At 31.7% G+C, this 144179-nt stretch overlaps 12 protein-coding genes and 2 long non-coding RNA genes across 21 annotated transcripts in view; 7 read left to right on the forward strand and 7 right to left on the reverse strand.

Annotated features, from left to right (window-relative positions):
* Window positions 1–4127: 4127 nt before the first annotated feature.
* Window positions 4128–8247, forward strand: LOC7476225 (ADP-ribosylation factor 1). The gene is made up of 8 exons (XM_002324901.4): window positions 4128–4371; window positions 4474–4512; window positions 4641–4703; window positions 5076–5094; window positions 5430–5541; window positions 6245–6292; window positions 6537–6667; window positions 7925–8247. Exons 1-8 carry the CDS (start codon window positions 4269–4271, stop codon window positions 7956–7958), a joined length of 549 nt encoding a protein of 182 aa, XP_002324937.1. The 5' UTR covers window positions 4128–4268; the 3' UTR covers window positions 7959–8247.
* A 2232-nt stretch (window positions 8248–10479) lies between these two features.
* On the forward strand, window positions 10480–12136 carry LOC7465448 (zinc finger protein CONSTANS-LIKE 4). The gene is made up of 2 exons (XM_002324900.4): window positions 10480–11486; window positions 11575–12136. Exons 1-2 carry the CDS (start codon window positions 10773–10775, stop codon window positions 11911–11913), a joined length of 1053 nt encoding a protein of 350 aa, XP_002324936.1. The 5' UTR covers window positions 10480–10772; the 3' UTR covers window positions 11914–12136.
* Window positions 12137–17101: 4965 nt separating this feature from the next.
* On the forward strand, window positions 17102–19263 carry LOC18107521 (uncharacterized). The gene is made up of 2 exons (XR_002978974.2): window positions 17102–17890; window positions 18030–19263. It is a non-coding gene; the product is annotated as an uncharacterized LOC18107521 (long non-coding RNA).
* Window positions 17735–23026, reverse strand: LOC7465447 (probable protein phosphatase 2C 59). 2 transcript variants are annotated; one of them, XM_002324322.4, is made up of 9 exons: window positions 22816–23026; window positions 22085–22332; window positions 20955–21082; window positions 20025–20123; window positions 19763–19921; window positions 18977–19063; window positions 18796–18887; window positions 18423–18497; window positions 17735–18222 (listed from the first exon to the last, which is right to left on the reverse strand). In XM_002324322.4, the coding sequence occupies exons 2-9, from the start codon at window positions 22162–22164 to the stop codon at window positions 18064–18066; spliced, it is 879 nt and encodes a 292-aa protein (XP_002324358.1). In that variant the 5' UTR covers window positions 22165–22332; window positions 22816–23026; the 3' UTR covers window positions 17735–18063. The 2 variants fall into 2 exon arrangements, with proteins under 2 accessions (XP_002324358.1, XP_006371776.1); XM_006371714.3 differs by having other exon boundaries at window positions 22085–22206; window positions 22816–23025.
* LOC112324976 (uncharacterized) lies at window positions 20412–21281 on the forward strand. Its single transcript, XR_002978975.2, has 2 exons — window positions 20412–20689; window positions 21092–21281. It is a non-coding gene; the product is annotated as an uncharacterized LOC112324976 (long non-coding RNA).
* Window positions 23027–25697: 2671 nt separating the features above from the next.
* On the reverse strand, window positions 25698–31837 carry LOC7476077 (uncharacterized). 2 transcript variants are annotated; one of them, XM_024590533.2, is made up of 13 exons: window positions 31504–31837; window positions 31161–31404; window positions 30967–31008; window positions 30487–30558; window positions 30210–30345; window positions 29879–30036; window positions 28861–28933; window positions 28149–28351; window positions 27841–28002; window positions 27267–27416; window positions 26794–27054; window positions 26297–26569; window positions 25698–25984 (listed from the first exon to the last, which is right to left on the reverse strand). In XM_024590533.2, exons 1-13 carry the CDS (start codon window positions 31623–31625, stop codon window positions 25736–25738), a joined length of 2145 nt encoding a protein of 714 aa, XP_024446301.1. In that variant the 5' UTR covers window positions 31626–31837; the 3' UTR covers window positions 25698–25735. The 2 variants fall into 2 exon arrangements, with proteins under 2 accessions (XP_024446301.1, XP_024446302.1); XM_024590534.2 differs by lacking the exon at window positions 30967–31008.
* Window positions 31838–37466: 5629 nt separating this feature from the next.
* On the forward strand, window positions 37467–39780 carry LOC18107519 (uncharacterized). 3 transcript variants are annotated; one of them, XR_008057997.1, is made up of 4 exons: window positions 37468–37702; window positions 37796–37872; window positions 38310–38371; window positions 39422–39780. XR_008057997.1 is itself a non-coding variant. In XM_052448867.1 (3 exons), the coding sequence occupies exons 1-2, from the start codon at window positions 37613–37615 to the stop codon at window positions 37853–37855; spliced, it is 150 nt and encodes a 49-aa protein (XP_052304827.1). In that variant the 5' UTR covers window positions 37479–37612; the 3' UTR covers window positions 37856–37872; window positions 39422–39780. The 3 variants fall into 3 exon arrangements, 1 of the variants encoding a protein (XP_052304827.1); XR_008057998.1 differs by lacking the exon at window positions 38310–38371 and having other exon boundaries at window positions 37467–37702; window positions 37796–37905; XM_052448867.1 differs by lacking the exon at window positions 38310–38371 and having other exon boundaries at window positions 37479–37702.
* Window positions 39781–48267: 8487 nt separating this feature from the next.
* LOC7465446 (protein ENHANCED DISEASE RESISTANCE 2) lies at window positions 48268–49470 on the forward strand. Its single transcript, XM_002324898.4, has one exon. The coding sequence runs from the start codon at window positions 48283–48285 to the stop codon at window positions 49258–49260; it is 978 nt and encodes a 325-aa protein (XP_002324934.3). The 5' UTR covers window positions 48268–48282; the 3' UTR covers window positions 49261–49470.
* Window positions 49471–63697: 14227 nt separating this feature from the next.
* Window positions 63698–66405, reverse strand: LOC7465444 (aspartyl protease AED1). The gene is made up of 3 exons (XM_024590098.2): window positions 66158–66405; window positions 65604–66032; window positions 63698–64742 (listed from the first exon to the last, which is right to left on the reverse strand). The coding sequence occupies exons 1-3, from the start codon at window positions 66345–66347 to the stop codon at window positions 63934–63936; spliced, it is 1428 nt and encodes a 475-aa protein (XP_024445866.2). The 5' UTR covers window positions 66348–66405; the 3' UTR covers window positions 63698–63933.
* A 12689-nt stretch (window positions 66406–79094) lies between these two features.
* LOC7465443 (aspartyl protease family protein At5g10770) lies at window positions 79095–81082 on the reverse strand. Its single transcript, XM_002324318.4, has 3 exons — window positions 80842–81082; window positions 80288–80704; window positions 79095–80126 (listed from the first exon to the last, which is right to left on the reverse strand). The coding sequence occupies exons 1-3, from the start codon at window positions 81017–81019 to the stop codon at window positions 79306–79308; spliced, it is 1416 nt and encodes a 471-aa protein (XP_002324354.1). The 5' UTR covers window positions 81020–81082; the 3' UTR covers window positions 79095–79305.
* A 5628-nt stretch (window positions 81083–86710) lies between these two features.
* LOC7458443 (aspartyl protease family protein At5g10770) lies at window positions 86711–90104 on the reverse strand. Of its 2 annotated transcripts, none has more exons than XM_024589900.2 (3): window positions 89892–90104; window positions 88721–89146; window positions 86711–87894 (listed from the first exon to the last, which is right to left on the reverse strand). In XM_024589900.2, exons 1-3 carry the CDS (start codon window positions 90055–90057, stop codon window positions 87077–87079), a joined length of 1410 nt encoding a protein of 469 aa, XP_024445668.1. In that variant the 5' UTR covers window positions 90058–90104; the 3' UTR covers window positions 86711–87076. The 2 variants fall into 2 exon arrangements, with proteins under 2 accessions (XP_024445668.1, XP_024445667.1); XM_024589899.2 differs by having other exon boundaries at window positions 86711–87897; window positions 89892–90103.
* A 12623-nt stretch (window positions 90105–102727) lies between these two features.
* Window positions 102728–118412, forward strand: LOC7465441 (aspartyl protease family protein At5g10770). Of its 2 annotated transcripts, none has more exons than XM_052448926.1 (3): window positions 102728–102937; window positions 116983–117408; window positions 117541–118412. In XM_052448926.1, exons 1-3 carry the CDS (start codon window positions 102775–102777, stop codon window positions 118341–118343), a joined length of 1392 nt encoding a protein of 463 aa, XP_052304886.1. In that variant the 5' UTR covers window positions 102728–102774; the 3' UTR covers window positions 118344–118412. The 2 variants fall into 2 exon arrangements, with proteins under 2 accessions (XP_052304886.1, XP_002324933.3); XM_002324897.4 differs by lacking the exon at window positions 102728–102937 and adding an exon at window positions 116635–116853.
* A 6750-nt stretch (window positions 118413–125162) lies between these two features.
* LOC7458442 (aspartyl protease family protein At5g10770) lies at window positions 125163–128566 on the reverse strand. 2 transcript variants are annotated; one of them, XM_024589879.2, is made up of 3 exons: window positions 128354–128566; window positions 127188–127613; window positions 125163–126339 (listed from the first exon to the last, which is right to left on the reverse strand). In XM_024589879.2, exons 1-3 carry the CDS (start codon window positions 128517–128519, stop codon window positions 125522–125524), a joined length of 1410 nt encoding a protein of 469 aa, XP_024445647.1. In that variant the 5' UTR covers window positions 128520–128566; the 3' UTR covers window positions 125163–125521. The 2 variants fall into 2 exon arrangements, with proteins under 2 accessions (XP_024445647.1, XP_024445646.1); XM_024589878.2 differs by having other exon boundaries at window positions 125163–126342.
* Window positions 128567–140201: 11635 nt separating this feature from the next.
* Window positions 140202–144179, reverse strand: part of LOC7465438 (aspartyl protease family protein At5g10770) — a 4373-nt gene continuing 395 nt past the window's right edge. The window contains exons 2-3 of the mRNA XM_002324313.4: window positions 141481–141936; window positions 140202–141243 (exon numbers count right to left, since the gene is read on the reverse strand). Coding sequence (XP_002324349.3) covers window positions 140423–141243; window positions 141481–141936 — 1277 coding nt within the window. The 3' untranslated portion in view covers window positions 140202–140422. The remainder of the gene's footprint in view (window positions 141244–141480; window positions 141937–144179) is intronic.

Here is a 144179-nt window from a genome sequence, read left to right on the forward strand (position 1 = left end):
TTTATGGACTCAATTAAATTTTATCTAAGGTTTAATTGAATTTATGGAGGGTTTGATTACAAGATTACAAAAAACATCCAAGGACCAAATCAGAAATATGCATTTTGAATTAGCAAACGACGCCGTTTCATTAAGAATTGCGCTCACTGTTCATGGTCTTCTTCAAAAGGAAAGAAACGGCTAGAAATAAAGAGACAAGGAAGCGTTTTTGTAGAGATAGCGGAGCTGTTTCAGGGGAGCATGTCTCACGCGGCCATTACCATATGCATGCCATAACGCACGCATCCTCTGGCTATAAAAGCCAGAAGAAGGACCGAGCAAAGGGAGGAGCAAAAAAGGAGAAGGAGGGGAAGAAGGACCCGATGGAAAAGAAAAATAGTAGAGGGGGAACGTAAGGAAGAGAAAAAAACAAGATAGAGAGGGAGGGAGAGAACTGGAAAAAAAAAAGGCTCACGCCTCTGCACAGAAAGGAGAAGAGCCACCGTCGCCTCCCACAGCAACTCCACCGACCAGCAACCTCCACCGCAGCACACACGACAACAACACCGTGAGAAACAGAAGAAGAAAACAGAAACAGAGGAGAATAGAGCAGGAGAAAAAAAAACACAGAGAAGAAGAAGAAGAAAGGCCGACCACAGTCCAAGCCATTCTTCGGTCAGCAACCACCATCAACGCCTCCTTCAAAGCCAACACAGCACACTCGGCAACAACACCGTGAGAAACAGAAGAAGAAAACAGAAACAGAGGAGAACATAGCAGAAGAAAAAAAAACGCAGAGGAGAAGAAGAAGAAAGGCCAGCCACCGTCCAAGCCATTCTCCAGTCAGCAACCGCCAGCAGCACTGCCTGTAGAGCCACCGCAGGTCAATCCAGGAGAATCATCCAGTCATCGTCTTCGGCTCTGCCTCCCCGCACCAGGTAAGTTCTTCTTTTTTTTTTTTTGTCTGTTGTAGTTATATAACACTGTGCGAAGGTAATTTTAATTACCTTCGCACTGTGCACTGCATGCGTGAATAGTTCACGCATGCAGGCCTTAGGCAGCCAGGTCACTGGGTTGGGCCAGTGACTCGGATAGGACTGCTGGGTCCAGCCCAGCCACACGGGCCAAGCTGGACCCAGCCCAGCCACACGGGCCAAGCTGGACCCAGCCCAAAAAATAAAAAAATTAATAAAATAATAATAAATTCAAAAAATATTTTCAAATTTTTTTTTGTGATTTTCTCGTATATTTTACTGTATTTTGATCAATATTGGTTTGTATTTTTATACTGTAAAGATACAAATCCGGTATTAAAATACCTGGTTTTCATAAAAAAAATATATAAAAATATAAAAATAAAATGTTTTGTTTTCATGCATACAGCCAAGTCTCTCAAAAATAAAAAAATAAAAATTGTATCTTCATACATCAAAGGAAAAATTCAAAAAATATTTAGCATGCATTTTGACTTTAATAACCAGTTTATTAAAGTCACGAGAACTAGGCCAATATTTCAAAATTTTCAAAAAAATTATTTTATTTTCTTTTAGTATCTGGGGTACGACCTTATACGTAAGACGTATTCCGGATATTAAATTCTTTTGTTGATGTTAGAACGGTTAGGTTTTACCCGATAAGATAAAGATCTCTTTACTGAAGAGAACTTTTCTTCAACCGTAGATGGACCAACAGCTAGAAAACATCAACAAGACCTTAGATTTTATCATAAAATAAAACAATGCAGCTTACTTTAGGTAGGGCGTATTTGGGGTGCTAATACCTTCTCTTTACGCAACCAATCCCCGTACCTGATCTCTGAGACCAGTTAGAGTTTCTAGTGACTAAAATACTAGGTGGTGACTCTCATTCCATTTTTCCACTAATAAAAGACAAGAATTCCTTGTCTCCACACATTTGCCATTTTAGACAAGATTTTGAGGGTGGATGTTTTCGCCGCGACACCGCACACGTGCGACATGACATATTATACACGTGCCACCTAAGGAGGAGAAGGATGCCGAGACGCATCAAATGATGAGGTGGAAGCTTGATTTCAACCACTGTCGTTACTTGCATGCATCAATAGCCTTTTTTATCTGCACAAAACCAAAAATACCCCTATAACTAAACAACAATAACAAAAAAAACCGTTATAAAATTACAACCAAGCTCTTGAAGCCACGGCTAAAAATTTTGAATGACGATGGTAATGAAGTAATTTGACTGTTCATAAAATTATATAAAAAAAAAAAAAATATCCCTAGGACTAAATAACAATAATAAAAAACCAATTAGGAAATGACAATCAAGCCCCCGAAGATAATGCTAACAATCTTGCATAGTAAAGGTATCTACGTAATTCAATTGTTCATGACAAAATTGAAATTACCATACAACCTCTAAACCAAAGGTTCTGATTGTTTACTCTCTAAGAGCAATACAGTAATTGTACTATTATTTAAAAAATAAAAGATGATACTGCTCTCAAACAAATCAGGAATGACAAATTGATAGTGTGCAAAAATTATCCTACCTCTCAAGTAAAACTTTCAAAATTAAAAGATGAAGGGTAAAAATATAATTTCGTTGTAGCCTTAAACACATTTCATTGTGGATGGGTTACAGTGAGAAACTCGCGCAGTTTAATATTTTACTTAATTAGTTTACAACACTTGTGCTACAATGCGATTAGATAAAAAAAATTGAACGTAACAAAAAATATATAGGTAATAGAGAATTATTTAGCATTGTTATTAAACTTACCTTACTAGGTCAATCTTAAAACTTGATTCATCTTTTTGCCCAGTCAAAATTTAAATTTAAATCGTGTAAGAGTTGTCCCAACATGACCTAGTTGACTTAATCAATTTAAGGGCAACTTGGTTAACATGTAAAAAGAAAAGTGGTTAAAATTGAAAAAAAATATTTAAATTGACAAAAAACACCTTTTGATCCGACTTTTTACCTCGTCCTGTTTAAAGTTAAACAATGTCAGAGTTTTTTTGGTGTGATTAAATTGACTTGACTGGTCCAAAATTAATTTGAATGACTGAAATGATGAAATTAAAAAAACAATAGAATAAATTGTTTTATTAAAAAAACCTTCACTATTTAAGATTTTATATGGAGCTTCACTATTTACATTTATGATACATGGATACGGATCATGTAGCGTCACGTATGTATTTTCATCTTTTGCATCATGTGTCATTGTTTTGATAAAAACTAATAAATAAAAAGGTTATACATGAAGTTGGAGTATAAATATCTCATCTATTTGTTTGATGGAAAATATTGTAGGTATATTCAATAAATCATTTTCCTTTTGTATCTTCAATTTTCTTTTCTATTTTATTTCATCAAAAAAATTGAAAAATATATATATTTGTTAAAAATAAAGATTATTTGTTTTTATTAAAAAAATACACCAAGTTTATAACTATTCAAAGAAAAAAAATGAAATCATAGTCACCTTAGTATTTTATATTTATGATAGTTTAATTATAAAATTTTAATCTTATTATACATTTAAATTAAAGATCATAATGAAAATAATTATATTTATTAACTAAAAAAAACTTTGGATATACACAATTGTCAAATATAGTTTGTTTATTTGCAATCAATCAAACAAACTACTCTTTTGTGAAAAAACAATTCTTCATAAACAAACAATCACATCAATTCTAGAAAAAAAACATAATTGTTTTGCGTAAAAAACTAAGTTATTTGTATTATAGGTATTTATAAAACTTATTCAGAAACTAATTTTAAAAATAATTTAAATTTTTAAGTTATCAAATTAATTCATAGATTATCATATTAATTCAAGCCAATCATTTCGGTTAAAATAATAGATATTATCAGATTTAACTGATTCAAATAAATTATTAAAAATTTAAATATATTATCATGATTTTATTTTATTAAATCAATATTTTTTTATTCAATTTGAAATATGAGTTTTTGGATTTAACGGGTAAAGTTTAATATCTACTATTCATATCGAGCTCGCTCACAAACAATCCTTGATCTCTAGCCCATCTGGCCTGCTAGAAGCCACAACTTCATAGCCCACAACACACTATGGTGTGGGCCCGTAAACTAAAAGATAGTTTCTTTTTCGGCCTGCTTGCAAAAAGAAAGAAAGAAAGAAAGAAAGTAGCTTCAGCAGCCAGCACTTATGAACAAGAAAGAACCTGCGAAGCTGATTGAATTCGTGATTTTTACAAAGAAATTGTCGAACGAACGGTGAAAGAAGATAAGAAAACACGACAGCGAATAGAGAAATGGGCCTTTTGTTTAGTAGAATGTTCTCTTCTTTATTTGGTAATCAAGAAGCTCGAATCCTAGTCCTCGGTCTCGACAATGCTGGCAAAACCACCATTCTTTGTAACATCCCCCTCTCTTTTTTTCTGCTATTTTTTGTGGGTTTTTTCTACCTCTACTTATTTTTTATGTTTTGATGTTTTTCCCTTTTATGTTCTGATTTAGATCGGCTTCAAATGGGAGAGGTAGTCTCCACGATCCCAAGTGAGCTTCTTCTTCTTCTTCTTTTATTTTTTTGAGTTGGGAATTAATTTTTCTGCTATGATTTTCCCTATTATTTTGTTACAGCTAATCTGATGGAAATTTGATTTTTTTTTTTAAATGTGGTGTAGCAATTGGGTTCAATGTGGAAACTGTACAGTATAACAACATTAAGTTCCAAGTGTGGGATTTAGGTAAGTAATTGATTTTATTCTAAGAAGTAACATAGTTTTAGAATTGGTTTTACTATGTAATGAAGAGATACTGACAGCTAATGTGTGGTAGAGTGATTGAGTTGAGGGGTCAAGTTAAGTGGGTTTGATTGTGATTAACTTGTTTAGCAATTTTTGTTTCACACCAGATGTTTACGGTTTTTCTTAAAGGGTTTTAGTGTGTGGATCTTGAACTGTAAGGGTGTGTGAAATGGCTGTTCGGTTCTAATTTTGTTGCCTTTGGGTTAATGAAATCAAGGAGGTTTTCTATAGTAATTTTCTAGTATATTTGTTATGCTGTTTAAGTTTATGAAATCAATGTAAATTAAATTGCTTTGTGGTTTGGTGATACAGGTGGACAAACAAGTATCAGGTATCTTTTCTCCCTTCTTCTTTGAAGAAAATTTAGTATACAATGTGTAGAAATTGTTTGCCACCTTTGCTGTTGATCGGTGTTCTTAGTAGGAATGTAGGTGCATTTAGTTTTCATATTGCATAAAGAATATATGAGTCGTTAAGGAGCACAATTACAGAAAAGCTATCAATTAAATTTCAATGATCTTAAAATCCTTCATGAACTTATCCTTAGTTCTCTCTCGAGTTGTTTGTGTGTGTCTATTCTGATTCCTTGGTAGTAGATATTTGGCATGCAGTAGTCTGTTATTCCCTCATCCCTTCCCTGTGAATGAATTTATTTGTTTATTTCAGGCCATATTGGAGGTGTTATTTCCCAAATACTCAAGCTGTAATTTATGTGGTAGATTCAAGTGACACGGAAAGAATTGGAATAGCCAAAGAAGAATTTCATTCAATTTTGGAGGTACTTACAGAGTATCTGTTTTATTATTAGTTTGTAGAGTTCAAGGATGCTGTTACAACTTTGTCTTGCTTTTTTTTTACTTTGACAGATTTAAATGCTAGCTTAGTTGGTAATGTTTGCTCACATTCTCCCAGATATAGTTATTGGTCTAGGTTGCCCACTTCAATTTCAATGTAGATGTTGACTTTTCTTTTGATTGCTTGGGGAATGGAAAAAGATAACAAGCAAAAGGCAGCAGATTTAGTCTCTTGATTTGTTACTTGTAATTATTCCATAAATTTGGTGATTATTAATGTGATATACTGAAGATAACAATTATTAGTACGAGGCTGTGGAGTTAAGTAGGTTACTTTTCTAATAATATGCAACATATCTGGACAACAAATATGGGTTCCAGTTTCATATGGTCCGCCATGTGAAAAGGGGAGTGCAATTTATGGGATAGTGAGTTGTTGGGATTATTGGTTGCTATCAATCAGGTTTAATAATTTCTTCACAAAAATTAAAAGCTAGAGAGTGAGAAGAAAAGAAAAGAAATGAAATATCCGTTTGTTTGTCAGCTCTTTTATATTCTGAACAGGTTTGTTTCTCATGTAAATAGGGACGTGTTTATCATGCTTACATCTATTGGAAAACAGAGCAATTTTCATTAGCTCTGATGGCATCTAAGAATTCTAATTTATGAAATTGGACCATTGTGCAGGAGGAAGAGTTGAAAGGTGCAGTTGTCCTCATTTTTGCAAACAAGCAGGTGAAGACTATTTTCTTTATCATCCACAATTTGGATAAATTTTGGTAGTTCCTATATTTATATGGGGGTAGATAATTGATTGGTTTGATCATCCCAAAGTAGGCTTCTTTATCCTCTCAGATTTGTTTCTACAATACAAGCCAAAAGTTTTCAATATAACTTCTCCATTCTATGGGGAAAAAAATCTGTCACCAACCACTGGAGTTTCTTATAACATGTTACAACCACTGCTTTATATTAACAGGATCTCCCTGGTGCACTTGATGATGCTGCTGTGACTGAGGCATTGGAGTTGCACAAAATAAAAAGTCGCCAATGGGCCATCTTCAAAGCTTGCGCCACAAAGGGTGAAGGTCTCTTTGAGGGTTTGGACTGGTAAGCATTCTTATCATAAATTACCGGACGTGCATGTATCCTTAATCCAAAGGATTACATGCTGGTTTATCATATATGGTATCACCTAGATGTAGTGTGGTTAATATTTGATGTCGCGAAGATAAAGTGGCAAACTGATGGGGCATGCTGGCAGCATCCCCCAAAGGCCTTTAGAAGGCGATCTAAGAATGATTCCAATGCTCACGCATTTATTTGGCATGTGGCTAATGATGGAAAACTTAGTTGGGGACTTGAGTAATTCGTGAGGGTATTTTAGTAATTTTCAGATATGCTGGAAATTATAGTATTTTATTTCTGTTTAGTATTTTATTAGTGCTAAAATTATTAGGTTTTCCTATTCTGTATAGGAATAGTTATGTTGGAGATTTAGGAATCCTTGTCCTTATTGGATTTGGACAACCAAAACTCTATAAATAAGAATGTAGTCTTTCAATATTTTAGGATGCAATAATATCAGATAATTTCCGGCCATTTTGCTTTGATTGTGTGACTTGATCTCCTCTTAGGGGGGACTCTTAAGAACCCTAGATGTGACTCCTGGAATCTATCCACATCCTTCTTCGTATTCCATCACAAATCAATATTAATAATGTTCTAACAGTCTCAAAAAAGTCAGATTCAGAACAGCCCCTAGGCTGTCCTGCATCACAATCTATTTTATTTTGGATCCTGAAAAGAAAACCCCATTTTGCCAAGACCATGTTTCTTTCTCATCCTACTCAAGTCTAATTGATAATGCATATTTTGATTGATTGTGTAGTGATTGGTTTGGAAATGAAACAAAAGATTGGTTTGGTTCATAGAGTTTTCATACATGGTAGATAGCAATTTGTTTTGTCATATGTTCTTTGTGAATCACATGTTCTGTTAAGCATGTGAATCTCATTAGGTAGGAGCATATTTTATCTTTAGTGAAGGTTAGGACCTTAACCAATTTATCCTTCCCGGGACTTGCATGCGTGGGACCAACATCACATATTGTCCTTCACCCTTCACATCTCGAAACCTTTCAGATTTTTGTTTCATAAAAAATGTTAGTCTGGATTCAAAATCTTATATCTCTTCAGGCCTAATGGGGTCGCAAGCACACTTTTACATGCTTTCACACAATATCCATAACTTGGTTACCGCGCTCTATAGTGCCAATGTATATGCGATTGCTTTCTCTATGGTACTGGAGTTTGGTGCCTTGTAATTACTTGACATAAATGCCTAAGCGGAAATCAACTTTTGCAGGTTGAGCAACACTCTCAAGTCAGGAGGTGGCTAACTTTGTTCAAGGAAGTCCCAGAACGAGCGTAATCTCATGTACAAAATGCTGGAGCAGTAAATATCATTATCCCTTATTCAAACTCCGCACCGATCGGACTTCTCAATTTCTTACTTTCATTTGGAGCTTAAAGTACTGGCATACATAATGATTTCGGGGAAAGTGATGCAAATATACATAATTTTCTTGTAATACTGCTTTAACACAATACACTATGGGCTGCTACCTTTATTTTTGTGTTGTTCCTTCAATTCAGTCTCTGTTAAGTTCGGAGGGCCTTTCTTCTTTACTGTGAGTCTTCATTAGCATTACACAGGCTTTGGCTGCCTTTGAAGAGAATGCTCCAAACAATTGAGCCAGGCCTCTTTCCCGAGGAGCTCGTGAGCTGTGAATCGAGTTGTAAACCGGGGCTAACCAATTCGACCAACACAAATTGCACGCTAGGGGGCATTGGCTCCAAAACTTTGATCAATTTGCCTAGATGCTTATTTGTCGTTCTTTACACCATTTGAGGCCGGAACGAGTATGCAAATCAAAGCTATTAAACCGAGCTATCCTGAGTTGATCTGGTTTAACTGGTTAAATTAAGTGATACTGTTATAATTTTTTAAAATAAACAATAAAAATGATGTTCTGCAATAATTTGAATTTTTACTAGTTTAGACAGATAATGAATTAATCTACTGGTTTGGGTTGCTTTTTTTTTTTTTTTCACTTTGGGCTTAGGTGAGGGTAGGTTGGCCAAGTCTTAAATCCAACAAGTTGTAGTTTGATATTGCGGTGTGGCCGTACTTTTCAGATTAATATTTCGCTGGGCTTTAGGATACCGAGATAGCAAGTTGCGCACACATTAAGTGATTTGGAGGAAAATAAAAGTGAAAAAAAGATATTCGAGATTCAGTCCGAGATCTGTTTACATCCATCCCATCGAAGTCCAAGTAGCAGAATGGTAACGTGAGGAAAGAGGATTCACTTGAACCTCGACAACCCAACATGGAGTATTTTTTGCACTTTCTTATTAACAACATTCATTGCTAGAAGCAATTGCTGTTCTCACTTCTCATCGGTTATTTGGAGATCACAAGGAGGGCATGCCATTTACTTTCCTTCGAATTCCCTTTCAAGATTGTTTGGGAGTGAGTTTATAACTGTTTTTTTTTGTTTTTTAAAAAATATTTTTAATTTTAAAAAATTTTAAATTAATATTTTTAATATTTTCTGATGATTGTTAATATATCAATGATAAAATAAAAGGAATTATTTTAATATATTTTTCGCACAATCAATCCCAAACGTTAATTTCTGAATACTAGTCAATTGCAAATTTGCAACCTTTCCTCGGAGTCTCGGACCATTTATTTTATCTCCCTTGAATCTCAACTCTCCAACATGCTCGCAGGTCTCAATCTCATGATTCTCATCCAACGGCCACACGGTTTCATTTATTTACAATAGTCTCCGAATACATGCTAACACTCCCCCCTCTCCTTTCTGCCCATAACTCGAGGATAGGATAGGGCATGCCAGCTAACCCCGAAGTCCCTCTCTGCAGATCCCTCTCGAACATCATCAACTTGCCCTTCCCCTCTGGGCCCCCCCACGCTCACATTATTCAAACCCTCCCTCCTCCCATAATAATTTCACGATTCCTCTCATGCTCGCCAACAAAACGCCGAAAACGCTTCCTTTCTCCCGTGGGCTCTACCTCTACACATAATTGACCCCTTCAGTGCGGTAATTTTTATTTTTAATAATTCTTTAAAAATATATTTATTTTAAATTATATTTTTTTAATGTTTTTTAATGTTTTTTAAAAATATATTTTAATGCATTCTTAAATAAAAAATATCATATATTGAACATGCACTTACAATATAATTATTATAAAATAATATATGAAAATTTATTTTCATATGGACAAACTAATTCCAAAGCAGTACTTAACAGTATTTAGAAATAAATCATGAGAATTGACTTTTAGAAGATAAAGGAGTTAACTTCTCATGAAGGTTGTGATTTTTTTTTTCTTCGATCAATAATTATGTTAATTTAAAAATTATTTTAATTTACATCTCATGAAAGTTTTTTAGTTTAATTTAAAATTTAAATAAATATTTATCCTCTACAAATTAAAAAATAATTTATTTAAGTCATTATATTCTCAATAATTATGATAAATTATTAATGAAAATGATTAGTTTCAATCTATTTAATTTACAACAGGATTCGTTAACTTATTAAGGTTAATTAATATTTATAATAATTATCAATGAAATAATTAGTTGCAGTCAAATTAAGTTTCAATAGGATTTATTAATTTAGTAGGTTAATTAATAATTATCAATAAAAATAACTAGTTGTAGTTAATTTAATTTTTAATAGGATTTCTTAGGAGGTTAGGAGGTTAATTAATAATTATGAAAAAATGAGTTATTTTTATAAATAAAAATTTTGAGAATTTTTCTTTTACAAACAACTATGATTAAAAAAACAAGTAAGTATTGGGAATAAAAAACTGATGAAGTAATTTTCTTATATATATTTTAATAGCCACGGATGAAAAGAAACGGATAAAAAGTAAAAAAAAAAAACCCAATCGAAATCCTTTATATTTGGCTAAGCTCGATCCACATGTCGATCTCCTATTTGTCAATCCTTAGATCTCCAGGATCCCACTAGATAGACGACAGTAAACCATTACCACAGCACCACCAATCCAACAAAACTAGGCTTCCTACTTTTTCGACGAAGGCACAACACTACAGAAGAGAAGCTTCAAAGTCTCCGTACTCGCCCTCCTCATCTTCTTCCTCAATGGCTTCAAAGCTCTGTGACTCATGCAAGTCAGCAACAGCAACGTTGTTTTGTCGAGCTGACTCAGCTTTTCTATGCATCAGCTGCGACTCCAAAATCCACGCGGCAAACAAGCTTGCCTCTCGCCACGCGCGTGTCTCGGTCTGCGAAGTCTGTGAGCAAGCCCCAGCCCATTTCACCTGCAAGGCAGACGCGGCTGCTCTCTGTGTTACCTGTGACCGTGACATCCACTCAGCAAACCCTCTAGCTAGTCGGCACGAGCGTGTCCCTATCACTCCGTTTTTCGACTCATCCTCCACTGTGCACGGCGGTGGGGAAGCCGTGAACTTGTTGGAGGATCGGTACTTTGATGAAGTGGATGGTGGTCGTGGTGATGTTAGCAGGGAGGAGGCAGAGGCGGAGTCGTGGCTGTTGCCTAACCCGGGTGGGGGGACTACTAAGGGGGTGGATAGTATGGATCTGAATACCGGTCAGTATGTGTTTGGTTCGGAAATGGATCCGTATTTGGATTTGGATCCGTATGTGGATCCAAAAGTGGAAGTGCAAGAGCAGAACAGTTCAGGGACTACTGATGGGGTGGTGCCTGTGCAAAGTAACAAACTAGGATTTCAATCTCCTGCTTTGGTCAATGATCATTGCTGCTATGAGTTGGATTTCTCTACTGGATCCAAGTCTTTTGGTGGTGGCTATGGCTATAACTCCTTGAGCCAGAGTGTAAGTTTTCTTAATTGAATGTTTTGTTTCTTATAGAAAGTATAAAGTAATGAATCTCCAGTCCTCAATTTGTAAGCTTTCACTGCAGGTTTCTTCTTCATCTCTTGATGTTGGAGTGGTACCAGATGGAAGTGGAAGTACCTTGACAGACATATCTAACCCATACTGTAGTAGATCAGTGTGCAACGGAATGGAGTCAGCAAACCAGACAGTGCAACTATCGGCAGTTGACCGTGAAGCAAGGGTGTTGAGGTACAGAGAGAAGAGGAAGAACAGAAAATTCGAGAAGACAATTCGATACGCATCAAGAAAAGCCTATGCCGAAACAAGGCCACGAATCAAAGGAAGGTTCGCTAAACGTACAGATACTGAAGTCGAGGTTGATCGAAGCAGTCTTTATGGATTCGGTGTCGTTCCATCGTTCTAAATTCACTTGTCTTTCCCTAATTCGAATTCGTCGACCTCACTCCTCTTGCTTAGCAAGAAGACTGGCGAGTTCCGATGAGCTTCAAGCTCATTGGTGATCACTCCCTCCTTGTTGTAACAATAATTCTAAGTCTTTTTTGTATCTCCTTTTGTATAGGAGATTGATGTTGTAATCTTTGTTGCCCACCAGTGGTGTTGTATATAAGTAGAATGGATTTCTATCTTGTAATGATGGTACTGAGCGCTAGAGACCCTTGAATTTGTGCAGCTCTTAAGTGGTAATGAGTTTTGTTTTTGATAAGAATGAGCTTCCTGTTTCCTGGCAATTCCATTGCTGAGGAAGAACTGAAAGATGGGTTGTCGGCTGGCTCTTTCATGGAAGGTGGTCAGATCAAAATCAGTGCTGCCATTGGCGGATTAAACTTTTGTTTTGATGTGATTAAAAAAGTAATTTAAGCATGTGGAAGAACATTTTTTTCTTTATATTTTAGGAGGCAAAATCAGAATCCTTGATCATAATCAGTGATGCCATTGGCGGATTAAACTTTTGTTTTGATGTGATTAAAAAAGTAATTTAAGCATGTGGAAGAACAGTTTTTTCTTTATATTTTAAGAGGCAAAATCAGAATCACTGATCTTATGGGTGGATGCACGTTATTTTCTTGATAAAATAATCAGATCATGGGGATGAAGAAAATCATCTCTTGATTTCACAGATTTGCGAATCAGGATTCGATGTTTTTGGACAGTCTTTGTGATTAAATTAGTGTCTGAATTTGCAGATTCTTTGTAGTTGATATAGACACTGTATCAATCTATTTGGTGGCTTGTGTTGATTGCTCGCCGAAATTTCAAAGAATGCCCTGAAATAAATGATTGCATTATGGCTCGAGCTTTATCTATCACAGTTATTAAACTCCATGGGAGGTGGATCCACAACTCATGCTTACGATTAACTCAGATTAACTTAAAACAATAGTCAAAATAAAATCATTTAAATTAAAAAAAATTTAATGAAATTCTGAATGGATTATATTGGTCAACTTTTTCTTATTTATTATAAAATTTAATAGTTAGTCTATTCATTTGGCATGACAAGTTGCATTTTGCCACCTACCAGCAACAACTCAATTATTATTTTCCATACTTTATCAGCAGGTTAGGTCCAGGCATGAGATTTAATTTATAGCGATAGTTTTTGTAATTACAGTTTTAAAAAATAAATTATAAATTATATTTTTTTCAATCAAGATTTTAATTATTTTCCATACTCTCTTAATCAGCAGGTTAGGTCTAGGCATGAGATTTAATTTATTGCTCTAGTTTTTGCAAATACAGTGGAGTTTTTTTATTAAATTTAGTGCAAAATTATGATGTGCGTTGATTAAATAAACACTTTAAAAAATATAAATATAATTAAATCGAAACGCACACAGAATACATTAAAAAAAAAAAAAAAAGAAGAAGCTAAGACTCTCCATGCAACAATTAAGCTTCCAACTATAACCAAATTTTGACCAATATGATTCTAACTCATGAGAAGAGTCACGGATTCAAATCTTCTTTTAGTAAGAATTTTGAGTTTTGAAATTAGAAGATTTATGGAAGAGGAGACCGGAGTAATCCCTCGAACCCTAACCTTGAAATGGTGTTCGATTCAGTTTCTATCGAGCTAATACGATTCCAAGGATAGAACAAAAACCTATAACTAGCGAAGCACTTGCACACACAAAAACTAGAACACAAAGAAGAGATGTAATAATTTTGCTCAACATTTTCCTTAATAAGATTTGGAGTTGTCGTTCAAATGGCTTCTTTGAAGGTCTGGCCGGAGCTCTGCAAGCTCTTCTTTGTGCCATATAAGCCCATTAAACAGGACTTCAAAATCTGTGCTCGTAGCGACTAACCCTAATACCATATGACAACTTTCCTCCTAAATGGTCACGGGTGGGTAGATAGGGACCATGCCTTTGTAAATAACGAAGATCATGAAAAAACATCATAGTACAATTCAATAAAGATGTTGAAAAGCAGATTCTTTTCGTTTCAAGTTCTAGGTTTGTGTTCGGATAGGCATTTTGAGCATGTTTGGTATATTTTGGCATCTTTATTTTTTTAAAATATTTTTTTATTATTTATATGAACAGTGAAACATCTTAATATGTTTTTTAAATTATCTTATACCAATTCCGTGTTGTAGTTGGAGTGGTTAGCGCACGTGAGACAAATGTGAGGTGATCACAAATCAAATCAATGTGAGCCCTTGGTTTGTATCCAACTAGGAGCATGCATGTTTGCTAAATTGTGACCGATGACATGTTGTCTCGTTCACCCCCCTTAATACAAAAATACAAATTGAAGCATGGTCTTGGGCGCCTGGTCTCCTAATAATGGGCTGGGTATTAGGTCTATCCCTTTGCTTTCTTTTCCTTTTTTCCTTTTTTTTTTTGGTTTTTTATTTTATTTTTAAATAGAAACAATGATTTCGGTTAAAAATATTGTGTTGAGTAAGATGAACAAGAGATACATTAAAAAAATATCTTAATGAAAAACAAATCAAAACGATTGTATTTTAAATTTTAACAAAAATACCAAAAAATTTCTTGAGACCTGAATATTTTTTTATGTTTAAAAAATTTAAATACAGCGTGGAAGCACAAACTAGTGGTATGCTAAAAACTAGATAAAATAGAATTTATTACTAATTTGTAATGTATAAAATATGGTTAAAGAATAGTTTAATAAGAAAGAAATGTTCATTCCCCAACTAATAGCTAAAATCACTATTTTTCCCCCCACGTTATTCATGCCTTGGTTAGCAAGCATAGCATTAGTCGTTTTGTGACCAGTATTAGGCAGACGCTCATGTGCTTTCTTGTACACTTTATGTATAATTAATTATTAAACCCTTGGTGAGCAAGGCAAAGAATTCATAAAAAAAAGACCTCCAGCTCGCAATTAAATAACCTGTAGGCACTGTCCTCTTAGAAAGTTCATGCCTATAAATTAAACAAGCTCCTCTTGGCCCTTCACCATTGCAACTGATTTGCTTTCTTTATCAGCTTCTCTCTCTCTCCCTCTGTGTGTGTGTGTGTGTTTTCTTTTCTTCAATTGTTGTGAGCTATCTATCATATAAGAGAGGAGGACGATGATGATACCATATATGTTCGCTCGCCGGACGTAATGGCATGATTTTGCCTTGCCGAGCCTGCTTTACTGCTGTTCTGAGTCCGCTCTTTATCTCATAAAACTAAGCAGCATTACGCACGCTTCATGCCTATAAATTAAACATGCTCCTCTTGGCCCTTCACCGTTGCAGCTGATTTGCTCTCTTTATCAGCTTCTCTCTCTCTCTCTCCCTCTCTCTCTGTGTGTGTGTGTGTGTGTGTGTTTTTTTCTTAAATTGTTGTGATTTATCTATCATATAAGAGGAGGACGATGATGATACTATATATGTTCGTTCGCCGGACGTAATGGCAAGATTTTGCCTTGCCGAGCCTCCTTTACTGCTGTTCTGAGTCCTCTCTTTATCTCATAGAACTAAGCAGCATTAACGCACGCCTTATTTTCTTCTTGCCATAAAGCATTGAGTTCACGTCATCCTTAATTAATTACATTAATGTTATTTTTCGTTTTCCTTTCCAGTCGAGGTCCAACATGGTGGAAGTGGTCTTGTCAATGGCAGCTTTTTTGAATCTGCAATTAAATTTTAACGGTCAATTCGGAAGCCAACCACACTTTTTTTTAATTTATGCTGCTTAAAGCTTTCCAAACACTAAAATTGGATAAATCGTATTAAAGATGTTGAAAAGCAGATTCTTTTCGTTTCAAGTTCTAGGTTTGTGTTCGGATAGGCATTTTGAGCATGTTTGGTATATTTTGGCATCTTTATTTTTTTAAAATATTTTTTTATTATTTATATGAACAGTGAAACATCTTAATATGTTTTTTTTAAATTATCTTATACCAATTCCGTGTTGTAGTTGGAGTGGTTAGCGCACGTGAGACAAATGTGAGGTGATCACAAATCAAATCAATGTGAGCCCTTGGTTTGTATCCAACTAGGAGCATGCATGTTTGCTAAATTGTGACCGACGACATGTTGTCTCGTTCACCCCCCTTAATACAAAAAAACAAATTGAAGCATGGTCTTGGGCGCCTGGTCTCCTAATAATGGGCTGGGTATTAGGTCTATTCCTTTGCTTTCTTTTCCTTTTTTCCTTTTTTTTTTGGTTTTTTATTTTATTTTTAAATAGAAATAATGATTTCAGTTAAAAATATTGTGTTGAGTAAAATGAACAAGAAATACATTAAAAAAAATATCTTAATGAAAAACAAATCAAAACAATTGTATTTTAGATTATAATAAAAATACCAAAAAATTTCTTGAGACCTGTATATTTTTTTATGTTTAAAAAATTTAAATATAGCGTGGATATACAAACTAGTGGTATGCTAAAAACTAGATAAAATAGAATTTATTACTAATTTTTAATGTATAAAATATGGTTAAAGAATAGTTTAATAAGAAAGAAATGTTCATTCTCCAACTAATAGCTAAAATCACTATTTTTCCCCCCACGTTATTCATGCCTTGGTTAGCAAGCATAGCATTAGTCGTTTTGTGACCAGTATTAATTAAGCAGACGCTCATGTGCTTGTACACTTTATGTATAATTAATTATTAAACCCTTGGTGAGCAAGGCAAAGAATTCATAAAAAAAAAGGACCTCCAGCTCGCAATTAAATAACCTGGAGGCACTGTCCTCTTAGAAAGTTCATGCCTATAAATTAAACAAGCTCCTCTTGGTCCTTCACCATTGCAGCTGATTTGCTTTCTTTATCAGCTTCTCTCTCTCTCCCTCTGTGTGTGCGTGCGTGTGTGTTTTTTTTTTCTTCAATTGTTGTGAGCTATCTATCATATAAGAGGAGGACGATGATGATACCGTATATGTTCGCTCGCCGGACGTAATGGCATGATTTTGCCTTGCCGAGCCTGCTTTACTGCTGTTCTGAGTCCTCTCTTTATCTCATAAAACTAAGCAGCATTACGCACGCTTCATGCCTATAAATTAAACATGCTCCTCTTCGCTCTTCACCATTACAGCTGATTTGCTCTCTTTATCAGCTTCTCTCTCTCTCTTTCCCTCTGTGTGTGTGTCTGTTTTTCTTCAATTGTTGTCAGCTATCTATCATATAAGAGGAGGACGATGATGATACTATATATGTTCGCTCGCCGGACGTAATGGCGAGATTTTGCCTTGCCGAGCCTGCTTTACTGCTGTTCTGAGTCCTCTCTTCATCTCATAAAACTAGGCAGCATTACGCACGCCTTATTTTCTTCTTGCCATAAAGCATTGAGTTCACGTCATCCTTAATTAATTACATTAATGTTATTTTTCGTTTTCCTTTCCAGTTGAGGTCCAACATGGTGGAAGTGGTATTGTCATTGGCAGCTTATTTGAATCCGCAATTAAATTTTTCACGGTCAATTCGGAAGCAAACCACACTTTTATTTATTTATTTAGTTATGTTGCTTAAAGCTTTCCAAACACTAAAATTGGATAAATAGTATTAAAATGATTTTATGCTGGGGAGGAAAATGAAGCTGAGGAATTAATTTTTAAGCTAGCAAGTCCAGAACAACTGGCCTTTTCTCCTTCGCTTTGAACTGCCTATCACAGACTTTTCATGGCATAAAGGATGAAGCATCCTCTAACTGGTATTTTTTTGGCAGCATAAACTCATTCAATTCGACAAATTGATAACAGGTTTAAGACTGCGCGCGGTCGAGAAGGAGCAAGAGGCTTCAGACGGGCGGCGGAGCAAAACCGAAACAGAGATGCAATTAGCAAGAGAAAGAAAACGAGTATCGAACCGCATTTACAGCAGACGGATGAAATGGATAAAACATAAGACTTCAGACTCTTTACAGATTCACAAGTGCACAGTTCTAGCTACCTCAAAGACACGATTATGTAAGCTAAAGCATGCAATACACTTTGGCAGCCAATTGACTTCTATCATCTATCTATCCTTGAAAATAATACGATGCTATTATCATGATTGGCTTTGCACCGCATGATTTAATGTTGGCCATATTTATCCTTTGGTCAGAATAAAAACCTAGCATAGCACCAGTTCAGCACGCTCACACAGAGCCACCGTGAGATGTAGCGCCTTGATTGCCCAAGAAATGAACGACAACACAGGTGATGTTATCTGCACTTCCTCTCTGGTACGCCTCCTGCAACAACCTCTTTGCTGCCTGCTCTGGGTCCGTGATCGGCTTGATCATTTCAACAGCTTCCTGAGGAGAAAGGATGTAGCATCAGATGGTGATGGCAGCAGCAAAACACCATCCTTTGTTTTTATTTTCACAAGCAAAAAACCTTATTAAATTGCATTAAAGGCCAGTTTACACCAGATCATTTGCAAGAAAGAATACAGGAAACCAATACACCCCGTGATATAAAAGCATAAAGGAAACAAAAAGAGATTGTTCCAAACCTCGTTTGTGACAACGTCCCATAATCCATCACTTGCAAGGATGAGAAACTCAAGGGACCTGTCAACCTTTTCCTCCTACAGTTTCCATGAGAATGTCAGTGGCTAAAACATGCTCAAAAGTGAGATGGAGAGGAGAAAAGCAATACAAGGCTCGAGAACCCTAAAATGCAACGACACTTCAGCAATATTCAAGCATTTGCGGATAAATTACTATCTCCAAAACACACCACTGTAAACATCTAGGTGCTATGTGCTCACGAGTAATGAGATTCAAAAATTTGGAAGGTTTATCCTTTTAAGATATATCTTAATTTGAATACTGTCAACCATTCTTCCTACATCCCTTGCTCTTTGAATAGATTAAGAATCAGACCTGGATCTCTGGATCAGCAACAACATACTGCTTCAAAAGCCTATCACCAAATGCACGGGAGACAGCTAGGACGCCACCAACTCTCCAAGTACCTATCATTATGTTTTCAGTCATCATAAGAATTTATCGCCAAAAAGCTTTCAGTAAGTATTTAAAACAAAAGGCTGGGTGAAGTCCTTACCTGCCCACATGACAAATCCTCCAGCATCTTCAATCCGCTGTCGTTCATCAGTCTGGTCTGGCTTGTGATCTCGGGAAACAGCAATAGCTGAAGAAAATGGCAAGATAGTTTGACTTAATTATTAACAACTAAACAGTCAACACCCCAGTAATAAAAAAAAATAATCTATAATGCTCCATCCCAGAGCATCTGGTTTTCTTTCTATCTGTATTGCTTCATTGTCATTGTCCTGCTTTAACAGGCCAATACTAAATTTTCTTGAACTTTATAAATTACATCTTACCATAGCATACACTTTTATTCCATCAATAATCAAACACATGCTATAGAACTTTACAATGGGCAAATCTTTTGCACTAATCTCTTAAAAAAAACACCCTGGGACTATAACTGAAGCTCACAGATTGAGCTCTCCAAATTTCAAAGAACGATTTTGTACGCATCTTAAAGGTTCACATTGATTTGTATTAAGGCTTCCCAATAACGAGTGAAGTGATACCTACTCATATAACCAAGATTCTATTTCAGCCATCATTTCTGCTTCTGCATTATTCTTTCTAATTCTTGACAACAGCAATGTAGCCTTATGCTATATCATTTCTTTAGACAGTGTCGGATGACTATGAATTGAAAATTTTGTTTGCAATTCTTGGCAATAGCCAACTTAAACAAAAAAAAAAAACAAAAGCAAACTGGTGGTAGCGATTTCATAAAATGCATCACATGTTGAAAAAATGAAAAGAATCCTAGAAGTTGCAAAGGTTATACAACTATTGTGAGTCTCACCGTTACCACCCCGGCAAATGACAGCTCTGGAATCTCCAACATTAGCGACGAGCAAACGATCACCAACAAGAATAGCTGTAGAAGCAGTTGATCCAGCATCCCTGTTCTGATTATTTTCTGATTTCAGAAATTCAGAGTCTGTGTGATTGTAAGCATCAACTGCCGAAAGAGGGAGCAATTCAAAATTAAACATCAGATTCTTCGAATGAGGAATTAAAAATTGTAAAAAAAAAGGAACATTGGCACTAAGGAAATGAGATACCTATAGCTGATTTGGTGTCAGAAATAAATTTTGGATGTTTGATCAGATTGCTAAAAAGGTTATGTTTCACATATTCAGCAGCTCGTGCACCTCCATGACCTGAAAACCCATACCAGAAAAGTTTGCTTCATTATCTCTCATAAATCTGAAAAGGCAAATTCTTGCAAAGAATATGCCATGATTATATTACGCTTCAACTAGCTAGCAACAATACAAAAAAAAGAAGGCATGATTAATCATTGACCTAAATAATGGCATAACAAAGTGGTGTGGACCACCTCAGCATGAGCTAAGACTTGATAGTTCAATTATGTCTAGTGACTACTTTAGTGAGGATGCAACATGTCAATGAAAGCATGATGGTCTCATTTTTTCTAGATACTACTTTAGTTGAGGATACAACATGTCAGTGACAGAAAATAATGCACTACATGGCATGTAAAGGAGAAAATGGACCCAAGAAGTTGCGAAAGGTATTTATGGAGAATCACAACATCAGACAACAAGCTTGCATGGCTAATAACTGTCACACGCCAACAATTACTGAGATTAGTGGCAAGTAGGATGCTATAGTTACTAATCAAACTAACATTGCTGAATCATGCATTTAGTGGAAAGTTCCCCTCGTCATATCTCTATTGCATTACACAATCCTGAAAATGAAGGTAGTGTGTGGGAGTGTAATATGAGTTGCTTTTCAAAGTGCTTTTCGCTCGGAAATGCATCAAAATAATTTTTTTTTCATTTTTGTAAAATCATTTTTAACATTGGCACATCAAAACGATCCACAAACATTAAAAAAATATTAATTTTAAGCAAAAAAAAAATTCAAAATTTAGTGAAACGCAGTTTGGAATGCAAATCCCAATGGCCTCGTAATCTTGCTATGTATATGTCTACATGAAGAAACACGGAGCATAAGAGAAATACCATCAAAAACTCCAAAAAGACCAACTATCTCTCCATCAATACCATCAATTCTTGTCTCATAAAAATCTTCCATGGAAGATCTCTTCCCTGGAGAGCTTGCATATCCATAACTGAATTTTCCATTCTGACTGTTGCAGAAAACAGTTCAAATCAAGACAAATCTTGTGAACTTAGGAAGATAATCAGGGCAGAGGAAGAGGAGAAGAAGTAATCTTTGAGATGCAAAATGAGATCCTTAGAATTATGTAGCGCATCACAAATGGCTTACATGAATGCCACTTCTCGGTTAATGTTAAAAAAAAAAACAAATTGGCGAGTAACAAGAAATGCTGGTTACAGAAATTCAATAATACTCGAGTTAAAAGTTCTATTTGCTACATTTCAAAATTTTAAAGCATCTTGTTTCTGTCTGTTCATAGTATTAAATCACATGTCTGAGACAAAGTAGTCAAAACCACATGACGTGATAATTAATTAGGAAAGTTCATAAAACATGTCTTGTGGGATTCTAGAAGTTAAGTACAAGAGTGAGCGAGGACATAACAACTCATTCCACCACACACTGGCATATCCAACACGACAAATCTAATAAAGTCAGATCCATAAAAGAGGGAATCAAGACTTTCTAGCATGCTTCTTTCAAGGCAAGTTACATATCGAACATGACAAAACTGAGATTTAAGTTGTATTCCTCTCATTTAACACGTTACCGATGCATTGAAAACGACATGCAAAAAAATCACAGAGAATAATCAAGCAGCTGTACAATCAACCAAAGAACCAAATATCAACAGAATATATGATACACCTTTCCAAATTTGCGGGCTTCGCATATGCATTAATTTCAAGACTATCTTAATCCAAATTACATGTTCAAACAAAAAAAACCAAAGGTTTCACAATTGGACATTAATCATCAGTCATATATAAGCATCTCAAAGCCAGAACTCATAAGATACTTGCCAGTTACAATCAAATATTAATCAACAGAAAAACAACAACAAAGCAATAACTCATGTCATAAACAACAACATACTACCAAATACACACAATTCATCATTGGTTGCACCAAACCAAAACATTAGCATTACAAATCGAACAAAGACAAGGAAGATATAATTAAGAAAAACCTGAGACCGCCACCGCTTACTGGTGCATCATCAGCATAAACTTGGCTTGAAGATGATAAAACTGAATTCAAATACCCCATTCCTTCAACAAAATTACTACACACTTCTCTCCTTAATCACAACTACACAAACAACAACAACAATGATGATGACTGAATTAATAATTTTCCTCTATAATACACTTTGTTATAATTTAATCCCTCTAATATTAACATTTACTCAAATAATTTCTAATTCAGGAACTTAACCTGCAAAACAACCCAAATACGAAAAAATTAGGAAACTTAAATAGCTTAAAACACAAGCAAAATCAAACCTAAATTACATTTATCAACCTAATCTCATAAATTAACACACAAATTCAAAAATAGAATATAAAAAAAACATCTAATTCAATAATAAGTAAGTTGATTAATTGATAAATCAAAAGTACATAAAATCTAAAAAACAAAGATTCAGAATTCTCAGGAATTACTTGTTCAAAAATAGAAAACTAAAAAAAAAATCAAATCATCTAGCTTTGATCTTCGATTACAATTAGAATCACATTAATTAAGAAACATTAAATCTTAAAAAAAAAGGAACAAATTACATTTCAAAATTATATAAAAAAAAATCAATAACAATTGCATTAACCAATTAAATCTCCAAAAAAAAAAATAGACTCAAATTCGTTCCTATTTCACACGATCAAAAATAGACAAAATAAATAAATGGAGTGAGATAATGACCTGAGAGAAAGAAGAGAAACAAAATGCCATGAAGTGAAACGGAAACGCTTAAAAGGCGTTAAAGCACAAGACGACGCCACAGAGAGAGAGAGAGAGAGAGGCAGGATTCAGTTTTTAGAGAGAGAGGAAAAAAATGAGAGAGAAGGAGATGGATCAAAATTATTTATTTTTTTTTAAGAAATATAGACAGCGAGAAAAGAGGAAGGGTAGTTCTAATTGTTTTTCCAGTACATGGTAAGGGATTCGTGCGCGTAGCCGTTGCGTGAGGGAAAGGGAGACTAAGTCAAGTCCAAATTTGCTACTTTATCATTGAATCCACACGTGGCATCCATGCACGTGAAGGTGCAAGTCTTTCTATCTTGTGCTATGGTGCAGCTGAGTGTTTTTGTTTCTTTTCAGTGTTTGCCTGATTGGATGAATAAAAGTCTTCTTATCCTTTAATTGGTTGTGGTTAATACAATTACTTATTTAAAGTAGTTGGATCTCACATATCCCTTAATGATAAGTTGACTTCTTTTTTTTTTTAATTTAATGTAATAATCTTACCAATTCTACAATAATGTTGTGGAATAATCTCAAAGACTAGTGGAAAAGGATTGATAGAGGGGATATAGAGAAAAATTATTTGTATGAGGTAAATTTATTAAATTTTACTACATATATGTTCAGGTTAATTATTTAAAATAATATTATTTTAATTTTTTAAAAAAAATTAATTAAATTAATTTTTATTCAATTTAATTTAAAGCTCGATAACAATAAAATTCCAGGGTGGTGAATCATGAGGTATTAAATTCAAATCTTTTAATAAGTTCAAAGATATTATGTGTTTGTTTTTTTATAAAATTTAATTTGTTCGAGAAGTATCGTAATTTTCAATTCCATGATCACACAAAGCAGTTTGAGACCAGATTTTGTGAACATGGTTTAGATGGTGCTAGATTAGTTTAAACTAGCTATTTTGCCGTGCTCCGCTAAAAATTGTACATTATTTTTTTTCAAAAAAAAATTGGATATGCTGACTATTTTAATGCCTTTTTTACATAAAATGTTTTAAATATAAATAAAAAGCTTATGCAAGTATTTAATTAAATAAATAAATAACTATATATGTAAATAAATAAAAAAAGCTAGGATTACTAACAGATGAAACTATGTTATTTTTGAAAAATTTCATGGTGGAAGGTTGTAAGCTTTATGGGAAATATTCGAATTCATTGGTTCTTGCGATAGTCTCCAAAAAAGTAATTTTCTTAACTAGGATCTTATCTATTCGAGTTCCTCAATTAGATTTCTCCTTTAAGTTTCTTACCTTTTTTCAATAACAATTACTAAATTGAGTTCTAAAAACTTTTACTTTCACTGATAGAGTTTTTCGTACTAAAATACATTAAAATAATTTTTTTTTATTTTTAAAAATTATTTTTAAGATCAGCACATCAAAACGATCCAAAACATAAAAAAAATAATCTTTAGTAAAAAAAAATTATTTTTTTTAAAACACGGGTACAACCGCGTTTCCAAATTCTCACAAACGAGAGTATGAAACGCAATTAGGCAATTCTTGAAAATAATGTAGAATTACACCTAAAAGGATGCAGAATTCAATTGAGAATTTTAATTGGGGTTCTGACTGAGAATGGTTGGATAGCATGAGAAACTAATTTTGAGCATATTTGGGTTAGTAACTTGAAGTTAGGATGATAAGCAAAGAAGTCACTTAAAAGTGTATTAAAAGCTAAGAAACTCAATTTTGAGTTGCTGCATCATGAGAAGAGTAAGAAATAGTATTGAATTACTTGATTATTTTTTTGCAAGTTTTCAAAAAATAAAATAGGGTTGATGTAAGAAACTTAGAATTCAAAACTTGGCATGGGCTGAATTTCTAATTGAATTGAATAAAATATTAACTTGATTAAACATGATTAATTTAACAAAATATAATCTAAACTTGTTCAGATCAACACAATAAAAATAAAATATTATTTTAATAAAAATATTTAACCAATGACCCACGATCGACTACGAAGTGATCCAAACTCTCTTTCTAGATCAATTCTGATAGATTTGATAACTATAAATGCAACAAACCGTCCAGTGATGCACCCCATGGCATGATTTTGAAAACAGGAAAAACAACAGAAAAATGTCTTGACAAACTTGCATGATGAAATGTCAATCTTGTCTGATTCCAATGACATAGACAACCATGTTGACGTCCATTGCTCCTTCCATTGATCTATTTATTTATTTATTTATCTCTTGATTTGATTAATATTTTGAGATCTTTCAATAATACATGCACAAAATGTGATACCATAATATCATTTTCCAAGGAGCTTTATATAGCATTGAAACCACCCTAAAAACCTAGACTTTATTTTAATAATTAAGCAACAACCATATAACTTCCACTTGTCTAAAAAAAATTGAGAAACGTGTTGAACCTTGCCAAATGGCTACAGGAGTAGCTTATTCTAGCCAAATAGGCAAATAGGGTTATTATTAGGGTTATTAAAGTTCCCTGGCAACAAGTAAATTGGATCTGAAGAGGGAGACATGTCATGAGGTAATAAGCAAGGGCCTAAAGGTTCCCTAAAGTTTCGTTTCTGATCAAAACTATTCTCTTCCCACCCCTATTGACTGAGAGAGACAAGAAAATATTTGAATGATTTTGCCATGTGGAAACTCCATTTCCTTTGTCAACACTCAACACCTCTCTCTTGACCTCCTCACCGACCTCACCGACAGCAGCAAGCATGGAATTTCAGATATCTCAATGTCTGTTCACCATCAAAAACTACTGTGGGAGTGGGTTCGTTCTTACATTGCATGCCAAGAACTTGTATGTCTTGTCACTTTGAGAAACATAAGAGACATGATGATCATAAAGGAGCTGCTAGATTGGTTGTATCAGTTATTATAGTTCATCAGACGTGTGGTTTCTCACCAACTTGTGGAGATGTCTAGACATACAAATCCAAAAAGTTTCAGGAAGTTTATGGCTGAAGTGCATAATTAATGCTGAAATGATGTCAAAGGAAAATCTATGAACCTCAGGCTTCAATGCCATGCGTATAAGCATTGCGGTCCACAACTCTGGGGCCAGCTTTACTGCTTGACGTAGATAGTGAAAACCCTTGGCAACTCTCGTGTGCGTGGCATTTACCTGCAAAGTTGAGGTTAGAAAGCAAATAACAAAACCTAACAGCAACCTCTCCAAACATGACAGCACAAAATCTTCCCATGCAATACTCTTTCTTCGGTCTCATGACTGTGTTTGTATTAATAACCAATCAATAGAGCTCTAAATTGAACTTTCTATAGTTACGTGTGGTTTATTTGTAACAGAGTTGCAACCTGCATTCGTCTGTTACAACCTGCATTCAGGAATTTATTCTAGGGTCTACAACACGATGAATTCTCCAGCTATCAATAGCCAGATTGTAAGACTAGAGCAACAAAGTGAATTTTAACAAACCTCAGAGTCTGACGCCTCTCTTGCTTCAGGTTTCTCATTTAACACGCCAGCTTCATCCTGTAGAAAAACATCTGCCGCTTTAATCACATCACGGAGAAGAAAAACGCGCACCCTGCCACCTTTTTCAGATAGAATGAATAGCAAAAGATCTTCTGTGGCATTAACAACAGAACGCATGTCAAATGATTTCCATCCCAGCGGATCTGAAGAATTTCCTTCAGAATCAGGGGACTCTTCAGTTGAGTCTGAAGCTTGTTCAGATATTGCTTCCCCCTGGAACAAGACAGAAATGACTTCAGGAGATTACTCAGAGCAGAGGTACATTAATTTGATCAACCATATTAAATTCCATATTATAATCAACCTTTGAAAACATTATTAAAATAAAAGAAAAGGAAAAATTATAGAGTGGCAGGAATGTCTTTCACTATAAGATAAACAATGCAAGCACTATGGCATTAGAAGTCTGTCGAATTGTGAGTTCTGAAGTAACCCACCAGGCGCTCTAGCCGATTCCATCTTATAGATCCATCATTGCAGATGAGAAGTTCTCTCAAAATTCTTCTCATATCAGGATTTGAGTCTGCCAAAAGCCTCCCTATTACAAAGGGATATGCTTTTTCAACAACTTTGAAATTAGAGTCCAGAAGTTTTGCTGTGCCTTCAAGTGATCCAAGTGCTCTTATCACCAGAGCATAGTCTGGGGGAAGTGAGAAGTTGAATTCATACATAACATCATATAGTTGGTTCAATATGGCCTGAAACCAAGGGAAAAGGTCAACATGAGCTTTGCAGAAGAAGAGAAAGAGATTAGAGGCATAGCAGATTCCTTAAAATCCATTAAGCCATGAGGCTCACTATTCAGTGCTTCAACATCATACAAATTTACATAAATTCTTCCCCCATTTTTTTTTTTTTTTTTTTTTTTTGTGTGTATGTATACAAGGGAACATGAACTGCAGGTGCAAACCTCAAAATCTCGAGAATGTCTTGTCCCATCACCAAAGGATGCTTGCAGTGCATCTGAAACTGATTGTATGTCAATCCCTTCAGGAATAAATCCCAAAGAAAGAAAATCATTTGCCAAACCCAGAGAGTCACGATTAACAAAGTGCACAAGCTGAAAGAAATGCAAATGCATCAACAAATGCAAAATCTCAATTCTAAAGCAAATTGCATGGAAGCATTCAGCAGCAGCATATATCAAAGACAAGTAAATTTGCACACAAGCATTCATCAAAAGCACATGCACTCTCAAGCCACGGAAGTTTCAACATTACATGAAGTAGCTTGTGGTAGTTTAGGTGAAAAAAATGAAAGCATGATAAGCCAATCACTTAAATTGACAAGTCATGTTAAAATATGGCTGTGATAAGGAATGAAACTGACATTTGAATTCATCAGAAACTGTCCAGACTGGAAATATGTAACAACTAATATACTATCTACAAGAATACTTAAAAAAGTTTGACTAGTAAAAGGTCTACAAGCATAACGAAAGGCTAGAGTTGGTATACAAGAAAATTACTAATAGAAGTCATTACCACTTGAATAAGTCCCACACGGTAATGGCGAGGAATATCCCCCATCATTCCAAAGTCAAAATATGCAAGAGAGCCGCTGTCAGTAGCAACAAGGTTCCCTGGATGAGGATCAGCATGGAAAAAGCCCTCCTCAAGCAACTGCCTCAAAGAGCAGTATAATCCCTATAAAACCAATAAAAAGATTAATAGTTCATCTACTAATCCATGATCTGAAAGGCTTGAGTATTTAGTTAACACGGACAAGGAACAAAGGATGATCATTATGACCTGTCGAGGTAAATAATTAGGACTGCCCTATAGCAACATACCAGGTCAATCAGCTTCCTTCTGTTCAAACATGCCCTCTCCAGGGCAGCTTGATCAGTTAGTTTGATTCCATCTATCCATTCCATTGTAAGAACAGCCTTGCGAGTGAATTCCCAATATATTTTAGGAACTTTAATGCAATTTTCTTTCTCATTTTTCACAGCATTACCAATTGTAGCATTTTGACGACTTTTTGGATCATTACCTGATGAAAACAAGCAGAGTTCATTAATCTGAATTTGCATGCTTGAGAAAGTTACCAGATCACCAGATGAAAATCATGGGATACATATAATAACACCAACACACAGCAATACTCACTGACGGGGAAAAACTGGAAATTAACCTCATACACCATGCGTGACTAATGAGTTTTCATAATTGAACTTATAGGCAGCACAAGAGTTATAAATGCAACTTCCTCACATGCTACATTTGACCATTGGCTTTTCATGATTCAAATTTAACTTGCAAAATATAAATATAGGAATGCTTTATGGGTTTGTTGTTCAATAGTTAATTTACACCTTGTCATGAAGAAGACACCTCACCAGTGGATTGATCGAAATGTGTCGTTATACAAGGGTTAAAAACTTTGGAATTCAAACAGGACACTGAAAGTCATATAGGACATACTAATGGCCTTTGTCAACTTAATCATCTACACATGAGTAATAAGGGTGAAAGAATCAAAGAACACGCATAGGTCATCACCATATAGAGAAGCAAAGCGTTCAGCATTTTTCCCCTCCAGGATGTAATCAATTTCATCAAACATGTGCCTGACCTGTTCATTCAAGATAGACCTGAGGATGTCCATAAGCATGTACAACCTCATTAAAAAGATTGTGAAGATGCTATGCGTGTAAACGAAAACTGAGAGGAATATATAGCATGAATAAAATTCTAAGCAATTCATGTCCATATGTGTTCTTGTTTGTGTGAACATGGGAGAGAGAGAGAGAGAGAGAGAGGCCACTCCTTAAATTTCCTTTTTGTCTGTTCAGTGAAAAGTAAGCTCCTCTTGTTATGATTTCCTATTGTCATATAACTTAGAACAGCAAAACTTGGTAATCTAGATCTGAGATGTACTTTACCCTACAATTATCTAAATATTATGGAACTACAAAGGTGGGGACAAAGGAAATATTGTATCAATAGTACATCTCCCAACACCTGGCCTCACGTAGGCCATTAGCTAAATCTATTCAAAGACACACAGAACAGACATTAGTACTGAAACTTAAATTTTTTGTTAGCATGTCAAAAGAATTATCAAAGCTTTTTTCGTAGACGTGTTCTAAATTCCATGCACCAAGCTGCCCAGCCTGAACTTTCATTGAATTCAAGAATGTCAGCATTTTTTGGGGTTCATTGGGAGGCCTATTGGGCTTCAAACTACACAGTAGGGATAGCCCACCCTCTCATCCCTCTCCCTCAAATCCTAGTGTGCTTGGTAGGAGCCAGATTGATGCTGGGTCACCTTAAACCCTTTCAAGTGACTGACTTGACCAGTTAGGCAAGCTAACATTGTGCCAAGTACAGCGAGTACTTTCATAATAGCTAATAAAATATGAAACCCTTTAAACTGGCAAATAGAAATTGATATATTTTTTCATGGTCCAAAAAGTCTGGTCCGGCAAGATGAATTTAATCTACTCCAAAAAAGTTTTTGGAATTCATGAGTATGATATGCACGCCGTACTTCTATTAACTTTCTTGCATATCTCACCATCTCATTCACTGCTACTAATAGATCCTTGCGTGCCTTTGCAAAACGCTTTAATTGGCCGCCAACCATGCGGAATAACAGGGCATCAAGAGTTAATAAAAGATGCATACCAGGTCTCTGCACTTTAACAGCTACGAGTTCACCAGAATGCAGATGAGCTGCAATACTTGAAACAAGTGGAAAGATTTAGTTTACTTTCTTAAAAGTCAAAACAAAAAGATCATCTCCCAAACACCAAGATACTCCTCTTAATTATAAAGGTAAGTTGATATTTTATACAATTAAAATAAGGGTATGTAATCTTCCCACTAAACAGAAGAGATCATCTAACCTTTATACACCTGTCCCAAAGACGCTGCAGCAATAGGCTTTGGACTTATGTCAGCAAATATTTGTGTGATAGGGCGACCCAGCTGGGATTCAATTGATTTAATTGCAACATGAGTTGAAAATGGTGGAATTTGATCCTAGCAATAAGAGAAGGACTTGAACTATAAGACCAAGAAAATAAGTAAAAAATTACAAAATCTCCATTTGTAAAGTCTAAGTCGTGAAATCAGATCATACAACCCACTAATGGAATCACTTGTGGAAGAAGGAAGCCATACCTGTAGTTTAGCAAGCTCTTGACAATACACAGTCGGCAATATATCTGGTCTAGTGCTCAGAGCCTGTCCAAGCTGTAAATTCAAATGGATTGAATAAGAGAGCAATTCTGTCCCGTTACAGAATTTTATGCTGTTTAATTCTTCAATCCTAATAACTATCGATCCAAAACTGCAGAAACTATTATGCTGCAATTATTATTATGATTTACGCCTCATTCCATTCAATGCACTACGCAGATGATGTTCCAAAGTTTCACATCCACATATGAAAGAACAACTGCCAAATGCTAGCTCCTAGACATTCAAGTAACTTGCCAACTTTACCAATTAAGCAACAACTTATTAATTTTTCCATCACCGCCTAGAATGGAAAACAAACTGATGACATTTCCAGTAGCATTTAGCATGATAACTTCACATGGCAACATAAGATGCGGAACGAAAAAGAATTAGAAACAAATTCAAAAGAATTGCACTTTCCTTGACGTAAAAAGGTCCCAAGCGGATCAAAGTTTCACGAAACTGCACAAAAATCATAACCCAATTGCAATAAATTTCCTCTTTTTCAAATAATCAAAATTGAAAAAATAAATTAAACTAATCAAACAAACAAGTGACGTAATTTATTACATGTCAAGCATAAAAGAAAGACAGAAACAACAAAATTAATATACCTTAACAGCACGTTTTTTGATGTCGTGTACGAACAACTGCCAGGCGGTAAGTTTCAAAACATGAAAGGAAATGATAGTTGCTCTATATAAAGCTAAAAGGGGACCGAATCTATAAATTATTGAATCTTTTTTAGAGCTATAACTAAGAGCTTGTTTAAATTCACTTTCCAGTGATTCTTTCCTCAGTTTCGCATACTCCGCCGACGGCCTTCCGCCGTGTACACTCGTATGCGCCGTAGAAAACCTGCAAAACAAATAAAGAACAAAATGAGAGAAATGATGGAAAACTATAAAATTCTTTAAAAAAATGTTAAAAATTCTCTTCGCGTCAAAATTAACTCACGATTTTTGATGCGGAAATTGATTGCGCTGGGAAGTGAAATTTCGGATGATTGTGGAGGCAGTGCCATTGGAGAGAAGAGAGAGTTGGCGGTGACGCTTGAGATAGACAAAGGCATTCCTCATTGGGTGAAATGGGATCTCATCAAGATTGAGTAGAAGAGAGTGAATGCATCAGAAGGAGAGTTTGCACAGTAGGTGTTTGCCAAAATGCTCACACGTAGACAAGCGGGGAGGGGGCTTTTTGGTTTCGCATATGATGACAGGGAGAGAGAGAGAGAGAGGTGTCTGCTTGGGCATTCAATAGCTGACACGTTTGAGCTATTTGGCACTGTAGGGAACAGTTACACCATAATGAAGTTGTGGATATATATGCGTTGGAACAATTACAATTGGCTGTGTTTGATTGCAGGAAAATGAATTCCTGATTTTTCATGTTTGACAATAATATAGAAAAGTAGTCAAAGGAAACTGAATTCTAATCAAACTAAAAAAAGCAACGTTATCAAAGAAAAGTGTTTTCCTTCTGTTAAAGAAAGGAAAACATTTTCCTTTTTTTTCAGCGTCGTTCATTTTTTCATACACAGTCTCCTTTTCGTCAAAATCAATTGGAAGCTGAGCAAAAACAAGAGCATTTTTCTGGAACGAAGCATTTGTCTGGACCAATTAATTTCAGGTATTTTTTTTTCTCTTTATTTCCTTTATGTTTTTATCTTCTTCTTCGTAGATCTGTAAACATAATGGCATAAATTCTTTGATATTCTTGATAAATCTGCTATTGTCATATTTTTTCCATAACATTTCCATAACTCTTCATCTTATCTCGTCACTTTCCACAGTTAAAACTAATCAAGCAACCCAAAAAACACACATTTTTTCCATGACTGTTTTCTTCTCACAATCCGCAGCTCAAAGCATCTAACCAAACAGGGGGGGAATTTCTAACCAAACAGAGAGACAAAACCGGGGGGGAGATAACTGTGAACAGAGAGAGGAAGGCTATACCATAGGGAGTGCCAAACAACTATTAGACAGATAGGTCGCAGGGGGCTGCAAGTCTTGCCCTTCTATTTCTTCCCCTCAAAGAGCATAGCGAAGGTCCTTAGAGAGGCAAAACGGTGGGGTGGGGCGATTTATGTGAACGGTGAGAGGCAAAACAGGGAGGCCCATTTCTGTTAACATTGAGAGGCAAAACATGGGGGGCGATTTTTGTTAACATAGAGAGGCAAAACGGTGGGTTGGGGGGGGCGATCGATTTCTGTGAACAGAGAGAGGCCAAAACGGGGGGGCGATTTCTGTTAACACAGAGAGGCAAAACGGGGGGGAAGATTTCTGTGAACTTTACTGTGAAGCAGCCCCTCCCTGTCCCCGAATCCGGCCACCATATATTTTCTGTCAACCCTTGCTCTTGTTTTTGTCAAGTCACGGCGTTACCAGAGCAAGTAGCCGGGGGAGAGAGGAGGAGAAACCGAGAGTGAGAGGGAACAGGGGAATGGGGGAATGAGAGAAACCGAGAGGGAGAGGGAACAGGGGAATTGGGGAAACTGGAACCGGGAGAGGGGAATTGGAACAGGGGAATTGGGGGAACTGGAACCGAGAGGAGAGGGGAATGAGAGGGCAATGGGAACAAAACAATTGGGGAATGGTAATGGGGAATTATCAAACCGATAGCTGTGAGGGGAATGGGTGGGGAATGGGAGAATGAGATGGGAACAACGAAATTATAACAGAACCCTAATAAACATAAATTTGTGTTTTATTTTGCTTTGATTAATTTATGATTAGTGTTTGATTAAATTTGTTATATATGGATAAATTTGTGTGACTATGCCGGTAATTATATGGATTTCATTTCGCAATGTTTATTGATCGTTGTGAACTTATGAGATGTATAATTTTCAAAACGGTTTTATCATCGAGAAATTGAATGTTATGGTCTTAAATAATATATGTTAAGACCTTGTTTGTTTAGGGAGTCAGATATAATTGCCATAACTATTATACATTGTCCGCTTCTTTCTGCATAATTTATTGTATTCATTGTGTAAGTATTTTATATGCTTTTTTTAATATTTATTTCCCTAAATTTTTAGGTTTTGTTATCAGAAAACTTCACTTTCATTATATGGATAGTAAGATAATTCATGCAGCATATATGGGAGCAGCTGTAACTGTGATAGCTACAGGGGTAGCTATTATTGAACAAGAAAGAAATACAATTTATATACCAAGATAACCACGTATAAATGCAATTGCTCAACGAGAATTCTATATTGACAGCATTTTGAATCGAGGTGATAGGCATTGCGTTGAACAAATTCGTATGAAACCTGTTGTCTTATATAGATTGTGTGATGTTCTCACAAGTCATGACCTATTACGAGCAACTCAAAATGTGTCGATTAGGGAGCAAATAATTGTGTTCTTACAAATTGTAGGCCAAAACCAAAGATTTCGTTTTATTAGTGGTATATACTATAGGTCTGTTGAAACTATCCATCGTTACTTTAGAATTGTTTTAAAAGCAATTCTTAAGTTATACAAACACCTTATTAAAGATCCAGAGGATACAGTTCCAGCTGAGATAATGAATAATCGAAGATTCTATCCTTATTTTAAGGTATGAACTTGATGTTAATGCGTTGTATGCGGAAGTGATGAAAATTGAAGGCTTTGATGAGATCACTCTTGGGGAGGCATTTGATCATTTGGTCCAAAATGAAATGTTGACAAAAGCATTTATGGCAAAAAATGCTAATTTGAGGAAAATTTGGGTTCGGAATTTTGTGAACCAACACTACTACAGGCCTGCTTGCTAAGATGGTTTGACTATGTTTAAAATTTGGGTTCAGACTATGTTTGTTATTTGACAAGTATGTTTACTTGTTTAATTCGGTCTAGCATATTTATGTTTGTAATTTGAACTAATATGTATGTATATAACATCGAAACTTAATATTTATGCATGATTTTGTTTGATGTTAGATATTTATATTTATTTCTTGATGCTTATTCGATATATATTAAAGGGATAATTGCCTTTACTCGTAAAAAAAAATATTTATCAAAAAAACCCATCAAAATATTTTTTGAATCTATTTATCTTTTTAAAAAAACTTCATACCAAAAAAAAAACCCCCAAATATATAACTCTTACCATAAACTAATTTGGCTTTCTTCATATGAAAAAAAAACTTATTTTAAGCTTTTAAAATTGAAAAAAATATTGTAATAGGTTTTACTTAAAAAATATTTCACAAGCTTATTTCTATATAATATGATATGACATATATAGTTATATTTTATAAAATAAGCTATGTATAAATATATATTATAAGAAAAAAAATTCATCTTTATACTTTTTAGATTTCATTCTTTTATTGTAACTGATTAAATTTTTATATTAAATATTTTATATATATTAGATAAACTTGAAAAAAAAATTAATTCATTAATAAATTATTTTCCAGTTTCTTTTCCATAACATAACCAAACACAGGAAAGTATTTTCCAGTTTATTTTCCATAACACTACCAAACATCGGAATTCACTTTCCAAAAGGAAACAACTTTCCTGCAAACAAACGAAGCCTAATTACAATTACAATTATAATTTCAAATTTAAAAAAAATAAAAGATATAGCTTTTTACCGCACACTCACATTTTAATAAAGGTTTGCAGTGAAATAATCATTTACCCTTCTCAAACAAATTCATTAACTTATTTTGAGAGTAATGTAGTCTTTTTTTGTATGTAAGATATTTCATGGAAGCTTTCGTGTACTAAATTAAAATTTCTATACCTCGACTTGTGAAATAAGACTTATATCCTATGATATGTGGCCATTAATATTAGTGGGTAATTTTTTTTATGTCAAATTTAGTTTTTATTCTTTTAATATTTGTTTTTGTTTTGGATTCTTTTTTAAAATTAATTTTTTTTTTTAGTTTGGTCCTTCAATTGCTGAGAATTGGGCTTTGTAGTTTTTTTTGTGCAATGATCTTGATCTCATGACCTGAATTACGAGTATGAAGTGTTAAATCCGAATTGATGTTGGTCTTTTTTCTTTTTTTTTTTTATACTAATTTTTTTTTCAATTTCACCCTTAAATATTAGATTTGTTGAATATTGAGCTTCTTTGTTTTTTTTTAATTTGTTTTCTATAAGGATAACTCGGTCTCATAACTTGGGTTGAAGATTTTTCATGCTAACTTGGTTTTGCTTGGGGTTTTTACATTATGTTATTTTATTTTATTTTATGTCAAATTTTATCCTTATTTTTTTAATTGCCTTTTCTTTTCTTTGGATTCGTTTTTTAGATTAACTTTTTTTCTTTATTTTCATCCTTCAACATTAGATTATTTAAGAATTGAGTTCATAATTTTTTTTCAATGCAGTGTATGAAATACTAATTTAGATTGCCATTGGATTTTTAATATTTTTTTTACATCAATTTTTTTTAATTTTATCTTTCAACAATGAGTTTATTGATGAATCTACTTCTTTATTTTTTTTATTCTGCTTTCTATGAAGATAGCCTTATCTCATGACCTATGTCACATGTTTTCCATGCTAACTTTGATGGACTCTAGGCTTTTACATCGTTTTATTTCATTTTATTTTTTTATTAAATTTAGTTTTCATTCTTTTAATTGCCTTTTGTTTTTTCTTTGGATCCTTTTTTCAAAATTAATTTTGTTTTTTTGAATTTCATCATTTAACTTTGAATTGTTGATAATTGGACTTCATAATTTTGTTATATATGATAATTTCAGTCTCATAACTTAGATTATAGATACGAACTTTAACCCAAATTGAAATTTATGCATTTAATGTCATTGTTTTTTTTATCATATAATTAAATTAAATCTTATTGTATCTAGTAAGGTCTTTGACTCTAGTCACTAAATTTTTTTTATTCTTTAAAACATCTTATTTATGCTTGAAGATTGTTTTTTAAGTTAAAAAAATAAATCAACTTGGTATATAGCAAAGCACGAGCCATCTATTTAATTTTTTCAATAATTTAAATTTTATTGATAAAAATTAAAAAACCTATTATTATGTTGTACTACCTAATAGTACAACTATGGATGTTAAGTTCATCTTATTTGTCAAATACTTGGTGTCAATTTAACCCGCTCAAATAATTTTTTATTATTATTTGGTTGTATTAAAGATTCATGAGGATTCATTCAACCATCATATAACTTTATCTCCTTTCTCTTTTAACTTATTTTTTAAAATTAATTTTGAGGGTTATAATTTTATTTTTTTAATAAATGCATAAATTTTAATCTTATAGTTTATAAAACATTTAAATTGTTTTATATATGGATTAAAAAAAATTCAAAATTTATTTTATGATTTTATAATTAATGGATGAAGATCTAATTCATTTTTAATCTTAAAAATATATTTTCTTTTAAATTGATTAAAATAAAAAAATCTACTTCGGGTTGGGTATCTTATAAATTTACCTAATATAAAAAGTCTATAATGTGATCCAATCAAATTGAATATACTATTTTAAATTTGACTTTACTCGATAAGTTAATTTGTGACCTAAGGTATATATGGAGCTGATTGTCAATAAAAATAGAGGGAGAATTGACTTGGTGTGATCTAGGACCAAGTCAGCCCGTGGAAAACCTAGTCAAAATTCATTGAATTTTTTTCTTTTTAATTTTTTTTTTAAATAATATTTTTTTTAAAATAAAAAAATTTAAATTAATCTAAATTAACCAATTTTATTTCTGATCCAAGACTTCTCTGGATCGACCTGAATTGGGTTGAAACAGTATGATTGAATACAAAAGCAAATGATAAATTTAGATATCGTGAATTGAAAACGAAGGGAACAAAATCCAACTGGGATATTGGGCCCTCTCTCTTTTCCTAGGCCCTAAGAATACCCGTTTTAATAAAAGCTGGGCTATTTACAAAACCAAATGGGGCCCAACCCAATCACTCCATCAACAAAACAGAAACCCCGTCCTCATCCTCACAGTTCTTCTTCTCCAAGCTTCCTCGATCAACCCCTTCAAAACCCAGCTGCTGCTGCCATCAAGATCTTCTTTTTTCTTCTTCAAACGCTCACTCTCCTTCAATAAATGGCGAAAGACACAATGCCACGTCCATGGTTTCTCGATTTAGTACCTCTCATGGTTGTTCTCCTCGCCGTAGCCCATGTTCTTGCTTTGGTAACTAACTAACACTCTCTCTATCACTTAAATTTCTTTCTATGGTGGCTTGATCTCTGGTTATTTTTAATGGGGTGTGATTTTTTTTGTTAGGCTTATTGGATTTACAGATTAGCCACTGAGAAACAGCCCCAGAGAAATAAGAGACATTGAGGAGGTTTAAAAACAAGGTTAGTAACTTGTTGCTGATTATGAGATTGGAGGTTAGTTTACTAGGGTTACTGGTTTTGTTAATTTCTTGGTTTTAGAATCCTTAAGACTCTTTTTTTTAGGTGATGGTTACCTGTTTAGGGCTAATTTCTTTACTTTATGCCTTGGATTATAAAAATGGATTCCGGTATCGTTATTGTCTTGTTCCTTGTTTGTTGTCTACTGGGATTTGGATTTGCAATGTGGAAATGATGTGTTGCTATGTGTGAAAGTGAACATGTGTTTGCTGGCCTGGGCCGATGTGTAATGTTAAATTCTGATTTGTGTGGAGAAGCTGGATTTTTTTTGGTCAGTCTGAATTCACAATGGAAAACACATTTTTGTGCTTGTTTTATGGCGATGAATAACTAAAAATACATTCATTGTATGTTTAACGGTTTAAACTTTTGATTTGCAGAAATGTGGTGTGGATTCTTGTTTATGACATGTATTTGAATATATGTTAGTTGTTTTCTAAAGGTATGTGCTTTTTTAAACTGGTTCTTTTGGAAATGAATTCTTATTCTTTTCTTTTTCAATTTGCTGTAGATTTTTTTAAAAAAAGTTGTTATTGGAGGTTGATATTAGCAACCGACAATTATTTTTCCTAGTAAAGAGATGCCAGATTGCTATGATGTTTGCAAATAATGGTAAAATAGCATTCTCTTATTTAAAACAGTGATGAATTTTCGTTGTTTTAATTCAGAACTGCATGCAAGCCAAACTGGTAGGAAAGTTGAGTTGTGGTTTCCTGTAGCCACTTTTTATCAGGCAATCCACTGTGGGTATGTTGGAGTTCGTATATATTTTCTAGAAGAATACACAGCTACTAGGTGCTTAGGTTGGTTTTCAATTGGAATGTCAACCATGAGGCATATGGATGTGTCAAATGTACCTCCAAATGTAAGTCTGATGGTGCTTATCAATGGGTGCAGAATCAGCGGTGTTCGGCAAAATTGATGTTTCCAAATGTAAAAAGTAGATGTTCTATTTTCCATGTGCGGATTTTTTGATGGCAAGAATGAGTGTTTAAGTTTATGATGAGATAATTCGTTTGGATATCATATATGGGTAGACATGAGTGGAATGTGATATTTTTTACCTAAATATGGGACTCGCTGACTTGCAAACTTCCATCATTTAGAGTCCTAGCCATGGCTGTAGAAGATCATAGACAGAACATGCTTGTTTGGTTTGATTTACTTATGTACTTTGGAGACAGGGGAGCTGTTGTCAAAAGTGGATGTGGGTTATGTACTGATTAACCTCATGATAATCAGTGGTCCTTGTTGCTGGACCCTTGTTTGTCAGTCAGTTCTGTGACTGCTATAAGGTCTTGCGAGGAAAACCATTACAGTAAAGGATTGATAATTTCTTCTTTGAACTTGTGCAGAAGTCTTTTTGTTGGTCTTATAAATTTTGGTGCAAGATATCACTTGCTTCTTTCTTTGGAATGGAAATGAGTTTCTGGTTTTTGCGCCTCATATGCATCCATTATAAAGGGGCTAACCATTTTTTTTTTTTTTGCAGGTATTTGTTTTTAAAATGCAGAATACGATTTCTTCCAGCATCAAATACAAGCTCGTGATGGGCTGCATTTGGCTACCACATAGACTTTGTGCTTTTGTATATCGAAAGTGCTACATATTCCTTGACTTTAGGGTTGGTACTTCATATGACATTGTTAAGTGCCCAGTTTTTGGTTGTGATGTCTTAACCATCAGATTCCTTGATAACTGTTTGCGTGATGTTGAATCATGCATTCCCTATTGCTTACCTTTGTTTGAGTACATGGTCATCTTTATTGATACAGGTACTCAAATCCTGCTGTTAACTGAACAAATGGTTAAATTTGAAGTCTTCAGCTGTTGTAAAGAGAGATTTCTGCATGTTCATTGCTTAGCAACCATTATCTATTATTCCAGCATGAATTAGGAAGATGTGAATGTGTTTACACAGTGATCATCTATTAATTGATTTATTGTGAGATTTTTTATTGATCGTCTACGGTTTTTTTTCCCCATCTCATCATAAGTTCATTTGATTAGTTTTGAAAGTGATTGGAATTCAATCGGTTGGTGTTAGGTGCTCTATTGCTCAATTTAAACCTTAACAGCTATCAGAGTTCGGTCATCAAATCTATCATCTATTTTACCTTCATTTTTTCTTTTTCTTTTTTGTTGCTCAAATCAATTTCCTTGTGGACAGGCATAGTTTATTAACATGTTGAATTGAGTTTGTTTTATGAATGGATCGAAAATCCCATTGATTTCTGTTGAATAGAATTCAATTCGCAGTATTAGCTCATGTTTTGGACCTTATCATAATGAATTCACATCATTTTGTGGATTATGGATCATGGTCTGCTCTCATATCCCAAAGAAGAAGAAGACGACGACGAAGACGCCTCAAGGGTGGTCCACGATTTCAGCTGTAAAAAGCGTAGGCATTAGGCGGGCAACTAAGAAGTCCCATCTTTGCATTGTGTGCTTCTTTGATGTTCACAAAGCTAGGTATTAGGGAAGTAAATCCATCGAGGCTGAAAAAGATCAACAATGGCTGCTTCCAAGTTGAGTCTCCATGCCCTTTTTAGGCAGATTTCCTTCAACAATTAAGCACTGGACTGGCTTTATCAAGGCGGCCTTCGGTTTTTTCAGTAATCAATAACGCAATGGGGTATAATTCTCTCTTTTCCTTATAGGATTAGGTGCCTTGTCTTTTAAAAACAGCACTGACAACCTGTTTATGCCCCTTCGGAGCTGGTTCATGTGGTAATAAGATTCATTACAGCATGCAGATCATCACTTTTATAAATAATTCGATTAATTTGCTCATCGTTGTTTAGAACCGAAAGGGAAGAAACGATTACTTTTCTCATAAGCTTAGTGATGAGTGAGTCAGCCTCGCAAGTGTAGGTGACCTCATTTTGCCACAAGATCAGTCGATTATAATCCTCAATGGGTGGCTAGGTTTAAACCTGAGTTATTTTATCTCACTGAATGAAAGGAGGACCATGCACTAAAGTAATGCTTGGAACCGAAAGTAGGATTCCTTCATTAAATCAAGAAAGAAGGGAAAACTCAGCTTGAAGAAGAAGGAAAATGAAACTATAAAGAAATAGAGCCTCTTTAGTAGAAACTTAACCCTAAAGGCAGTTCGTAATATACTATAGCTTAATTCCTCTAGAGGCATGCTTGCCTTCCTCTACGAACATTTATAACACGCCCCAGATCATAATGAATTGAATCATCAAAGTATTATTATTGGTAAGGTGCATGTCAACACCTGTTACCGAATCTTACAAAATCACGAGAAAACTTCACACAAAAATAGATTTCTTCTGGGTCTTGTAAGAACTAGTCTCTTGTTGGAGCAGAGGACTTTCAATGCTTTAATAAATGTGCAAGGAGAAAATAATGTATAGAAAAAATAAAAAGAATCATGGAGAATATGAATTTGTTGTGTATATTTGAAAGGCTGTGTGTAGTGCTGACTTTGTATGCTCGAAGATGGGATTGTTTGTGTCCTGGCTGTGAATGATCTGGCTTTGTATGGCCTGGTTAGAATTTCCTTCTCCTCACCCAACCCTTCAATTGTCTTAATGGAGAATGAGACAAATCATCGGCGAAAATCTTGGTATTTGTCTCGTTTGTCAAGATGTTTGAGCGGAAATTCTAAACATTTGTAGCTAGTAGTGTTGGAGAGTGAGATGATGGTTATTTTTTAAAATATTTTTTATTTAAAAATATATTAAAATATTTTTTAATTTAAAAAAATTATTTTTAATATTAATATATCGAAATAATCTGAAAAAATAAAAAAAAAATAATTTAAAGTAAAAAAGTAAAAAAAAAAAAAAATTTTAACAAACATATCTCAACTAAAAAAGATTTCCGGCCTTTAGGACAAAATATATATATATATAAAAAAACCATCTTAGGGAAGAAGACGAGCATTAAAAGAAGAAATAAAACGTTCAAGGATGGGTGCGGTGCCCAAGACACCTCGCTAACTACGTTGTTGTTTTTAAGATTGGCACATGGTGCCTTGAAGTCAAGCCATGTTAATTAATAATAATCTTTTGTTTCTCGAATTTTGTGATTTTATGCATGCTTTACTCTCTGCTCTGCAGACCTCTATAATTTATTAATTTACTTTTAAATACATAATGCAAAATAAAAATAAAAAATAAAAATAATGCGTTTTTTCCAAGACCAATTCGTTATTAAACATGTGATTTACTGTTCAAGTTTATGTGAAATATTACATAAACTAAACAAAAACATAGCCATCAAGTTTTTGGGATCGATCAGAAAGGGAGAAAGAGGGTTCAGATCTTAACGTGGATTATAGAGATAGATTTCTTCTAGTAATCTATATTTTGTAAGGTGAATAGTAATTGGTTTCGATTGACTTTTTTTTTTCTCATTAATTTAAATTTTATGCTAACCCTTGCGGGAAAAAAAAATTGTGTCATGTAAGTTTGTGTTTCATTAATTTTAGTTTTTATTTTTTTAATTGTTATTTATTTTTTTATGTTTTTTTAAAGTTTATTTTGTTTTTAATTTTATCTTTTAATATTTTAATTTATTTATTTTTTGTTTACAATTTTGTTGTCATTTTTGTTGTAATTTTTTTGTCTTTTTTTGATTTATTTTGTTTTTTCAATTTTGCCATTGAATATTTTATTTCATTTAATTTTTGAATTTGATCCTATTTTTTTATTGCTATATTTTTTTTTTGTTTTTTATCATTTTCTTGATTTTTTTTGTTTTTCAATTTAGTTCATCATTATTTTTTTTCATTTAGTTTTTATTTCAGGTTAGGTCCTAATTATTTTGATTTTTATTTGTTTTGTTTTTTTTTGTTTTGAATGAATAGGAATTTTGTTCATGTTTGTCTTCTCTTGAGTGATCTCGGTTTCATGACTCGAGTCATAAGTTTTAATAAAGATTAACTTTATTTAACTTTGATTTTTTATATGGTTTTATAATTAATATTTATTTTCAATCTTATTATTTGATATTGGATTATTGAACTTTGAATTTTGAATTTTGTGATTTTTTTGTGGAGTTATCTTGATCCTAGATTGCGAGTTAATCAAGTCCATTTGGATTAACTCAAGTTTTTTTATATATTTTTAAAAAATTAATTGATTTTTTTCAGTCGTTGTATATTTGTTTTGATGGTGATTGAGCTTTGAATTTCTTTCATTTTTTTTTTATCTCATTCACATTCAACTTTTTCTTTATTATTAAATAAGATTGTTAAGATCTTTTAAAAATATTTATTGGGTCTTTTTTATTATATGTATAAGCATTTATTTATTTATTTTAAATAGTTATTATATTTTTTTGGATTTTTCCTTTTTATCATTAACTTTTTTAAAATTATATTATTAAATTAATAAAAATTATTGAAACGATATGAATCCCAGATTTTTCCTACTTCTTTAAAAATATTATTATCACGTAGGCATACTATACTTTTATTGCATTATGATCCGAATCTAGCGTCTTGTGGGCCCCTTCTGAACTAAAGGATAGAAAGTGAAAACAATAATGAATTTTGTCAATGGGCAAGCAGTGAGCAGTAATTCCACGTGTTGGCACAAACTTCCATGGTGACTCTGTTTGGGTCAAAGATGAGTGACGCTAATAAGTTCTTCGTTAATGCCCTCTGACTCCATATTCTACCACGTGTCGCTATCTTGAACGCTAATATCGATGAAAAAGTGCTGGTACTTCATCAAAGTTAACGTCCCATTTTCCACGCGTCTCTCTCATTTCTTAAAACCTCTTGTTCTTGTTGAAAATTACACAATTGCCCTTTCTTCTTCTTCTTTTCAAGATTCGGGGCCCTACTTTTCGACCCCTTGCATTGTCGGATCAATTGAGTAACGTATCAATTAAGTTTAATTAAATTAATGTTTTTTTTTAAATTTAAATTGAGAATTTAAATAAAAAAATAATTTAAAAAACATTAATTTCACAAATTTTTAGTTAAAAATAAACGACAACCACATTATAAATCCGGAAAAATCTGATAAAAAAATTAATTTCACATTTGTTTTAGCTGAAATGAATTCCTGAAATTTAAGTCAAAGATGATAATATAGGATCAACCTAATTACTAATTATCACATAAGCCAACACTACAAGGACTATTGTTGCCTTCTTGAAGTTTAAGGCTAATTGAATAAAAAAGGATATGATAATTAATTAAAAAGATAAAGGAACAGAAGTGTGACGCCAGGCTGTTCTTTGATATGCATGGATGCTGATTTATATCCCTTTCCGCACTGATTATCTCAAATATTCAAATACTTTGAATTTTCCATTCCCAATTTTTTGTTCTTAAAGCAAAAAACAAAAGAAAGTATCGTATGCACAAACGTGGGGAGATAATATTCACGTTTCCTAGTTTATTGAATTCATTTTACAGGTGAAAATGAAATAATGGGAGGTATTAATCATATTCATATTCAAGTGTGTGTTTGAGATTGTGATAGCAGTTGTAGTTTAAAGTATTTTTTGTTTAGAAATATATTAAAATAATATTTTTTTTAAAAAAAAATTATTTTTGATATCAACACATTAAAACAACTAAAAATTTAAAAAAAATTAAATTTTAAAAAAAGAGTTTACATTGTGTTCCTAAACAACACGAGAACATTAATATATTTCATGATTTTAATCAATGTTACTAAATGTAGCTTAATATTATAGGTAACTCGAAATTGGATTGATCTAGAATCTAGCCTGGATCAAGTTAAGAAAACAGATGAGAAAGTTAACTCATTCGAATTTAAAAAACTCGGATCCGATCAAAATTCAATTTAATTTTTTTAAAATTTTTATTTTTATTTTTTAAATTAAAATAATATTATTTCAATTGATTTAAATTAATCCACACAATTAATAATCTTGGCCGTGAATAAGGTCGTAATAATAGCTTTGTTCTCATGTTTTTTTAATTACTATAAAATGGGTATTTATTTGTAAGCATGTACTAAGAAGCAAATAGAAATAGGCAAATAAATGTTTCCCATTCACGAATCTTTCATTAATCATCATGGGATGCATATAATAAAATTTATATGCCCATGCTAAATATAATATTAATTAAGAATAAATTTAGAAAATTATTTTGATGCCTCAGAGATTTTTTATATATAACTAGAATATAAACCTCATATTAAATTATAAAATAAAAAATTAGTTTGATCATCAGGAAATATACTTATTAGAAGAGATAACCATGAACCGTAAACCTTGAACAATGCTAATTTTATTTTTTTTAAAGAATGTAAGGATACCGAGTAAGAATAATAATAAAAAACATTTAAACATTTCAAAGTGTATTATGATGTATACAGTCAATTATGCATGCAAATGGGTAATTCAATGAATCAATCGCATGAATAACCCTTAAATAAATATTTTGTCTTGTGCTAGTGAAATGACTACCTAAAATATTTTCCTGTCTTTTCCTTCTTTCTTACTTTTCCATTCACTTTGTAATATAAATTCATTGCATATAAATAAAAGTATAGTTTTTAATTAAATCTTGTCTTACCTAATGGATTTACTTGGAAAATTTGGGATTTAGAATCTAACCTAGGTCAAAATCAAATAAGATATTGATGCAGCGAAACATACTTCACCCATTTCAAATCTAATTACATTAATAATTAATAAAAAAAATAATATTATTTTAATAAAAATAATTATAACTTGTAAAATCACTCTAATTATAAAAAAATGTTTTTTGAAAATAACATTCACAAAATAAAAAATTATTTTGAAAAGAAAACACTATCCTTTTTCTTAAAAGAAAAATAACATATCTTAACGAGTTGTGCTATTAGAAACAACATAGTCCGATCTATTCCCGACTCAAAAGTTTTTTTTTAAAAAAAAGAAATATACAATTTTTTTTTAAAATCTTTAATTTTATCATTAATTAAAATTAATAATTTACCAAATAAATATGAACCCAAATTTCATTCCTATATATCCTTCCTAAATAAAATTATCTCCTCATACGTTAATAATGTACCAAATAAAAAGATCTCTTTTATCTATTTTTAATCTTAATATTTATCTATTTTTAACCGATTATTTACTAGAAAAACATAAACCCAAATGACATCCTTACCTTTTTCTAAACAAAATTATTATCTTATACATTAATGATATACCAGAAATAAAAAATATTAACTGATTCACTAACATGATTTATTCCTGGACTTTATTTATAATTATTAATTAACCTACTAATTTAAAATATCTCATTAAAATTTTAATTAACTACAACTAACCTATTAAAGAATCCTATTGAATTTTAATTTAACTATAATTAATTATAATAATTACTAACTAACCTAATAGGTTAAATAACCCTATTAAAATTTTAAGAAATTATTATTGAAACTAGAATAAAGTCAATAAAATATATATTTTAATTTCTAGATGATAAGTATTATTTTAAATTTTAAATTAAACTTAAAAATAAAAAAAATATTCTTAAAAAATTACTGATTGCACTATTTTTAACAACACAACTCATTAAATATACTATTTAAAAAAAAATACTTTTTAAATGTGTGTTACTTTTTCTAAACTTTATTTATTTTTTAGTTGCTATTTGGAAAAAAGAAATCAACAACTATATATAAAAAAGCATCGTACCTTACAATTTTGATGATGAAAACTCCGAAATAATTTGTGGTTGTCAGTAGTCAGTAAATCACATGTCAGCAAATTGAATTACTTTTCGAAATCTGATGATAATGAATGCTTCGTCGACATAATACATCGACAGAGATGCAGTGTTTCTGGCGTGGAGTCATTTATTTTTATTTTATTAAATTTTTTTTTTAGGGAGGGAATCTCGCTAGAACCCAAGTGTGATAAAACAATAGCACAATTAAATTGATGCATTTGGTCCTTTTATTCTTACTTCGTTTTTATTATGGTCCTTTCACTATTTCTTAACCTAACACCATCTCCTTACTTCTTCTTCTTCTTAACAAGTGTTCCATCGTGAAGGTCCACTTCACTAAAAAAAAAAAAATGTAAAAATTACAATAATAAATTTGATTATAAAAAAAAATTAAAAACTTTCATGAAATGCTCTTAAAAATAATTTAAAAAATAATAAGAAAACACAACAATAAACAGGCACTAAGAGTATTAGAATGACTAGCAAATTTCATATTTAGGCTTAAAAACACTATTTAGATCTAAATGATATTTATTTGTATTTCAATTTCAAGGATATATACTTGTATTTTTCATGCTTGTCTCATACTTGTTGATAAAAATTTGAAATTATTAGTATGAGTATGCTACAGATGAGATGGATTCTATCGACATCCAAACCTTACTATATATACACAAAAAAATATAATTTTTTTTTAAAAAAGCTAATTATCAAAATCAAACCGATCACCATCCTGTTCTTGCATGTGGATCATTATAACTGTAATTATAGTTTCTTGTGATTGAACCAGTGGCTTAATAAGCTATTGCATTATTAAACTCCACTAATAATCAAGAAGAGAATATACATAAAAAGGAAAATGAAATGGAAAAAAAGAAAATTTAAATTGATTTTATGATATGAGCACAACCCTTGTAATTTATGCTAGATGGCGTTGGAGTTAGAATTTTTTCCCAAAACCTATTCAATTCCTCTCGCACTATATAGGCTTGGGGAAAAAAAAACTACTCGCCAGAGACTTTTTGTTATTCTAGATAGCTAATATTTATAATTGAAAATAAATTTTATATTTCAAATAAATCGGTAAATACATATAAAGAGAATATAAAAAGTAATAAACGAAAATAAACTTGAGTATAAAAAATATTTTTTTGAAGCTAAAACCCATATCTTATCCTGTCAGATAAGAATATTAATTATGTTTTTTTTTGTTTTGATGATTTTCACTATTAATTAAAAAAAAAGTTTTAGAATAGCATAGTTTTTTTAAAAATTATGAAATAATTTTTCACCTGTGCTATTATTTTTTTTTCTAATCAGCACAAATCCCCATTAGTTAATGGGAGGATCATACAGTAAAAATAAACAGAGAATGACAAGAAATTTTAGAGGATCAAAGTAACACAAAATTACAACTAAAGTGACCAAATAATATATAATTTCAACAATAATGGCTCATCATGTAATTTCCCACAACCCCCACTCACCATAAAAATAAACAGAGAGGGGAAAAAATCATGACAAGAAATTTTAGAGGACCAAAGTAACACAAAATTACAACTAAAGTGACCAAATAAATATATAATTTCAACAATAATGGCTCATCATGTAATTTTCCACAACCGGGGCCATAATACCCTCACTCATCCTTACACTTCACTCTCATGCCAAAAAAGAGTCCCAACACAGAGAAAAGAATTCCTACGGAGAGAGATAGGGGGTGGGAGAGAGAGATAGCCTTAAAAAACATCATGCACCCAACCAAACAGAAACACCGGAGCTCCGGTCCGGAATCAACAACCTCCAGATCATCATCAACACCCGGTTGGATCACCGAATCGATCAACGGTGGATCACTTCGCCACGTGGACTTACACACTGGTGTTAACGGATGGGCGTCACCGCCAGGTGATCTTTTCTCTCTCCGTTCAAAAAATTACTTCATCAAAAAACAGAAATCCCCCTCCGGCGACTACCTACTCTCACCCGCCGGTATGGACTGGCTCAAATCGAGCACAAAACTCGACAACGTACTCGCTCGTCCAGATAATCGCGTGGCAAACGCCTTAAAGAAAGCACAATCCCAAAATAAGTCCCTCAAGTCCTTCATTTTTGCTATCAACCTTCAAGTCCCCGGTAAAGACCAACACAGCGCCGTTTTCTACTTCGCATCGGAAGATCCTCTACCGTCCGATTCCCTCCTATATAGATTCATCAACGGCGATGATGCATTTCGGAATCAACGGTTCAAGATCGTGAACCGGATTGAAAAGGGTCCATGGGTGGTGAAAAAAACGGTAGGAAATTACAGCGCGTGTTTATTAGGTAAAGCGTTAAATATTAATTACCATAGGGGTGGGAATTATTTCGAGATTGATGTTGATGTTGGCAGCTCGAAAATTGCTGCGGCAATTTTGCATCTCGCATTGGGGTACACGGCGCATGTCACCATCGATATGGGGTTTGTCGTGGAGGCGCAGACGGAGGAGGAGTTGCCGGAGAGGTTGATTGGGGCAATCAGGGTTTGTCAGATGGAAATGTCGACGGCGCGTGTTGTTGATTCCCCGTCGACGGGTTTGGCGCGTGGGTCGGGGTTTGCTAAGGTGGAGCATCATTTGTCAGGCGATGAAGAGGAGGATTGAAGGGCTGGAGTTGGCTGGTATTTCTTTTTTTATTATTTAGTTTTGGGATTTGGGTTTTTTTTTTATCCCTTACCAAGTTACAAGGGGGATTGGTGGTTGTTGTAGATAATAATAATAATAAAAAAAATGGTTGAAAATAACAATGTTGGGATTTTATATTTTAAAAAAATCCAAAATATAAATGACCAAAAACAATGTCGGTTTCTTCTCTCCCCCATGTGACTTTTTATGCTTAATTAGTCGATTCGTTCAGGATTTTCTATATAATTAATTATATTTCTTTTTAAATTAGATAAATGACATTGTTTTAAAATTAATCTACTAAATCATGGGTTAATTTAGTTGGCCGTGTTAAATATTACGATAAAAGCAAGAGGCCAACCATGTGCAGCATGTGGCTGGCCACGATAAGCTTTAACGGGTGTTAACAGCAACGGTCTATATTATTTTTAGAAAGTTTTTTTTCTTTGAAAATAAATTAAAATAATTTTTAATTTATTTTTAATATTAGAATATAAAAATAGTTAAAACGGGTCTCGTGAACGGGAGGGTTATTTTGCAAGAGTACGTTGCCTTGGAGTAATGTGGTTGTCATGGTTAGGTGTGGCGTGATTTGGTGCCTTCCCTTCGTGATGTCAGGCTTTGATGTGTTTTGGGGACATTATGCACTGTGTAGATATTTGTGGTAAGTGTCAATTTGTCCAGATGGGAAATGGGATCGTGGATCATCAAGCGGTCAACATTTTCGCCTCTTTTTGGGATTCCGATCTGTATGGTCGATATAGATCCTTGATTCAAGCCCAGTTCATGTTCTTGTGATGAAATGTTCTGTGTTGTTTTTTCCTCCTTCTGAGCTAAGCATGCACTTGATTATTAATGCCTGTTGTTATTACCTATAAGAGACACGTGGGAAAAAAAAGGAAGTTTAAGGGCTAATAATTCAACATACAATGATAGTGAAAAAAATATTTTTAATAAAAAATCGATTATCTTATAGAAAGATATATATAAAAAAATTGTGAAAAAAATTTTATAATTGTAAAACAATTAAAAAACAAAATTATATAGATTTTAATAAAAACTTCCTTTTAAAACCTTGGTTAATAAAAAAATTATAATTTTTAGTTTTTTTTTAATATATCTTTTCAATCAACAATCATAAAAATTACCAGAATACGTAACATATACTAAATCACGAGTAAAGATTTTCCATTCTTAGCTCAATTTCTTGTCGAGTTAAAAGAAATATTTCTTTATACCTTGTTATCCTTGAAACGGACACGAGAGTTCAACTTTACTTGGCGAAGACTTCCCATTCCTCTTTAGCTCAATTTCATATTGATTTTAAAAATATTTCTTTTGCCTTTACACCTTGTTATCCATGGAAGGACAAGGAGAGCCCAACTTTACATGCTTACCTAATTGTTTTTTTTTTATAGCCCACGAGTGAATCAAGAATCTATATTTTATTCGGATTGTGTCACTAAGCTATAACTCGTCTCATGGTTAATTAGTTACAAAATTATCCATATGTAATTAAAGTGAAAAAAATAATTTAGTAACGGGTAGCTCAACTGGTCATACATTAAGTTTATTCCTCAATAATCACGAGTTCGAATCCTTTCAGGGTCATTGAAGGCTTACATGGTAGTTAATTTTAGGATCCATGAGATTAGTCGAGGTGCGCACATGCTGACCCGAACATCCATGTTAATAATAATAAAAAAAAATTAGTTTTAGAACACAAATATTATTTCTATGATACATCGAATTATTTAAAAATAAAAATCTTTTTAAAATCTAAGTATTTAGAGCTTTATTCTAAATGTTTATCTAGTGGTTAAAAAAGTATACTTATTAATTCTTTTTTTTTTTAAAAAAAAAATTGAAACCTTGAAGTAAGCTTTCTGAAAGATTTATTAAGAAAATACAGTTCTAAGATGGCCCGAAAAAATAATTTAATCTTCAATTGATTAGAAAACAGTTCTTCTACAAGAAGTGGAGAATAAAATCTTTTTACTCTCCTATTTCTTTCTATATTCTTCTTTGCTTTTCCTATTGTCCTCAGATAGAGTTGGATCAGCCGCCCACCTTCACAAACCAATCAAGAACTTTGGGTTGGCAATTACAAAAAGAAAAGCTTAGAACTTTTATAATGAACACGAGTGCACATGATTTTGAGCATGGCTACCTCCATAGCCAAAGATCATGAAAAAGAAAAAAGAAAGATTGTCTTTCTGCATTTGATTTGATTTGATTGTACAAACTCCTTTAAACTGCCATGAGTAATTGTTTGGCCGTTTTCTCTCATTGTGGGGGGTTCAATAACCAAATAAAGTGATTATTTTGCTATTTTTTTTTTTTATAATAAGATCGAGATGGTAATATATTGAATTGATTTGGATTTTATAGTTTTTATTTATAAAATTAAAAACTTTATATTTATAAAATTATTTTTTTATTTTAATATTTGATGTTACAAATTTTTTCTTTGCCGCAATAAGACGAACCTGCTTGGACTGTTCTTGTGATTTCCCCTCAATTCTTTTACCGTTGTTATTCTGGGGCTGAAATTGAATGCTTTGGGAATTGGGACAGAATGAGATCCTTCAAGAAACAGGCAGGCTGGCATTGACAACACTTAAAGTTGTGGCCATGCCAACAATCTTGACAAATGACAATTGAAAGCTTGAATGGACAAAAAACATGACGCCGCCAAGTCTTTTTAGCAATTATGACAAATATTTTCATGGCTGTCGAATTGTCCCCAACTTTTACGGGCAGCTTGTAGTAGTGGTGGATTGCATCTTTTCTTTCTTTTTGCTTTTAGGCTAGGCTTCATGTCTTCAACTTTGTTTTCCTCGCTACGAATCAAATTAAATTTTTTTAAAGGTTAAAAAAATATTTAGTTATTGATAATATATTTTTAGTATTTTTTCTTAATTATATGGGATTAATTTGAAATAATTTGATTAATTTAAAAGGTCAAAATATAATCCAGATTAATCTACTAAACCTGCAACCCGAGTCATTATAAGACCAAAATAACTTGATGGTAAACAAATTAAAACAAATTATAATGTCTAATTTCTTATCAAACTAGTATTGAAAGATAAAATTAAAAAAAATATTTGATTAAAAAAATATAAAAAATAACTTATGTCAAACAGAGTTAACTTATTAAACTCATAACTAGAAGTCATTAGATGAGAATAATCTCATATAAAAAGCAAAAAAAAAAAAAAAAAAACAAAGCTTAATTTTCAATCAAACCAACATTAAAGGATGAAATTAAAAAAAAATCAATTGAAAAAAAAACTTTAATCAACCAAGTTAACCCGTCAAACCCGCATTTCGAGTCATGAAAAAGAGATAATCTTATAGAAAATAAATTAAAAAAATTACAAAGCTTAATCCTCAATAAATTTAATATTAAATAATAAAATAATAAAATAATTAAAAAAGGGAAACAAAACACTAATTCCTATTGTTTTGTGAGTAACAGTACAATATGAACCCATTCTCTTTTAATTTAATTTTCTTTTCCTTTATTTTTGTTAATGTTTTCTAATCCTTGGGCTCTTATTGTCTGCGGCTTGCTTTATCATTGTATGTCGGCTGGAACCTCATTCGTAATACCAAATGATACCATTGCATTTTTATTTTATTTTTAAATTTGAATATTATCTTAAGATTTTGAATTAGGCTGTACAGGATATCATCAAGCCACTCGAGTTGACTGTTTCAACTTGTAACTAGCAGATATGTACAAATCCTCCTATAATCAAGCAATAAAAATTTAAAATAGCTCCTTATCTTTTATCCTTCACTTATGTAACAAATTATTAGCTTCGTCTGATATATACATTTTTTTTTTAATTAACATGGGTATCTAGACTAGTTTGCTCGTATCTCGACTAATCCCACGAGCCTTAAAGTTAACGATTATGTAAGCCTCCAGTGACCCCGAGGTTTGTGGAATACGAACTGATGACTTTTAAAAAGCAGACTCAGAACCTGATCAGTTGAGTTATACTCATCAAGGTTTATACATTTGTATTTTTGTTATATGAGATATTATATGAGATAAGGATAAAAGATAAGAAGCTATTTAATTTAAATTCTTGTTGCTTGATCATAGGAGGATTTGTGCGTATCTGCCGATTACAAGTTGAAATAATCAACTTGTTTTGAGTGGATTGGTGATATTCTTTACAGGTGAGAGATATAAAATAATAAAGAGTTAAATTGATTTTATTTTCTAAAATAATCATTCGGTTCTGATAACATTACACGTACAGGAGAATTCTAATTCTTTTATAGCCTATTTTAGCCTTTTATTGTCCTTCATGTGAATTACATGGATCAATCAAATTCATTACTAAAAAGTAACTAACAAATATTTAAAATTTTTAAGCTTTAAAACCACGACGAGGAAAGCCCTCCTCTGTTCAAGAACTTATTCCCATGCAGGTAAACACTCACTGATCTCTTCTTCACACTTAACTCTAGTTTGTTTCAGCTTACAATGCTGATGGATCTTCTTCTATGAATTTGCTTCATTTTTCCGAATAATTTTAGCTACAACTACGTACCAGCCTACTCATAGATCGACCACCTCTTCTGTCCTCTGCTGATAATTTCCAAAATCTGCTAAATTTCCATCATTCCCCTTTAAATGCCAAGCACAATATTGTCATACCTTTCACAGGGGCCAAGCCAAAATTAACACCCGAACCATCAATCTCCACCGCTGAAGAAGATACTAATCTTCAGTAAAGTAACGTAATATTGCCATTGCTACAATTACTAAAATCATAGCATGGCTGCAAGTCGAATCGGTGATGGTTGTAGCCTTGGTAAGAATTTCATAGCCTTTGAGACATCGTCACTGAAGCTGAGATAATTAACTGGTTGAGCTGGAGGATGATGGTAAGCAATGCGAGAAAATGTTCTTGCACTTGTTGGTGGTTTGTGATGGTAAGGCTATCCCCTCCTCCATCCAGCCTAGTCCTAGCAAACTGGTTGTACCATAGAATTTGCCTGCATTCTGTTAGCCAAACCCTAACACAAAGTTTTCAACACTTCCGATGATCGATGTAATGGCTAGCGTTACTATGGTAAGAAATCCTTTGGTGGATAAGTGATTGTGTAATATTTAATAATAATATAAATTATATCTTGGACCATATAATTTAATAATTTAAATTTTTAAGTTGAGATGGTTATTTGACATGACATCTGCAAGTTTCAAGTCCAAATATTTGAGGGGTATGTTAGAGAATAATTTCACGTGAGAGGACATGTTAGAAAATAATATAAATTATATTTTGAAACCTTACCTAACAACTTAAACTTTTGAGTTGAAATTGTTATTTAACAAGTAACTACATATACTCGAGGAAGAGCAATCCTTTACACCTTTTACATAGATAGTTAAATACTAGTTTGTAGCTGTCAAAGAACCATCTCAACCCAATAGCTTAAACTATTATGTGAGGTCATATTATATGATTTATATTATTTTCTAACACACTTATTCAAGTGAAAACACTTTAGGCTTGAAACTTGCACATGCCCACACTCTTTGTGCTTAATTTTTATTAAATAAATAAGGATGATGAGATTCGAACTCGTGATCGTTTGATCATCAATGCTTTGATACCATGTTAAAGAAACATTTCAACCCAATAGCTTAAGTTGTTAGATAAGATCCTAATATATGATATATATTATTCTCTAACACTAACTGGGAAATTAAGCGTTTCTTTGGTATTATGTTAATTTTTATAATTATAGTTTGCAAAAACAAGCTAAAAAAACAAGATACAAATTATATTTTTTTAAATTTAAATTTTTAGCATAATTTAAGATAAAAAAACAGGTTGAAATAATAAAAACTAAACAACTTTTGAAGTTGTGGTTAACCTAAAAACAACTTAAACAGCACCAAATCATAATAGCAAACAGAGCTTAATTATCATACAAAACATTTTAACTGGAATCTACGCTCTTTACCTGATTGATATAATGTACCATATTATTATTTTTGATCTGTTTGGTTCACACGGATCATGTGTTTCCATAAATTTACGTATGTACATACTGGCCATATAAATTTAGAATATGAACTAATTAACACATATACTAAACCGTGTGGGGGAATCACTGTTCCCCCACACACATTTCACTGTGGATTACAACAGTAATCCACAGTGATTCTTCCCCACTTCTTTTTTTTTTTTTAACTTTTCCCTTTTACTTTTCCTTTTTTTTTTTGTTTTTTTTTCAAATTTTTTTTTTCAAAATTACTTTTTTTTTTCAACTTTCCTAATTTTTTTTTCATTTATTTTTTCTTTTGTTTTTTTCAAAATTATTTTTGTTGATTTTACTTTTTAAATATTGACCTGGTTAAAATTTTTGCTTTGTAATTTTTTTCTTGAAAATACTGTGGATTGCTGCGATGTTTTTCCACATAGTTTTTCTATTTTATTTCTTTATTTTAAAAAATTATATTTTTCGATTTTTTTTTAATATGAAGCTGATTGAGAATTTAGTTTTGTAATTTTTTTTTAAAACATTGTTTATTGCTACAGTGTTTCTCTGCATGATTTTTTTTATGATTTTCTCTAAAATTATCTTTTTTTATTTTATTTTTTAATATTGAGCTGGTTAAAAATTACAGTTACAATATGTGAGGAAAGCACTTTAACTTTCCTCGAAAATTACTGTTGGTTGCTACAGTGTTTTTTCCCACATGGTTTTTTTCTGTTTTCGTTATGTTTTTCCCTAAAATTATCTTTGTCAATTTTATTTTTTAAATATTAAGCTGGTTAAGAATTGTAATTACAAGTAAATACAAGTTTTTCCTCAAAAAACACTATGGATTGATACAATTTTTCCTCACATAGTTTTTTTCCAGTTTCTTTTGTGTTTTCTTTTTTTGTAATATTTTTTTCCAAAATCATTTTCGTCGATTTTATTTTTTTAAATATTGAGTTGGTTAAAATTTAACTTTGTAATAAAGCTTAATCATGTGGGGAAAGTATTGTAGCTTTGCTCATAAAACATTATGGATTGCTATAGTGTCTCTCCGCATAGTTTTTTTTGTTATAATTTTTTTCAAATTATCTTTTTCAATTTTATTTTTTTGATATTGAGTTGTTTGTGAATTACAATTACAAGTCATTACAAATAAGGCTAAATCATGTGGGGAAGCACTGTAGCTTTCATCACAAAACACTGTGAATTGCTATAGTGTTTCTAACATGATTTTTTTCCCTTTTTTTAGTGTTTGTTTTTTTTTCCCTAAAATTATCTATGTTGATTTTTTTTTTAATATTGAGCCGATTAAGAATTTAGCTTTGTTATTTTTTTTTATTTAAAACACTGTGAATTGTTGTAGTGTTTTTCCATGTGATTTTTTTATGATTTTTTCCAAAATTATCTTTGTTGATTTTTTTTTAATATTGAGTTGATTAAGAATTATAATTACAATAAAGTTAAATCATATGAGAAAAGCGTTGTAGTTTTTCTCACAAAACACTGTAGATTGCTATAATATTTCTCTAAATAGTTTTTTAGTTTATTTTATTGGGAAAAACGCTGTAATTTTCCTCACAAAACATTGTCAATTACTGCAACATCTTTTCTCATGGGTTTTTTTTCCTTCCAAAATTATCTTTGTTGGTTTTTTTTTAATATTAAGTTGGTAGAGAATTTAGCTTTGTATTTTTTTTTTTTGCTTTTTATTAACTCAAAAGCTAAATCATGTGGCGAAATCACTGTATCTTTCCTCACAAAACACTGTAGATTGCTACAAATCATTTTATTCAGTCTCTAAGTTTTTGATCACCAGCACAACTTCCTTTTCCGTCATGAAATATTTGCTCCATCATACCTTTAATTTCTATTACTTATTTAGCGCTGGTTCACAATTATAACACTATCAAATGCATTTGTTTTATAAGCCCGCGGCAGTGCGCGAGCAAGTAATCTCGTTAATTCTAGAATATGTCAACATAATATAAAAAAGTTACGCTGCTACTACTAATAGCACAACCCTTTATTAAAAATATAAAAAAAACAAATATGAAAGTTGCACTATTACAAATGAAGTACCATTTAATGATTGTGCCATAATTTTGAGGATTTTTTTTTAATTTTTAATGAAGTATCATTTAATGATTGTGCTATAACTTTGAGGATTTTTTTTTTAATTTTTAATGAAGTACCATTTAATGATTGTGCTATAATTTTGAGGATTTTTTTTTAATTTTTAATGAAGTACCATTTAATGATTGTGCTATAACTTTGAGGATTTGTTTTTTAATTTTTTTTTTGATGAAGTACCATTTAATGATTGTGTTCCTCTGAGTAGAACAATACATTAAATTAAATTTTCTGAATGTGAGAGTATTAAAAATAATATAAATTATATTTTATAATTTCATATAATAATTTAAAATTTTAGATTATTATAAATTTTTGATATGGTATTATAGTTTAGATAACCAAATAGTCACAAATTTTAATTTTAAAAGGCTTCTATTTAAAGAATTGTGTTAGAAAATAATATAAATCATATTTTGATATCTCATCTAATTGTTTAAATTTTTAGATTAATATAGATACTAACATAACCTATTGAATTTTAATTGGTTATATTTAGGGGTGGAACCAGAAAATAAAATTAAGAGAAGCTAAAATGTTAGTTGTTTTATTATTTAGATTAAAAATATAAATATTATTAAGGGAGGGCTGGATTTTTTTTTCTTTGCAGGGGCCTGTCAGCAGTGGTGGAGCTAGAATTATTTGTTAGAGGGGGCCAAAATTAATATAATAAGATATAATATTTTTTTCTCTGAATATTCAAACAACGGATAACTTTTGACCCAATGAGACTGAAATCGACGAGGATGTTTTTTACCATTCAGCAGATATTCAGACATCAAAGGTTGATATGGTCCCAGATTAATGTATGCCCTTCAAATTTCATCTTGTTAATTAACCGGGTATTCCTAAATTTGAGGATGATTACTTGGATCTCCAATTAAATGAGCAATGTCAATCCTGGTAAGAGGTTGCTTACTAATAAACGCAGGTTTTTTTTGTAAATTGAAGCACATTGGAGCTGCTCAACCATAACTTCAACATTACACATTGGAGTTGGTTCACTAGGCCGAGAGTCATCAATATTTGTTTTTCAAAAAAAAAATCAATTCTTCTTATTTTGTTCATGGTTTAACCTAAGATCAAAACATATATCGTAAGAAAAAATTAATAATTTTGATGGTTCTGCTAAAAACAAAACATAAAAAAAATCCAAACATAATCAAAACAAACCAATAAAATATATCTAATTAATTAGAAACAAAATCATTATAACAAGAATTCAAAAAACAATTGGTAGAACTAGCAGATCTGAGAAAAAAAAGAGCAAAAATGATAGAATTATAAAAAAACCTCATCAAATTACTAACAAACATCTCAAAACAAAACAAAAATAGATTTTAAATTTAAATTACCTTGTTTTGCTTGATGAAAGATAAATTTATTAATAACTCTGCTTCAATTTATTTATAGAAAAATTTTGCTCGTAATTTGTGTTTTTATTTCTCTGTTTAATCGGCCGCATGATTTATATTAGGATAAATTGATGGCTACTTGGCTCTGTTTTTTATTTCACAAAGTAATTTCTTTATATTTTTTTCTTTCCACGTAATAAGGCCACAATATGCCAAGAGTAAATTGTAAATCAAAAGTAAAATCAGTGTAATAAGGCCACCTTAATCTCTGGGTAATGAAAAAAATTAAAATGTTTTAGGGGGGTCCGGGCCCTGCTTGCCCCCCTTCCTTCCACCCCCTGTCTCCGCCAGGGTTACATTACTCCCAATTAATAACATAACTTGGGATCTACTTCTACTATTTATCCGATTTTTTGAAACATTTCATTCAATCTCATTCAAAAACATTTCATTTCAAGTCAATCTCATTCAAAAACATTTCGTGTTCATTGAAATCACATGATAGATTATTTTGTCGAGTTTGATGGAGCTTCCTTTAAGAGCCAAGTCCATGAGAGCTACTTATAGTCTTGATTTGGCTTTTATAAGCAAGAAAAATCAACGTTGTCATCTTCAATCCTATTCCACACAATAATGGAGACAAGTCACCTTGACTTGCATTTCTTAAGGTCAGTCTTCCATAATCTCTGGCTGTGATCGTCCATATTTGCTTATACCATAATGTCGTTTCTTTGTTTTGCTTCCTTTGTATACATAAAAGAAAATAAATTGCGACTGATTCTGGGAATTTTTTTCTTATGAACAACACAAAGATCATCACACGTTTCTAAACAAGTGTAAGCAGTTACTGTTCTTAATTCTAGCTAGTTTTTATTTATAGAGCAAGCATGAAGTAGGCTCTAGAAAGAACCCCAGTGTCTTGGCAAACGTATATGTACGATAGCTAGGAGATTATGCAATCCAGTACAAGCCATTGTAATACAAAATAAAACAGCAAGCAAAAAGACTCTAGCAGCTGACATTATTCTCGCCTTCTCCTCCACTCGGAAGATAGATCGATGACGTTAGTGTTTCGTCTTCACATGAATCTGAGGCTTCACTGTCGACGTCAATACTTACTTTGAGCATAGTGATTCCATTGTCACAACCCAATGTTAAATCAAGGAATTAACTTGGTGCCGTGAAAACATAATTAATGACAAAACTTACTGGCATGACCCTTGCTTGCCTCCAACAGCCCAAACTCTTTGAAGTCCATAATCCAATGTGAGTAGGGGTCTGAAATTTAATAAGAAACATTTAAAAGTTTTAGCAGAATTAAATGTGCAAGGAGTTAAAATTTACATTCTTCTTGTAAGTATGGCATCATGGAAACTTAAAGAACTACAGTTATGTTTACTTACAATCTGGGAACAACTGCTCGAACGGGAATTTACCGGTTTTTTGGATCCCATAGTCGGATGGTATATTATCCTCAGAAGTAGTAATTATGATGTGAAGCTGTGGATGAACACAACATGAAGTGACGTTTGGGTTATGACCTTGCTGACCTTACTGCAAGAATATTAAAACATTCGATCAAAATGAACTTCAGAATAATTAATTTGTCAGAAACTTGAAATTAAAGCTTGTTTAAGGTATTAGAAAGTGCTCACGACATCCTGTTTAAGCATCACCTAGCTAATCTTAATCTTAACTTGCACAAGAATATACAATTAGTCATGTATAACAAACAGTATAAAGTCCATATAGATATTTACCTGGCAATTCTGTGACATTAAAAAGACTTCTCCTTGGTCTAGAATCAATCATGCAAGCTCCAAGTTAATTAGTAATATAAGGACTCAACTAACAAGAACAAGGCAGCAGTCTTACAAATGAGGCATAAGAATAGTAGCTAGTCCTAACCTGTGTCTGGTTGTTCCATATACATACAGTTCCTGAATACAAACCTGCTAGAATCCTGCATATATATATATGGGTGTAAATCATATTTGGACTTAGCACACAAATATTGAAGTTATAGAATAGATGGGGAAAATAAATCTTGGTTACCATGGTTTTGTTGGATGTGGATCTACAGATTTTACCCTTTCAGATAATTCTCTAAATTCTTGCTGTATCAAGAAACATATATGTATTTAAGAAATTAATGATAGGTTTTCACATACATGCAAAATCTTTGTGAAGCAATTTAATAAGTTGCAGAACACAAAAGAGTGGCCGAGAATAAGCACCGCAATATTGAATGACGGAACCTGCCCCATACCAGATGAGATGCAACGCAGTTAGTATAAAAAGGAAAAGGCAGATTCTTAAAATAAATCCAATAGAATAGAATTGATGGCTATGGTTGAATTTCATTTACATTGTGCTTCTTCCTCGTAATTACTACGTGGAAAATTAGTGCTACAATGATAGAGAAGAGTTAGAAAAGTTCAGAAAGGATAGAATAGGACATGCATCGAGTAAACGCACATCATTTTAAAATGTAAAAAACAAACAGGTAGTCTCTTTAAACTTAACCATTTATTTTTGCTTGCCATTCAATTTATTTTTTAAAATATTTTTTATTTTAAAAAATATTAAATTAGTAATTTTTAAGTATTTTTTAATAATTTTGATACGCTGATGTTAAAAATAAAAATAATTTTTTTTTTAAAAGGTCATTATAATACATTTTAATTGAAAAATACTTTTATAAAATTACTCACCCATTACCAAACTCACATTAATCTCTTAATTTGGTATTAAAAATGATTTAATAGTCTTTTGATCTGCATTGACTATCCTTAATTTAAGTAGTTTTTTTTTTTCCAAAATCTTATTCTTTGCTAAAAAAATTTCCATCTTTAAAACTTTTGTTTATTATGTTTTTCAAAAAAGAATAAGTTGAAAAAGAACATAAAATTAAAAAGAACAGTAAAAAAGGAAAATCAATGTTTGTTGCAATCTCAAACTTAATTATAGGCATTAATTGGTTGAGATGTGAAGTTCTGATGTGTGATTGATATTAATTCTGTTGCATTTTATATTTTCAATTGAAACAATATATTTTGGTTTTGGAACATTTTGGTATATCGTTTCAGTTTTGTTTTTGGATATATATATAAAACTCAAAATATTAATTCAATAAATATAATTTTAATTCAAATTTAAAGATAAATTAACTTGAAATTATATAATTTAAATTTCAAACACAAGTAAAATTGTGGGAGTTGATTTAAAAATAACTTGAATGACTAATAAAAATATAGTTTGACTAAAAAAATTCAAGGCATTTTTTTTTGAAATGTTGAGATGATAACATATTAGATCGACCTGAATCATGAGATCATAAAACGACCTAAGTCTATTCAGGTTAACTCGCAAAATTGATCCATATTATGAGACTGAGATAATTTTATAAAAAACAAACTAAAACAAATGAAAAAGTTTAATTCATAATCAACTAAATATTGAAGATGTTTAATTATGAAACTGAAAAAAAAATCAATTAAAAAATATATAAAAAAACTCGAGTCAACTGGATTAACCCGTCAAACCCGTGATATGTGTTATGAGATTGAGATAACCACAAAAAAACAAACCATAAGAAATCATGAAGTCCAATCTCCAATAAATCAGGTGTTGAAGGATGAAATTAGAAAAAAAATCATTGATTTGTTTTTGAAAAGGAAAAAAAAAACACTTTTTGGCCAAAACAAAACCGAAACTTTTTGGTTGTAATTTGGCTGGCATTACCAGAACAAGTTGAGATTTTGATCAAGATGAAATTTATTCTAGTTTGTTCTGTTTTTTAAACTAAAACAAGATATACCAGTCATTTTGGCCGGAACAAAACAAAATTGACAACTTTCATTTCAATGTATTCTTATTTAGAGGAATCATTAGTCATGTAACCTGCGCTCCGCATCGGGGAATAAGTTTTTTTTAGCCAAAAAATGAAAATGACCATGTTCTTAATGTTTTTTTTGAGAAAAAACCAAATAATAAATTAAAAAGACAATGCACTTATTTAACTAAATAAATCGTTAACCTATGCCTTGTTACAAGTTGTAATTTTGTTTTATTAGAAAAACGAGAGCACATGTTTTTTTTAAAGTCTTTTCTTTTAAAAAAATCATAATCATAAATCAAGAAGCTCACCATGACTTGGGTTATATAATCACTATGTTGTGAGTAGGCAAAAATTATCCCGAGCGCAAAAAAATTTCATATGATGCTAGCATTTTAAAGAACTCAAAAAGAAAATCTAAGACTCAGGTCATCAAGCTGATTGGGTTGAACAATTTTAAATAACTTAGTTCGAACTAAAAAATATAAGGAATAGACTTCTGTCAACATGATTGAAAAATATATAAAAAAAGATAACAAAACAAAAAGTCTTGAGCAAACCTAACAGCCAGGGTCAACAAATCAAATATATGACCTAAAACATGAAATTAAAATGACCCCATAATTAGAAAAGCAAAAAAAAAAATACTAGCACAACAAATATTTGAAAAAAAGTATTTTAAAGAAAGATCAAAGTCAACTTGAGCTAATCTTTTAGATTTATGACAATCAAACACATGACCATTAAAGGCAAACCCGAAATAACAAGGAAACAAGATTCTTAATAAAAAGAATATTGAGGGATGAAATTGAAAAAAAAAAATACAAAACAAAATAAATAGAAATTAAAAAAATTATGACTAAATTCAACATAAAAATTAAACGTTTAGGGAAAATTTAATGAAATTAAATGTTTAGGGATGTAATTTTAAAAAATTAATTAAGAAAATTATTAAAAAAATTAGGATTCAATATGAAATAAACATTAAATAAAAATAAATGCTTAGGAATGCAATTAAAAAAAAAACAAAGAGATTACGAAGAATCTAATGGCTAGCTATTATACACAGGTGTGAAGAGATTTAGTTAAAACATTACTGGGAAATCATACCATGACGAGGCATGCCCGCCCTCTCTGATCAAGAGCTTATTTCCATATAAATACATGCAAACTTTCTCTGCTATACACCCACTAAATATTCTCTAGTTTATTTCTGCTCATCTTATGTTGATGGTTCTTATTATATGAAATTTTACAATGACCACTGCACGATGACGTACTCGGGATTCATTTTTCTTAATTTCTTAGCTAACAACCTTTAGGAGCAAATCCAACCATTCCCTTAGCAACATCATAGATCACCTCGTATGTCTTCTGCTGATAATTTCCAAAAATTGCAAAATCTGAATCACTCCCAGTGTCCGCAAATGCCAAGCACACCTCTTTCAAACCATTCACAGGGATCATGATCCCCGAAACATCGATTTCCACTTCAACTCCACCTTCGAAGAAAATACTAATACCAGGTATCGTAAGAGTGCCATTGCCAATATTGCTGAAGTCATAGCATGGCTGGAAGCTGGATGTTCCATTTGTCAAAGTATAATTTGCCATCATTTCTCGAAAAGCTGAGCCAAGAGCCGAGTATGTCGGGGATGGAAGAAATGTGAAGGTTGTGCCGGAATCGATGATTGTCCGAGAAATCGAACCATTTATTGGTAGTTCTCGGCCACGAACACTAATTCCAACAGTGTTTAGGCCGTACAACTGTTTGAGTTTTGGAGAAATTGGAGTGGATTTTGCAGCCTGAGAGACTTCAACACCGAAACTGAGGTGACCAGTTGAGCTTGGAGATGCTGGTAAGCAATAAGAGAAGAGGTTTTTGTATTTGTTGGTAGTTTGTGATGGTAAGGCTATTGGGGAGCGGCCCAGTCCTAGCAAACCGGTTGTACCATTGAATGTGCCCCGACTCTCTTCGCTACAACCGAACAGGAAGTTTTTGAACACGTCTGAAGATGCAATGGCTAGTGTTTCTGTGGCAAGAAATCCGATGGTGTAGCCACTCCCGTATTGGATTCCATAAAGGCATGTATTGGAAATGCAATCCTGTGCCGCTTCTGCATATGAAAGGTAAACATACGCTAGAAATAGAGTACACATCTCAATCCAAGAATCTTTGTAATATATATATATTTTTAAATTAAACAAGTATATCATTATTATATATATTTGCCTGTTTGCAAGTGTAGTAAATATTATTTTTTAAATTATTTTTTATTTAAAAATATATTTTTTTAATTTATTAATTTGAAGCTAAAAAGAAAAATTTAATTTTTTTTAAAAGTTAAATTACAATACCAAACACCACCATATAGATGAGAAAAGAGATTTTTGCACATTACAATAGATAATGTTCTTAACCATGATCTCAAAATTTTTTATCCGACATCTCAACCATTATGCCATCCTTATGGGTTGATAGAATGGTTCACAAAAGTGTTGTTATACTCGGTCAAGGCTTTACATCATTGGGTCACGAGCTAGCCTATCATGTCAATGGTTTATAATGTTAATATATCTATTAATTGTCAAAATTATCAAAAATGCATTCATAGCACACTAGTAATAGTGTATGTGAAGAGCGTGAAAGTCAGCAATTTTTTTCAACATTTTAACTCAGTAAGCATCGCATATATAAAATCAAAACCAAATTGTATCACTGATGTCATGTTATGGCAAAAACTTTTTGTTGTTGAAAGAGAGACAAGGTTCAAATACTTTGTGACCATCAAGTTCAATCAACTTCTTTAACCGTCTAATTTCAAACCCAGGCTAAGTTCTAAGGTCAATCCCTTAGGTTGACAACACTAGTTTTTAGGATTATTATTTGACCAGCAATAGAACACATCGATGTTCCCCATCCCGGTGTAAATTTAAATTCTTAAATCTAGAATATGTTAAAAGAATACGATAATTACCCTCAGCAATTAACTTGCAAAATTCCGAGGAACACGAAACGTTTTTGTATGAAGTTGATGTGGTTGGATCGAACTTCGGTTGATTTTGCGGAAAACAACCCCCCAAGCATGGCTCGCATTGAGTCCATGTAAGGTCACTACCAGTATCAAATGAGAGGGTGAAATCCTTTTTTGGTGTGCCAAGGCCCACGGTGACAACATATGCACCTCCAGTCGGTACTATAGATGCCGGAATTGTAGTCTGCATCTCCTTAAAAACACCACTGCTTGGGTTCATGGAAAGCCGAACTTGAAATGATTTCACTCGAAGTTGGTCTTGAAGGAGGAATTCGGCTGTTGAGGGAACGTTGATTGTTTTTGGAGCTCCGGTCACTGGAATGCATGGTCCATACTTGTTTACAACTTTTAGGGATGAAGCTCTGTTGAGAACTGAAACACATCACTAAAATTGATAAGAACACTCAAAAGTCTCAAATATATAAGGGTAAAATTTTTAGTTAGACATAAATTCTGTGTACTCAAACATAAAGGAAGATATTAGAGAAGATTTTGACCTCTGGTGGATTGGCTGCAGACATTCGATGGCAGAAGAGAATTGACTCTTACGGTACGAATGTAATTTTTTGTAGTCTCTTTTCCTTCAACGGTAAGCCCTTTCTTCAAAGAGCATAAAGGGCATAGGAGAACAAGAAAAACATAGAGGATAAAGGTAAGTGAGATGGGAGAAAGGGGAGTACTGGCCATGAGAAAGATCGATGTCCCTCACCTAATTATGTTCTCACAAATACCACCACACTATTTTCTTGGCTTAGCCCCAATGGCCTTATATAAGCTAAAATGGACGATCACAGCCAGAGATTATGGAAGACCTGTTAATTAAATCGTTTGGGAATGGAAACAAATAAAAAATTAGCTTAGAGACATAAATACAATGTTTAAATGTTTATAAAGTGTTTATTTGTTTTATATACATAGAGAAAACAACTTAATGATACAATTAAGTCTACTAAATATCTGAAAAAAAAAAAAAAAGAAAAGACCAAAGTGAAAAATTACATTTGTTTTGTACATTTTTTTATCTGTATAGTAATTACAAGTTCATATAGACTTGAGATATCATAATGTTTTAACATTATGATTGTTAATGAAATTGTATGATAGTTAATGAAACAATTATATTTTGAATTAAATTGAATAATTACTATTTAGTTTTATCCTAATAATTATAAATTAATTATAAAAATTAAAAGAAATAAACTAAAAGAAATAATAATCTCACTAACATATTAAGTTCCAAGTGGCCAAATACCAAATATTATCTTTTTAATATTATAAATATCAGTGTATAATAGTATTAGAAAGCTCATTAAAAAAAATCATCCATCATAAATTTTATTAAATTTACTACACAATAAAAATCTACACTTACAAACATCTAATTTTTTTTTAATATAACATAAGAATATTTTTCTAGAGAGAGAGCAGAGTGAGCAGCCTTATCTCCACGGGAGGCCTTATGTCACTGAGTAATGAAAGCAGCGGGATGAATGGACTACTTCAAAGCATCCCTGGAAGTTAGGCAAGCCAGGATCCTCTCCAGCTAGTCTTTCACTCCAAGGAATGCGGATGCTATTAAAGAAGAAGAGGCACGTAAGTCCTGAGAAGCATTCTATTCGAATATATATAAACCTTTAAATCGGCCAAGATTGGTGAAAGAGTACACAGTAATTAAGCCAAACTCGGTTATAAATTCTTCTCTATTCACTTGCAAACTACTACAACAATAACAACCTAAAGAAAAGCAAGTCAAGGCGAATTGTCTCCCTTATTGTGGAATACGATTGAGGAAGACATTGTTGACTTTTCTTGCTTATAATTAATCCATCTTGTTAAAGCCAAAGAAAGACTATAATCTAACGTGTGATATATGATATTTTTCTTCGCCCTGTGGAATTCTTACTTCATTCGCAATCATAAAATCACACCTTATCTCGTTCGGTTTGTCACTCAATATCTCTGCTCCACTAACTAGTTCTCACATATCCTTTTCGAGAGACTTAATCTTCGAGCTTTCATCGGAGGGATTGCATTATCATAAAAAAACTTTTTCTCTAGCCAATCAACCGCTAATATCAATTGTTGTGGAAAAAATATTGTGTGGAGACGAGGTCTGCCTTATCTTTCAGGGTCCCTAGCTCGACATTTGTTTTATTATTGGAAGAAAAGTCGAATTATACAAGAATAGCTATAAAAGTCGCTGTGTAACCATTAATGAAGATCAAATAACACTGGAGTACATGGCTCTCATAAATGTACTGTAAGCAAAACAAAAGAAATGCAAACTGTTTTTTGAAAAAAAAGGAAAGAACGAAAGAAAAGAAAATAAAAGAAAAAAGAGTGAAATACAAAAGATATAGAATATTTAATTCATTTGTGGCATGCAGAGGGAATTCGTAATTATTAGTCGTCGTAGGGCAAAATTATTTTTCTCGAGTGAGTAAAAAATGATATTCAGCTATTCTAAACGTGTTTTTAAAAAAAAAAAATCAGCGACTTGAATCGAATAAGTTGATTTTATTTTAATATATTAAAAAAAAAAAAGAAATTACAATAGATGTGTCATAACTCAATTTTTAATATTTTTATTTTAATTATTTTTATTTTCTAAAAAATAATGAAAAACAAGTAAAAATAAAATAATTGAAGAATGAATTAAAATTTAGGTTAAGAGTAAAGATTTAATTAAACCCTTGACTAGTTTAATTAATTAAATCAATGGTTTAATTGGAGAATTGATTTAATTAAAATTTAGATTATTTTAATTAATGAAATTAAGAGTTTAATTGAAGAATTAATAAGTTTGAGGACTTAATTAAACTTTGATTTAATTAATTAAATAAACTCAAGGATTCAATTGAATTTAATCCAAGGGCACAATTAGAAATCAATTGTTTCTGATTAGGATCCCAATTGTTAAGTTTAAACTGTTTAGGGACTAAATTGAAAAACAGCCATGCCCAAGGACACAACGGCGCCGTTTTGGAAGCATTGTTCATCGTCTCCTACGTTTGCGCGGATGAAGCCGATTCAACAGGAAATCTGCAGCAAATCATGGACCACGTCTCTTGCCCATGATCCCGTTCGTGATTTGAATAACAGTCCTGCAAAGGCAGGACTGGTTGAGGGGCAAGTTTCTCTACAAAAGGGAGAAGAAAACCCAGAACAAGGGGCCGAAAAGGAGAGGAGAAAAACAGAACCAGGGGGGAAAAAATACAGAACCAGAAGAGAGAACTGGAGCAAAACCCAGAGGAAAAAAACCAGAAAACAGGGGAAGGCAGAGTACGAATTGAAACAAAAGAAAAGCTGAGGAACAACACAGAGAGGATAATTGGTTCTGCCATTGCTTTCATCCCTGCAGAAAACGACCCAAAAATCAGTATCCACAGAAGCCGGCACCTTCGTTCTCGGTTCCTTCATTATCTCAAAATCTGCTGGGAAACGAAAGCAGACCGTGGGAACAGGAGCAAAAAGGGAAGGCAGAAGTAAAGGTATCAAGCAGGCGAAAGTCACCACCAGCGTTGCAGCCATCTTCGCCACTCCAGAAGCAGGTACGCCAGCTCTTCATCCCTTTGCGTTCTTTGAAATTAAATGATCAAAGAACACTGTGCGAAGGTAATTTAATTACCTTCGCACAGTGAATGCACGCGTGAAATCACTTCACGCGTGCTCCACATTTTGCCCAGCCGGGTCACTGGCTTTGGCCAGTGACCCGGGCCGGGCTGGCTGGGTCCAGCCCAGCCCCTATGGGCTGCGCTGGGCCCAGCCCAAAAAAATAAAATAAAAAAATAAAAAAACAAAGATGTGTGTATGTATAAATAAAAAATTAAATATGAATTTATTGTTTTTATTCATTGACGCCAGAGTCCGAATAAAAATATTGATTCAAATTTATTTTATTGTATTTTATTTAAATTACATAAAAATAAAAAATATGCATGCAAAAATAAATAAAATAAAATAAATTTATTGATTTATTCACTGATGCCAGAGTCAGGAATAAAGATACTGATGTAAATTTATTTTATTTTATTTTACTTTTATTTAGTTACATAAAAAATGTGTATGCGTGAAAAATAAATTTATTTGATTTGTTAATTCACTGACGCCAGAGTTAGGAATAAAAAAAAATACTGATTTAGATTTATTTTAATTTTATAGCTGCATAATATTTACCAACGCCAGAATTGGAAATATCCGTAGTTAAATATTTACTGGCGTCAGAGTCAGGAATATTACACGCAAACCATCATAGCATAAACCGACAAAATATTAGCAATTTATGACAAAACCAGCAATGCAGCCTGCCTCAGGCAGGATGTTTAAGGGGTGATAGTATCTTCCCTTTTGCGTAACCAGTCCCGTACCATAGAATCTCTGTTGACTAGTTAGGGTTCCTAGTGACCATAATACTAGGTGGCGACTCCTTAAACAAAACAGTTCCCCATTAAAGAACAGGATGCCAGAAATCCGTTCTTTCCAAAGATTATATAATTTTTTAAGGCCGCCGCGATGTCGGGTGCGACAAGATGAATAATTTTTTAAAAAAAAATTGATCAGAATAACATGAGAAAAATATATTTTTTCAAAGGGAAACAAACAATGTATCTCAATTTATGGCCCATTAAATACATGAGAAAAAATGTGGTAAAAAAAGACTTTAAAAAAATTGGCCCTAGTCATCCTAAATTAATATGACAAACCTATAATCTCGATAATTAGAGCTAAGTCAACTTGGGATATACTGCCAAATCTACAACCTAGATCATGTGGTAAAAATAACTTGATAATAAAAATAAAGAGTATTATAAATTATCTTTTTTAGAGAAAAAATATCAACCATTGTTAACTTTTCAAACCTGTGACCCGAGTTATTGAACCCGTAACATCTTATCTGAAAAAAACATGAAGTCCAATTCCTAATCAATCAAATATTGAATGATGAAATTGATTTTTTTTATTATACAAAAGGATTAAAAAAGAGCAACAATTAAAAGAATAAGAATCAAAATTGAAATACAAAATAAACTTTATATTTGATTGAAGGGTGAAATTGAAAAAAAAATCAATTTAACAAAAGGACCCATAAATATCAAAAGAATGAGGATCATAAATGACATAAAAAGTAAAAACAAATTTTCATTAAAGAGTGAAATTGAAAAGAAAAATAATTTTAACAAAAGGAAAAAAAGGACCAAATTGGTAAAAAATAATATATCATAAATTTGGATTGAGGGATGGAATTAAAAACAAATAAAACTTTTACAAAAGGACCAATAAAAAAAAGTAGAAATAAAAACAATAAGGTCCAAGTGGAAAAACATAATACCATAAATTTGGATTGAAAGATGAAATTGAAAACCAACAAAACTTTTATAAAATGGCAGCCAAGGAATAAAATTAAAAATCAAAAGAATAAGGACCAAATTTAGAAAATAATATATGTCAAATTGGAATTGATGGACAAAATTGAAGACAAATAAAACTTTTAGAAATTGGCCAAGAATAAAAATTAGAAACCAAAAGAATAAGGACTGAATTTAAATACTAAGAAGAAGGAGGACCAAACTGTTATTTTAAGGTGAAAAAAGTGAAAAAAATAAAAACAAAAGGCCCACTAGAGACAAACCGACCACCCAATGCCTACATGCCCCCCTCCAACATGAAAAGGACACGATAATGCTTTCAACGACATAATGAAAGAGCATTTTTGGATACTGGAAGGCGTCGCATGCGCTGTTCAAAGTGCACGGGCTCCTTCCACACGCTTGCGAGTGTGATATACACATCTGGATATTTGTTTTTGTTTTTTTATATTTAGTCAAATCCAAAATTGCCACTGAGTTGACATGGTACTAATGAAAAAACCTTTGTGAAAAGATGAAAAAGCCTTTTGAAAACAATTTTAAAATTTTGATTTCTAAGGGTATTATGGTCATTTCATTGTACTTTTGATATTTTTAATTTTCATATTTGGCCAAATAAGAATTTTAACCTTATCTAACATTTTTATTATAGGAAAATCATTTTGAAATATACTAAATTGCCCATTAATGCCAGGATCAAAAGTTTTCGCTTTTAAGGGCATTTAGGTCTTCTCACCGTGTTTTTAAAATGCGAAAAGACTTACTTTCTCCTAATCAATTTGATAATTACTATGATACCACATGAAAAGACCTTAATGCTCTTAATAGCTAATTTTACATTTTGTGGTGTGAAGAGCAAAATCATCATTATACTATTTCACTGAACAATGCTTCTAAATCTGCATCTACAATGTTTTTCCAAGGCCTTATAGCTTGTTTTAATATGAGAATTAATATTTAGCCTTGTTTCATTGGGCACTTTAGCCCCATTTGGATATTTATTGTTTTTGGTGTTTGAGCTATTTAGCTTCAAATTAGAGGTGTTTAAAAAAGCAGCTCATTTGTAATATTTGCATTATTTGACTCTGTTTAACCCATCAAATTCAGATAATATGAATATTATAGATGATATCGGATAAAAAGTCCTAAGAAATAGATATTACAGGTCAGGTGGAGGGTTGGGATTTTGAAACCCGGTCAACCTGACTCAACCCATTTACCTTATACTCCTTTTATCCTTGTATTTGATAGTTTGTGGATTGTGTATTTATTTTGTTTTGAAATGTTTCGGCTTCAAAGTTCTTGTTAGTGGACTTCCTTTTATATTTCTTTAACATAAAAAAAGGGTTTGTCTCTTTGTTGGTGGGGAATGAGGTAACTAGAATTTAATGGTGGTGCAAGGTATGAAAATTAGACCTAACATTAGGGGTGCCATGCTAGCTAAAATCCATGCTGGTTCGCCTCTAAATATGGATTCATGAAAATAACAATATAAACTCAACTCGTGGATATATGTAATATCTATAGAAAATTTAGTCAAACCTAATATATCAAACCCGCTTGGTTCCAAAAAATTTAAATGGGTTGACTTTATAATTTGTAAAATATCAATAGTTCAATTAAATACAATTATAGGCTCAAACTCAACCTAATAAAAAAAAGGGGCAATCTTGGGATCAATGTGCTTGTCTTTGAAAGAAAAGTTTAATAGTGGTAGTTTTTCCCATCAACCATGCTGAGACAAGTGGATTAAGGTTTATAAAGATTTTTTTAGATTTGGTTTTTAGAGTAATTTTAAAGTATGTTGGGGTTAGAAATGAGATAATTTAGTTTTTTAGAATGTTTTAAAGGTGTTTTCTTATTAAATCAAGTTGAAAATTAAGATTCGAAGGTCAAAACAATCATGCAAGGGAATTAGTAAATATAGGAGAATTAATAATTAACCTTGTTTTAGTAGATCTTTTCACCCCATGTAGATACCTATTGCTTTTTTGTATTTTGAGCTATTTAGCTCAAAATGTCCCAAATTGCTATCAAAATGATAGCGTTTGGTTAACAAATCTTTCAATATTACTTCTACCAACTAAAAAAAACAAGAAAGAATATGGTGCTTTTCTATTCATATAAACAGTTAACAATGAACTATCTTAATTTCTTCTTTTTAAATTCTACATTTTAATCTTTTTTTTTTAATTTTATTTTTTAATATTTTATTTATTTTAAATTGGTCATCATATTTTGAATTTGTTTGCTTCACATGGTATTCAATTTTTATAAACATCTATTTTTATTATCATATCATTAAATAAAAAAGTAGTTTAAAAAATAAAGTTTTAAATCTAGTGGAGTCTATAATCTAGGTTGTAGGTTTTTTGAGTTAAGCTACGAAACTTGTATTGATCCAATATGTCATCATCTTAATATTAAAAAATATTAACTTGAATTTCTTTTAAATCTAAACCACGCTTTCATTGATCATCCGGGTTATTTTTAGATCCGCCAAGTCAATTAGGTCACCTAGAATTAACTTCTATATTGATTTATTTTAAATCTAGGTTAGACAAGAAGTCAGGTTGAAAGGTTTCAAGGTTGATTCACTAGGTCGAGTTTAAAAATAAAGATAAATAGTTTTTTTTTTATGAATTTTATTCTTTAATATTTGGTTGATTTTGAATTGTATTCATAATTAATTTCGGTTTGCTTTTTATGAGATTATCAAAGTTTCAAACAAATATTCCAATATTTAGTTGGTACTGAAGTTACAATGGTTTACCATCAGGTTATTACCGAATCTATTAAAATTTTAAAATCTAAAATGCTTATTTAAATCCTAGAAACAATTTATAGTGATCAAGCTGTTACTATAAATACTCATTTTCTCATTAAAAAAAAACTTACTTCTCACTTTTCCTTCTCCTTTCCTTCTTTCGCCAAACTCATGTTAGATAAGCTCAATATCATTGCTAATGTCTGAGGGTCCAACCACCACCGAGTGTTTTGAAGATTCAAAGCTTCGGTTGTTAAGACTTTTAAAAAAGTGTTCAATCTTAAATTTTTGAGAGGGTCTATTCTTTATATAGAGATGAGGTGTAGTGGCCAAAATCATATTTAAAGGTTGTGGAAATGATTTGGATGGTGATGATGTTTCAAAATCCAAGATGCTTAGTAATTTAGTTTTTCGAGTGATTGGATAATGAGTTTAACAAAATGTTGTTACTATTTGATCCATTTTCACACTAATTACTATTTTATCCATTCTCTATTGCTAAGAAATATGATAAAACAATCCATTTTGGGTGGATTTAAGGACCCTTAAATACTTAAGTTAATATCTTTGTAGAAAGAGATTGCAGTAAATGTGCAAAAGATCATTAAATCTAAAAAAACTAGGTTGTTTTTATTTTTATTTTGGTATGTATTAAATACTCTTTAAAGAAAAAGGTTTTTCTTTGTAAGCAATAAGAACCATGTGTTGAGAATAAAAAAATTATGAATCATTTACGTTGGTGGTTTATGGGGTATTTATACCTTATGAACCTTGTTATTTTGCTTGAATGAAAAGGCTAAAGAGTCATTCCATCATTGTAACATGAACGAGGGACAAATATCCCTTACCTATATATTAATGAAGAATAAAATATCTCTTACACATATATTAATAATAGATAAATATCCCTTACACATATATTAATAAAATAAAAATATGGTAGGCCATGAGAGATTCGTACACCTAGAGGTGAAGGTGGAGCATAAACTTACTAAGTAAGTCCCTTGCATTATATGTAATGAGTAAAGAATACTCAACGCCCCAGGGATAGGATGCATAGAGTTCCGTAACACTTTGAATCCAGACTAAAAAACTTGGTTTCAGTAAAACAATTTCAAGAAATTAGGTGTTGGGCCCAGGCCAAACAATAACCAAGATTGGTGCTAGGCCATGACGCTTGGTCCAAAAAACATGTCAAGCCAATGCCTAGTCCCCTAGAGCCCTATCCACAAGTCTAGGTCCAAACCTGTTTCTAAATCCCCTCAAGAGCCTAAACCATCATAAAAATGAGATCAAGCAAAAAAAAAAAAATTGTTGAAAAATACTGATAAATCCTAATCATCACATGGGTTTGGTGTGATAACATGGCAGAAAATTAGAAGAGATAGAGTGAGAATGTTCATTGATGGTGCTGTTACCCATTTTTGGATCCCCACGCAAAAAAAGAGAAAATATAAAAAAATCAAAAAAATATATTCAGAAGAAAATAAAAAAATAATAGTAGTGAGAACAGGATGCTGGAGAGTCCAAAAAATGATAAAAAATTGGTTAAGGAGGTTAAAAAATACAAAGATTGAAATTTGACAGTATATTTTTGACTAATGAGAGCCCTATTGATAAAGAAAATTCAATTTGAGGAAGAAAAGTCCAAAATCAGATGTTTATGGACTCAATTAAATGCTATTGAAGGTTTAATTGAATTTATGAAGGGTTTGATTGGAAGAAAAATTAATTTTTAAGTCAATTTAGGCTTTAATTGAAAGAAATTAAAGTTCAGGGGTCAAATTATAATTTTTAAGAGTTGATTTGGTCAAATCAGTGACTTAATTGCATAAATATTAAAGTTTGATGGCCAATTAAGGACTTGATTAAAGAAATCCGAAACCAAGGAGCAAACTGGAAAATGCATGTAAATAGAGGGATTGAAATTAACTGAATCAAGGGCCAAATTGAAAAAAATTAAAGTTTATTGATCAATTAGGGGTTAAATTACATAAATCCGAGATCAAGGACCAAAATAAAAAAGGTGGCCAACATCAAGGTTGACATTTGAATTTGTCAGGGATGCAATTGAATTGATTCTTAAAATCAAAATTACAATTGAGGACTTGATTGAACAAATAAAAAACTAAGGACTGATTTGGAATTTGAAGCTTCTTTGGCGCAATTTTCTTTTAAATGAAACGACGCGTTTTGTTCAAAACGACGCCGTTTCATCCACTGTTAAAAAAAAGCCAAAACAGTGGCGTTTTGAACGGCACCATGGGTCGTTTTCTTCCCCTAGATGCGCAAAGGAAAGGGAAAAAGAAGTTTCTCTCCCCTACAACGCCTCTCTCCCCATTTGCCCAAACCCTGACATAAACTACACCCCTCATGGCCTACCACCATCATGGAAGGGGTAGGAGAGCCATGCCTTGCTGGCAGCTTTGGGGCGATTATATAGAGGCCGCCTTAGCCATCCTACCCTGTCCTTATGATTGGACAGGGGTAGGGTAGCTCCCGATCCCCTTGCCCCTATAAATACCCCCTCACCAGGCGGTAAGGGGGGGGGGCAAAAAAACCAAAGGGACATCATAGAGAGAAGAGGACGAGACTGAAAGATAAGAGAAACGAAAGGGAAGAAAAACAAGAGAGAACAGAGAAAGGGAATAGAAGCATAAAGAAAGAAAAAGAAAAAAAAGACAAGAGCAAACAAAAACAGACGAGGAGGAGAGAAAAACAGAGACTGGTGTCTCTGCACAGAGAAGAAGAAGAACTGTTCCTCGCTGCGAACCATCGCCTTCCGCCACAACACCGCCACCGTGAATGATTGCACTGCTGCCATGTCAGCCTCTCTCTCCTCCGTTCTCCTTCTCATTCTCCTTCTTCTTTTTCCACTCCGGGCGTCCTCCATTTTTTTACAATTGAACATTGGAGAGTGAATTAATTTACTCTCCACTGTTAGTTCGGCCGGACAGCACCGACCCAGACTGGTTGGGCCGGGTCGGGCCCATTCCAAAAAAAATCCTTTCAAAAAAATCTATGATTTTCCTACGTATTTTTCTATCAATTTTTTGCTTAATATTAGTTTGTATTTTTATAACGTAAAGATACAAATCCGGTATCAAAATACCCAATTTTCTCTGGAATGTTGTAAAAAGAAAAATTATAAAACAAAAAAAGTCTTGTTTTCTTGCATATGGTCAAGTCTCTAAAAAAAAATCATATCGTAGTTTCATACAATAAAAATTAAAAAATATGCTTTAGCATGTATTTTGGCTTGAATAATCAGTTTATTAAAGCCATGAGAACTAAGCCAATATTTCAAAAACACCCAAAAAATATTTTTTTCTTTTAGTATTTGGGATTATGAATTTATACATAAAATGTATTCCTAATATTAAAAAGGTAGTTCTTTTATAGACTTTAGAAGGATTAGGTTTTTACCCGATAAGATAAGGATCTCCTTACCGAGGAAGATTTTTCTTAAACTATAGACGAACCAACAATTAGAAATACAATAATACCACAAGTTTTATCAGAAAATCAAACAATACAACTTACCTTAGGTAGGACGTATTTGGGGTGCTATTACCTTTCCTTTAAGCAACCAGTCCTCGTACCCGATCTCTAATACCAGTTAGGGTTTCTAGTGATCAAAATACTAGGTGGCGACTCTCTTTCCCTCTTTCCACTAGTAAAAGACAAGAATTCCCTGTCTTCCCATTTCTTGAGTTTCCCGATATTTTTATAAAATGAAATATCATCGCGATGCCGCACATGTGCGACAGATGGTAGGAAAGTTGTTTGAAATTTCCTGCAGCCGAGAGGTCCCTATATTTAAGTATAGAGTTCACTTAAGTCTCTATATCACAAAATTACATGATTAGGTACTTGATTCTGAGTTAAATCCTTCCCTTTCACTTCGTTATCTCAAACTCGAATGACAGAAAAAAGAAAAAAATTCATTTAATTTTGTTTGAAGAAGAATCAGATATAAGATAATTTGATGAGAGGAAACTTCCTTCCTCCGCTATTGTGAAAGCCACCACAGTTCCAGTAAGGTGCAAACTAGAAATTATATTGGAAAATCTGAATAAAAAAATGTGTATTTTTTTAAAAAACAACAATTAAATTTTGGACATCTCAAAATTTTGTTAACAAAATAAAGATGGAGGACTAAGTTATTAACAAATAGAAATCCACAAGAACTATTTAACAATTTCTCACACCTCATGGACTTATTAATTTATCTCAATAAATTACAAGGAATAATTAATAATTAATTCTTAATTTCGATGGGCTGAAATTGAATGCTATAGGATCCACTAAAAGCTGGCTGGGTGGCATTGAACAATGTAATAATGTGGCCGTGCTAACAATCCTGACCATCCAAAACTTGAGTTTTAACCCTTCAATAGGATTGAGTGCACATGGCAAATAAAATGCAAGCAAATCCAAAGAAATCCCCAAATTGCCAAAAATAAATAAATCACTATCTATAAATGATAGTTGTGTGTTTGATAATATGATATGTGGTGTTTTTTAAAAGTATTTTTTTAATTTAAAATGTATTAAAATGATATTTTTTTAATTTTTGATATCAGTACATTAATATTATTTAAAAACTTAAAAAAATATTAATTTAATATTTTTTTAAATAAAAAACAATTTAAAAAATAATTTGTAACACAAATACAAACCATCTCTTGTAATTAACCCAAATCCGTTTAATAACTAAAAGTTGATTGTATGTACAAGGATTCCAGCTTTTTTCACTGTTTAATTCCCCCAAAAACTCTGTCCAATGAACATGGATGGATCGATGTCAAGGTGTAATAATATCATTGGCTCTTCCCACCTGTCATCTGTCAGCATCCTCGACTTTTCTTACACTCAAAAACTTTATCCAACCCTTTCTAGCAAAGAACGTTCTCATCTAAACCTATCATTGGCTAAAACAATCACCCAATGAAGTGTTTTACATAGATTGACTATGTCTGTATCCATGAGCAGACAAGAAAATTTATAACTATAATCATAATCAATGGAGATTGTTTTTTTTAAAGTGAATTTTATTTAAAAATATATTAAAATATAATATTTTTTTGACATACTCGTTGGCTATCCTGCAAGCAACTGGAACTGGATTGCCATACTCGTTGGCTTCACTGAACTATCAATGCATCTTACATTAAAACGATTTAAAAATATAAAAAAATAATTTGAAATAAAAAATAAATAAATTTTAAATTTTTTCAAAAATATTATTAAAACACAAAAATAAACATCCTCTTAATCTTAAATAAATTCATCTTAACGAACACAAAAATAAAAGTTTTTTTTTTATAATGCTTTCTCTATATATAATTAAGTATATATTTGTTGAGAATATATAGCCCCAATGGATACAAGTTATATAAGATGCCTTTCAATATTTTGGGAAAAATAAATGCCATAGGTGACATTTTACAATGCAAACCACGAAGATAGTGAGTAATTGCTCTGGATTCACTTTTCTCAATAATTTGAGCTAACAACCACCCGGAGCAAATCCAACCATTCCCTTAGCAACATCATAGACCACCTCGTATGTCTTCTGTTGAACATTTCCAAAAATTGCTACATCTGTGTCATTACCATTATCTTTGAATGCTAAACACACCTCTTCCAGACCATTCGCAGCGATGAAGATCCCCGAATCATCAATATCCACTTCAACCCCACCTTCGAAGAAGATACTAATCTGAGGTATTGTAATATTGTCATTGGCATGCTTGCTGAAATCATAGCATGGTTGCAAACCGGATGTTCCTTTTGTCAAAGTATAGTTTGTCATCATTTCTTGAAAAGCCGAGCTGAGGGCAGAGTGTGCCGTGGATGGAAGATATGTCAGTGTTGTGCCAGAGTCAATTATCGTTCCAGCGGTCCTAAAAACTGATGGATCTATTGGTAGTTTGCGACCTCCAACACTAATTCCAGAAACGTCTAGGCCGTACAATTCCGGAATTTTTGAGGTTATTGGAGTGAATTTTGCAGCTTGTGAGACTCCACCACCGAAGCTGAGGTGACCAGTCGAGCTTGAAGATGCTGGTAAGCAATAAGAGAAGAGGTTTTTGTATGTTGAGGAAGTTTGTGATGGTAAGGCTACAGGGGAGCGGCCTAGTCCTAGCAAACCGGCTGTACCAGAGAATCTGCCGCCATTCCTTTCACCACAACCGATCACAAAGTTTTCGAACACGTCTGAGGGTGTAATGGTTAGCGTTTCTGTGGCAAGAAATCCGACAGTGTAACCAGTCCCGTATTTGACTCCATAAAGGCATGAATTTGAGGAAGAGCAACCCTGGGCGCTTTCTGCAGGGATGTTAAACACATGCTTGAAAATGAACCATATCCAAATAATGATTTAAAAATATATTGTCACCTCCAATTAAACCATATCTTTAACAATCACCTGGTTGTGGATTAATTTGATTGTTAAATCTAGAATTTGTTAAAGCAATAATACTGATTACCTTTACCAATTGACTTGCACGGTTCCGAGGAACACGAAAGGTTTTTGTAAGAGGTTGATTTGGTAGGATCGAACTTCTCATCATTCTGTGGAAAGCAACCCCCTGAACATGGCTCGCATTGGGTCCAAGTAAGGTCACTACCAGTATCAAATAAGAGTGAGAAATCTTTTTTTGGTGTGCCAAGACCGACGGTAACAGCATATCCGCCTCCAAAGTGAGTGGTTGGAACTCTAGTCTTCATCTCATTAAAAACACCAGTAGTGCTTGAGTTCATGGAATGCTTCGCTCGAATTGATTTCACTCGGAGTTGGTCTCGACGGAGGATTTCGGCTGCCGAGGGAAATGTTTTCGGATCTCCAGTCACCGTGCATGGACCATACTTGCTTACCACTTTTAGGGACGAAGCTTTGTTGAGAACTGAAATACAGCATTGAAATTGATTAAGAAATGTAAAAAAAATAAATAAAAAAACACTGATTTAAGTTTCAACTCTCAATAATATATAAAACACAATATTAAAAGACAATACAGAAAATGCTAAATCATGATATAACCTTTGTTAGAATGGTCGCAGACACTTGATGGCAACAGAGAATTGACATTAACATTGCGAAAGTAACCTTTTGTGATCTCATTTGCGGCAACGGTATGCCCTTTCTTCAGAGAGCATAAAGGGCAAAGAAGAAAAAGAAGAACATAGAGGAGAAAGACAAGAGAGATGGGAGTAGCCATGAGAAACAAATACTTTACTCTCTTGTCGCAGATTATGAACCCACATCATTTTCTTGGCTAGCCTCACCGGCCTTATATAAGCTAAATAATACGGATCAATCATAGCCGCGGGTTATGGAAGACAGACCTTAAAAAAGCCAAGTCAAGGTAATTTGTCTCATTGAGGGTGACAATTCCAGCTACGCAAAATTTTTATTCTTCTTTATTAGCATGTTTTTGGTACTGCAGTAAGGCTTGTTTTTTAAAATAATTTTGATAAAAAAAATATTAAATTAAAATTTTTTAAATATTATTTTTTGATGATTTTAATATATCGATGTTAAAAAAATAAAAAAATATTATTTTTATAAATTAAAAAAGAACATTTTTAAAAAGTAATTTCCACCGTTACCAAACAAACATACTAATCAACTTTAGAAAAAGGCAAAACAAGACGATGTTCTTAATAGTTCTTATGGACTTGGTATTCCGTTCCTTCCAATTAGGAAGCTCCATCGAAATGAACAAAATATCTAGGATGTGATACATGATATTTTTCTTTTGCATTAAAATTAATTTGTGGGTCATTCATTAACTTACAAATTTAAGATAAGAATAAAGGAAGCATTGATTGCAACAAACCAAATTTAAAGCTTTAATTTTTTAAGTTATTCAGAGGTTTCACTATTATACATTTATTATACCTTAAACCTTAATGATGAATATATGAATATTATTACATGTATCTATATACCAAATATTATAGTTATACTCTTTTGTGTTGTAATCTTCATTATTATTATTATATATTACCCTACATATATATATATATATATATATTGAAAAGATTAGCTAACCAATATGTAAGCCTCCTAATTATTCTCAATTATAAAGAATATTATTTCATGAATAAGATCAAGATAAAAATGTAAATATGCTTCAACTCATGAAATTAATTAGGTTTTTTTTTTTAATGATAAGTAAAGTTTGGAGTTGGCTTTTCTCCTGCTAAACAATTTATTTGTAATGGGATCGAAGTAAATCATCCATGTTTAAATTGGTACATTCATAATAAATTCTCTCTTCCATGTATAGTTATTAAACCTAAACCAGTCCAGAACCTGGTAGCTGGACTAGTTTAGGTTTGTTAAAAGACTGGCCGGTGCAACAACCCGGCAAAACATGGTCAATCCAGGCGAACCAGGACAAGACCTGTTTTTTTTTTCAAATATAGTTTTTCTTCTATACCCCTCTTTTTTTATATTTTTTTTAGTTGGTTATTAACACTTTTTAAAGTTCACTATATAAATATAAGAAAAATATTTTATTTTTTCAATGTGGAATTTGAAACCCTTTAGTATATATACTCTATATTCACAAGAAAAAAATTATGTTTTTTTTTAATGTGGGATTTGAAACCCTTTAGTATATATAATATATGTTTCCAAGAAAAAAGTTATTTTTTCAATGTGGGATTTGAAGCCCTTTTGTATATATACTTTATGTTCACAACAAAAAAAACTATGTTTTTTTAATGTGGGATAATTTTTTTTTGTTTAAATACTTCAACTTAAAAGGATAACATAATATCTTTTTAATATAGGATTTGAAGCCCTTTAATATATATATATATATATATATATATATATATATATATATATATATATATATATATATATATTCTATGTTCCCAAGAAAAAAGTTATTCTTTCAATGTGGGATTTGAAGCCCTTTCGTATATATATATATATTCTATATTCATAAGAAAAAAATTATATTTTTTCAATGTGGAATTTGAAACCCCTTAGTATATATACTCTATTGTTTTCAAGAAAAAAAATTATTTTTTCAATGTGGGATTTGAAGTCCTTTCGTATATATACTATATGTTCACAAGAAAAAAGTTATGTTTTGTCAATGTGAGATAAAAAAACCTTTTGATTTAAATACTTCAACTTAAAATGATAACATAATATTTTTTCAAAGTGGGATTTAAAACCCTTTAATATATATACTCTATGTCAACAAGAAAGAAGTTATTTTTTTTCAATGTGGGATTTGAAACCTTTTAGTATATATACTCTATGTTCACAAGAAAAAAATTATATTTTTTCAATGTGGGATAAAAAACTTTTTAAAATATTCTTTTAAACTTCATTATTTACAACATGTATAGCCCAGAAAAATTTTAAAAAATATTTAAAGTTTTAGTATTTCATATAAAAAAATTAAAAAAAATCCATGTAAAGGTTGATAAATTACAAGAATTAAGGGGGTTGAATAATAATTTTTTTACTTTAAAATCTAGCCTTTTTGTATAAATAAAAACTATTCAGATTAAAGAAAATTACTGTTCAAACTTTTTATTTATAGGCTCGATAAAAAAAAAATAACAAGGGTCATTATGAGTTATTTGAAAGAAAACAAAAGAAGGAAACTTCCCCTCCCATGTTATTGTCTATTTTTCATATGATACAAAAAAGAGATGACCAATTGGCTGCTCCTTGTTTTTCTCCACCTTTTGGAAATATTCACACTTCTTTCTCAATCACAAATTACACGTTATCGCGTTTTCTCTGTCGGCTACGCTCGGAGCTTTCACACAAAGAGGGGATTGCATGTGTATAGTGAGTGAGCGATTTGCACGTTCTCTATCCAATCAACGGCAAAACACGCCAATATATGAACATTCTTTTTCCACAATATTAATTTTTATGGGGAAAAATTGATGGGGACAAGGTTTTTTTTTAAATTTAAATTTAAATTATTTTTAAAGTTTCATTTAACAATATTTTTTGATATAATATGATGAAAAATTCAAATCTTACCAATCTAGTAACTCAAATTAATTAAAACAATTAAATAAAAAATATTAATGATTTATAAGTTTGTGCTATAAAATAATATAAAATTATTCCTAGCTATAACCTCATATAACTTCTTAGAATTAAGATAGGTTTCACTTTATTTCATCAACTCAAATTTCACAAGATTCGAATATTTCACGAAAGACTAAAACTTTCAAAGTCAAGAAAAGACATTTCTCAATTATTATTGATTAATATTTCACGAAAGACTAAAACTTTCAAAGTCAAGAAAAGGCATTTCTCAATTATCATTGATCATACATGTTCTAGTAATTCTAGAAGTCCTATAATTCCTTGAAGGATATGATAATATGGATTTTCCGTGAGAGATCAGTAATTGGGATGATTCGGACTAGTTTCAGTATCTGCACTTTGTCGGGATCAAACTATTTTTTTATACAAAAAATAACATTTAGGTATTGAAATAAAATAAATAAAAACCTAAACTAAGAAAGTACATTTAACCGAAACTGCAATTCAGATTATATAATTAGAATAACATGTAAAAAAATAAAAAAAATGATAAATTTTTTTTTAAATATATAAACTTTTTAAACTTGTGATCCAAGTCATTAGACTCAAAACACGAAATCTAAAAAAACCATGATATCCAATTCTCATTAAATTAAATATTGAAGGATGAAAAAATAAATAAATTCAACCACACAATTTTTCTTTAAATAGTAATTCAAAAAATGATAATGATACAAATTACTACTATTATTAATAATTAATATTATTATTATTATTACTATTATCATTATTAAAATTACTATTATTATTTTTATCATTATTAAAATATTATTATTGTTATTACTATTACTTTCATAGTGGATCCCCTTTCATAGGCGGCTGTTAATCTTTTATGAAAGAAAAATAAAATCATTGTCTTTATAAGTATAAAATCCTTGAAAATAATCTTGGAAAAAGGTTTGAAAATTGGACCTCGCATATGGAAAGATTGGGCTGTTGTTCTTGAGGAAAAATTGATTGAAAAGATATGTTTGAATCAAAATCTGCAGTGGATTTTAGAAGTTAAACTATGATTTATTGTAGATGACCTATTAGAGGATATGTTTCTTTCTTTTTACGCTGTCAAGATAATCAATTAGGATAAAAAATTAAACCCTAAAATATCATGAGAGCTAGCCATTTCTATCTTGCCCAGAAATCTACAAAATTTAAGAATAAAACAAAGTTGTTTAATTTGAATCTTCAAAGCGTGTTCTTCCTCAATTTAAACAAAGCGCACTGTTAAAATTAGGATTAGGTTTTTTCTAATTTAATCGTGCCAATTTCAGCCTAGTCCCTCCATTTTGACATCTTTTTGCTCTTTGGTCCCTAGACTCCCAATTTTTTCATTTTGGTCAATTTTCATCCTTTTCTCTTCTTTTTTTTTCATTTTCACCCTTGAATGAACTACAACATGCCCTTTGATTTTTCTATTGCTCTCATATGACTCCTTGTTTCTTCAATTCTTCATTTTAAAGCCAAATCCACTCCCAATTATAATCTTTCTTTACAATTAAGCCCCTAATTGATTTTCTAAATTGGTTATTCATTTCAAAATCATCTTTGAACTTCTAATTTATTTCAATCTTTGCCAAATTAAATTAAATTAAACCATTTTTCTTCAATTTATTTTCAATTCAATCCTTAGTTATAACCCAAAAATTCTCAAACTTTATTTTTGCTTGAGATACTCAATTATTGGTCCGATTTTAACTCGAGTTGTGTATTTTGTTTTTTTGGATTTTTTTGTTCTTTTTAATGATTTTCATGATTTATTTTTATCACACAAAAATTAAATAAAAATGACAAAAATAACAAAATGACTAAATTTACTGAAAAAAACATATATATATATATATTTTCTAATTTTCAAAATTTATACAAAAAAAGGAGGTCAAGAATTGAGTTATTACAGTAGAAACAAGGTACTTACTTGCAGAAGAACTTATGATCATATTCAGATAAAAATTTATTATTGTTAAGGATCAATCATTTATCTTTAAAATTTTATTGTTTTTTTCTTAATGCAAAATAAAATAAAATAAAACTAGTCTTTTAGAATTCCAACAACATCACCTTGTTTATTTACACTTTTAAAAAAGGTCTACCAACTCAAGGAAATATTACTAAAAATTCATTTACAATAACAAAAAATAAATGAAAAACAGAGTTTAAAACCAAGAAAGATAATTTGAAAAATTAATTTTTATATTGTTCAAAGATAAACAACCTTATAAAAAAAAAATTGTCTCGTCTAATTCATCATTATACAGCACACCAAACAATAAATTAATTATATCTGAGTTTATTAGTCTGATATGTACTTAGAGACTTTGAATCAATATATTAATCACGAAAATTGGGCTGGGAGGCCCCTCAACTGATAAAAAGACATCATAATGATGTTCTCACATGAACAGGCTGCCTAAATTGTGGGCAGACCCTCGCTGATTATCTAGTGAAAACTCCTTCAAGTGGCTAACGAAGACTAGAAACATAGGTTTGTGAAGATATAGGGTATCACAGGACAAAACGTGAAACACTTGCTAATGTTTTTTTACTATTTAAAATATCCCAGCAAGATTATACCCTGTCTGATAGGGTTGTAGGTGGCCATGTTAATTTCTACTAGCAAAATGATAATGAGATTTGAGACAATATCCTGCTTGTTGTAATATAAGGTAATATATAATCAATATGGGATATCCAACTTGATGTAATATAAAGCTAATATGAGCTATTATTCTTACCTACGATAGGTTTTTGCTGACAAGCAATCTCTAATTCATTCCATTTTACTTCTAAAATATCCTCTGGAATTGTAATAACCTCATTTCACCACAAGAAGGTCGTTATTGTTGATAAAGAAACTATAAATTCCACAGGATTTTTTAGCTTAAAGCACTCCTACTAGCTTCAACCCTATGAAGCATCTCCTAGCTACCGCTTCCTTTCAGCAAGAATACTTTTTTGTGCTTCTTGCATGTACAAAGCGAAGGAACAAAGAATTGAATCCCAGTCCCTTTGTAGAGAGCTTATTGCATATGCTGTATATAAAGTTTCTTAAGTTACTACACACACCTTCCTATTAGTTTTTCCTATATATTTCATTTCAGCTCGCATCCCCGTATAAGCTGATCTTACATTCATTTATTTGTAATGGAGCTACAATTGGTCATGATGGTTCTTGTTTGTCATTTCAGCTACAACCACCAGGGGCAAATCCAACCCTTCCTTTTGCACCATCATAGACCACTTGATAAGTCCTTTGCTGAACATTTCCAAAAATTGATGTATCACTATCATCATCATTTCCTGCGAAAGCTAGGCAAACCTTCTTCAAACCGTTCACTGGATACAAAATCCCTGACACATCAATATCCATCTCGACTCCGCCTTTGAAGGTCACACCAACCTTGGGTATCCTTACCGTGTCATATTTACTAAAATCATAGCACGTATCGAAAATAGAATACCCACTTGTCGAAGGATAATCTGTCATCAAATTTTGAAATGCTGAGCTGAGCTCGGAGTATGCTGTCGGAGACAGTCTCGTGATGACCGTGCCAGAGTCAATAACGGTTCCAGCTGAAAAAGCCGATTCATCTATTGATAGCTGGCGCCCTCCAACACTAAGTCCGGTTATGTCCAGGCCGTAAAAAGGCGTCGAGTCAAAGTCCGCAGACAAAGGAGTGAATTTCACAGACTTAGAGACTTGTCCACCAAGACTGAGGTAACCTTTGGAGCTGGATGATGCCGGTAGGCAATAAGAGAAGAGCTTTTTGTATGTTTTAGCAGTTTGTGATGGCAAGGCTAACTTGGTCCGACCAAGTCCCAGCAAACCGGCTGCTCCTCCAAATAGGCCATTGTTTTGTTGCCCGCACCCAAATAAGAAGTTCTTGAACACATTTGATGATGAAAGGGTTAATGTTTCTGTAGCAAAAAACCCGATTGAGTAGGAGCCGTCTCCATATTGCACCTGGTAAAGGCATGTCGAAGAAGAACAACTTTGGCTACCTTCTGCATAGTAGAGAAATATATACAACTATGCTTAAATACCACTCATGACTAAAATTCCAATCTGTATCTTATTGTTAACACCCTGCTACAAAATGAAAAATTAGGATTGAATCTCGTTCAAATGTATAAGGAGCATAGATTTAAAAGAAGAAAAGTTTTTTGTTATGTAATCGAACCAATAAGATGATAAAACACATCAATTAATTTATTGTTTATACGTCAGTCGTATAATTAAGAAAATTTCTACGATATATATAAAATTGAGTTTCAGAGGAAATCTTTGAGAATTATACAAATATTTTGAGAAAAATGCATTATAAATACATTTTGTACTCAAGCCTTCATTATTATTCGTAGGTAGTGGATTTTTTTTTTTTTTTTTATCTTGAATGGAAAATAAGGTAGGTTTTGACATTGGATATCACAACATTTATAAGAAATTCCGCCAGCATTTATGCTAAAGAATCCATTGCGACGAAAAACTTAGGAATCATTTGATATCATTGACGGTTTCTGTTTTATATTTCTATTTACAAATTTTTGAAACAGAAACAGAAAACTTGTTTGCTTTGATTTTTTTTTTTAAAAGCAAAACCAACAAAAATTTACACAAATTTCTAAAACCATTTTACTTGATTTTGGAAAATTTTGACAATTAATTAATGATTTTTTTATGTTGTTTCTATTTATGTTTTTAAAAATAAAAAATAAAAAACTCGATACCAAATGACCCCTTAATTATTACAACTGTTAGTATTGTATAGTTTTATGCTTTATTATTGTACTGTGCATTAGAGTTACTTTTCCAACGAGAATTTCTTACCTGACGCGACTAATTTGCACAACGCCGAGGAACACGAAATGTTCTTGTATGAAGTAGACGTGCTCGGATTTAACCTTGGCTCCTTCTGTTTGTAGCAAGTCTTCACGCATGGCTCACATTGAGTCCAAGTGATATCGCTGCCGGTGTCGAATATGAGGGTAAATTCTTTTTTCGGTGTGCCGAGACCCACAGTAACAACATAATCACCAGCACCGATAGATGCACCAGACTGGACCGGCAATGTTGTAGCCTGCTTCTCTGGGAACATGCCACGACTTGAGAGCCTAGCATGAATTGAATCCACTCGATTTTGGTCTCGAAGGAAGATTTCCATGTTAGAAGGAGCATCTGCTCCTTTCTCTTGATTCACTATACCAATGCATGGGCCATGCCTGTGCACCACTTCCAGGGATAAACTGTTTGAAACTGAAATGCATAAACCTTGAATTAGTGTGATTACATGCAGGCACTCGACTGAGTTTATTACCTGAGGTGGTCTTAATGAGGAATAAGTTGAACCATCCATGAAGTCATTTTATTGAAAAGAATTTTAAAGTTTTAGATATAAAATAGGGCGGGGCTGGGCAGAGCTAAGAAATTGAGATTGGAGAGAGTCCAAGAATATATCAGTTTGTAAGATTTTATGCATGACTTTTGTATTTGTTTAGAGGGTTTTTATAAAATAAAAAAGGATAAAGCTTTTGGAGTGATTTTTTTAGAGGGATTGTACTTAAACAAACAAACGACAATTAGACATGATTTTCAATTGTTCTTTTTATCTTTTTAAACCAAGAGTGTGTAATGTACAGTGCTTTTGAAAATGTGTTTTTTAATTGAAAATATATTAAAAATGATATTTTATTTTTATTTTTGATCTAAAACAAGACATTAAAATCATTAAAAAAATTATAAAAATATTAATTTAATGTATTTTTAGATAAAAAATACTTTAAAAAACATATTAAATTACATTATCAAATGAAATCGAAGCTGACACACGTTAACCAAAGTATGAATTTAGATATTCATGTCTATCATTCAAAGAATTATTTTGCATGTGCATAGAATCTAAATAAAGAATCGTGATTAAACCAACATAGGATCAACAAAGTTGAATATATATAATTAATAAACATGAATCAAGAAAAGATTGCTCGAATGGTGATTAAACCTTTAGAAGAGTGGTTGCAGGCAGTTGTTGGCAGAAGAGAATTGACTTTAATAATATGAAGATAGCTTTTCGTAGCCTCATTTTCTTCAACAGCATAACCCTTTTCCAAAGAGAATAGAAGAAGAAAAACACTCAGAAGAGAGATGGAACAAATTGGGGTGGCCATTGGAAACAAAGAAGCCCTTCTCGTACGTAGTTGTGTTGCCAAAACTCATAGGCTCATCGGGGCCTTATATACTATAAAAGCATTTAATATTTAAATAAAATGCAACGCAATAAATCAAGTCTTGGCCAATGATAACTTTTCTAGCTTAATTGGCCTTTGCTTTGAAACCACTAATTAAAGCATTTAATAATTAAATACTCCTTTCTGGTGTTGTCCATGATTAAACAAAAAGATTTCAGTACCAAAAAGGAAGCTTCATTCATGTATCTATGAAATTGCGGGTGCGAAATTGACTGAATAGTAAGAAGCGATCAGAGGTTATTTTAAAGTCTTGGCCAAGAATTGGGTAAGCTGTAATTTTTAATTTGAAAAGTCAGGTGCTTGATTGAAAAAACATCCAAATTTTGAGGTTGCAATTATAATTTACCTAGGGATTTTCGATCGAATTTTCTGGAAAATAACCTCCAACATACATAGGAATATATTTATATTCCTATATTTCAAAAAAAAAACATAAATAGTATTTTCACCTCAAATTTAATGTTTTTTTCATAATATATCACAAAAATCCTTCAAATGAATCAGAATGGAGTACTTTGTAAAAAGATGAGTTCAAGATGTTCATAATTTTGGGTAATAGCAATCTTGTAAAAGAAAAATACATTTATCAAGCCCAAGTGCGCCACTAGCATCCCATTTCAGTGGATGGAGACCAGTACTTTTTATTAATTACTAGATCTCCTTCAGAGAAGTTTCTTCACTATGTCCATTTACCTAAACAAAGATAAAAGAAATTAATTTCGAGCACTCTTAATGGGATACTACTGTTCTTTTCACGTGCATTGTAAATCCACTATCACCCACTAACTATTACTAGAATCTATACCTTATATACATATCTTATAATTAACGATATAAACATTGTTTATTTTCATGTGTTCAAAAATATTTTTGAAAGAAATTATATTAAATTTTATTTTATTTATTTTAAATTAATTTTTTTTTTGTGTTTTTAGATATTTTGATGTGCTGATTTCAAAAATAATTTTTTAAAAATAAAAAAAATATTATTTTAATACATTTCCTTGTAAAAAAATGCTTTAAAAAACAACTGTTACTACACTTTTAAACACCCCATAATCAAATAATCATAGCAGCACCAAAAAAATCAAACATAAGACTCTCCTAGTGAAAGCAAACAAAATTAAGATTATTGGCAAATTAAGTGCCAATTGACCCAAGTCAATGATAAGGCAAATATCCACTTATTCTTGAGGTGGAAGACTTGAGTTCGATGGTAAAGGGAAAGCATGATTTTAGATCTTGAAATTTGAAGACATTCTATATATTTAATGAGGCACCCATGACTTCCATTGGAAATGTAAAGCACAAATCCACTAAACATGAAACTCTTTAAACTCTAAGCACAATTAATACGCACATGGACCCATTAATTAAGCGAACTTCCTTGGTAATTATTAAGCTTATAGAGTAAATCATCTTTTTTAGCCGATTATAAGAGAAACAATATGGGAAAATATATTTATATGATAGCCTTTGCTTGTTTTTTTAGATTACACATGTATATGTTTTCAGCAAAACCAAGTTCTAAACCGAACATTTACTTTTAAAATTTGAAATAAAAGCCGTTCTTAATTATTGATATTCTCAAAATCTTAATTAATCACTTAAATAGAAAATTTTTAGAGAGAGAGACACAGATTACATTGATAGCCAGATTATCCAAATTTCATATAAATTAAGTTATTGTTTTTTTCTTTTCTTTTTTCAAAATTTCAAAGAATCTAGCTAGTAGTTCCCAAAAGCGATATAGATATGTCATGGTTGATGATCTCCATGCAGAGCTGGTTAAGGTGAATAATAGCCTTGAGCAAAATTATAAACGAGATCTTTTAAAATATTTAAGAAATTTTATTTTTTATTTTTTATGTATAATCTTCATTTTATACTTGAAATCTTTTATTAAGAGAAAATAATCTTCATTTCATAAAAATATAATTAACAAATATACCTTATTTATTCTTAGAACTTTTTATTAAATAAAATCTTTGAGTTATTATCAGAGTGACCCATATTTTAATCAGACATTGTCTCAAGTGATCTTTAATTTAATCTGACTTTGTCTCAATAAAAGATCATCATTGTGATTTATGAAAAAACATAGTCTTGGTCATGAAAACTTATTGTTTGATGACTGTGAAACCATTCTTTCTAATTTACTTTTATATATATAAACAAATAGTTTAGTATACTTAGTTGTTGAAGTATTAAAAATATAAAACAAATACAAATTGCATTGATATTAATGTACGTATTATTTGTTTTAAAATTTTATTATTTATTATTGGATATAAATACCAAACAAATTAATTGTAATTAATTTTTTAAAATTTCAATAACTCCACCTTGATTAATTGCCCTACTAATCAAGCTTAATGAAAGGAACTGCGAAAACAAACTTAACAAATCTATGCTCTTGAATGACTAAAGAAAAATGGAGTAGAAAACGTATGAAGGAAGGTAAAAGAGCTCGACTACTTGTGTGCAAAACATATTCTCTTCGATCCATTGTTATTGAAATCAAAATTAAAGCAGAATTAATTTTGGTGATTATTAAAATAAATTCCCATCACTTTACCTTAGTCACCCTCCATAACAATAAAAATAAAAAGATAAGCAAAAAACTGACAATTGTTTTTTTTTCCTTTAAAAACAAACTATTTAGGAAGAGAAAGATTATGTCTAGACCATTTATTTATATACCAACAAAAAAATAATTCTTTATGAGTCTAATAATTATTCTACAATAAATCCAATTCAGGCTCATAGTCCTGGTATTCTAGACCTGGGCCAATGTTAAGTCAAATGCACATTATTTAAGCCTAAAACCCACTTAGACTAGGTCTGATAATATATATATATATATATATATATAATTTCAACTTTTGAACTTCTAATTACATAATCTTTTAATTTTTCAAGTTTTTAGGTTTATATTATATGTCAATAAAGGATTTTTTATAATGAATTTTTTATTTGCTTCTAATTTATATTAAATAAGTTAATGTTCTATGTTGAAGTATTTTATTTGGAGAATAATTTTTATAACAAAACGAGTAGGGGCGCGAAAAATGACCAAATCTTTTTTTTTTTTTTGGGAAAAAGAAAAGGGAAAAAAGAGTTAAAATGAGTGGAAGTTCCTTGATAGGAGAGCCATGTCCTGTAGTCACAGTATAAAGTAATCATAGTGTCCAGTTTCATCCATAGTGCGTAGACCCAATATTGTTTCCATTCCAACCTTAACTTGCTTGGGATGGCAGAGGCAACTTTCAGCCTCACATCCCTACCAATGGATAGATTGAATGGACCTGAGTCCCTCGACCTGGAATATTGTTTTTTCATGGAGGAGCAAAACGATCTGTGGGTCACTTGGAGGAATCATTTGCTATTGGCGCACTTAGATTTGGTATGGCAAAAGATAAGATTGCGTTCTCGTATTGGACGAAAAACTTTTTGCTATTGTTGACATTGAGATGAGTAATATCATAATCGAGCAATCGTTCACCTTTGATTCTGATTGAATTCCAATGATCATTGCTATTAGTGGAAGTGTAGAGGATGTGTAAGTTCTATTATGTTGTGTTGCAAAACACGTAAAATGACTACATGAACTGTATATTTCAGTAAGATTTTTAGTTGCTAAGTTAGTAAAAAAATTAATAATTAAACATTATTATTTGAAATTTGAGATAACTTATTGATTTAACGCCTGTTTGGTAGTGTGGTTGCGGTTGTTTTTCAAAGTGTTTTTTGTGTTGAAATATATCAAAATGATGTTTTTTCATTTTAAAAAAATTATTTTGGAGATCAACGTATCAAAACAATGCAAAACACATAAAAAAATAATTTTTAATAAAAAAAAATTAAATTTTTTGGGAACGTGGTTTGCACCGCGTTCCCAAACGGTGTTTAATATAGTTTATATACCTCTATATATGTATTTCATATAATCATAAATAGTAAGATAGAATGTTCATTATTATTCATAATTAATTTTTATAATTTTGAATAAATGAAAAGTATGTTTTTTATATTTATGAATATAAGGGAAGTAATGATACTCAGAACATTGCATATATAGGTATCAAGGTAAACATGTACTACTAACAATTTTATTATTTTAAAATAATAATACTATTTTTATCATTTAAAAAAGAAGCAATATTTCATCTAAAAATGCTTTTCGAAGTAGAATCTAATAATCGGAATCAGATTTTGCTTTCTAAAGTCAAGAAACAGAGCTTAGAGTTACTTACAGATACTTATGTACAATTTTCGTATGTTAGCCAAGAATAAAAGCTAGAAAAACTAAGTATTTACTCTTAGTCATGGCTTGTTTTTTGTGCTAGTTTGCGTTTCTTTATTTCAATATTTCTTTGATTTATAAGAAAATGAATGGTAAAAGCTAGTGGATGGATTACTTGTTAATCATAACCTAAACAAATTTATTATTTTCAGTTTTTGTTTTCATTATTAATTACAAATAGTACTAAATCCATATTTAATTAACAATTTAATTGGTATCCTTGATTAAATTTTCAAATAACTTTAACGACATATTTCTTGTTTATTCTTACCATACAAGAAATTGTCTATTTGATTAGTTACTCATCATGAAGTTAGTAAACGATATAACAATGAAGAGCATGAGAAATTGGTGTATGAACTTTGTGGCGCCTCGATAAATGGTGGCCAGGGACTCCCCCAAGATCGATTGAGGAAAAAAATAATTGTATATTGTGAAAAATTAGAGTCACTAATTAATAACTAAAAAAAAAATCAAGAATGTTAAAATATATTGTAATGGTTTCAGAGATTTAGATAAAGAATTAGTTATATTTAAAGAAAAAAATGATATTACTTTTACAACATCTTTTCTTATAAAAATTTATCTTTACTAAGTTGTCTCTTTTAATTTTTTTTTATTGCTATTAATTATTATTTTTATTTTTAATTTCTAAATATTTTATGAAAAATTTGATGTAAATCTTTACACACGTTAGAAAATGATATTAGTCCAAAACAAATAAGAGACTTGTAAAAAATATTGATGTTAAGTCCTTAACAATTTTTATCAAAATTATTAAGAATAAACATAACTCGTATTTAATTTTAAAATCTGAACATTAGTTTTTTTAAAAAAAAAAACATATAAAAAAATAAAAATTATCCCCGAATAGGGAGATTTCATCAAGCTTTAACAACAAGAATTTAGCTTTGGTCCCGGAGTAGTCCCTTTTGTTAAAAAAAAATCTTGAAAATCAAGAGTTTTTATCATTATTTGTTTATTTATTATTTTTTAGAAAATATGGATTTTTTATTTTTTTGGTATGTTGGTCCAATGAGCTATTTGATTTTAGCCAAGTCTTAATTGACTTAATATACTTGTTATTAATTAAGTCAAAATATGCATGCTTTTTTTTTTTTTTATGAAGATGCTAAAATAAATATTTTTTTCAAGTGCTAAAATGTGAAAAATGTTTTTTTGATGTTTTTTTAAAATAAAAAACAAACTAAAAAGACAACCATTTTTTTTATTGTACAATGATACAAAAAATGATTTTTAAAAAAAATACTTGGCAGTAAAACCCACAAAATATTTATTCACATAAATTTGATGTTGTTTTTTACTTAATTTGTTTTTGTTACTTTTTTTTCTTGAACACAAGTATGCTTATCCTAAATCCATCAACCCTATGAGTACAACCCAAAAAACGTAGCCCAGATTAATAGAGCCAAAGCCCAAGATTTATTAATGTCTACTCACCATCAACACGCCGAGCTAAAAAGACAAGGCCGCTTATTCCAAAGCCGTATGGAGTCATTTTAACAGAAAGAAAAAAACGCCTCGCCCCTCCCCTCGCCCAGAGACCAAGGTACCGAGGACTTTCCCATGCTAAAATCCTACCATACCTATAGAACATCAAACCAAATGAAACCCAGAAAGACAGGCATCGTCCTCAAACCTCACCTCTTTTCTCATGAGAAATCGAGTATACAGACTATAACTCAGCTCTTCCATCTCAGAATCCTTTCTTACAAATCGGACAGGTTGACATGCTTACAGCTCAAAGCAAATAATCAAGTGTGAAGCAAAAGAAGACATGACTGACAAACACCTTAGATCAACAGAGAGCCCACCACGATCATGACTCTCCAAACTAAAAGGATCCTATTTGTTTCCTACACAAACTCGGAATGAGGAACAGCGGGACAGACGTTGCACTACTAAAAGCAAGCACCTGAAGATGACAGGTCCTTGGCAATTTTTCAACACAATTTAAGGTGCACAATTTTCCTAGACTAGTGTCCATCAAGTAATACACTAAGGCCTCACTGCAACACTCGAAAATAAAACCCAATGACCGAAAGTATCCTTTTAAAAGGATAAGGCTCATCAAGCACAATTTTCAGCCAGCAAGTTAACAATCGATGTTGATGAAGTCACTACTTGCTGGCTCCGTGTCTTTCTTTCTTTCTTTCTCTAGACTTGAATGAATAAAATTTAAATTTTTAAGTGTATTTCCATAGTTATCGTATACAATATTATTATAAGCCAATTAAATAATATTACATCGAATAATTAATCACAATGACTATATAATGATTGTTATTGATAAATAAAATAAAATAGATAAAGGAAACATAACTTTTTATTGTTATTGATAATTGTTGTTAAATGTTTGAGTGTCGTGTGGTCTATTTAATTATAAGCTACAACAAATAACTACTTATATTTATAAATTATATTCTTAATATTATATGAATATTTTGAGAGTAATATCATTAATTGGCTTTCCTAAAATATTACAAAATCTAACTATATAATATGTGTCATTTTGATCATTTCTTTACATAAAGTAATTAAATGAAATTAGTTATATATAATAATAATAATAATAATAATAATAATAATTATTATTATTATTAAAATCAAGTATTCTAATAATTTCCCTCTATTTATTTGAATTTATTTCAAGGTTCTAATCTTCATCATTCACATTATAAGATCTATAAATTCAAGTAACTAAATGTTAATATATATCAAGTATTCTATTTATTGATTATTAAAATATTAATTTATCGTTGATTTTGAATCTTATGTTTGTTAATTGTTATATAGTTCCTATTGTTTATTTTAGATATCATATTGATGAATAGCTCTCCGAAACATGCATGGTGTTTATTAATGGACAGAAAAATCCCGGCTTGGCCTCCAGCTAGTTAGTTATTAGGTAACATTTAATAAATGATTTTATATTAATTTTCTAATTTTTTATTTATTTAATTAGAAAAATAAAAGTGATAGAATCCAATATATAACCACTTAATAAATAGATTTTATATAAAAAATATATAATCATTAAATTGATTAAAAAGATTTCATGGATAAATTTATACTAAGTCCAACACCTTAGTACTAAGATTTCCCTAGCTATCAACACCTTATTAGATTTCCCTATTTTATTATAATTTATAATAACAATTTCATATTTTAAATGAAGAATTGATTAATTTCCTATCCAAAACCAACCTTTATTTAGTAGTTAGTTGTCGTAGAATAGCTTTTTGTTGGACTCGCTTATAATTAAACAAGTAAATTGGTAAATAAATTCAAATATTTTTAAATAAAAAAATACGCTGGAATATATATATATAAGTTGTTTATTAGTTACTATAATTTCACTAAACAGGACATGGCCTCAAGTGATCTCAATATATAATATTGTTCATACTTCATTTGCACCTCCCTAGGCATTTTAATTATAAGCTTGCTAAAGTTTATCAACAGAAAACTTAAATAATAATAAATAAATAAAAAGGTCAAACACGAGTTCCACGTTTGGTCCCACGTCGGTGCCCATTTTTGACAAATCCTAGTCTTCAAGCTCCTTGTTAGAGAATTTTTCAGACTCGAATCACTTGATAATGAGGGAGACTGTCCCCACTTTAAGCAGCCTAGCTATATCTGAGGCCACCATTTTCAATGGAGAAAACATGCTTCTTTTCACATTCGATGATGTTGCCTTTCTCTAGAACCTAGAATGGCCGTTGCTTTTGTGGGATAAAATTATCATACAAAATGTAAATAAACGGTGAATTAACACATGATAGAAAAATTACGATGAAATAACATAGTTTGAGGATTTTGTAGTTCTATACCGTGATATTTCAATAATATTATGGTTTAAAAATATAATATTTGATAAAATATTATGATTATAAACCATAACATTAATTATAATTTTATTGTGGTTACCACTCATGATATATAATCAAATATCATGGTTGAGAACTACGATATCAATTGAAGTAAATTATTTTGGCTATTGTACAGTTTTCAAAAACTTTTGTGTTTTGAGCCTGAAATGAGGGATGATAAACACATTGATACAACAACACTACCATTACTTATTAAAGTTCGTTCTTGAGTCTACAAGTTGGATAAAGATGTATATTTTAACGTATAAAATATATTTAGAAGAAAAAATTCATAAAATCATAGTTTTTGTTAATCTAAAATTTAATTTATTTTATAATTTTAGAAAGTTAGGAACTATACTCAAGATTTTGTCATGCTTTAAAAAACCTGCAAAAAAAAAAAAAAAAAAAAACAACAATAACTCCAATCAACCAATTCTAACTAAACTCAATATATATTTTATAATCGCAAGTAGCCTTGAGAATGCAAAAACAAAACATATATGCATGCAAAATGAATAAAAAAATAATTAAGTATTACAATATTTAAGTAATTTAAATCTCAAAATACATAAACATAACTTATTTATCTATCTATCTATCTATGTCTACGTTGTCTACTAGATGATTTGGGCTAATCAGTAACATAACCGAATCCAACTCCTACACCTTCCTAAGTGGCCTCGTTCTCTGCCATGTATCTAGGTGGAGGAATCTGCTCGAGATTCGAAGTAATAACTCGATGTATGATACTCGTGTACCAAATAATATACTCTTTATCTGTAATTACAATATGTATCTCTGTAAATATCTCCTTCTTTTGTGAATCCCATTGTGATACATAAGCTCCATGTCGGCTTAACCAGTTATAATCATCATTTTTACCCAACGAGTCATGGCGTGCAATGCATCACTCTTGTCCATGTTGACTAAGATGTGTTGTCTATAGTTGAACTGTCGCATTATTTTGTCTGAGCAATGTAGCTCGATCATCTAAAAAAATATCAGCGGGACAACTAATGTTCATCCTGCTAGTACAAACAGTCAAAGCAACCACTAATCTTAAGTTGTTGCGCTTCTAAAACGCGACATCTACTAAATGCCACACTTTCAAAGGGTGACAATATCAAAAATATATTATTTTGTCAAATCTTTTTTAAATTGTGTTATTTTATCAATGTTTTACATTTATTGTGCTAATTTTTTTTAATGTTAGAGAATAATATAAATCATATTCTGAGATCTCATCTAACAGCTTAAACTATTGGGTTGAGATGATTCTTTGACAGGGTATCAGAGCCTTGATAACCATGCAGTCACGAGTTCGAATCTCACAATCCTTATTTATTTGATAAAAATTAAGCATAAAGTAATATGGACCTATGCAAGTTTCAAGCTCAAAGAGCTTTCAGTTGAGGGGGTGTGCTAGAGAATAATATAAATTATATTTTATGATCTCATCTATCAGCTTAAGCTACTGTATTGAGATGTTTTTTTATATTTAAAAAAGGTTTTTGTGTTGGTTTCCTTTTTTTTCATCGTGTGAATATGTTCAAAGGAGAGAACAGGTAAAGGCTGCAACAAGGGCAGCAAGGAAATCAGAGAAACAAAAAAGAAAAAGTGGTAATGAGAACACAAAAATGGTAATAAGAAAACAGCCAGTCCTAGACCACTTATCAATCTGGATCATCGCGTGAGAAAATGTGGCAATGAGAACACAAAAATCAATCATAGCCCACAACTGGAGAACTGGTCCCATCTTGGTTAAGTTGGGACCGATTTGTAGTTCTAACTTGAAAGTGATGGAAGTGTAATAAATATTGATTTTTAAAATATTTTTTATTTAAAAATATATTAAAATAATATATTTTTTTATTTTTGATATTAAAATAATAATAAAAATATTAATTTAAAACTAAAAATATTAAAAAATCTTCAAATCATCAACCGCTGTACCAAACAGTTTCACTCGTCTGATCTGTGATGTTGATTTCCAAATATATTACCTTTCTAAATAATCTATATGTGGACATGGGGTGTTGCTTTTGTGTTTCTTTTTTGTATTCATCGTATTTTTGTAGCTCCTCCCTTACTTTTATTATTAGCTCCTCCCTTTAAAAATGGAGGGGCCTCACAGCCCACTTTCATTCACATGCACTTTTATGCTTGTGATAATTTGACTGTTTGATATTATGCCTCACAGCCCACTATTATGCTGCTTTCATTAGCATGCAGTAAGGGTTGGTTTGAAAACGCTAGCCAACCTGTATTTTTAAAAAATTAAATATTATTTTTTATTAAAAATTAAATTTTTTTATATGTTTTAGATCATTTTAATGTGCTGATCTCAAAAATAATTTTTAAAAAATAAAAAAATATATCATTTTGATGTATTTCAGCACAAAAAATACTTTGAAAAACAACCGCAACCACACTCTCAAACAGTTTATTATTAGTCATAAATGAAAGGCCGTAAAAAAAAGTGTTTGTTGCTATTACAAAAATATAATAATATTATTTGATAACAAATTCATACTCTAAATATAATTATAATTATTTTGTTTGTAAAATAAGTTTAATTAAAATTAAAAAAAAAACCTCATAAAGCACCTAGGCAGCCCTTGGCCCAATGAAAAAAAAGAGGGCTAGGCATGCATTTTTTTAAACTTTTGTTTTTGCTAAATTGAGTGGATAATAAAAAATAATTTTTTTATGTTAATATCAAATTCGATCCTTAAAATTTTATTTATCTTTAAATAATTAAATTAAATTTTATTATGTCAAATCATCATTAACTTAACATTAAAATTTTTTATTGTTTTGATACCACAAGAATCTCATAGCAAACTAATTGAAACTAATTTTCAGTCTCAAATCCAGTCAATGCAATGTGTAAGGAAGACAAATACTTTAGGATGAGAACAAACGAAGAAAAGAGGAAACATAATTCCAATTCACATTATTTCCTTTTACAATCCATAATGTTTCTGGGATTCTTTTTACTTTTTTTTTTATTATAAGGAAGGTTTATCTAGAAAAAATAATTTTAAAAAGAAAAGTTTGAGATTAGAAGTAGATGACACTAAAAAGGTTTTTTTTTTTTTTTTTTTTTTTTTTGGGGGGGGGGGGGGGGGGTAGCACTAAAAGAATCGTAATTATGTAATTAGAAGGATTGTATCTAATTTCAATGTAAGATGTCGAGGAGTTCGAAACTACACAATATCTATAGAGCAAAAATTATTACAAGAGTTAGACTCATCATGAGCTCACATTCACAGTGTTGAGTTTACAATATTTCATAGTCGCAATCCAATATAATTTTTATATGAGCAGAATAGTAGTGAGTCTAACTCATGTAAAAATTTCTCCTTCATGAGCTTGTACATGCTCTAGAGCTTTTATACATTTATGAAGAATATTTTTAATTCAGAATTCTAAACTATTAGGTCATAAGTTTATTTTTTTATAGGAACATCTCCTAATTTACTCTTTTAACAAACATTTAAAGAGTATTGAAAAAGATATATTTTAAAGAAAAAAATATAAAACAATAAATAATATCATAACAGTATTTTTGGAACAAAACTAAGTTCCACGACGTATGTCTCTGATTTTGGCATTCAATGTTTGTAATTATGTCACGGTGTTATGTGTTTTTACGTAATTATCTTAATTTAAAAGTTTTAATTAAGATTTATAATTATCTTGTATTAAATTTTTATTATTAATTTAATTTAAGAAAATAAATGGTAAGATACAAACTATAAAAAAATATTTATTATATTAAAAAATTCATCTCAATTTAAAAACTTAAACAACCTATAAAGTTTAAAAATGATTTCAATTTCACTCATGTTGATTGTTAGCGAACATGCCACATAATGGTGTTGGTTTGTCTTTTTCTAAATAAAAAAATATTTTTAAAAGTAATATTTATTATAATTCTAAACAATGCTAAAAAAAAGCATTACAATAAAACATGCATTAAACTAAGAGAATACTTGGAAGTGTAGTACTAGTTGTTTTTTACTTAAAAATATATTAAAATAATATTATTTTTTTTCAAAATTATTTTTGACATCAACACATTAAAATGATTTGAAAACACCAAAAAAATATTAATTTAAAACAAAGAAAAAAAAATTAATTTTTCTTTAAAATGTAAAAACAAATAGGTTCTAAAATTGGAAGGGTCGTAGCCAAGTGTCAAGATCAACAACCATATATACATTTCTACTTGATAAAAAAAAATATTTCATGTCTAATCAAATTTATTTGTGCACATCGAGATAATTTGATCATCATTTATTTAAAAAAAACTATACTATATAGGTTATAAGTAACTCGTTGTGCATGTATAAATAGCTGTACCTACCTCGAGAGAAGCATAATAATTGTTTAAGAGAAGAAAATTTGTCTCGCATTGGCGCTCCCATGTCTTCTAAATCACTACTTTCTTTTGTGATTTATGGTTTTCTTCTTCTTTCCCCTTGTAACTCTTTGAAGGACAATGCCGATGAAGGAACGAGAGCATATTTTCATACTCTCAAAATCAGTTCTCTCCCATCATCAGAAGTATGCAAGGAATCTTCCAAAGGTATTGTAGTTCTTGATTAAAAAATTAAGCACATGACCTTCTTCTTCTTACTACTATTTTTCAAGAAATTGTTCGCATTTTTTTTTTAGTTTAACGTGGGTGTCCGGGCTAGCTTGCGCGCACCTCGACTAATCCCACGGGCCCTGAAGTGAACGACCAAGTAAGCCTCAAGTGACCATCATATGAGCAACCACAGGGCTTGAACCTGAGACCACAGAGGGAGCATTTTGTTTGGGACTGTGAAGGACAATGTAGAGAGAGAGGATTGCCTTTTTTTTTAAAAGATACTTATATCATTTAAACGTCAAAGTCTGGCGAGATTAGTACAAAAGCTGCACAATATCTTAAAATGGCAAAAGGCCATAAAAAAGATAAAACACAGTCTCGGTGAGAGAATACGATAATATTGATTTTCCATGAGAGATCAATAATTGGGTTTCAGACACAATTGAATGCTAGGAAATACTAGTCTCGGTGTCCATACTTTGTCATGGGATCAAATTATTTTTTTACACATAAAATGACATTTAGGTATTGAAATGAGGTAAAAAAAACATTAAAAATTAGTCATATTAAATATGTAACAATGCTATTTATGCCTAGGCCAAGAAAGGATATCTCACCAAATCTGCAATCCAGATTATATGATTAGAATAACCTGTAAAAAAATAAAGAAAATTATAATATTTTTTTAATATATAAACTTTTTAAACTTGTGACCCGAGTCATTAGACTTGAAATACCAAATCTAGAAATGCCACCTGCACACAGTTCTGCTGGATGAACTATGCAACCTGTCGTGGGGTGCGAGCCGACGCGACGTCGTCTAGCGACGACAGAGGCTCCTGTCGTGCCTCCTGTGTGAGGTGTTGTGTGTTGGGAAGAGTTTTTTTGATTTAATCATAAAATTATGATTTTAGGAGTCGCCACCTAGTATTATGGTCACTAGGAACCTATGGTCTACGAGAGTTTCGGTAAGGGACTGGTTGTGCAAGGGAAAGACGCATCACCCCCAGTGCACCCTACCTAAGGTAAGCTTCATTGTTGTTTGATTGTTTTTTTCTAAGTCGGGTTTCTATTCGTTGGTCTTTTCTAAGGTTCAAGACAGATCTCTCTTCATGAGAGAGTCTCTACCTTATCGGGTTAAGTCCTAACCGTTCTACAGTCTGAATTTTAGCATTGCATTTATTTACATCTTGTATCTTTAATACCTGAAGGAGTACTTTATCGTGTAATTTTACACCCCACAGATATTAAAGTCTACATTTGGACCCTAGAAAAAAAAGATGGAAAAAGATTTTTGATATTTTGGCCAAATCCTAATGGATAATCATAAACTGGTTATGATATTCATTTTGCATTTTAAAACGTGAAAGAGATGCAATTTTTGTTTTTTTTATGAAAAATATGCTTGAAAAAATTTTAGGATTTAGCCGTATGCAACAAAATATTTTTTTTTTCTTTTTGAAAATGTTTTGAAATTTGTTTTGAAAAATTTTGTAGAAAACCAGGTATTTTAATACCGGATTTGTATTTGACAGTGTAAATATACAACCTGATATTACACAAAATGAATAGAAAAATATTTGAGAAAATCACAATTTTTTTTAAAAAATGATTTTTGAATTTTTTTTTAAATAGGGGCCGGGCCAGACCTAGCCACTTGGGCTGGGCCATAACTGGCCCAGCCCAAACCAGGGGCTAATTAATTAGCTTGCTGCATGCAGCAGCCACAACGAGGAAGAAAGAGGCAAATGCAGGGAGGAGGAAGTTGTCTGGCGTGGGGGTCTCGGTCGTGATGAGGTGGCTCGGCCGGTGGCTCAGAGGACATCGGCTGAGGTGATGCTGGCCGGAGTCGGCTGTGGGAGGAAGAAGAAAACGTTGCAGAGGAGAGAGAAAGGCTGGAAGGAGAAGAGAGAGAAGGTCACGGTGGCTGCTCTGCCACGGGTGAGGAGCTGGGTTGATGGAAATGATGGTGTTAAAGCCGAATGTAGAGGTGGAGGTCGGTGCTAATGTTGCTGCTGTCGGTGCTGGAGAAGGAAGAAAACAAAAATGGTGGTGTTGATGAGCTGCTACCACTGTGGAGGAAAAGGGAGAAGAAATCAGAGGAGAGGGAGAAATGTGGTGGAGAGGATGGTTGTCAAGCCGACGGTGGCAGTGGTGGTGGCTGAAGGCACGATTGAGAAGGAGAAAAGAGAAAGAGTACTCGTTGCAGAAAAGAAAAGGAGAAAAACAAAGGGGTGTGGCTGGTTTTTTGTCAACTTTGGACTCGATTTTCTCCTCCCTCAGGCCACCAAATCCACCTCTATTTTAGGTGGTGGAAGAGGGAAATCGTTTCTACACAGGGGGGAAATTACAGCCCTTGATTCAGTTGGGAAGGATCCCAACCGTTGGTTCAAATTAGGCATGGTGCACTGTCAAATCTGCAGTTGTAGGCTACCTAAGTTGGCCTCTTTGGGGTGGTGCTACATCCGTTTCTTTGTCAGTGAGCCAGTGAAGACCATACCCAGACATAGAGGGATGTCTGGGGATTAGTTTCGTCCAAGTTTTGGAAAATTTGTTGGACGTTAGGTACATTAAATGTAACTGCAAAGTAGGTAATCAGAATAGTTATTTCAGAGAATTAAAGAAGAAGATGAACAGTACCAGAATTCTTTTTTGGCCAAAGTTCATTTCAGTCCTACCTCTTTCAATTGCTTTCAATTGAACCCCTAATTGACCATAAAATTTTCAATTTCTTCAATTTCACCCCAGGTTTTTTGTCAATTTCACCCCTATAGTTTGGCGCCTTTTACAGAAACATCCTTGGCTGCGAATTTTGTCAATTCAACCCCTAATGGACCCGAAAACTTTAATTTTCTTGCAATTTGCCCCCTAATTTCAATCAATTAACTTGGTAAAAATTAAATTTGGTCTCTTAAAATTCCAATCTTCTTAATTAAGCCCAAATTAGGCTCCCAAACTTAATATTTCACCAATTAAGCCCCTAATTAATTTGACTCATTTAAAGTATAATTAAGTCCTTACACTTAATTAAATACTTCAATTGGACCCAAATTAATTCTTAAACATAATTAAAATTCAATTTGGCCCATGATTAAATCAAATTGGCCTATTAAAAATTTAATTATGTCATTGAACTTAATTTTTATGCAAATTCGTCTAATAATCATTTAATTTGATGTTGAATTTGCATTTTTTTCTCACTTTTTGGGCATAATAGGGGTACAATTAGGCCTTGAATTTCCTCCAAAAATTACAGCTTGATTTTTTTCTATTTTTGTAGTCCTCCTTGATCTGCTTTCTCCACATTACCAATCTTTATTTTATTTTTTTATTTCTATTTTGAAAAAGAAATTGATTTTTGGGGAATAATCTAAAATTGGGTTATGACACAATCGATTCTATTTCCGGTGATTGATTATGTTTCCTCGGCTAAACTTCTATCACATTGTTTTCATTCATTTATTCAATGGTGTTTAAGATGTCATATTTTTTTTTAATTTGTTTAAAATTCTATTTAGTATTGTATTATCAATTGTTTTTTAAAATGTTTTTTATTTAGAAATAAATTAAAATAATATTTTTTTATTTTTAAAATTTTTTTAACATATCAAAATCAAATTAAAATCATTAAAAAAAATTTAAAATTAAAAAATTAAACTTCTTTTGAACCAAATTTTGCTGATCGTCAAAGATATATCCTGTCCAGTCATGTTTCCTCTTTTCCTTTTAATTCCATGAGCTACACATATCCCCAAAAATTCCCTCCTCTGTTCATTTCATTTGCCAAAAAGTGAAATAATGCATTTTTTTTAACTTGGAGTAAAATTAAGGCTAAAGTTTTTTAAAAAATTACTCTTGAACTAAAAGATCTCTGATCTTTATCCTAAACAATATGATTTTTTTGTTGGGTTGTTGCCATTGCATGTGCAGCAAATGGTTGGCACCAACCATTGACTATTGGCAGCCACCATTGTTGAATGAGCTGGAGACGGTGGCCACCATTATTGACCAAAGAACAAGTGGAGCTGCCATGGATGCCTATAAATAGAGGCATATGTTAGAGAGCAAAATGAGAGAGTTAAGAGAAGGAAAGTAGAGCCAAAGATGTGAGAGATGTAGGAGAGAGTGGGCTGCCAAGGGCAGCCAGCAGTAGCTGCCATTGCAGCACTGAAAAGAGAGAAATAGAGTGAGGTTGAGAGTTGCCAAAGAGGGGATAATTCCTCCTCCTCTATTGTTGTAAATCTTGTTCTCTCCCTATATAATTCAATGGCTTCTCCCGTGGATGTAGGCGGTTTGCCGAACCACGTTAAATATTGTGTCAGTGTGCTTTACCTCCTATGAGCAAATATCAGTACATCACCGGTCGGAATTCCCTACAATTGGTATCAGAGCATATGGTTTGAAGTGGTGTTTGATTTTTGCTCAAAAATGAAAGTTGTCAAAATTATGTTTTGACCATACCACCGTGTAGAGGAGGAAGAGACGAAGCCACTGGTGAAAATGGCGTCAAAATCGGACGTCGGACATGGCCGCACTCTCCATCACTCTCCATCACTCTCCGGCAAGGCGTCTGTCCACGCGCGCAGACGCGCCCCACGCGTCTTCTTCACCCGGATGAGTTGACCCGACCCGAATACCAGTTGACCCGACCCATGTGGCTGACTCGGATAAGGATGACATTAGCATGATGTAATTGTGACATCATCATGTACAGTAGCATGGCCCATGATGACATCAGCCTGATGTAATGGTGAAGTCATCATGCACAGTAGACATGCCATGCCAGCAGCCACGTCATAGACCAGTCAACGACTAGTCAGCAGCCACGTCATCAAGTGGGACCCACCTTCCACGTCACCAGACTCGAGCCGAGCCAAGCCGAGCCGAGCGAGCCGAGCCGAATTGGAGCCGAGCCGAGCCGCGAGCCGAGGGACAGGATCCAGTGTAGCTGATCCTACGTGCAACCGGATCTGAGATTGAATCTGAGCCGTTGATCAGGCCAGAATTGTTTTGATCAAATCTTAGCCATCTGAAATGCGATTTGGACGATTTCAGACTTGTTTCCAGCTAATTTGATCGTTCCGGATGCAATGGTACGGTCCGATCGTTGAGATTTGAGACCAAAAGTGGTGGTGGTGAATTAACAAAAGAGATTGCCCGATCAGGAGGCATCTGAAGGTCATCATGGTGGTCGATGGAGATGAAGAAGAAGAAAGTGCACATGTTTGCCCAATTACATGTGCTGAATTGCTAAGTGGGGAGAAATTTTAATTGCCTTGAAGGAAGGCAAAATTGGGATACTCTGGACACCCGATCATGTGGACGATTTGAGGTGGAGAGTGGAAATTGATGAAGACCAATCTTGACGAATCTAAGAACTGGTAGTCTCGCCAGATGTTGAGAAATCAGGTATAAAACCGGGATACCCCAGATCACTTGTAAAGGAAAGCCACAACAAAGCTAGCAAATGGTTGTATATACGAAAAGGCAGTACGGTGGATAGATACGTTCTAAGAAGTTCTGTCTAGGAGGTTGGGTTTTAAGCGGGACCAGTGTGACCCCTCCAAATCTTTCCTGGGAACTTGCTTAGTTGAAGGATCATCCACACAGTACTATTTTTGTATATGTAACAGTTTGTAATGAAACTGTTGAAGACTAGCAAGATGACGACACAAAGGAACAGTTGAGTTCCGTATGTTCAAGGATCTGATGGAGTGGTGATTTCTTCAAAGAAGTTAGATTCGGTGACTGTAATTTCTCGAAGGGAGAATTGATGAAGACCCTGATAATGGAAGAGAAATACACGAGGGGATAAAGATTGGCACCCTATTTTGACTTGGATAAATGTTGTGTCAGGATGAGCTGCTGTCAAACATAAAAGCAAAGAATAGGGAGAAATCTGGAGAACCAAAATTGCACGAGAGCACACGGAGATTGTGCAGGAGTACCCGTAGGATCCAACGAGGTACTGTAATGAGACGATAGGTGCAAGGAGAAGAAGAGTTCCCAGATGAAGCTCAGAGCAGAGACTGTGTGAAAAAGTTGTACAACAGGAAGTCTTTTTGTGCTCTTGATAAAGGCAACAAGCGAGGACCTTTCCAATGCATGCAAGGATGGAAAGATGAGCTGTTGCAGAAGCACCTAATTAAGGAGGTGCGACCGCCGATGAAAGACGAAGACACCAAAGAGAGTTGGTGTGGGTGGAGCTATCAAGCAGAAAGGCATAGAAGCTCCAAACATAGAAAATGAGATGGAGGATTGCGAAGAGTGCACCGCAACTCTCTCTTTCTATGTGATCAGTGGCAGTGATCTCTCCCAAGTCCACATGGTGGTAGAGAATCTTGGAGCTACTGGAGACATCCCCGATGAAGGAGGATGTGACCGCTTCATGACGGACGGAGACACCTCAGGCAAGAAGGTGTGTGGGCCATAAAACGAGCCCAAGTACAAACCGCCGCATGACGACGAGCGGAGACACCTCAGGCAAGAAGGTGTGTGGGCCATAAAACGAGCCCAAGTACAAACCGCCGCATGATGACAGGCAGAGACACCTCAGGAGAAGGTGTGCGGACCATGATATGAGTCCAAGTTCAGACCGTCTCATGACGACAAGCGGAGACACCTCGGATGGAAGGTGTGAGGACCATGATATGAGTCCAAGTTCAGATCGTCTCATGACGACAGGCAGAGACACCTCAGGAGAAGGTGTGCGGACCATGATATGAGTCCAAGTTCAGACCGTCTCATGACGACAGGCGGAGACACCTCGGATGGAAGGTGTGAGGACCATGATATGAGTCCAATTTCGGACTGCCCCATGACAAAGGGCGAAGACACCTCAGGAGAAGGTGTGAGGGCCATGATAGGAGCCCAATTTCAGAACGCCCCAGAGCCAATGTGATGGCTGGATATAAGTGGACAAGTGTATAGCCAATGAAGAGGCTATGATGAGTATGAAGACAAATGCAAGATTGACTTTCATGGATATTGCCCCCATGCTAAAGATCAATGAGCTAGAAGACATTTGCCTTGGACAATAAGTGGATGGCTTGTGGAGCATTAAGACGCGACTGCTATGAAGGAGCAGAGGGCATGCGCAGGTTCTGGGAACAAGTTGACTCTTGTCAAGGTGGTGAGCTCAGTAATGACATTGTAATACTCAGAGTATGAAGATAGAGATGGATCAACCTTTAATGGGCTGTCCCCATGGTTAAAAGGGAGAGCCACCTGGACTCTTGAGACTAAGAGCGGGAGACTCACGGAGAAGTAAGGCGTGGTTCCTAGGGAGGAACAGAGGGCAGACGCAACTCCGGGATGAGTAGACTCTTGGAAGAGTGGTGAGCTCGTGATCACATTAAAATACTCAATGACTGTCGCACTTGGAAATATCCGTTTGAGGGGGTGTTGTAAGCCTTGGTGTAAGGCTTGATAAATCATTCCGGGCCAAGCATGGTTGATATGCTTGAAGGGGGGTGTTGTTCCAGAGACAAGCGTTAAACACTCTTCAGATGAGATATGACAAACCATCTGGTTGAAGTGATCCTTTGGAGTGAGCAAAGGGGTGCTTGGATGACTCTGGTGATTAAAAGGTTTGGCAAGTACCTGGAAACTTGGCCAAAGACGCTCTCAGAATGGTAAGCTTGGAAGAGCTGCAGAATGCAAGCATGTGCTGAAGAAGCAAGAAGACAATTGCCCACATGAATGGCAAAGGGGGTGATTGTTGGGTTGTTGCCATTGCATGTGCAGCAAATGGTTGGCACCAACCATTGACTATTGGCAGCCACCATTGTTGAATGAGCTGGAGACGGTGGCCACCATTATTGACCAAAGAACAAGTGGAGCTGCCATGGATGCCTATAAATAGAGGCATATGTTAGAGAGCAAAATGAGAGAGTTAAGAGAAGGAAAGTAGAGCCAAAGATGTGAGAGATGTAGGAGAGAGTGGGCTGCCAAGGGCAGCCAGCAGTAGCTGCCATTGCAGCACTGAAAAGAGAGAAATAGAGTGAGGTTGAGAGTTGCCAAAGAGGGGATAATTCCTCCTCCTCTATTGTTGTAAATCTTGTTCTCTCCCTATATAATTCAATGGCTTCTCCCGTGGATGTAGGCGGTTTGCCGAACCACGTTAAATATTGTGTCAGTGTGCTTTACCTCCTATGAGCAAATATCAGTACATCACCGGTCGGAATTCCCTACATTTTTGAATACGGCCTGTTATCAGAGAAATTGAAGAAAAAAACCCCATAGAAATCCTACCATTTCCCTTTTTTTCCTCTGCCAACTTAAGAAAATATATTCACCGCCAAAGAAAAAAAATTGAAATGATTTTTAAGGGTTTTTCCCCTTAAATTTCTCAATAAAACTCTAATAGTGAGACATATTGAGAAAACCATGATATTTAAGATGAAACAAACAACCAAGATTTGTTTTTTCAGTCAAGCTCGAGAAGTTTTTTTACAATTTGGCTCAAAGTGGGATCATTTTTAGTTTTTCTTCCACCCAAAGGAAAAATCGAAAGAAAGAGATGAATAGCTGGTGCTCTGTTCATTACCTTCTTTTCTGTTTCCTGGGAACCATTTTCCTTTTAATTCCAGTGCTACACATATCCCCAAAAATTCCATCCTATGGACATCACCACAAGGTCCACGACAACAAGGAAGTGAGATTTGAGCGAATATCTTGTTAATTAGCACCATTTTTTAAAATATTAAAAAATATCAAAGCTTGGAAAGCTATTTGTGAAATAGCATCTATATGATATGATTAATAAATGCAAAATTTAAGTTTGTTAAATAGCAACATTTAAATAAAAAAAATTGAACACATGAAAAAAAAATTAAAAAAATAACCTTAAAAGCATATTGAAATTTCAATAAAAACACCGCCGGTACCATAAAATATATATTGATAAAACAAATCTAATAACATCAAGAAAGGCCATCAATTTTGATCTGAGCGTGTTACCTTGTTGTCAAAAGTTAATAGGTGATTTACTTGTCTTTAGCGACAAATATAATCTACTTGGATCATTATTGGTGATTATCTCTAATATCATTAGATTTATCTTATAAAAATAATTATAATATTGATAATGTCCAAACTTCAATATGTCTTTGAGGGCATTTGTTTTTTTTTCTTCTCTCCTCTCTCTTAACAAATTAAAATAAGGAGAGGAGAGAGAAAAACTAAAAATAATAAAGAAAAAGATCTCATTATTACTTTTTTAAAACAAAAATTGCTTTTTTTTTTACCAAAAAAAAAAACTATGTTAGGTGTTCCATTTCATTGATTATATGCTTGTGGGCTTGTGAAAATTAGTGCTTAATTAGTACATCATGTTTGTTTAAGTTTTGGATTTTATTTTTATTTTTGTTGGGAGTTTCAATGGATTTCAGCCATAGTTTTTTTTCTTATTATATATTTTATCATTGTGACAAAATGTAGTTTTTATATTTCTAAGATGAAAATGGAGACTTTATTAAAAGAAAAGGAAATAAGAAAATGGCTCTCCAATGTTTAATTACAAAGTTTAAAGATAAAACTAAAGCTAAACTAGAATCTCCTCTTGCCTGCACAACTTCGTACTTAGCCAATATAAACAAGTTTAGTGCTTTACTCCTTTTGAAGTTCCAGAAAATAAAAACATATTCATCATCATCATACGAGCCTCCACCAATACCTGATCTTTCAAGCTTCCCGAAAGAGAACCCATATCTTTTCCATTTCAGTGGCCCAATAGCCGGCAACGAGTTTGAAAAAATGGTTGTGATTTATTTTAAAGTATTTTTTATTAAAAAATATATTATAATAATATTTTTTATTTTTTAAAAAATTATTTATAAAATTAGTGCATTAAAATGATCTAAATATATTAAAAAATATTAATTAAAATAAACAAATTTCAATTTGTTTTAAAAAATAGAAGCGCAAAACCAAACAATCCCGCCTCCTCCTAACCTTGATGAAATTCGTCCACCTTCGCATCCCTTCTTAGCTCGCAGTCAAGAATAAACAAATTCTATGGAAGATTCTTTAGAAAGTAGTAGTTTTATAGTAACGTGTAATGCCACTGGCCAGATAAACAAAATATAAATATAAATAAATGTTCATGCATTGCTTACATGTTTTCTATGATAATTTTTTTTTGATGAAATTAGAAAGAAAAAGAAGTACAAAAAAAAGGACACAAAAATCACTATTAAAATTCACACACGCACTCCATCTTATCAAAAGTATATCTCGATTGCACAAAATAAATACTTGCAAGCAATGTTAATGTTTTAATCAAATTTAGATAAAATTCAAGACATGTTGGGTTAGGTCCTTCCTTGATTTAGATTTTAGATTAATCTAAGTTAAAATTGATCTTTATATATAACCTAGTCAACAAAAAAATATAAAAACACGACATAATAAATCTAGTAAAAACTCAATTTTACTTTAAAAAATAGTAAAGTGATAGTGTTTAAAATGTATTTTTAAAATATTTAGATAATAATATCTTAAATTCATCCAAATTAACTTTCTAAACAAATAGTCTAAAAACTTTATTTTTTGAAATTATTTTTTTATTTAATTACACTATAATAAAAATATGCATGATATATGATATATGTTATGAGATAAAGTTTGACATACTGGATTTATATATTGTGTTAGAATATAATATAAATCATATCTTTGAGGGTCATTTAATAGTTTAAGTTATTGGGTTAAGATGATTCTTTAACATGATATTAGAGTCTTGATGACCAAGCGATCATGGGTTCGAATCTCAGTATCCCTATTTATATGATAAAAATTAAACAAAAGATAGTCTGACCCTGTGCAAATTTTAACCACTTGGTTCTTTGACATGCTATTGTGTTTTTTATTTTATCTATTTTTTACCACTTGACAGCAACATTTCTTTTGATATAAATACACATTAACAATATAATATACAGTTTAATAGTAGTTTAAAGGAAAAAAAAAAAATACTGGGGAGATATTACTGTTCATACCGTAAGTTTTTCCAAATGTTTTAGATGAAAACAACTCCACCTATGACCAACCAGATCGACCATAAGACTTAATTTACTAATAAAACCTGTTAGGTCCACGACCAAAAGGAATACACCTGCTTGTAAATGAAAATTGAGAGATTGAATTATAGTTTTGGACATTTTGGTCTCCATGATATTTTAACTTTTCACTATTTTTTTTTATTGGGTTACGTTTTAGCTATATTAATTACTATAGGATTTAGTTTTTACTTTTTTTCCTAAATAATTTTTACTTTTTTAATATTCTTTCTTATAAATCACATGCTTGTTACCTACCAATCTTACAAACTGTAGGGACCAATTGTACGAACTGTTTTGTTCAAGGACTCAATATTTTTATTTTCCCCAAGAATTAAAAATAAAAAAACTTTAAAATTAAAGATTTCATTTCTTTGTCAAGAATAAAATTAAATTCAAGTTGTTAGATGATTGCTTTAAAACAATTGACTACTAATTTTAATTTAATTAAAATAAACGAGGGTAATAAAATTTAAATTTATAAGTATTTAGTCAAATAGTTTATAATATCATATTAAAAAAGCATATTAACTCAAAAGATTTAATTAGATAAGTCTTGTAGAATGGTTTTATATTAATTTTCTAACAATTTCGCCTTTTAATATGAATTTATTCTCTAATCTCTTTTCTTTGATGGAAACATATAACTTGTGATTGGTAAATAAATCCAAACTTCTGAAGACAAGAACAGAGTACTATCTAAAATCTCACCATCAATCAATCTAGAGAAAAAACATCAACCTGTGTTTCACGTTGTCTGAACACTAAAGTTGAAGAACGACCCCCTAAAAGCTAGATTTAAAAAATGTGCTTATCAATTGAAGTAGATTGTTTTGGCTGTTGTTTAATTTTAAAAAACTTTTGTGTTTTGAGCCTGAAAAGAGATGATAAGAGAGAAAAAAACTGAACAAGGGAACACAGTAGATGAAGAATATGGATTTACTGTAATTACTGTCAATAATACAAACGTGAGCACTACTTACTGATTTGTACAGGATATTTCTATATATAGAGTAGTAATTAACTATTGCCTTTTACCTCTTATTTCTTTCTATGAATACAATATTCTTTATTTATATATATTGATGAGGTAGCTGTAATTTTTTTTTATGAGAGGTCTGTCATAGCTGTAGTTTTCTTTTTTGAGAAGTATTGGTTGAGATAGCTGTTTATTCCTTATTGATTTATCTTTGATCTGCCACAGCTATGATTTTCATGTATGGTTAATTACCATTCTAAATAGTAGCCGTTGGAGGTGTTAATTCAGATTGGTTGCTGATGAGGGTGAGGATCTTGTGTTGCTGCTGCTGTCTCATGTTGCTGCTGCAGTTGCTGGCGAGGGTAAGGATCCTGTGTTGGTGCTGCTGCTGTCTCCTGCTGCTGCTGTAGAGGTGTTTTGTTGCTGTTAATAATAAGTACATTGACACAATAACACTATTGTTGCTTATTTTAGTCTGTTATTGAGTCTATAAATTTAATAAAAATATTTATTTTAACGTATAAAATATATTTGAAAGAAAAAGTTTATAAAATCATATTTTTTATTAATCTAAAATTTATTTTATTTTATAATTTTAAAGAGTTAGAAATTTTACAATTTTAAAAAAAAAATTGAACTGAGATTCCTTTATACAAGAACTATACTCAAGATTCTGTCATGCTTTAAAAAACCTGTTAAAAAAAACCACAATAACTCCAATCATAAATTTCAACTAAACCCAATAAATATTTTATAATCACAAGTAGCCATAAGAATGCAAAAATAAAACATATATACATGCAAAATGAATAAAAAATAATTAAGTATTATAATATTCAAGTAATTTAAATTGGAACCGATTTATAATTCTAATGTGAAACTAGTACTAGATATTGTTTTTTTTAAATATTTTTTATTTAAAAATATATTAAGATAATATTTTTTATTTTTATTATTAAAATAATAATCTTCAAAAACACGGTTTAACCGTAGAATGAAATAGTTTCTATGTGACAAGTGATGTTGATTTCCAAAGATATTACCTTTCTCAATGGATCTATATGTGGACATGGGGTGTTGCTTTTGTGTTTCTTTTTTGTACTCATTCCCTTACTTTTATTATCAGCTTCTCCCTTTAAGTGGACATGCCACATGATGGTGTTGGTTTTTCTTTTTCTAAATAAAACATATTTTGAAAAATATTTTTTTTAAAAATTACAATAAAACATGTATTAAATTAAAAGTGTATTTGAGAATATGATAGTAGTTATTTTTAAAATGTTTTTTCAATCAGAAATGTATTAAAATAATATATTTTTTTTAATTTTTAAAAATAATTTTTAATATCATCACATTAAAATGATCTGAAAACACCAAAAAAATATTAATTTAAAGTAAAAAACATTTAATTTTTTTAAAAAATACTTTTGAAATATAAAAATAAGTAGGCTCTATAATTGAAATTGAAAGGGGTCATAGCCAAATGTTAAGATCAAAACCATATATATTTCTACTTGATAAAAAAAAAAATCATGTTTAATCAAATTAATTTGTGCACATCGAGATAATTTCATCATCATTTATTTAAAAAAACTATACTATCTAGGTTATAATTAACTCGTTGTGCATGTATAAATAGCTGTGCCTCCCTCCAGAGAAGCATAATAATTGTTTAAGAGAAGAATATTTGTCTCGCATTGGCGCTCCCATGTCTTCTAAATCACTACTTTCTTTTGTGATTTATGGTTTTCTTCTTCTTTCCCCTTGTAACTCTTTGAAGGACAATGCCGATGAAGGAACGAGAGCATATTTTCATACTCTCAAAATCAGTTCTCTCCCATCAACAGAAGTCTGCAAGGAATCTTCCAAAGGTACTATAGTTCTTGATTCAAAAATTAAGCACATGACCTCCTTCTTCTCACTACTATTACTGTGAAGGATATTGTAGAGAGAGAGGATTGCCCTTGATATGTTCTTAAGGTAATTGCTTTGTGTTTCAGCTCTCAACGAGGGTTCATCATCCCTAAAATTAGTACACAGGTTCGGTCCATGCAATCCACACAGAACATCAACTGCTCCAGCATCATCCTTCAACGAAATCCTCCGTCGAGACAAACTTCGAGTGGACTCAATTATTCAGGCCCGGCGTTCAATGAACTTGACCAGCAGTGTTGAGCACATGAAGAGTAGTGTCCCGTTCTATGGTCTATCCAAAATCACTGCAAGTGACTATATTGTCAACGTTGGAATCGGCACGCCCAAGAAGGAAATGCCACTTATATTTGACACAGGCAGTGGTCTCATTTGGACTCAATGTAAGCCGTGCAAGGCTTGCTATCCAAAAGTACCTGTGTTCGATCCAACCAAGTCAGCTTCATTCAAAGGCCTTCCATGTTCCTCAAAGCTATGCCAATCAATCAGGCAAGGTAAATATTATTATTTTGACATGCATTAAAAGTTTTAATTGGCTGGTTAACGATATTATTGAAACAAAAATGGGATAAATTAAACCTTAAAATTTTTTTTCAAGAGTTGTATGTTCAATGTTGTGGATACAGGATGCTCCTCTCCGAAGTGCACCTACTTAACTGCATATGTAGACAACAGCAGCTCCACAGGAACTTTGGCCACCGAAACAATATCCTTTAGCCATTTAAAGTACGACTTCAAGAACATTTTGATTGGATGCAGCGATCAAGTATCTGGTGAATCACTTGGAGAATCTGGTATAATGGGACTAAACCGCTCACCTATATCTTTAGCATCACAAACTGCTAATATATACGACAAACTCTTCTCTTATTGTATACCGTCAACTCCTGGCTCAACTGGTCATCTTACTTTCGGCGGCAAAGTGCCGAATGATGTCAGATTCTCCCCAGTATCTAAAACAGCACCATCTTCGGACTACGACATCAAAATGACTGGAATTAGTGTTGGAGGCCGTAAACTATTGATAGATGCATCGGCTTTTAAGATTGCTAGCACCATCGACTCTGGTGCAGTGCTCACTCGGCTGCCTCCGAAGGCATACTCGGCACTGAGGTCAGTGTTCCGAGAAATGATGAAAGGTTATCCTTTGTTGGACCAAGATGACTTTCTAGACACATGCTATGACTTCAGTAATTATAGCACGGTTGCAATACCTTCGATTAGTGTGTTCTTCGAAGGTGGCGTGGAGATGGATATCGATGTTTCGGGGATCATGTGGCAGGTTCCAGGGAGCAAGGTGTACTGCTTGGCATTTGCGGAATTGGATGACGAAGTTTCAATCTTTGGGAATTTTCAGCAAAAGACTTACACAGTAGTCTTTGATGGTGCGAAGGAAAGGATTGGGTTTGCCCCCGGTGGCTGTGACTAAAATGGAAAAAAAAATCTTGGAGCACTAGCTCTAAATTATAATATATCAATAAAATGGTTTGATTTTACATTTTCGTTTTGTGGTTCTCTTAAAACATTCACTAACAAACCTTTTAATTTTATTAAAACTAATATTCTCTAAAAAAAAGAAATCGGTATTCAAAAATGGTAAATATGTACATTTGTATTTAAGTAAATAAGTTAAATAGTAGAAAACATAGTTGTTGTCCAGGATATGACTCGATTAAAAAACTCAATGAAAGACTTGAATTACTGAATTATCAGGGCAATCTATAGTAACCTATTATTTTTTTTAAATAAAAAATATCAATTTATATTTCTTTTCAGAGAATGTCTACATGGGTGTGTTCGATCTTTTTAACCATCATGAAAACTAAAGTGAAGAAGATACTACACTTCTCACGTCCTAGCTAGCAATGCCACCCGCACACAATTCTGCTGGATGGACCATGCAACCGATTCTATAATTCGGGTGATTGATTATGTTTCCTCGGCTCAACTTCAATCACATTGTTTTCATTAATATATTCAATGGAGTTTAAGATGTATTTTTTTTTAATTCATTTAAAACCCTATTTAATATTGTATTAGTTATTGTTTTGTTTTTTAAAGTGTTTTTTATTTAGAAATAAATTAAAATAATATTTTTTTATTTTTTTAAATTTTTTTAACATATCAAAATCAAATTAAAATCATTAAAAAAAATTAATTTAAAATAAAAAAAATTAAACTTCTTTTGAACCAAAGCTTGCTGATCGTCAAAGATATATCCTGTCCAGTCATGTTTCCTCTTTTCCTTTTAATTCCATGAGCTACACATATCCCCAAAAATTCCCTCCCCTGTTCATTTCATTTGCCAAAAAGTGAAATATTGCATTTTTTTTTTTTTTACTTCGAGTAAAATTAAGGCTAATTTTTTTTAAAAAAATTCCCCTCTCTCAACTCAAGTGAAAAAACATATACCACTGCATTTTTAGTTCTCCACTTTCTAAAAGCAGGATATGTTTCTATAGATTGTGGAATATTTTTATTTATATATCCCAACTTGTCTTTACCAAATATATATATCTCAACAACTTGAGACCAGAGTCCATAGTTTGTATCATTTAACTTGATACCGATTAGATCAACAACGGATTCATGAGTTGCTGCAGTTGTTGTATGAGTCAACATTTATGATATTCTAAATGTTAAGGTAGCAAGGGTTGAAGGATCTACTTGGGAGTTTTCTGTTAGGGAGATAAGATTTTTCATTTTTTCAATCTTCTAGAATTCTGTCTTCTTTTCTTTTCTTTTTGTTGGTTCATAGAAAGAATCAGACAGGTCCTAGAGTTGATGCACTGATACCATGTTATAATGATATATTCTTATTCATTTCTTTTCTGAATATGAGATCATGTTCTTATAGTATATACAAGGCTGCTAAGTACGGAAGTAATAACTATTTACACAAAATTTGGTTGGGATCATGGTGATACATATTTCATGGAGCTAATGAATTCTATCCTTGTGATTTCAGCAATTAATCTCAAATGATAGTTCATGCCAACAATATTTATATGAATGTACCAAACACTAAAAACTTGATTCAACCCACATAGAGCCTTTTTCAACTTGCAGATGTTATGCTCATTATCAAATTTCACATAACTAGGAGATTGATCAACAAATACTTGTTCTTAAAGGTATCAATGTTGAAAAGCTAACTTCATACCCAACTGGAAGATAGACCATGCATTTTGAGCTGCCAAAATAGTCAATATAATTCTATCATATATTGCAACCAAGGAAAAAAAAAATTTTGTAATTAACATCATACTCTTGGTTTTAACCTTTAGCTAAAGTCTGCTTTTATATTTTTCAACTTCCCTATTCTCTTTCAACTGTCTTATACATTTATTTTACACTAATAGTCTTTTGTCTTTTTAGAAGCGCCATCACTTTCCAGTATAATTTTTTTAAATGATATCAATTTTATCATTCATAGTCTTTTGTCACATTATTTTTTTTTATGTTATCTTCAAAACTCACATGATCAAATTATAAGAATAAAGAAAAATGAGCAAGTGAATAAATAAATCGATCGATTCTAGTTACCTCATAATCACTTGCATACTTTTTTCTAATAAGTTGTAATTGTTGATCATTAATTATTGATTTTATAAGTGAGGCTTGATCATCTATTATTTATAGTGCATCCTCCATAGGGTTCTTTGTTATCTTAATCTAAATTCACTGGAATATTTTTCGTAACACCATTATTGTTCCATGTCCATAATTTATCTTCATAAAAAATAACATCAAGACTAACAATATATTTCTTGGTACTGGGATTATATAACTTATAAGATTTGGATTGATCACCAATATTAATAATAATCTAAGCTATATAGTAGAAGGAGAATAAATGAAAAGGAAAAGTTTAAAACTAAGGTAATTTGAAAAATTAAGGTGAAGAAGAGTTGAAAATTTTATAAAACACTTTTTCATTCAACCCCCTTAATTCTTGTAATTTTTCAACCTTAATTACATGTTATAAAAGAAAATTAATTTAATAATTTTTTTACTTTAAAATCTAGTTTTTTTGTATAAATAAAAACTATTCAGATTAAAGAAAAATACTGTTCAAACTTTTTATTTATAGGCTCGATAAATAAAAAATAACAAGGGTCATTATGAGTTATTTGAAAAAAACAAAAGAAGGAAACTTCCCCTCCCATGTTATTGTCTATTTTTCATATGATACAAAAAAGAGACGACCAATTGACTGCTCCTTGTTTTTCTCCACCTTTTGGAAATATTCACACTTCTTTCTCAATCACAAATTACACGTTATCGCGTTTACTCTGTCGGCTACGCTTGGAGCTTTCACACAAAGAGGGGATTGCATGTGCATAGTGAGTGAGTGATTTGCACGTTCTCTATCCAATCAACGGCAAAACACGCCAATATATGAACATTCTTTTTCCACAATATTAATTTTTATGGGGAAAAATTGATGGGGACAAGGTTTTTTTTTTAATTTTAAATTTAAATTATTTTTAAAGTTTCATTTAACAATATTTTTTTATATAATATGATGAAAAAAATCAAATCTTACCACTCTAGTAACTCAAATTAAATAAAAAATATTAATGATTTATAAGTTTGTGCTAGAAAATAATATAAAATTATTCCTAACTATAACCTCATATAACTTCTTAGAATTAAGATAGGTTTCACTTTAGTCCATCAACTCAAATTTCACAATATTCGATTTCACGAAAGACTAAGACTTTCAAAGTCAAGAAAAGATATAGCTTTCACTTTAGTTCATCAACTCAAATTTCACAAGATTCGAATATTTCACGAAAGACTAAAACTTTCAAAGTCAAGAAAAGGCATTTCTCAATTATCATTGATTAATATTTCACGAAAGACCAAAACTTTCAAAGTCAAGAAAAGACATTTCTCAATTATCATTGATCATACAAGTTCTAGTAATTCTAGAAGTCCTATAATTCCTTGAAGGATATGATAATATGGATTTGCCGTGAGAGATCAATAATTGGGATGATTCGGGCTTGTCGTGGGATCAAACTATTTTTTTTTATATCAAACCTATAATCCAGATTATATAATTAGAATAACCTGTAAAAAAATAAAGAAAATTATAATGTTTTTTTTAAAATATATAAACTTTTTAAACTTGTAATTCAAGTCATTAGACTAGAAGCACCAAATCTAGAAAAACCATGATGTTCAATTCTTTGTAAATTAAATATTGAATGATAAAATTAAAAAACAATTCAACCACATAATTGTTTTTTAAATAACAATTCAAAGAATGATGATGATCAAAATTACTATTACTACTATTATTAATAATTAATATTATCACTATTACTTTTATCATTATTAAAATTACTATTATTATTTCTATCATTATTAAAACTATTATTATTGTTATTACTATTACTTTAATAGGTGGATCCCCTTTCATAGGTGGATGTTAATCCTTTTATGAAAGAAAAAAAAATCATTGTCTTTATAATTATCAAATCCTTGAAAATAAACTTGGAAGAAAGTTTGAAAATTGGACCTTGCATATATGGAAAGATTGGGCTGTTGTTCTTGAGGAAAAATTGATTGAAAAGATATGTTTGAATCAAAATCTGTTGTGGATTTTAGAAGTTAAATTCTGATTTATTGTAGATGACCGATTAGAGGATATGTTTCTTTCTTTTTATGCTGTCAAGATAATCAATTAGGATAAAAAAAGTAAACCCTAAAATATCATGAGAGCTAGCCATTTCTATCTTGCCCAGAAATCTACAAAATTTAAGAATAAAACAAAGTTGTTTAATTTGAATCTTCAAAGCGTGTTCTTCCTCAATTTAAACAAAGCGCACTGTTTCAATTAGGATTAGGTTTTTCCTAATTTAATCGTGCCAATTTCAGCCTAGTCCCTCCATTTTGACATCTTTTTGCTCTTTGGTCCCTAGACTCCCAATTTTTTCATTTTGGTCAATTTTCATCCTTTTCTCTTATTTTTTTTTCATTTTCACCCTTGAATGAACTACGTACAACATGCCCTTTGATTTTTCTATTGCTCTCATATGACTCCTTTTTTCTTCAATTCTTCATTTTAAAGCCAAATCCACTCCCAATTATAATCTTTCTTTACAATTAAGCCCCTAATTGATTTTCTAAATTAGTTATTCATTTCAAAATCATCTTTGAACTTCTAATTTATTTCAATCTTAGCCAAATTAAATTAAATTAAACCATTTTTCTTCAATTTATTTTCAATTCAATCCTTAGTTATAACCCAAAAATTCTCAAACTTTATTTTTGCTTGAGATACTCAATTATTGGTCCGATTTTAACTCGAGTTATGTATTTAGTTTTTTTGGATTTTTCTGTTCTTTTTAATGATTTTCATGATTTATTTTTATCATATAAAAATTAAATAAAAATGACAAAAATAACAAAATGACTAAATTTACTGAAAAAAACATATATATATTTTCTAATTTTCAAAATATATACAAAAAAAGGAGGTCAAGAATTGAGTTATTACAGTAGATATAAGGTACTTACTTGCAGAAAAACTTATGATCATATTCAGATAAAAATTTATTATTGTTAAGGATCAATCATTTATCTTTAAAATTTTATTGATTTTTTCTTAATGCAAAAAAATAAAATAAAAATGAATACAACTAGCCTTTTAGAATTCCAACAACATCACCTTATTTATTTACACTTTTAGGTTATGTTTGTTTCCTGGAATTCACTTTCCGGGAAATCACTTTCCAAACTTTCCTGTATTTATTTGATATTAGGAAAGTTGGTCAACGAAAAACACTTTCCAGTCAAAGAAAAATTTGGCTTAGTTTCCAGGAAAGTGTTTTTCTGGAAAATTTGGGCGGAAAACACTTTTCGAAAGTTGTGAAAAATTTAGAAATATCATATTATTTGCTGATTATATCAAATTTTGTCCTCAAACTTTTGATTGCTATATATATTTTGTTTTGAATATTTATTTTTCAATTTCATCTCTTAAAATTTAATTTTATATTAACTATGGTCCTCATTTTTATAATTGTTATTTGCTTTTCCATTATCATTTTTTATTGAAATTTTTTATCTATCAAATTTTATCCTCATTCTTTTGATTGTTACTTATTTTTTTGAAATAATTTATGAAATGTTAATTATTATTATTTTAATTTCTTCATCTTTCATTTTTTTTATTTTTTAGATTTGATCTCTATTATTTTGATTATTATTTATTTTATTTGAGATAATTTATGAAATTATATTTTTTTTCAATTTCATTCTCATTCAACTTTTTAATTTGTATGATTTGTTCCTCATTATTTTAATAAACTTGAGAAAAATAAAACATTAATAAGTTATTTTCCAGCTCATTTTCCATGACATAACCAAACACTGAAAAATATTTTCCAACTTATTTTCCATTACACTACTAAACATCAAAAAATAATTCACTTTCCAAAAAGAAACTACTTTCCAGCAAACAAACAGGGCCTTAAAAAAGGTCCACCAACTCAAGGAAATATTACTCAAAATAAATTTACAATAACAAAATCTAAGCTCAAGATTAAAAGGAAATAAATGAAAAAACAGAGTTTAAAACAAAGGAAGATAATTTGAAAAATTAATTTTTATATTGTTCAAAGATACACCAAACAACCTTACAAAAAAAAATATTATCTTGTCTAATTCATCATTATACAGCACACCAAACAATAAATATCTGAGTTTATTAGTCTGATATGTATTTAGAGACTTTGAATCAATATATTAATCACGAAAATTGGGTTGGGAGGCCCCTCGACTGATAAAAAGACATCATATATAATGATGTTCTCATATGAACAGGCTGCCTAAATTGTGGGCAGACCCTCGCTGATTATCTAGTGAAAACTCCTTCAAGTGGCTAACGAAGACTAGAAACATAGGTTTGTGAAGATATAGGGTATCATAGGACAAAACGTGAAACGCTTGCTAATGTTTTTTCCCCATTTAAAATACCTCAGCAAGATTCTACCCTGTCTGATAGGGTTGTAGGTGGCCATGTTTCTACTAGCAAAACGATAATGAGATTTGAGACAATATCCTGCTTGGTGTAATATAAGGTAATATATAATCAATATGGGATATCCAACTTGATGCAATATAAAGCTAATGTGAGCTATTATTCTTACCTACGATAGGTTTTTGTTGACAAGCAATCTCTAATTCATTCCATTTTACTTCTAAAATATCCTCTGGAATTGTAATAACCTCATTTCACCACAAGAAGGTCGTTATTGTTGATAAAGAAACTATAAATTCCACAGGATTTTTTAGCTTAAAGCACTCCTACTAGCTTCAACCCTATGAAGCATCTCCTACCGCTTCCTTTCAGCAATAATACTTTTTTGTGCTTCTTGCATGTACAAAGCGAAGGAACAAAGAATTGAATCCCAGTCCCTTTGTAGAGAGCTTATTGCATATGCTGTATGTAAAGTTTCTTAAGTTACTACACACACCTTCCTATTAGTTTTTCCTATATATTTCATTTCAGCTCGCATCCCCGTATAAGCTGATCTTACATTCATTTATTTGTAATGGAGCTACAATTGGTCATGGTTCTTGTTTGTCATTTCAGCTACAACCACCAGGGGCAAATCCAACCCTTCCTTTTGCACCATCATAGACCACTTGATAAGTCCTTTGCTGAACATTTCCAAAAATTGATGTATCACTATCATCATCATTTCCTGCGAAAGCTAGGCAAACCTTCTTCAAACCGTTCACTGGATACAAAATCCCTGACACATCAATATCCATCTCGACTCCGCCTTTGAAGGTCACACCAACCTTGGGTATCCTTACCGTGTCATATTTACTAAAATCATAGCACGTATCGAAAATAGAATACCCACTTGTCGAAGGATAATCTGTCATCAAATTTTGAAATGCTGAGCTGAGCTCGGAGTATGCTGTCGGAGACAGTCTCGTGATGACCGTGCCAGAGTCAATAACGGTTCCAGCTGAAAAAGCCGATTCATCTATTGATAGCTTGCGCCCTCCAACACTAAGTCCGGTTATGTCCAGGCCGTAAAAAGGCGTCGAGTCAAAGTCCGCAGACAAAGGAGTGAATTTCACAGACTTAGAGACTTGTCCACCAAGACTGAGGTAACCTTTGGAGCTGGAGGATGCCGGTAGGCAATAAGAGAAGAGCTTTTTGTATGTTTTAGCAGTTTGTGATGGCAAGGCTAACTTGGTCCGACCAAGTCCCAGCAAACCGGCTGCTCCTCCAAATAGGCCATTGTTTTGTTGCCCGCACCCAAATAAGAAGTTCTTGAACACATTTGATGAGGAAAGGGTTAATGTTTCTGTAGCAAAAAACCCGATTGAGTAGGAGCCGTCTCCATATTGCACCTGGTAAAGGCATGTCGAAGAAGAACAACTTTGGCTACCTTCTGCATAGTAGAGAAATATATACAACTATGCTTAAATACCACTCCTCATGACTAAAATTCCAATTTGTATCTTATTGTTAACACCCTGCTATAAAATGAAAAAATAGGATTGAATATTCTCGTTCAAATGTACAAGGAGCATAGATTTAAAAGAAGAAAAGTTTTTTGTTATGTAATCGAACCAATAAGATGATAAAACACATCAATTAATTTATTGTTTATATATACGTTAGTCATATAATTAAGAAAATTTCTACTATATATATAAAATTGAGTTTCAGAGGAAATCTTTGAGAATTATACAAATATTTTGAGAAAAATGCATTATAAATACATTTTGTAGTCAAGCCTTCATTATTATTCGTAGGTAGTGGATTTTTTTTTTTTTTTTTATCTTGAATGGAAAATAAGGTAGGTTTTGACGTTGGATATCACAACATTTATAAGAAATTCCGCCAGCATTTATGCTAAAGAATCCATTGCGACGAAAAACTTAGGAATCATTTGATATCATTGACGGTTTCTGTTTTATATTTCTATTTACAAATTTTTGAAACAGAAACAGAAAACTTGTTTGCTTTGATTTTTTTTTTTAAAAGCAAAACCAACAAAAATTTACACAAATTTCTAAAACCATTTTACTTGATTTTGGAAAATTTTGACAATTAATTAATGATTTTTTTATGTTGAAAAGACACAGTTTTCTATTTATGTTTTTAAAAATAAAAAATAAAAAACTCGATACCAAATGACCCCTTAATTATTACAACTGTTAGTATTGTATAGTTTTATGCTTTATTATTGTACTGTGCATTAGAGTTACTTTTCCAACGAGAATTTCTTACCTGACGCGACTAATTTGCACAACGCCGAGGAACACGAAATGTTCTTGTATGAAGTAGACGTGCTCGGATTTAACCTTGGCTCCTTCTGTTTGTAGCAAGTCTTCACGCATGGCTCACATTGAGTCCAAGTGATATCGCTGCCGGTGTCGAATATGAGGGTAAATTCTTTTTTCGGTGTGCCGAGACCCACAGTAACAACATAATCACCAGCACCGATAGATGCACCAGACTGGACCGGCAATGTTGTAGCCTGCTTCTCTGGGAACATGCCACGACTTGAGAGCCTAGCATGAATTGAATCCACTCGATTTTGGTCTCGAAGGAAGATTTCCATGTTAGAAGGAGCATCTGCTCCTTTCTCTTGATTCACTATACCAATGCATGGGCCATGCCTGTGCACCACTTCCAGGGATAAACTGTTTGAAACTGAAATGCATAAACCTTGAATTAGTGTGATTACATGTAGGCACTCGACTGAGTTTATTACCTGAGGTGGTCTTAATTAGGAATAAGTTGAACCATCCATGAATTCATTTTATTGAAAAGAATTTTAAAGTTTTAGATATAAAATAGGGCGGGGCTGGGCAGAGCTAAGAAGTTGAGATTGGAGAGAGTCCAAGAATATATCAGTTAGTAAGATTTTATGCATGACTTTTGTATTTGTTTAGAGGGTTTTTATAAAATAAAAAAGGATAAAGATTTTGGAGTGATTTTTTTAGAGGGATTGTACTTAAACAAACAAACGACAATTAGACATGATTTTCAATTGTTCTTTTTATCTTTTTAAACCAAGAGTGTGTAATGTACAGTGCTTTTGAAAATATATTTTTTAATTGAAAATATATTAAAAATAATATTTTATTTTTATTTTTGACAGCAACACATTAAAATCATTAAAAAATTATAAAAATATCAATTTGATATATTTTCAGATAAAAAATACTTTAAAAAACATGTTAAATTACATTATCAAATGAAATCGAAGTTGACAAACGTTAACCAAAGTACGAATTTAGATATTCATGTCTATTATTCAAAGAATTATTTTGCATGGGCATAGAATCTAAATAAAGAATCGTGATTAAACCAACATAGGATCAACAAAGTTAAATATATATAATTAATAAACATGAATCAAGAAAAGATTGCTCGAATGGTGATTAAACCTTTAGAAGAGTGGTTGCAGGCAGTTGTTGGCAGAAGAGAATTGACTTTAATAATATGAAGATAGCTTTTCGTAGCCTCATTTTCTTCAACAGCATAACCCTTTTCCAAAGAGAATAGAAGAAGAAAAACACTCAGAAGAGAGATGGAACAAATTGGGGTGGCCATTGGAAACAAAGAAGCCCTTCTCGTACGTAGTTGTGTTGCCAAAACTCATAGGCTCATCGGGGCCTTATATACTATAAAAGCATTTAATATTTAAATAAAATGCAACGCAATAAATCAAGTCTTGGCCAATGATAACTTTTCTAGCTTAATTGGCCTTTGCTTTGAAACCACTAATTAAAGCATTTAATAATTAAATACTCCTTTCTGGTGTTGTCCATGATTAAACAAAAAGATTTCAGTACCAAAAAGGAAGCTTCATTCATGTATCTATGAAATTGCGGGTGCGAAATTGACTGAATAGTAAGAAGCGATCAGAGGTTATTTTAAAGTCTTGGCCAAGAATTGGGTAAGCTGTAATTTTTAATTTGAAAAGTCAGGTGGTTGATTGAAAAAACATCCAAATTTTGAGGTTGCAATTATAATTTACCTAGGGATTTTCGATCGAATTTTCTGGAAAATAACCTCCAACATACATAGGAATATATTTATATTCCTATATTTCAAAAAAAAAAACATAAATAGTATTTTCACCTCAAATTTAATGTTTTTTTCATAATATATCACAAAAATCCTTCAAATGAATCAGAATGGAGTACTTTGTAAAAAGATGAGTTCAAGATGTTCATAATTTTGGGTAATAGCAATCTTGTAAAAGAAAAATACATTTATCAAGCCCAAGTGCGCCACTAGCATCCCATTTCAGTGGATGGAGACCAGTACTTTTTATTAATTTCTAGATCTCCTTCAGAGAAGTTTCTTCACTATGTTCATTTACCTAAACAAAGATAAAAGAAATTAATTTCGAGCACTCTTAATGGGATACTACTATTCTTTTCACGTGTGTGTGTGTGTCTATATATATATATAGATAGATTCTAGTACGTATTAGTTAGTGGGTGATAGTGGTTTTTACAATGTACGTGAAAAGAATAGTAGTATCCCATTAAGAGTGCTCGAAATTAATTTCTTTTATCTTTGTTTAGGTAAATGGACATAATGAAGAAATTTCTTTGAAGGAGAGCAGCCTGTTTGCTTTTACATTTCAAAAATATTTTTTTTAAATTTTTTTTTTTTTACTTCAAACTAATATTTTTTTGGTATTTTTAAATTATTTTAATATGTTGATATCAAAAATATTTTTTAAAAAATTAAAAAAATATATTTTGATACATTTCTGAATAAAAAATACTTTAAAAAACAACTGTTACTACACTTTCAAATACCCTATAGTCAAATAATCATAGCAGCACCAAAGAAATCAAAGATCAAGACTCTCCAAGTGAAAGCAAACAAAATTAAGATTATTGGCAAATTAAGTGCCAATTGACCCAAGTCAATGATAAGGCAAATACCCACTTATTCTTGAGGTGGAAGACTTGAGTTCGATGGTAAAGGGAAAGCATGATTTTAGATCTTGAAATTTGAAGACATTCTATATATTTAATGAGGCACCCATGACTTCCATTGGAAATGTGAAGCACAAATCCACTAAACATGAAACTCTTTAAACTCACAATTAATACGCACATGGACCCATTAATTAAGCGAACTTCCTTGGTAATTACTAATTAAGCTTATAGAGTAAATCATCTTTTTTAGCCGATTATAAGAGAAACAATATGGGAAAATATATATATCTGATAATTAGCCTTTGCTTGTTTTTTTAGATTGCACATGTATATGTTTTCAGCAAAACCAAGTTGTAAACCAAACATTTACTTTTAAAATTTGAAACAATAGCTACTTAATTTAAAATAAAAGCCGTTCTTATTGATATTCTTATCAAAATCTTAATTAATCACTTAAATAGAGAATTTTTAGAGAGAGAGAGAGAGAGATACAGATTACATTGATAGCCAGATTATCCAAATTTCATATAAATTAAGTTATTGTTTTTTTCTTTTCTTTTTTCAAAATTTCAAAGAATATTCTAGCTAATAGTTCCCAAAAGCCATATAGATATGTCATGGTTGATGATCTCCATGCAGAGCTGGTTAAGGTGAATAATAGCCTTGAGCAAAATTATAAACGAGATCTTTTAAAATATTTAAGAAATTTTATTTTTTTATTTTTGTGTATAATCTTCATTTTATACTTGAAATCTTTTATTAAGAGAAAATAATCTTCATTTCATAAAAATATAATTAACAAATATACCTTATTTATTCTTACAACTTTTTATTAAATAAAATTTTTGAGTTATTATCGGAGTGACCCATAGTTTAATCCGACATTGTCTCAAGTGACCTTTAATTTAATCTGACTTTGTCTCAATAAAAGATCATCATTGTGATTTATGAAAAAACATAGTCTTGGTGTCATGAAAGCTTATTGTTTGATGACTGTGAAACCATTCTTTCTAATTTACTTAAATATATATATATATATATATATATATATATATATATAAATAAATAAATAGTTAAGTATACTTACTTAAAAATATAAAATAATGTGAATTGCATTGATATTAATTAACGTATTATTTGTTTTTAAAATTTTATTATTCATTACTAAATGAATTAATTGTAATTAATTTTTTAAAATTTCAATAATTCCACCTTGATTGATTGCCCTACTAATCAAGCTTAATGAAAGGAACTGCGAAAACAAACTTAACAAATCTATGCTCTTGAATTACTAAAGAAAAATGGAGTAGAAAACGTATGAAGGAAGGTAAAAGAGCTCGACTACTTGTGTGCAAAACATATTCTCTTCAATCCATTTTTATTGAAATCAAAATTAAAGCAGAATTAATTTTGGTGATTATTAAAATAAATTCCCATCACTTTACCTTAGTCACCCTCCATAACAATAAAAAATAAGCAAAAAACTGACAATTGTTTTTTTGCCTAAAAACAATGTTTTTTTTTGCCTTTGAAAATAAACTATTTAGGAAGAGAAAGATTATTGTCTAGACCCTTTATTTATATACTGATAAAAAAAAATTCTTTATAAGTCTAATAATTATTCTACAATAAATTCAATTCAGGTTCATAGTCTTGGGATTCTAGACCTAGGCCTATGTTAAGTCAAATGCACATACTTAAGCCTAAAACTCACTTGCACTAGGTCTTTTATTTATATATATATTCAACTTTTCAACTTCTAATTACATAAATTATAAGAAAATCTTCTAATCTTTTAAGTTTTTAGGTTTATATTATATGTCAATAAAGGATTTTTTATAATTAATTTTATAATTACTTCTAATTTATTTTAAATAAGTTAATATTTTATGTTGAAGTATTTTTATTGAAGAATAATTTTTATAACAAAATAAATTGGGGCGCGAAAAATGACCAAATCTTTTTTTTTTTTTTTGAAAAAGAAAAGGGAAAAAAGAGTTAAAAAGAGTGGAAGTTCCTTGATAGGAGAGCCATGTCCTGTAGTCACAGTATAAAGTAATCATAGTGTCCAGTTTCATCCATAGTGCGTAGACCCAATATTGTTTCCATTCCAACCTAAACTTGCTTGGGATGGCAGAGGCAACTTTCAGCCTCACATCCCTACCAATGGATAGATTGAATGGCCCTGAGTCCCTCGACCTGGAATATTGTTTTTTCATGGAGGAGCAAAACGATCTGTGGGTCACTTGGAGGAATCATTTGCTATTGGCGCACTTAGATTTGGTATGGCAAAAGATAAGATTGCGTTCTCGTATTGGACGAAAAGCTTTTTGCTATTGTTGACATTGAGATGAGTAATATCATAATCGAGCAATCTTTCACCTTTGATTCTGATTGAATTCCAATGATCATTGCTATTAGTGGAAGTGTAGAGGATGTGTAGGTTCTATTATGTTGTGTTGCAAAATGACTACATGAACTTCTATATTTCAGTAAGATTTTTAGTTGCTAAGTTAGTAAAAAAGAAAATAATTAAACATTATTATTTGAAATTTGAGATAACTTATTGATTTAATATAGTCTATATACCTCTATACATGTATTTCATATAATCATGAATAGTAAGATCAAATGTTCATTATTATTCATAATTAATTTTTCTAATTTTGAATATATTAATGATAAAAAAAACTACAAGTTTGCTTCAAATATTGAAAAGTATGTTTTTTTTATATTTATGAATATAAGGGAAGTAATATTACTCAGGACATTGCATAGGTATCAAGGTAAACATGTACTGCTAACAATTTTATTATTTTAAAATAATAAGACTATTTTTTAACATTTATATATATAAAAAGCAATATTTCATCTAAAAATGCTTTCCGAAGTAGAATCTAATAAACGGAATCAGATTTTACTTTCTAAAGTCAAGAAACAGAGCTTAGAGTTACTTCCAGATACTTATGTACAATTTTGTGCTAGTTTGCCTTTCTTGATTTACAATATGTTCACATACATTTTAGGTTGCTGTTTTATTAACTTTCTAAATTTCAATATTTCTTTGATTTATAAGAAAAGGAATGGTAAAAGCTAATGGATGGATTGCTTTATTATTTTCAGTTTTTGTTTTCATTATTAATTACAAATAGTACTAAATCCATATTTAATTAACAATTTAATTGGTATCCTTGATTAAATTTTCAAATAACTTTAACGACATATTTCTTGTTTATTCCTACCAAACAAGAAATTGTCTATTTAGTTACTCATCATGAAGTTAGTAAACGATATAACAATGAAGAGCATGAGAAATTGGTGTATGAACTTTGTGGCACCTCGATAAATGGTGGCCAGGGACTCCCCCAAGATTGAAGAAAAAAATAATTGTATATCGTTGAAAATTGAATTCATCACTTAATAATTAAAAAAAAATTAAAATGTAATGATTTTAGAGATTTAGATAAAGAGTTCGTTATATTAAAAAAAAAAAAAGAAATCACTCTTATAGTATTTTTTCTTATGAAAATTTATCTTTACTAAGTGTTTTTAATTATCCTAATTGTTTTTAATTTTTTAATTTTTATTTTTAATTTCTAAATATTTTGTGAAAAAATTAACATCAATCTTTATACACGTTAGAAAATGATATTAATCCAAAAAAATAAAAGACTCGTAAAAATTATTGATGTTAAGACGTTAACAATTCTTATCATAATTGTTAAAAATAAATATAGCTCGTCTATACATTAATTTTTTTAAAAAAAAACATATAAAAAATGAAGATTATCCTCGAATAGGGAGATTTCATCAAGCTTTAATGACAAGAATTAGCTTTGGTCCCGGAGGACTGGAGGAGTCCCCTTTGTTTTAAAAAAAAATCTTGAAAATCAAGAGTTTTTATCATTATTTATTTATTTATTATTTTTTTTTAGAAAACATGGGTTTTTGACTTTTTTGGTATGTAGGTCCAATGAACTATTTGATTTTAGCCGAGTCTTAATTGACTTAATATACTTATTATTAAGTCAAAATATGCACGTTTTTTTTTTTTTATGAAGATGCTAAAATAAATATTTTTTTTAAGCGCTAAAATGTGAAAAATGTTTTTTTGGTGTTTTTTAAAATAAAAAATAAACTAAAAAGACAAATATTTTTTTTTATTGTAGATGATAGAAAAAATTATTTAAAAAAAAATACTTGGCAGTAAAACCCACAAAATATTTATTCACATAAATATAAATTTGATGTTGTTTTTGTTTTGTTTTACTTTAATCCTAAACCCATCAACCCTATAATATTTATTCACATAAATAATGCAAAATGCATTGAACGGGGTCCAACTAAGTAAAATAAAAAAATATTTTTTATTTTTTAATTGTGTTTTATTCGAAAAACTAGTATTTAATATTATTCAATGACACTATATAAATTAGACGAAGATTGCTTGATAACGTAGCATTTACAGAATTGTAAATAGTTTAATAAAATAATAAAAAATATTTTATATAAAGTATTATTTATTTCATGATGTAATAATAATAGTTAAATCTACAATATTTTAATTAAAAACCATCAACATTAATATATATTTTTTAAAATTATTTTATAACCTCAATTTCAAAAACATTCTTAACCAAACACTTTAAACTACTTTTTATTTAACCTCAATTTTAACCACAGTTTTAACCAAACATATATTTTTTTCAAACCAACCTCAACTAAAAGTACTTTTTATAAAACAGTTTTTTTAAAACCATAACCACAACAGCTACCACAATACCAAACCATTAGTCATCAATGAAAGACCGTACAAAAAAAGTGTTTGTTGCTATTACAAATATATAATAATATTATTTGAAAAAAAATTCATACTCTAAATATAATTATAATTATTTTGTTTTAAAAAAATAATTAAATTTTTTTAAAAAAAAACCTCATAAAGCACCTAGGCAGCCCTTGGCCCAAAGGGAAAAAAAAAAAAAAAACTAGACATGCATTTTTTTTACCTTTTTTTTTTGTTAAATTGAGCAAATAAAAAAAAAGATTTTTTTTTTTTTATAGTCAAATTTGATTCTTGAGAATTTCAATTATCTTTAAATAATCAAATTAAATTTTATTCTGTCAAATCAACACTAACTTAACATTAATTTTTTTATTTTATAGTTAAATTGAATTTCATTCTGTCAAATCAACACTAAAGCAAAAATTATTACAAGAGTTAGACTCATCATGAGCTCACATTCACATAGGGTTGAGTTTACAATATTTCATAGTCGCAATCCAATATAATTTTTATATGAGCAGAATAGTAGTGAGTCTAACTCATGTAAAAATTTCTCCTTCATGAGCTTGTACATGCTCTAGAGCTTTTATACATTTATGAAGAATATTTTTAATTCAGAATTCTAAACTATTAGGTCATAAGTTTATTTTTTTATAGGAACATCTCCTAATTTACTCTTTTAACAAATGTAACATTCCTCACTTGCATTGAAACTCAACACAAACATTTGAAGAGTATTGGAAAAGAAATGTTTTCAAGAAAAAAAGACAAAGCAAGAAATAATATCATAACAGTATTTTTGTAACAAAACTAAGTTGCACGAAGTATGGCTCTGATTTTGGCATTCAACGTTTGTATTTATGTTATGTGTTTTTCATATAATTATCTTAATTTAAAAATTTTAATTAAAATTTATTATTATCTTCTATTAAATTTTTATTATTAATTTAATTTTAAAAAATAAATGGTAAGTGACAAACTATATATATAAAAAATTATCTCAATTTAAAAACTTAAACAACCTATAAAGTTTTTTAAAAAAAATTAATTTTTTTTAAAATATTTTTAAAATATAAAAATAAATAGGCTCTAAAATTAAAAGGGTCATAACCAAGTGTCAAGATCAACCACCATATATATTTCTACTTGATAAAAAAAATATTCATGTTTAATCAAATTAATTTGTGCACATCGAGATATGTAAATATGTACATTTGTTAAGTAAATAAATAAATAGTACGTAGAAAACAGATGTTCATTTTTTTTTATTATCAAAACAAGATCGATTTTTTTTTTCCTCAGAGAATGTCTACATGGGTGTGTTCTCTTTTTAACCATCATGAGTGAAGAAGATAGCACTACACTTCTGACCTCCTAGCAATGCCACCGATTCTGCTGGATCAACAATTAATGCCACCAATTCTATTTCGGGTGATTGAAATCACGTTTCCTCAACTCAATCACTATGTTTTCATTAATGTATTCAATGGAGTTGAAGATGTAATATTTTTTTTTTTAATTCAATTAATAGCTTCTTTGATTTGATATTATGATAAAGATTGTTTTTAAAAATATTTTTTATTTAAAAATATATTGAAATATTTTTATTTTTTAAAATTTATTTTTGATATCAAAACTAACTAAAAACATTAAAAAAAATTAAAAAAAATTTAATTTTTTTTTAAATCTTAAACACAAAAACAATTTAATCTTACATGCTAAATTAACAATTAATTCAACTCATCCGCAGGCTACCTGACCACCATTCACAAGCCTACGGCCACATATGATTGACCAAAGCTTGCTAAAGAAATATCCTGTCCAGTCATGTTTCGTCTTTTACTTTTAATTCCTTGAGCTACACATATCCCCAAAACTTCCTTCCTCTGTTCATTTCATTTGCCAAAAAGTGAAATATTGCATAATTTTTTTAAATTCAAGTGAAATTAAGGCTAAATTAAAAAAAAAAAATCCGCTCTCTCAACTCAAGCAAAAAAACAAATACCTCTTGAACTAAAAAATCTCTGATCTTTATACTAAACAATATGATTTTTTGAATACGGCCTGTTACCAGAGAAATTGAAGAAAAAACCCCATAGAAATCCTACCATTTCCCTTTTTTTTTCCCTCTACCAACTTAATAAAATATATTCACTGCTAAAGAAAAAGAATTGAAATGATTTTTAAGGGTTTTTTTTCTCTTAAATTTCTCGATAAAACTCTAATAGAGAGACATATTACGAAAACCATGATATTTAAGATGAAACATCAAAGATTTGTTTTTTCAATCAAGCTCAAGAAGCTTTTTACAATTTAGCTCAAAGTGGGATCTTTTTTAGTTGTACCCATCATGAGCTATGAAAATTCATGGCTGGTTTTTCTTCCACCCAAAGGAAAAATCGAAAGAAAGAGATGAATAGCTGCTGCTCTATTCGTTGCATTCTTTTCTGTTTCCGGGAACCATTTTCCTTTTAATTCCGTCCTATAGACACCACCACGAGGTCCACGACCAGAAGGAAGTGAGATTTGCGCACATATCTTGTTAATTAGCACTTTTAAAAAAAATTAACAAATAACATATAGTTTGAAAAGCAATTTGTGAAATAACATGTATATGTTATGATTAATAAATACTAAATTTAAGTTTGTTATTATTACAACTAGCAACATTTAAAAAAAATTGAACACATGAAAAGAGAAAAAAAAAACACTTTAAATACACATCAAAGCTTTAATAAAAACCCAGTTGGTGCCATAAAAAATATATTAATGAACAAATCTAATGACATTTTTATATATTAATGAAACAAATCTAATGACATCAAGAAAAATTTCAAAATCCTAATTTTATTAACTATGATTTAAGTGTGTTACACTTGATGTCAAAAGGTGATGGATGACTCACTTATTTTTAAAAACAAGTATGATCCACTCGGGTTATTGTTGGTAACTATCTTTAGTATCATTATATCCATCATATCAAAATTTGTTTTATGGTACTAATGGTGTCGAAACTTCAATGTGTCTTTGGGGTATTTTTCTTCATTTTTTTCTCTCTCTTTTCTCTTCACGAATTAAAATGAGGAGAGGAGAGAGAGAAAAAATCTCCCAATTATTATTTTAAAAAAAATGTTGTTATTCCTTTACATTGATTATATGCTTGTGGACTTGTGCAAATTAGTGCTTGGCACAACATGTGTTTAAGTTTTACATTTTTATTTTTATTTTTGTTGGGAGTTTCAATGGATTTCAACGATAGTTTTTTTATTATATATTTTATTATTGTGGGAAAATGTAGTTTTTATATTTTTAAGATGAAAATGGAGTCTTTATTAAAAGAAAAGGAACACTAGAGCCAATAGGAAAAAAAATGACTCTCCAATGTTTAATTACAAAGTTTAAAGATAAAACTAAAGCTAAACTAACATCTCTTTGTACTTATTTAAAGTTATCCATAACTTGAATAATTTTTGTTAATTTATAAAAATATTGGTTTGACTCGTAATATAACACAACGATTGAGTAAAACTAGTTTAATGCTATATTATTTTCATCTCTCTAGACACAAATAATGTTAAAACCATAGTTTTAAAATCCGGCCCGACACGGCGGGTTGACCCGGGACCCGGCCAACCCGGGGCTGGAACCGGGCCGGGTTGAAGAAAAAACAGGGAAAGAAAAAACCCGGTTGTAACCTATTGACTTTTGCTTCTTCTTTTTTTTTTTTAAATAATTGACCCAAATAACCCGATCAAAACTTAGAATCCGAGCCTTAAACTGGACCGGCCACAAGACCGGTCTAAAAACTATGATTAAAACTGCTATACTGCTTTTGAAGTTCGAGAAAATAAAAACAAATTCACATCACGATCCTCGAGACTCCACCAATACTTGATCTTTCAGGCTTCCCGAAAGAGGACCCATATCTATTCCATTTCAGTGGCCCAATAGCCGGCTTATTCCAAGCCGCAGGCCTCCTAACCTTGATGAAATTCGTCCACCTTCACATCCCTTCTTAGCTCGCATTCAAGAATAAACAAATCCTACATCGAAAAATCTAATCCCAGCAAGCAATTCTATGGAAGATTGTATATAAAGTACTAGTTTTATAGTAACATCTACTGATCTGATTAAAAAAAAAACTAACCTAAAAAAAATGTGTATGTATTGCTTATATGTTTTCTATGATCAAATTGTTTTTTGAAGAAATTAAAAGAAAAAAAAAAAGTAAGATGATCAAGATAGAAAAAAAATTTTTGCAAGCATGGAACTGAATGGTTTATCAAAAATAAAATAAATAAATAAAATTTCATATGAAAATTAATAATCAAATGCCCATGAACATAGTCAAAAATATTTTTCATATTTATCATTTGCATTAAATGAAATTATAATCCTTCATTTCAGCCCTTTCAATTTAATCCCAGTGATGAAATTGCAGCACATTCAACTGTTCTTTAAGCAAGCTAATTTGCAATGATAATAGCCTAAAAATTCTGACAAAAAAAAAAAGAAGAGACAGGGCATCAGAAATAGCTGCTGCTAGTGTAGCCTTTTAATTTTCATTACCAATGGAAGGCCAAAAACAACAAAACCAACATTTTATTTATTCTTTGGACTTCGAAATTTCTACTTCTTGTGCAAATCACGGAAATATCCAGCAGGGTTTTTCTCAAAACCATCCCTGGATATGCGAAAATCCTGACCAGGAGCTTTCATTGACCCACCGCCCTTGCTAGACCCTGAGCCAGTGCCACCACTAGAAGGAGCTTTTCCTGCTCCAGCTCCGCTTGTTCCAGATGATTTGTTGTTTCCAGACATTTTGTTCTGCAATAACTTTGTTTTCAGCAATGAAAGACTCTCCGCTGCTTCAGAAATACGAGTCCCTGTGTTTATATAGTGCACTCTGGGGACTTGAAGGTTCAGGTTGTATTTATTTCTCTCCTAGATTGGTGTGCCAGAAGAATGACGGTCAAGTTTCTTCACAGATTCCTGTGCATGCTCTGGAAACAACAAAAGGGTTCTGGCATTCCTTCTTGATAGAGTTTTTGGTTGTATAAAATCTCTTAGACTCCTGTATTATGGCATTGAAAAGCACTCTTCTAGTCTCCAGGTTCATTTATTTTACTACTTGAGAGCAATTATTCATGGTATTGGCATATTTATCAGATGGGAACTGTGCTTTCTGTCCTTTAAATTTCCGTTCAAATTACAGCTAACGTGATGATTTTGACATTTTAACATTTTGAGTTTGCAGTGTGGAGGTCTCTGCTGTTTCTTACGTGTAGGATACAAGAATATCTTTAGCCAGTTTCAGTAACTTGTTTGGATCTTTCCTCTTGCATCTGCGATTTAACTTGTTTCTCAAAGGCACTTCATGAACTAACGAGCCTTCAGCTCATAGACAGTGGTCCATCACGGATTGGAATTGAACTGTGATTATAATAAAAAAATCATTTCAAGCGAAAAACTTAGCTGTTAAGGGAGATTTTAAGATATTATTTATAATATTATACAGTGGAGTGAATAAAGCGGTGAGATTTGAACTTTGTTCATCAAAGACTTAATTTATATTATTCACTTTTATTTATCCACTACAGGCCACTATAACACTTAATTCCTTTCGTTCCACAATTCACTTATGCATGAGTCTTCTGCTATTATTCATCATCAATGCCTTGGGCATTTCCCTCTGCTAACGCCAACAGTATTTAAGGTTCAAATTTTTACTCGTACAATATCTACCATGAGAGCTGGCTTGAGATTAATCAGCTACAACCCCCAGGAGCAAATCCAACTTTCCCGGCCGAGCCATCATAGAAAACTTCTAGTGTTTTTTGCTGAACATTTCCGAAAATGAACACGTCAGTTGCATCACTATTTCCAGCAAATGCCAGGCACACTTGGGATATGCTACTCGCGTATAAAATCCCTTTCGCATCAATATCTACCTCAATCCCACTGCTAAAGGAAAAACCAATCTTAGGCACTGAGATGGTGGTATAACTGCTAAAATCATAGCAAGTGTCAAGTATCGATAGTGCCTTTGTCATCGGATACTTGGACATCAAATTCCTGAATGAGGCGCGAAGCGCAGAGTAGGCTGCTGGTGGCAACCTTGTAATGACAGTCCCTGAATCTATGATAGCACCAGCAGTTGAGAAAACTGATGCAGAGATGGCTAGTTTTTTCCCACCAACGCTTATTCCTGTAAAGTCTAGGCCGTAAAAGGAGGGGCCAGCAGATATTGTTGAAAGTGGTGTGAATTTAGCATTCTTTGAAGCCGAGCCACCAAAAGTTAGGAACCCGGTTGAGCTAGAGGAAGACGGGAGACAATAGGAGAAGATCTTGTTGTATTTTTGGGCAGTTTGTGACACTACAGATAGTTTGTCACGACCTAGGCCAAGTAGTCCAGCCGAGCCACCAAAGAGACCTTGGTTGTTTTGGCCACAACCAAAGTAGATGTTGTTGAACGCATCAGTAGATGTTAAGGTTAGCTTTTCTGTGCCGAAGAATCCTACCGAAAACGAGGAGTCCCCATATTGGATGCCATAGACACATGCTGAGGAAGCACAGCCAGGAGTATTGCCTGCATGTATATAACAAGATTATAAATTAAATAATCATCACAACATTTTGGACGCTTTAAAGGGTGAGTCTATATATGATGTCTGTGTTTTGAGGGCACCGGTGCCAGTATTCATCTAGACCATTGAATTTGAATACAAAAACAGATCCGGTAGTCTTGAGGGCATAGTCATTGTTGTTGTGTGCAAAACACAGATATTGTAGAAACTCACTAGATTAAATGCTCTTATATCATCACCTGTTGCAGAAGTAAGTGAATTGCAGATTGATGAGGAGCATGAAATGTTGGTGTATGATGTTGATTGACTTGGATCAAATATCTGCTCCTTTTGTTTATAGCAAGACCTTGCACATGGCTGGCATTGTGTCCATGTAATGTCACTTCCAGTGTCGAAAATCAGAGAGAGATCCTTCTTGGGTGTGCCAAGTCCCACAGTCACAATATAATTGCCTGAACCAACTGTGCTGCCGTCCTTGGCTGGGATGGTGGTTGAATCAGTCACCTTCACATCTTTGCCACCTGAGGTCTTGGAATTTGAGAGCCTAGAGTGAATTGACTTGACCCTGGACTGGTCTTGAAGGAGGATCTCAGTGTGTGTTGGAGCAGCACTTGCCTCGTCTTGGCTTAGCTTAGAGCAAGGCCCGTGCTTGTGGACTACCTTGAGAGATGCCTTGTTGTCGTTGTTGCTGAGAACTGAAATTGAACAACAACAAATGATGAGATTGTATTCTTATATAATCTTGAAACTATTAATTACTTTGAATTATTTTAATAATTAAATATTTCAAATTATTTTAATAATCAAAATTTTCACAATCCACCAATATTTGAGTAGCATTTTATTTGTCACTGCTTGAAAATTTGATTTATGAGTAGATTTTAATGTTTTTTTTTTAAGATTTCATGAATGTTAGTCTTTAAATAAAGTTATTAAACTCAACTCATTATAAAACCTGAGTTATAAGTTAGACGGATTTAATCCAAAATAGTTTTGTTTTAAGACCCGAGTTACAAGTTAAACATGCTAATTTGATTTAATTCAAAACAGTTTCGTTTTAAGATTTTATTATAAAATAAATTTATTTTAAAAAATAAAAATTAAATTAGATTTTAATCGTTTCAAGAATTGACGCATCTTATTCAACTCTCATCTGATTTATTCCGAATAGAAGTCAAGATCAAGTCATAAATTAATGAATTACAACCTACCGAACCAAACAGCCCTTAATTAAAGTGTTTTAAAAACATTGAAAAAGACACGAGAAAGGCATCATATAAAAAAGAATTATGAAATGTTGAATTTAAATTCAGTTATTGAAGTAAAAAAGTTGAACAACTAGTGAACATGAAATGATTACACAGCAGAAACCTTTATTTTCAACGAGGCTGCTGGTGAAGTGGACTTCATTTTTTTGCAAATTGCAAGTGCGTTATAGCCACCACACAGCTGTTTTAGACTGATAAATCATTCTACGAAAACAACATTGCGTGAGAGACATTCTACCTCTCATTTAATTTGTGCAGGGACATCCTACCTATCCTTAAAAACCTTCGAGGAATACTCTCTATGGCCACCAATGGCACAAAGAGATGCAGAGTTTCTCTTAAAGATCCTCTCTCTTTCACAAGTATTTTGCAGAAAGGAGAAAAAGATTGCCTAAACATATAAGTATAGATAAAGAAAAAGATTGTTCCCTAGCTAGAAGGAAGGGAAACTAGCAGCTAACAAATTGCAGGTGGTATATATGCTTAAAACCAGTTGTTGGGGTGTCATGCTTGAGTTTTTTTGGTGAGAACTGATCACATCCTAATGTCAGAGGAAAAGGGAAAGGTAATGCAAGAGTAAAATATTATATTTTGGTATCATTTTAAAAAAAAAAAAATAATTCATTCATTCATATTGAATCTCTATATTTTTGTATTTGAAAAAACTAGCTAATAAAATATAAAAAAAAATATAGGGACTAAAAATTTTACACTCGTAATATAAAGGAGATAATAAAACTGTAAATTTAAACCTCAGACTACACAGGATTTCTTGTTAATTAAAATGGGAAAAAAAATGCAAGGCACCCAAAAAAAATTATATATATATATATATATGAGTGTATGATAAGAACTTTGCAACTTGAATTAATTAATTTAGTTATTGCTAAAGTAGACTAGTGCTTGACTTGTTTACAAACAAAGTGATTCAAAGGTCAATAATTTCAACGTGCCACGGACAAGATTCAGCTGGAATATATACAGAAAAAATAAGATATGCGAAAAAAAAAAAAAAACCAACTTGATATTAGTTTATCTTAATAATGTGATCATGCAAGGATTAACTCCAAGCTTCGTCTCACCATTAATTTGTCAAGTTGAAGCTTGCTAGGATTGGTTTACAGTGATTCAACCAAATCCCTGCAATCCATGTATAAGCTTGTTGACATTTATCAAAGCTGAGACGATTATCCGGAGTCTTGATTGAATAAATTTGTCAGATCTGGTTTAACAACTATGATTATTTTTATCTTTTCCATGAAGCAAAATGTTTCTGTGGCCATTGAAAAAATATAATATGCCGAGGTTGGTAAGTGATGATTTTTGACATTGGATGATGACTCCAAGACTACTGTATATATGCTTCTGCTTTTTGGAAGTGGAGGGGCCTCGGTCTAATTTTCATGATTAATTGTCTACATACTTTTACTGGGCCAAACCTAATTTGTCACGTTCAATTGTATGTGTGTTTACCAGAAAGCGTTTTTCGCAATTTATATTAGGGAACTGTGTGAAAACTTTATGCACTGTCAAGGAAGAAAATTATGGCTAAATCTCCCATTGCAAAGCATAAAGAATACATGGAAGAAGTATTGTTTTAGATGACAAAAAACAAGATGTACCCTCCTCAATCAAGAACTAGCATGGCCTAAAATGATATATATGAGACA

This window comes from Populus trichocarpa, chromosome 18 (genome assembly GCF_000002775.5).
Source record: "Populus trichocarpa isolate Nisqually-1 chromosome 18, P.trichocarpa_v4.1, whole genome shotgun sequence".
NCBI classification, from domain to species: domain Eukaryota; kingdom Viridiplantae; phylum Streptophyta; class Magnoliopsida; order Malpighiales; family Salicaceae; genus Populus; species Populus trichocarpa.

Bases quoted from the DNA above. Each gene is read 5' to 3' on its own strand.
- LOC7465448 (XM_002324900.4), top strand. From the start codon at position 10,773: ATGGCTTCAAAGCTCTGTGACTCATGCAAGTCAGCAACAGCAACGTTG. The intron at 11,487-11,574 runs GTAAGTTTTCTT...CTTTCACTGCAG, and splicing joins ATAACTCCTTGAGCCAGAGT to GTTTCTTCTTCATCTCTTGA.
- LOC7465441 (XM_052448926.1), top strand. From the start codon at position 102,775: ATGTCTTCTAAATCACTACTTTCTTTTGTGATTTATGGTTTTCTTCTT. The intron at 102,938-116,982 runs GTATTGTAGTTC...TTTGTGTTTCAG, and splicing joins ATGCAAGGAATCTTCCAAAG to CTCTCAACGAGGGTTCATCA. The intron at 117,409-117,540 runs GTAAATATTATT...TTGTGGATACAG, and splicing joins ATGCCAATCAATCAGGCAAG to GATGCTCCTCTCCGAAGTGC.
- LOC18107519 (XM_052448867.1), top strand. From the start codon at position 37,613: ATGGCGAAAGACACAATGCCACGTCCATGGTTTCTCGATTTAGTACCT. The intron at 37,703-37,795 runs GTAACTAACTAA...TTTTTTTGTTAG, and splicing joins TAGCCCATGTTCTTGCTTTG to GCTTATTGGATTTACAGATT.
- LOC7465444 (XM_024590098.2), bottom strand. From the start codon at position 66,347: ATGGCCAGTACTCCCCTTTCTCCCATCTCACTTACCTTTATCCTCTAT. The intron at 66,033-66,157 runs GTCAAAATCTTC...GATGTGTTTCAG, and splicing joins CTGCAGCCAATCCACCAGAG to TTCTCAACAGAGCTTCATCC. The intron at 64,743-65,603 runs GTAATTATCGTA...TTTCATATGCAG, and splicing joins TTGCAAGTTAATTGCTGAGG to AAGCGGCACAGGATTGCATT.
- LOC7476077 (XM_024590533.2), bottom strand. From the start codon at position 31,625: ATGAGGAATGCCTTTGTCTATCTCAAGCGTCACCGCCAACTCTCTCTT. The intron at 30,559-30,966 runs GAAAGTGCAATT...TTGAATTTACAG, and splicing joins TGGGACCTTTTTACGTCAAG to CTTGGACAGGCTCTGAGCAC. The intron at 27,417-27,840 runs GTAATGACTTCT...CATTTCTTTCAG, and splicing joins GTGTGGGACTTATTCAAGTG to CTTGTGCACTTTGTTAATCG.
- LOC7465447 (XM_002324322.4), bottom strand. From the start codon at position 22,164: ATGGGGTATTTGAATTCAGTTTTATCATCTTCAAGCCAAGTTTATGCT. The intron at 21,083-22,084 runs GTTTTTCTTAAT...TTTCTGCAACAG, and splicing joins GTAAGCGGTGGCGGTCTCAG to TCAGAATGGAAAATTCAGTT. The intron at 18,498-18,795 runs GTCTGATTCTTA...TGGAAACTGTAG, and splicing joins TTGCTGATCCAGAGATCCAG to GAGGAAAAGGTTGACAGGTC.
- LOC7465443 (XM_002324318.4), bottom strand. From the start codon at position 81,019: ATGGCTACTCCCATCTCTCTTGTCTTTCTCCTCTATGTTCTTCTTTTT. The intron at 80,705-80,841 runs GTTATATCATGA...GCTGTATTTCAG, and splicing joins CTGCGACCATTCTAACAAAG to TTCTCAACAAAGCTTCGTCC. The intron at 80,127-80,287 runs GTAATCAGTATT...ACATCCCTGCAG, and splicing joins GTGCAAGTCAATTGGTAAAG to AAAGCGCCCAGGGTTGCTCT.
- LOC7458442 (XM_024589878.2), bottom strand. From the start codon at position 128,519: ATGGCCACCCCAATTTGTTCCATCTCTCTTCTGAGTGTTTTTCTTCTT. The intron at 127,614-128,353 runs GTTTAATCACCA...TATGCATTTCAG, and splicing joins CTGCAACCACTCTTCTAAAG to TTTCAAACAGTTTATCCCTG. The intron at 126,343-127,187 runs GTAAGAAATTCT...TCTACTATGCAG, and splicing joins GTGCAAATTAGTCGCGTCAG to AAGGTAGCCAAAGTTGTTCT.
- LOC7465446 (XM_002324898.4), top strand. From the start codon at position 48,283: ATGCCAAAAAAGAGTCCCAACACAGAGAAAAGAATTCCTACGGAGAGA.
- LOC7458443 (XM_024589899.2), bottom strand. From the start codon at position 90,057: ATGGCCACCCCAATTTGTTCCATCTCTCTTCTGAGTGTTTTTCTTCTT. The intron at 89,147-89,891 runs GTTTAATCACCA...TATGCATTTCAG, and splicing joins CTGCAACCACTCTTCTAAAG to TTTCAAACAGTTTATCCCTG. The intron at 87,898-88,720 runs GTAAGAAATTCT...TCTACTATGCAG, and splicing joins GTGCAAATTAGTCGCGTCAG to AAGGTAGCCAAAGTTGTTCT.
- LOC7476225 (XM_002324901.4), top strand. From the start codon at position 4,269: ATGGGCCTTTTGTTTAGTAGAATGTTCTCTTCTTTATTTGGTAATCAA. The intron at 4,372-4,473 runs GTAACATCCCCC...GTTCTGATTTAG, and splicing joins TGGCAAAACCACCATTCTTT to ATCGGCTTCAAATGGGAGAG. The intron at 6,668-7,924 runs GTAAGCATTCTT...CAACTTTTGCAG, and splicing joins CTCTTTGAGGGTTTGGACTG to GTTGAGCAACACTCTCAAGT.